Source organism: Myotis myotis, unplaced genomic scaffold (assembly GCF_014108235.1).
Source record: "Myotis myotis isolate mMyoMyo1 unplaced genomic scaffold, mMyoMyo1.p scaffold_m19_p_2, whole genome shotgun sequence".
Lineage (NCBI taxonomy): Eukaryota > Metazoa > Chordata > Mammalia > Chiroptera > Vespertilionidae > Myotis > Myotis myotis.
The window spans coordinates 92,517,932-92,662,110 of NW_023416324.1; the positions used below are offsets into that span (position 1 = coordinate 92,517,932).

At 41.4% G+C, this 144,179-nt stretch overlaps 2 protein-coding genes, 2 non-coding genes and 1 pseudogene across 9 annotated transcripts in view; 2 read left to right on the forward strand and 3 right to left on the reverse strand.

Moving 5' to 3' along the window:
• The window catches only part of FAM217A (family with sequence similarity 217 member A), an 11,119-nt gene extending 6,979 nt beyond the window's left edge, over window positions 1-4,140 (forward strand). For all 6 annotated transcript variants that reach the window (XM_036351789.1, XM_036351791.1, XM_036351790.1 and 3 more), the window contains one exon: window positions 2,622-4,140. In XM_036351789.1, coding sequence (XP_036207682.1) covers window positions 2,622-3,840 — 1,219 coding nt within the window. In that variant the 3' untranslated portion in view covers window positions 3,841-4,140. The remainder of the gene's footprint in view (window positions 1-2,621) is intronic.
• Window positions 4,141-9,763: 5,623 nt separating this feature from the next.
• On the reverse strand, window positions 9,764-68,045 carry PRPF4B (pre-mRNA processing factor 4B). The gene is given in 16 exon segments (XM_036351788.1): window positions 9,764-12,682; window positions 15,259-15,345; window positions 18,909-19,060; window positions 19,639-19,753; window positions 23,522-23,675; window positions 25,043-25,180; window positions 27,585-27,732; window positions 34,983-35,073; window positions 36,455-36,528; window positions 42,395-42,605; window positions 45,088-45,169; window positions 46,302-46,457; window positions 52,843-53,019; window positions 55,872-57,068; window positions 67,480-67,580; window positions 67,582-68,045. Coding segments are annotated over 16 exon segments (3,519 nt in total). The 5' UTR covers window positions 68,014-68,045; the 3' UTR covers window positions 9,764-12,478.
• LOC118677908 lies at window positions 53,286-53,384 on the forward strand (annotated as a pseudogene).
• A 26,301-nt stretch (window positions 68,046-94,346) lies between the features above and the next one.
• On the reverse strand, window positions 94,347-94,453 carry LOC118677803. The gene has a single exon (XR_004974529.1). It is a non-coding gene; the product is annotated as a U6 spliceosomal RNA (small nuclear RNA).
• Window positions 94,454-115,245: 20,792 nt separating this feature from the next.
• On the reverse strand, window positions 115,246-115,435 carry LOC118678066. Its single transcript, XR_004974734.1, has one exon. It is a non-coding gene; the product is annotated as a U2 spliceosomal RNA (small nuclear RNA).
• Between the last annotated feature and the right edge of the window lie 28,744 nt (window positions 115,436-144,179).

Below are 144,179 nucleotides of genomic sequence, written 5' to 3' on the forward strand. Positions count from 1 at the left end.
GGTAAATGACTGTCTTTCTCTTGCTGCTTTTAAGATTCTCTCTTTGTCTTTTGCTCTTGGCATTTTAATTATGATGTGTCTTGGTGTAGTCCTCCTTGGATTCCTTTTGTTTGGAGTTCTCTGTGCTTCCTGGACTTGTAAGTCTATTTCTTTCACCAGGTGGGGGAAGTTTTCTGTCATTATTTCTTCAAATAGGTTTTCAATATCTTGCTCTTTCTCTTCTTCTGGCACCCCTATAATTCGGATGTTGGTATGCTTGAAGTTGTCCCAGAGGCTGCTTACACTGTCTTCGTATTTTTGGATTAATTTTTTATTTTGCTCTTCCGGTTGGGTGTTTTTTGCTTCTTCCTATTTCAGATCTTTGACTTGATTCTTGCAATCCTCTGGTCTGCTGTTGGGAGTCTGTATAATATTCTTGATTTCAGTCAGTGTATGCTTAATTTCTGGTTGGTCCTTTTTCACAACCTTGAGGGTCTCACCAGACTTATTGAGGATCTCATTAAATTTATCAGTGGTCTCACTAGATTTCTTGAGTGTCTTAAGTTTATCGGCGGTTTCTAGAAAAAATTCTTGAAAAACCTTAAAAGTGTGGTTTTGAACTCTATATCCAGTAGTTTGCTTTCCTCCATTTCTGTCATTTGTGACCTGTTTGTCTCCGCATTTTTTATGCCTCCCTGTGTTGATAGAGTGGCTTTCTGTGCTAGGTGTGCTATAGGGCCCAGTGGCTCAGCCTCCCCAATTACCTGAGGTGGACACTCTTGGTGCACCCCCTTGTGGGCTTTGTGCACAGTCTTGTTGTAGTTAAGCCTTGATTGTTGTAGGTATCACTGGGAGGAATTGACCTCCAGGCCAATTGGCTGTGAGAATCAGCTGTGTCTGCAGTGGGAGAACTTCTGTGCTGGAGACACCCTTCTGGGGCAAGACTTCCTTCAATGGGGCTTTGGTGCTCACTGAGTCTGCCCCCTGAGTGTGTCCCTTATGGATCTGAGGAGTTGTAATCTGGATGGTCCCACTCTGACCACTGGGTACACTGGCTCTTGGATCTCTAAGGAGGTGCTAATTTAGCCTCTGCCTGAGGCTATCCAGCAGGAGCTCAGCTGTGAAGGAATGCAAGCTGCTGTGGGACATTGGGCCAGCTGCAGTTTGTTAGGTAATTTTCAGATTGCAAAGGGCCAGGCCTTTCATATGCAAAAGCCAGCACACAGCTTTGGCGGGGCGGGGTCCCAGGGGATCAACAGGGCGGAGCAAGCAGCTATGGCTACTCCTCAGTCCTACCCTAAGAGGCCCTGAGTCTCAGTGTCCGGTAATCGCTGCAAGCACCTCTGAGAGAAAGCCACCGTCGAGGTCCAACCGATGTCAGACAGTCTAGCCCCGGGGTGGGCAAACTTTTTGACTCGAGGGCCACAATGGGTTCTTAAACTGGACCGGAGGGCCGGAACAAAAGCATGGATGGAGTGTTTGTGTGAACTAATATAAATTCAAAGTAAACATCATTACATTAAAGGGTACGGTCTTTTTTTTCAATAGTTTTATTCATTTCAAACGGGCCATATCCGGCCCGTGGGCCGTAGTTTGCCCACGGCTGGTCTAGCCTCTCCCCGTATGAGTCTGGGTCACCAGAGACTCAACGGGAACTGGAGTTCAGAGCAGTTGGGAGCTTGAGACTCCCTCCCGAATTGAAAAAGACAACCATGTCCTCAACTGCCAGCCCTTTCCACGTGCGCCTCCATACCTCTGCACTTTACTTCCACATGGCACCTCCTCTGAGTCTCAATGTGCTTTTCTCTTTCCTTCTAGTTGTAGAATTTCCACTCGGCCAGCCTTCCTATGGTTCTGGATGATGTCTGTTTTCTTTTAGTTGTATTTTTGAAGTGGTTGTTCGAGGCAGCAATTTCCGGTGTTTACCTATGCCACCATCTTGGTTTCTCCTCTAGTAAGCTTTAACAAAAACTGACTACAAACTAAACTCAGTATTCTATGGCCTGGGTTTTTTGCAGTTTTCAATTTAACATAAAACCCAGAAGTATTTACTCCTAAAGCAAAAGAGCACCATCAGATGAAAATTACTATGAACTATATCTGGGGTAATTTTTGTTTGATTGACATTGTTTTGCTTTCTTTTTTTTTTTTTATTAGAATAATTTTTTAAAACTATAATCGCTAAAGTAGAATCCGTTATTAAGTAACCTAACTAATTTCTTAGTCTCTTTATCTAATTCTGGGTCAATAAACATTTCACTGTAATTTCAGTTTGAGTTATATATAGCCTCCTTTTCAGACAGCATAATTGCATATACAATATAGACATAGGCAAACAGATAGAATTAGCCACTTTTAACCTATGGCCATTCATAGCCACAGTTAACCATTTGTAATGGTTACAATGATCTCATAACCTGTGTATGCACAAGGGGATGCCCAGTTAACATTTTAATTCTTTTAAAATGTATATAGTTTATAATTAGAGCATATTTGAAAATTAGCATATTTCTGTTAAGATAGATATGCACATTCCATTGGGAACTAAACATTAAGTAGTCTTTGATAAAGGTTACATGTTATCATTTAATAGCCTTTTAATTCTAGTCAACAAGCCATTCATTAATTAAATCATTTTTAAGGGATTTCAAAAAACCTTCAATGGAAATTGGCTTTAATACAACCAACAATCCCATAAGGCTCTTCACTCTGAACCACTCACTAACAAGTGCTCCAGCTGATAAGCAAGTTGGTTCTTACTCTGAACTGCTGACGCCATTAGGTCTCTGCTGGCCCTATGCTGATGGAGATTTTTTTAAGGACAGAAATGACTCTCTTAATAATTTATGTTCAACTATAGAAAACAACAATGGTGAAACTTTATCTGCTCCAACTTGGAATTTGAAATATAGAAACAGCAGTGTAGAAGAAAATTTAACAGATGAAAGTGATTTATCAGAAAATGAAAAAGCAAATGATACTTTACTCAGCTGTTTTAAAAAGATGGACCTGAACTTAAAGCCAGAAACAATAGAAAATGTTGAAGAATCTTTCACAGAAGAACCAAGTGAAGTATTTCCATATCCTGATTTTCTCCCTCCTCCTTTCAATACTCTGGACTTGCACAAATTAGCCCTCTCAAAATCTGAAAATTGGAAAGCAGCAGTGGAATCTCCAGAAAGCTGTATTGAACCTTTGATAACTCGTTTATTAGAAATGGAACGACTACAACATACTACTATACAAAAAGAGAGGCCAAGATTACAAACTACCTTCTGTACTCCAGCAGTTACTGAACGACCCTTTTCCTCTAAAACTATACCCAAAATGAGACAGCCAAAAGTTTCTGACTCTGTAAGTCTTCAGACAACTTGTGTAGATAAAACTAGAGAAAAAAGGAAAAAGAATTCTGCTTCTTGCAAGCTTGAACAAAATGCTTCACAATGGAATTGGAGCAGTGCTGGCAAATATAAATGGAATTCTAGACCACCATCGCTAAAAAGTTCATCCACAACAAAACAATTGGTGGCAACTTATGATGACTTTAAAAATCCCCAAAGCTCCATTTTAAATCCATGCCAAGAACTCTCAACCAATGCTACTACTGCCCAGTCAACTCAATCACTGGTTAAAGTGGTCTCAACAAGACCCTGTCTGCCACCAAGGTCTCTAATACCAGTTTCACCTATACCTCTGTCTTTTTCTGAAAATCAGAGGGAAGAAATGAAGGCACCAAGGACCAAAAAGAAACTTTACCGAAAACATATAGCATTGAACAGGCCATTCTATATTCAGAATCTAAACTGTCTATCACCTTCATTTAGAGCTAAGGGTAAGTGCTCACCCATTGAGCAAAAATAACATTTCCCCCCATACATCTCTATATGAGCAAATCTTTCAAGAAGCCCAGCTAAAATATGGTTCATCATTTCGAGATGCAGGTATTAAACACACACACAGTACTTGATGTGATATTGAGCAGAACCTGTGGAAATCACTGCTGGGATCGGTGACGTATCAACCCAAGGTGACATATTGGACAATCTTTTGTATGTTGTTTCAAAATGTTTCGCTTAGTAAACTATTCTACTCAAAAGATTGTTCTTTTGTTGTGATTGTTTCCCAGTATAATTCTATCAATAAATTGCATAATTGACTTATTGTTGCTGTAATTATCCTTGTGCTCTATTATACACACGTAAGAGTTAGTTACCTCTATCAGTGATTTTAAAAAATTCTTCCCACTCTGTTATCTTTTTTCTTTCCCTTCCCATCTCCACAATCTCTTCTATTATTTTGACCTATCATTTGGGTATTTGGCCATTAAATGCTAAGGAAGTTGCTGTTTTGTTAATATACAAGATCCTCATGGTTTTCCTATGACTTCTTAGAAACCTTCCATTTCCCATGCCCTTTTTATTTAAAAATAAGATTGATTCTTTTGGAGGCCTAACTGTAGTTTTAGGCATGAAACAACCCTCTTCCACTCAAATCTAATAGTTTTTAAATGTCTAAGGAAAAATGGGAAAAAAGTCAGTCCACAGAGAAGCCAGAATTTCATGTAAAGAAATCCCCTCCACCCCCGACCCAGGCTCTTTGTTGCTGTAAGTCTTAACCCTGGCTAGTTGAAACTAAGCTAAAGCTTAACTCATTAACTAGTAAAAAGGGAAACTATGATTGACACTTACTGTACCTAAGAATCAGGAACACAAAAAAGTAGAGTTCAATTGCAGGCTTACAAAAACAGAATCTTTGGGAGTGGGGCCCGGGACCTACAAAATAAACATCCCAGATCATTTTAATGCAGGTGGTTCTCAGATCATACTCTGAAACACACTGTAAAGGAAAAACTTGATGTAATATGCTTAGCTCAGAGTTTGAATATTTGGGGGGGGGGGGGGATGCTTTGGTTTTAGTGAATGGTTTAGTTTTTCTTAAATGTTAAAATAAAGCCACACATGAATGAAACTCCAAACATTACCCCCCAAAGGTAAAAATGAAAAGTAAAAGTCCTCTCCCCATCCCCAAACCCTCACACAAAGGCAGTCAGGGATTCACACACACACACACACACACACACCAGATAAGATGGAATATTTGTGGTAGAGATGAGATGAATAAAAGGATAATTCAAATAAATGTTGAGGAGAGCAACTATAGTTTAAATCCACTCTCTATAGGAGAGTAGGGAGGAACATTTTAGAGGCAGTGGTAATCAGGGACCAGTCTGTCAGGAGTTACATGAAGTTGATCATACACTAAAGGACTGCTTTGATTCTTTGGACTGTGTGTGCGTGCGTGTGCATGTTGGGGATGGGAAAGGAGGGAGGTGTACAGGGAAGATAAGGGCAAATTTTTCTTTGGAAGCAACCAGGCTACTTTATCCAGGACAGTGATGGCGAACCTATGACACCCGAACTCATTTTATTGGTTGATTTTTCTTTGTTAAATGGCATTTAAATATATAAAATAAATATCAAAAATATAAGTCTTTGTTTTACTATGGTTGCAAATATCAAAAAATTTCTATATGTGACACGGCACCAGAGTTAAGTTAGGGTTTTTCAAAATGCTGACACGCCGAGCTCAAAAGGTTCGCCATCACTGATCTAGGATGTCATTAGACCTAAATAAAAGGAGCTACTGCAATACCTTCCAGATCATTAAAATATATTAGCAGCATTGATGATTTCAATTATGAAGCAGAGACACAAATAATTTTAATATCATGATCACTCAGTAAAAATATAGTCGCCAGGAATCATTTTTCCATTAAACCTGAGCTCTAAAATGAGGCTAAGTTGTGTGTAGGAAGTGCATATAGCCACCTCAAGTCCATTTTGTAGGGTGATAGGGGAAACAACTTGGTTCAAATAGGCAACACATACAACTTAGAGAAACTCACCATGGGTGATGGGATGAGGGGAATGTAGTTATAAACAAATTCAAATATTTGTCTATTTACCAGTCCTGTTGAGACACACTTTCATGATTATTTTTGAATATACACTTGGAAAACTTTGTAACAGAGACATATAATAAATAATTCTGTTCAGGAAATGTAAAACTTGGCTTGCTCATAAATTCCCACATTTAGATCTCCAGACCTAAACTTAACTCTTTGGATCTTAACAGAGAAATTCTTTTTCATCAGTAAGAGAAAGCACATGTAGAAAATGGCTTTTCTCTTGAAGGTTTGCAGCAATGTCCTCCCCAACCCAATACTCTGTGAATTACTTTCCCTAATAAAAACAGTATCTCATGGCCTTTGTCAACCACTTTAGATAATTATACAGCTCTTAATTTTCTGCCAGCCCAAGTAGAAAACTACACTCGGGGCCTTTACAAGGCTAGCCACAGCCACTGCCTTTTAGCCCAATTCTTTTAAAAATCAAGGCTCAACCAAACTAGTCTACTGGCCTCTCGGTGGCAGGTAGCTCCTGGTGGTCCAGTATATTCTACGAAGCCAGACACCGGCCCTTCAACCTCCAATCCTGCTTTGCATGTGTTAAAGATGCACAGGACCTCATAAATATTTTATTCACTGTTTTAAAACATTGAAGACATTTTCTTAAGAGAAGAAAATGAAGAGTGAGTAGACTGAGGATAAGCGTCAGGCATCCCCACCTGCAATAAAGTAATTTATTTAAATCATTACAGAAAGGGAGTTATCTCATTGCTTATTATGCTTCTATTACTAAGAAAGCCAAATTAAAAATACATGTAAAAGAAAATATGAACACAATTCCCTTTGGTGTATGTTCTGCACTTAGTTGCTTAGAAAATGTTTTGATATCTGAAAGGATGATCACACTAAATTGGCTGATTCCAAGCTGCAGGTTCTGTGAAAGGACAGATTCTGCAGAGTAGTTTGGTAAGCTTCTCTCCAACACCTTTCCTCATCACTGAGACTCACCTAGCACATCAGATGTCTTCTGAGAACTTTTAAAGTAAATATTTAACTTTAATCTAACCTGGCAGTTCCCAATCATATTTTAGCACAGAATAATTTTCGAAGCACATCTGTGACCAGCAGTGAAACAGCACCTAAGAAATATCAGGTAAGAAATGGTGTCTTTAATTTAAAACTTAACATAACCAAGCAAAGAAAAAAATCAGGAGACAATATAGTAACAAGTGGCATATTTTATTATATTTTCCCCAATATGTTGATTGGGAACATTGCTGCTAAAATGCACGTTACAATTCAAATGATACCACAAACAATTAGAATGCATACTGAGTATTTTCAGATTTCAGCTTCCATATCTTGATCACTAAATGGAAAGATTCTTCAGAAGAACAGTCCCTTACCCTACATATAGAAGGAAAAGAACAATTAAAGATGCCATGATGATATCTATCAAAATAACTGGAAAACATTTTAAAACTCAATTTAGTGTATGTTATTGACATGTGAAAAACACAGATGAATGTGTACTGAACATCTCTATAAGGAGGACCTTCTATCTAAGAGAATGATAAAATTCATGTTGAATATCTGAACTGAACTAGGATACTATGAAGAAACATTTTATGAAGCCCAATTTTAATAATGTCATTATAACTAAGGGAAGGAGGTTAAACATTTGAATAACTGGCTTCTTTCTTATCTCCAACATTTAAAAGGGCATTCTGTAACTACTTGGCATAACTTTTCAGGTATGTGATTCCTTTGTTTCATTCCAGAGATTTTATTTCTACTTAGCCAGCTAAAGTTCTGCTACAAAATGATAGATTAAGTATAGTATTTGTTCTCAGTCATGGAACACATCTGAGAACATTACATTTCACTGCCTCTACGACATACCATAAAACATAGATTTTCGTATTATAAAAATGGCCTGAGTATTTGTTTTAGTTAGGGGGAAAAGTGGTGATTATAACGGTAAAAAGTAAAAAATTCTTTTAAAACATAAAATTATTTTTGAGAAAAAGTAGAGTGGAATGAGCTAGGCATTGTGGAATGAAACAGGATGCTAGCAATGATGATTTAAGGGTAAATAAAAATACTGGATGGTTTTAAGGTTTATGACAAGATGCTTCATCCTTTCAAAGCCTCAAAATTCCAACCTACTTTATGATAACCTTCAAGAATAAGGTCTACCTAGGACAGTGATGGCGAACCTATGACACGCGTGTCAGAGGTGACACCCGAACTCATTTTATTGGTTGATTTTTCTTTGTTAAATGGCATTTAAAGCCCTAACCGGTTTGGCTCAGTGGATAGAGCATCAGCCTGCGGACTCAAGGGTCCCGGGTCAAGGGCATGTACCTTGGTTGCAGGCACATCCCCAGTGGGGGAGGGGGTGTGTGTGCAGGAGGCAGCTGATCGATGTTTCTCTCTCATCAATGTTTCTAACTCTCTATCCCTCTCCCTTCCTCTCTGTAAAAAATCAATAAAATATATTTTTTAAAAAATGGCATTTAAATATATAAAATAAATATCAAAAATATAAATCTTTGTTTTACTATGGTTGCAAATATCAAAAAACTTCTATATGTGACACGGCACCAGAGTTAAGTTAGGGTTTTTCAAAATGCTGACACGCCGAGCTCAAAAGGTTTGCCATCACTGACCTAGGACCTTATTTAGAACTGTGTCCAAAATGTATATGCTTCCTTAAAATCTCAACTATTCCCCCAACTACAGAAAGAACTATGACACCTTTGAGAGTTATGTCCTAAGACGTACGAGCACTGAAGTCTGACAATCACTTGATATACTTGATATCATTTTTGCCAGAAAGTGTGTAATAAAGCAAAACCTTCATGAGATAATTATATTTGAAAACTATATAGCTACTCTGAAACATGAATGCAGGTTTTTAAAAGATTATTCACTAAATACCTCAATCCAACAGAGGTCTTAGAGTTCCAAATTTCTTCCTCAGCAATATTACAAATTCAAATAATGTCATTTATATAGACTGTTTACAGGGTTCCTGTTTAATAGATTAATTTAGGAATACTTTATTTGGGAATATAAAAGATCAAAATTATATCACCTCTCATTTCCCTTAAGAAGAAAAACTGGCCAAAACCAGTTTGGCTCAGTGGATAGAGCGTCGGACTGCGGACTGAAAGGTCCCAGGTTCGATTCCGGTCAAGGGCATGTACCTGGGTTGCGGGCACATCCCCAGTGGGGGATGTGCAGGAGGCAGCTGATCAATGTTTCTCCCATCATCGTTGTTTCTAACTATCTCTCTCCCTTCCTCTCTGTAAAAAAAAAAAAAAAAAAGAAAAACTGACAATGGCTCTAAATATTTTGCCTACTTTAAGACCATGTCTGGAGGAGCACTTGTTAAGAATAAAATTACTTCCCTGACTGGTTGGGCTCAGTGGATAGAGCGTCGGCCTGCGGACCCAAGGGTCCCAGGTTCGATTCCGGTCAAGGGCATGTACCTTGGTTGCAGGCGCATCCCCAGTGGGGAGTGTGCAGGGGGCAGCTGATCGATGTTTCTCTCTCATCGATCTTTCTAACTCTCTGTCCCTCTCCCTTCCTCTCTGTAAAAAATCAATAAAATATATTTTATAAAAAAAAAAAAATAAAATTACTAAAGGGCAAGTTGGAGAATAGGGTATTATAGGAGTTGAATAGTGTTCTTAAAATTCTAGTTTCTATTCTTTTGCATTTGCCAAGGAGAAAAGATACCCAAAGCTAAAGACTACGTTTTATGTAAGCTATTTTGATGTTTGCCGTTTTCCTAGTAATCCTTAGGAACCAAACTTAAAAACCATGTTTATATAAGGAAGCTCACCATTCAAGAGTCTTATATATCACTAAATTTGACCACTATTTTTATTTTAGGAAAGGGAAGATGGGGGAGAGCCAGAGCATGATAAAACAAGCACTTTACAAATGAGCACAATAGCACTACTAATCTAAGTACCAAACATTAATGAAACCCAAATCATAAGGCTGAAAACTAAAAAATTAGACAAAAATTAAATGGAGGATTTTTTTAAATCTTTTATAGAACAGAAACCTTAGCTCATGTCTTCTGGTTGTCATCATCTTCCACTGAGCTGCACCTAAAACACAAAGAACAAGTAACAAGCAACTTTGTTTTTTAAGTAGTATGTAACAGTTTCGAAGGCATAAGATGAACTGTTTCTAGTAGAAGTTAACTTATTAAATAATTATATAAAATGAAGCCATGAAAATCACCAGAAGCATCAAAATGTTAACTATTTTGAGTGAAAATAACTACAAAAGATTTGAATATGCAGCATATTATTACCAAAATAAAGTAAGTAATGGTGGGAAATCTCTACCCATTCCATTAGGTAGAAAGCTGCACCTGTGATGCCTCATTTACAAGGCTCACTCTACCTGAAGATGAGCACCACCTTGTATTTAGTTTAGTTAGTCTAAACCGTGAAGAGATGGGGTGTAGATTCAAAGTTGGCTTATTATATCATCTATCGCTTTCCTGGCTGTAGTTCATGTCTTTAAGTGGAGCAAAACCCACCAGAAGAATGCTGCTATTCTGATTTTCCATTCTTGAATGCACCAAAATGTGCATGCTTGTTGTAATTAGTGCCTGGGTGAATAAAAAAATCCCATTTACAATTTAAAAATATTATTTAAGCCCATAAAATCTGATTATTTTCCATATTCCTCAGGGAGACAAGAATTAATCTTACCACCCAAAGGAAAAAGATTACATAAATTTCTGAAAATTCTCTTCCACAATGCTAAAAATATAAATTCCTTTGTGTTGCAAAACCAAGCTGATTTACATGATTTTTGTTTTAAACTGTTGCTAAATGTTTATCTACACATGCTGTCAGAAATAACCTTGTTAAGAAGGTGAAGCTGGTGTCTCAGCAAATCAGACCCCTTGGAGAAGGCGTTGAATGGCCTGTGCCCCGTTTTCCTTTTTTCTCTTTCCGCACCATCAAAAGGAAAAGTGAGAAAATAGCAGAAACATTAGTTAAATCCTGATTTTATACCCCCTAACCTATAGGAATTATCTCACTACACTGAAAGCTGACAATATTTGTAGAATTTTTTGATGAAATAATTAGGATCCTAATTAGTAATAAAATAATAAACTTTGGCTAGGCTTACATCTTTAGCAAATAATTCTATTAAAGACTTTAAGGAAGAAACAAAGGTTGCTTTTAACTATTTATGGTTTACCTGACTTACCAGCACTGAAGACAAAAATTTTTAAAAATGGCTACAAATGCCTTGTTCACAAAAGACTTTATTATCTAGTGATGCATACTGAGAACATACAGAAATCTGCATGGCCACTTCACATGCAGTAGAACAATCTTCACTTTACAATAAGTGAGTGTCAACTGTTTTATGCAATAGACAACACTTTAAAGTCACATTCTTAAAGAAAAGCTTCATTTACAAAAGAAATAAAGGTAAAGAAGCAATTACCGCTTTTAAAAAGCAGCTGCTTTGTTCAAGAGTGGAAGGTTTATGCCTGTATTGAAAGACAACATGATCACAAATAATGAAAACAATGAACAAATGAAAAGCACTTTTACCATAAAGCAGTACACTTTCAAAATGACATACAAATAGTTAAAAATTTCATTAGGTTGTCTATGTAACTTTTAAATATGAGGACTTTCAGAATTATGCCTCAACATTTGTAATTTAGTAAATGAAAACTATGCATTGTTTCTATCTCACTAGGAACTGCATTTAACAAAATGTATATAAAGTCTATAGCAAGTTGATTTTTAAAAATTAAAGTTAATAAGAAACAGTACACTGAAGGCGCTCTATCCATCAAGCGCATACTCTTCCAATTTTAAATGTGATGAACAGAACAGAAATTGTAACTATGCCACAGTTGCAATGCCAAAAAATAAAACAAGATCAGGTATCACACATGCAGGGAATTCTGCCACAAAGCTAATATCCCTCATTTGTCAATTGTTCCAATAAAATAACATCTTAAAACACCAGTGATGTTGATGGTTTAGCTTACCTTCAGTGTACTGAATGTTGTACACAACCTGCTTTAAAAGAGGAGACCATCCCTGCAGGCAGGCTCAAGAAGGAACAGACCCCTTTCGGCAATGACTACACCAAGGGCATGCTGCTGTGGCCTGCACACACATACCTAGGAAAATGTGAATATAAACAGCATTTATGCTGGCCATTTTACCTGAAGACCAAAATGAAGCCAAGTCTGCTAAAAATAAATCAACCACCCAGCATTACTACTTATTTTATAACAAGATGCTTTTGTCTTTTATGTGAACTGCAACCATATACATTAGCACTATAATTTTGTGCAGTCTTGGCAGTTAAAACAGTTCTACAGTGAAATTTCACATAAGACACAAAACAGATTAACTAACATTTCTAAAAGAAACATCACCCTTGGTGTTAATTCAAATATATCATGCTTCCTCAAATTTGATGGAGAAATATTTATAAGTTTATATACATTAATAAACTGCTGTGAAATTTCTTCAGTCTTTGTATTTAATTACTCAAACCATTGGAGCTTCTTCATCTCATTTAAATTTTTTCCTGGATAAAGGCATGCTGTAGGGCCTGGTTGATGCTAATCCGTTTAGCTGGGTCCAACATTAGAATCTGGTCCAACAAGTCCTTTAGCTGGTGTACTTTTTTACGTTGGTCTTCAGGAAGTCGCTGGCACCCAATCAAGTCAGCCAAAAGGTCCTTAGTTGGATTAATGGTGCTCATGACAGTAACTTTCTCCTAAAAATAATTTTTAAAATGCGTATCTCTAAATAAAGTTACTAAAAACATATAATACATCAGACTTTTGTCTACCAAAATATTAATTTATAAGAATAACCATCTACTCATTTAGAACTTTTACATGACTTCCTATATCCTGTCTTTTCAAGAAGCAATAAGAAAGCCTAAATGAAAAAGGTTAACCATAAGTTAGCTATGAGTTTTGTTTGTTTTAAATCATACTGTAATATAATTTTATAAAAATAATAACAAACTTGCCCTAACCGGTTTGACTCAGTGGATAGAGCGTCGGCCTGCGGACTCAAGGGTCCCAAGTTCGATTCCGGTCAAGGACATGTACCTTGGTTGCGGGCACATCCCCAGTTAGGGGGTGTGCAGGAGGCAGCTGATCGATGTTTCTCTTTCATCAATGTTTCTAACTGTCTATCCCTCTCCCTTCCTCTCTGTAAAAAATCAATAAAATATATTTAAAATAATAACAAACTCGAAAACTTAGTTAAGTATTTAAAATTTGAGAATTCAAAAATATTGTTAGTAATTAAAAATAGCATAGTAAGTACTTGCTGTTAGAGAACTGTACTTTTCCTACCCTGAAGTGGAAACAGATAGACCTGTAGACGAGTTGATACCATGAAGTGGTAAGTGCTCTGACAAAGTTAGGGACATCCTATATAATAAAAGGTTAATATGCTAAGTGTCCAGCCATTCGTTCAACCAATCAAAGCATAATATGCTAATGATATGCTAAGGCCGATCAACTGCTTGCTTTGACATGCACTGACCACCAGGGGGCAGACGGTTAACCAGTCACTATGATAGTGATGGCGAACCTATGACACTCATTTTATTGGTTGATTTTTCTTTGTTAAATGGCATTTAAATATATAAAATAAATATCAAAAATATAAGTCTTTGTTTTACTATGGTTGCAAATATCAAAAAATTTCTATATGTGACACAGCACTAGAGTTAAGTTAGGGTTTTTCAAAATGCTGACACGCCAAGCTCAAAAGGTTCACCATCACTGCACTATGACGTGCACTGACCACCAGAAGGAAGACGCTCTGACCAGTAGTTGCTGCTGGGGTCTGGCCAATCAGGACTGAGCAAGATGGGCCAGACAAGCCCTGGACCCCTCGGGGGATGTTGGAGAGCCAGTTTCGGCCTGATCCCACAGGACAGGCCGAAGGACCCCACCAGTGCACAAATTCGTGCACCAGGCCTCTAGTATAATATAACAGGGCCAAAATAAAGAAGTCCTTACTTCAACCTGGAGGTTTTGGAAAGGCTCACACAGAATGTATATTTCATATGAGGCTTGAAATATGATATTTACCAGCAGAGGTAACGATCTGGCAAGTTGTGTTGCTTTAATCTGTCAGGCAGAAGTTTATCCCATTGAGCCTCCTAAGAGTTACAGTCTACATCACTCATGCTGGACCAGTAGTTAATAGAGGAGAGAGAGGGTTTATGTGGTGGTTGCTGTTGGTATGGGTGCCTGCAGAGCTAATGCCAGGTGCTGGAAATGTCTTCGTCGTTAAAATTGAGAAAAGAAACACGTGTGTTCAGTGATAGCCACAGTGGCTGAGACACCAAGTGCCTACAGGAGCTGCCTCCCAAACCCCACTTACACCCAGCACATTGAGGGGATCTGCAAGTGGCTTTGTCAACCAAAGAGTTTCCCTCCTTTCAGTTATCCTGCTGACTCTGGAGCCACGAAATAGGTATTTCATGTGACTTTATCAAGTACTTCCTGTCTCCATGTTTAAAATGGTCATTTTTAAGAAATTGTTTGGAATTCAGAGTATTTTTCCTCCATTAAGAAATGTCATAAATGGTGGTTAACTTTTAAGCCCAAACACACTAATTTGTTTAACTTATAATGAAATGTACTAATGGTAGAAATGAACTGCCATTTGTAACTACATTTTGCTTTTAATACACAAGAAAATAATTAGTGAATTCCAAATTGGGTTGCTGGCATTGTGCTGCTGGCCCTTGAATACATATTCTTTTTAGGGAATGAGGAAATACAGTAAACCAATAAGATGAGGATGGTCTGTGAACAGAGGTCTTAAAAGGTCATGCCCTTTAGCTAATTGCTAAGTATTGAATGATAGGGTTTACAGAGTTCAGTGAAGAGAGGGCACACTGTTCATATCATAGAAGACTTAGTTTGTCATTCTAAGAAATTTAAATATATTATCGTCTAGGTAACAGAAAGCCAATGAAGGGTTTTTAAGCAAGGAGAGTAACATGATCAGATTTGTTTTCAAAAAAGATCACTATGACAGCAATATGGAAGGTAGATAGATGGTGGGCCAGGCCAAGAGTGATCCGAAAGAAGAGATGAGAAGGTCCTAAATATGACCTATAATAAAAATAAACTCATACTATACAAACATTTTTAAACTTCATCTTTTTCACAACTTGATGCATTTTATTCAGGAATCAGCCAACACCAAAAAGAAATTATTTTCATGTTTCAAAATATTCATAGCTCCTAGTATGACCCAGGTCTTTTGTTAACAATAAGATAATCATTTAATCTTGCACACTTAAAAGAGACTTACCCTCTCTGTTACTTTATCAACTTCTATGTACATGAAATTGAGGTTTTGATCAAAATGTTGGTCTTTGAATACACCTTTCCGAATCATCTGGAAATAAAACAAAATAAAAAACTTAATTTTTGAACTTATGCAACAGTCTGGCTTACTAACAATTTAATACATAACAAGTTACAGATATTTAGTCTCTTTGGGTTTACTTTCTCTTTTGAAAATGATCTCATATTTCTTGCTCTCAAGAGTTTAACTCTTTTATTTCATTAAAAAAAATTTTTTTTTTTCTGATTTCAGAGAGGAAGGGAGAGGGAAAGAGAAATAGAAACATCAATGATGAGAGAGAATTGTCAATCAGCTGCCTCCTGCACACCCTCTACTGGGGATCAAGTGTACAACCGCAACCCCAGGCATGTGCCCTTGATCGGAATCAAACCCGGGACCCTTCAGTCAGCAGGCCGACACTCTATCCCAGGGGTGGACAAACTTTTTGACTCGAGGGCCACAATGGGTTCTTAAACTGGACTGGAGGGCCAGAACAAAAGCATGGATGGAGTGTTTGTGTGAACTAATATAAATTCAAAGTAAACATCATTACATAAAAGGGTATGGTCTTTTTTTTTTTAGTTTTATTCATTTCAAACGGGCCATATCCGGCCCGTGGGCCGTAGTTTGCCCACGGCTGCTCTATCCACTGAACCAAACCAACTAGGGCAAGAATTTTACTAAAAAGCAAATAAGTCCTAGTCAGTTGGTTCAGTGGACTGGAGGGTCCCGGGTTTAATTCTGGTCAAGGGCACATGCTTGAGTTGAGGGCTCAATCCCCAGTAGGGGGTAAGTAGGAGGCAGCCGATCAACAATTCTCTTTTGTCATTGATGTTTTTCCTCTCTCTCCCTCTCCCTTCCTCTCTGAAATCAATAAATATATATTAAAAAAATAAAAAGCAAATATAATTGTCATGCCTAAAACAACTTAATAATATGAAATTATTATATTTCCCCCAGGCAGTGCCTTAAACCAATTATGATATGAAGTTGTGCTTTCACTATTCCAAATTGAAGATTAAGCAAAGACTTAAAATCATTTGTTCTTAGATAGGAAAATGATTACACAATTTGGGCCTTTTCTATTGGCAGTTAAGTAACCTAATGACATTTTCCAAATTATGCTCGAATAGCTCTAAAATGAAACAGATTAGATCCCAGTAAAATAAATACCAACAGGTAATTTCTGTGTTGTTTATTCTAAATAAATCCAACATAACATAAACTGAAATCACAAAAGTCTAAGATATGGCTCTCAGACATTTTTATAAATCTCTAAAGTTCTTGCTTTGTGTTAATCAAACAGAAATTGATATGATAGCTGAAGCACTACAAATAAGTTTTATGTCAGATGTCATTTCAAGTGAATTTTCTTGATACCTTCATTTCCCAACTAACTTCCAATCTTTAATAAACTCATGGCCATCAAGTTCCTCTTTCAATGTTTACCCTTTCCTCCCCTGATGACTGAGTCCTTCCTTACATCTAACTAATCTGACCTGCATCTTTTTTCATTTCAGCTCTCAAGCATGTTCATGCTGTTACCAATAAGGGTGTGTTCCCAAGAACACTGTTGTTTCTGGAAGAACAGACACATGAAATATATATATACTAGTAGCCCGGTGCACAAAAATTTGTGCACTCGGGGGTGAGGGTGAGGGGTGGGGCCAGACCCCTCAGCCTGACCTGCACCCTCTGTCATGTTCCTGGACCCCGGCGACTCCTGGCCTAGGCACAGGCCTGCAGGCTTGGGGCAGCCTGGCTCCCGAGGTCCCAGTTTATCAAGAGAACAAAGTCGGCGTTAGTTACAGCCCTCACCGAACCCAGTACAGTGCATCTGTGCATACAGCTGCCTCGTTCATGTGCCTGCTTCGCCCTACTGAATTACTAACATCTTGAGGACATAGATCTTATCCTGCTTCACCTTCAGTGCCTGGCCTGGTGCCAGGGACCTGAGAGGGTTTGCTGAGTGAGTGAACAATGAGTGAGTGAATGAGCGAATGAATGAGCGAGTAAATGAATGAGCAAGCAGCTAAGGGGGGAACTTCTGCCGCGTTGCCATGGCAACATGGTAGAAGTTCCAGCCCCACTCCCGGCTCCCTGAAGCCCACCCCGGGAAAGTTCCCGCCCTGCTCCCAGCAGCCTGGCGCCCCTCTCCTGGCTGCATACTGAATTACTAACATCTTGAGGACATAGCTCTGTCTTATCCTGCTTCAACTTCAGTGCCTGGCCTGGTGCCAAGGACCTGAGAGGGTTTGCTGAGTGAGTGAATGAGTGAATCAATGAGCGAGTGAATGAGTGAATGAATGAGCAAGTAAGTGAATGAGCAGGCAGCTACCTGTCGGGATAGTTCGCACTCCACTCTGGGCTGCCTGACGCAAACCCTGGGCAGTTCCCACCCTGCTCCCAGCAGCCCCGCTCCCCTCTCCCAGCTGCATAGTATGCGCAGGGCAAAGGCGGTCCGGGTGTGCGTGATGGCAGATCGGCGCATTGGCACCCGCCAATCCCAGGATTCCCGCGGGAGGGCCATTTGTGGGCGCAGATAGGTGCATTAGCACCTGCCAGCCATGAATCCCCACGGGAAGGCCGTTTGTGGGTGCAGCCGGTGTCTGATCAGTGCATTAGCACCTGCCAACCCGGGATCCCCGCGGAAAGGCCGTTTGTGGGCCCAGCTGGTGTCTGATCGGTGCATTAGCACCTGCCAGGCACGGATCCCCACAGGAAGGCCATTTGTGGGCGCAGCTCATGTCTGCTTGGTGCATTAGCACCTGCCAACCCGGGACCCCCGTGGTAGGGCTGTTTGTGGGTGTAGCCAGTGGCGATCGGTGCATTAGCACCTGCCAACCCGGGATCTCCATGGGAAGGCCATTTGTGGGCACAGCTGGTGTCTGATTGGTTCATTAGCACCTGCCAACCCGGGATCCCCGCGGGAGGGCCGTTGGTGGGCTAAGCCGGTGGCTGATCGGTGCATTAGGACCTGCCAGCCACGCATCCCTGCGAGAGAGCCGTTTATGGGCGTGTCTGGTGGCGGATCGCTGTGGTCCCGCCGGCCAGCCCTGGGTCGGGTCCCATACGGGCTGCCTACCGCCCCGGTTGCAGATAGCAGGCCCAGATGGCAGGGGGGCAGGAGGGATGGCGCTGTCCCACCCTGCCTGTAGTATGTAAATTAGCCGCCATCTTTGTTGGCGGTTAACTTGCATATCACCCTGATTAGCCAATGGGAAGTGTGTCGGAGGAACGGTTAATTACCATGTTTGTCTATTATTAGATAGGATATAGTGCTTAACAAATTTATGTTCATCAATTCTCTCTTCCTCAATTACAATTCTACCTTAAACTATAGGTCCCTACCATCTGCTTAATTCAAGAGGGTAGAGAAAAACGTAAGACAGACTTTAGAGGGGAAAGGAAAAGAGCTCTATTCTCTTTTGATAGTTCTTGGCTCATTAGAACCACTAATGAGAAGGAACTAAAGGAATCAGAGTAGCCACATACCTGCCTCTCTCAAATTGTTTTATAGCCATTAGTGATGAGTTAAGGGTCAGCAATCAGCCAGTCTATGGGAAACTACTGCTGAGATCTTCAATAAATACAAGTTCAGATTAATGTCCTACCTTATTTGGCATCTTTCCTTTGAGATCCATGGCGAGCTTCAACATATGGTTGTTGGTTTTGCCAGGAAATAAAATTTTTCCAGTATAGAGTTCATATAAGGTACAACCTACAGACCACATATCTATGCCATAGTCATAGCTTTTACCTATAACTGAAAACAAAATAGAAGTTAAATATAGGATTAAAAAAATCAACTATTTATTTCCATTAACGGGATATTAATTTTAGCTTGAACTATATATACACAATCTTAATGCCACTTATGGCATTAGTTTCATGTTCTTTCCCATTAGTTCTTAATAGAACCACAAACTTAAAACCTAAAAAAATGAGGGCGTGGGGAAGGAATTGAAGGGGCAGAGAAAAATGTGTATTTATTCTTTTATCATTTCACCTTTGGTGGAGGTGCTAATCAGCCTCTACCAAGGAGAAAAAACAAAGGTCCCACACAATTCATATATTTGATAATCAGACCTTGAGTACTCAAGAGCAGTCTTCTAAAGTCGAGGATTTTCCACAACTGTTTTTGCTACTCTTGCCAGACAAGACCAAGACTCCTGTCCCAACTACCATCATTCCACCTGAGGAGGATGAACTTGTTACGGTTCCCTTCCTCATGAATGACCTCGTGCAGCTGCTAAAGTGTGATGAAAACAGTACTTAGACATTAAATATGCTGTTTCCACCACATATGATGGCCCAGGTCAAAAACCATTTGAAGAAACTTACTGATTTCAGGAGCACGATAAAATCTACTGACAAGATAAGGAGTTATGTCATTATCCGCAACATGTGAAGCCGACCCAAAATCACAGAGCTTTAAAATAGTTTTTGATTCATTAACCTGAAAAACATTTTATCATGGAAGTTTAATTCATGCCAGGAATAATTAAGACAAGTAATCAGATAAAAATAATTGGCTTTGAGAAGTTATTTCCAATATTGAGAACAAAGTCACTCTTTTTAAAATTCCTTTTTAAATTATTTTAAACCTCAATTTCCTAATTATGAAAAATTAAGGGCTACCAAATATTTGATTATCATTAGTAAAAGAACTTTTCTCAGTGAAGAAATTTGAAATAATACCAAGTAAAGTTAATTTTAACCAACACTATTTAGAAAAGGATGGGGTAGTAAGAGAAAAATCTAATTGACGCAAAGCATCTTCTAAAAATCCCCAGAACACCTACATAAAATCAAGTTACTATATAAAGGAACACGAAGACATTCATTAATAAGGGCTCAGACTTAGATCAACTTTCACTTGATTTAAGTTAACTTTCAGTTGCCAAAAAATTACGATGGCAACAAAAGCAAAATGCTTCAGATTAAATTTGGACAAAAACAATAAAAATATTCATGGGAAGCTGCTAAGACCATCCCAAATTTAACAATCACTTCAAGTCTAAAAATTATTAAATCCCTTAAATATAAAGAAAGTTATTAGTCAAGAAAATGTTAAATATACTTGGCAAAACTGATAAACATGAACTCTATATTAGTCATTTGTTTCTTTTGTCCTTTGTAAATACTTCAACATACACAGTAACAGTGACATCTGCTGAGAAAGGCTGGAGCTGCTCCCATGACTGCTGCCACTCATGAGTCAGAAGCATGTTCAGGATTAACAAGTGAAGATAATTCATATTCCAGAGTCCCTTCCCCCCTTCAAAAGAGACACACACAAATTCCGAGTTGGGACTTGAACTTGGCCTACTGTTCCCACCCAAAAGAAACATAACGCTTTAAATAAATAACTCTAATACTCTCTACTGGGATGTTGTAGAGCTTGATCAATGTAACAGACTGGTCCATTAAGATGATATCCATGGAATTAAACTAATGATAGAAATGATTAATTTTAACTGTCACATCCATATCTCTTCATCTGGGGGATCAGGAAAACAGGTATCTTCAAAAGGAAAAGTACTTTCAAAGCTTTTTAAAGTATAAACTGCATTTAGCTACTTAAGAATGCAGTTGCAATACCCAGAAATAAAATCAGGACCATTTTAAAATGAGAAATCTACCAGTGGAACTCTTGGTCTAGGTAAAATGCCTTAAATAGTAGCAGGCTATCCACACTTATGTGCCCTGTAGTTTGGCTACACAACTACTACCCCCTCATGAGGAATGTGGTACTTCTACCACACTAGTGGTTTAAAGATTTGGATTTTCATTAAACAGCTCCATGTGGTCTCTGATAATCTATTTTTTCCTTCTTCAGGAAGAAGGGAAAATATATTCCATTTCAGAATCCATGTGAAATCTACTTTAGCATTAACTCAAAGAAGAATTAAGTTTTTCGCCAAAACCGGTTTGGCTCAGTGGATAGAGCGTCGGCCTGCGGACTGAAAGGTCCCAGGTTCGATTCCGGTTAAGGGCATGTACCTGGGTTGCGGGCACATCCCCAGTAGGAGATGTGCAGGAGGCAGCTGATCGATGTTTCTCTCTCATCGATGTTTCTAACTATCTCTCTCCCTTCCTCTCTGTAAAAAAAATCAATAAAATATATTTAAAAAAAAAAAAAAGAATTAAGTTTTAAAAGAAGAGCTTCTAACATACTAGCACATATGTTATTCTTTAACCTCCATGGTGGTTACACAGATGTTCACAGTCTATCTTTAGACTGTTTATATTTTATACATCCTTTCATATGGATGATATTATTTCACAATTTAAAAATGAGAAAGGAAAAAAACTGAGGTAAAAATCAATGAAGTTGACTAGGCAAGTCTACAATTCATTCATAATATACCTACCATTTCACTGTAATAACTCAGCTCCTCTAACCAAGTTATATTATATATGTAATACATTGTAAACTCAGACTAAACATATCAAAATGGAATGCCTCATTATTAATGTGATAGTGTGAAAGGAAATACTCTAATCGAATCATAATTTTTCTAAAGTGTGGAACATGTGATTAGAAGATAAACTTGGAATTACCCACATTTTGCACATTCCCCAACTCTGAAAACCTTAGAACAGGGTGAAGAAATGGGGTCAGGGAGGGAAAGAGGTTGTGTGTGCATTAATCACTCCACTATTATGATATATATTTCTAAATTTCAAAAACATAAAATTATATTGTATATTTGCATGCTACCACATCAGAAGTCTTAAGCTAAAAGAGGTCAAGACAGCCCTGACTCAAGAGTCGCAGGTTCAATTCCGTCAAAGGCAAATACCTGAGTTGTGAGTTTGCTCCCCTCCCCCTGCCTCCCATGCAACATGTGGGAGGCAACCAGTCTATGTGTCTCTCTCATTTGATGTTTCTCTCTCTCTCCTTCCTTCCCTCCCTTCTTCCACTCTCTCTGAAAAGCAATGGGAAAAATATCCTCAGGTGAGGATTTAAAAAAAAAAGATGTAAAGGCAGTTTTAGGAGAGTGAGCTTTACTGTGTTTGGGCTCCCAGAGGCACTGCTTCTAAAACAATCCTATATAATAAAAACCTAATATGCTAAGTGTCTGGTCGTCTGCTCAACCAATCAAAGCGTAATATGCTAATGATATGCGAAGGCCACGCAACCACTATGACGTGCAATGACCACCAGGGGGCAGACAGTTACCTGGTCAACCAGTCGCTATGATGTGCACTGACCACCAGGGGGCAGAAGTTCTGACCAGTAGGTTAGCTTGCTGCAGGGGTCCAGCCGATCAGGACTGAGCGAGATAGGCCGGACACAGCCTGGAGCTCTCCCATGGCCCCTCCCCAGCCCCAATCGTGCACCAGTGGGTTCCCTTGGCGTGGCCTGCGCCCTCTCGCAATCCAGGACCCCTCAGGGGATGTCGGAGAGCTGGTTTTGGCCCAATCCTGCAGGCCAGGCTGAGGGACCCCACTGGTGCATGAATTTGTGAACTGGACCTCTAGTAAAGAATAATGGAGCCCTAGCCGGTTTGGCTCAGTGGATAGAGCATCGGACTGCAGACTGAAGGGTCCCAGGTTCAATTCCAGTCAAGGGCATGTACCTTGGTTGCGGGCACATCCCCAGTAGGGAGTGTGCAGGAGGCAGCTGGTCGATGTTTCTCTCTCATTGATGTTTCTAACTCTATCCCTCTCCCTTCCTGTCTGTAAAAAATCAATAAAATATATTTTTAAAAAAAGAATAAAGGAAAAAAGAATTAACCCTGGACACCTTTAAACTCAACTTCTTATTTCTGCTTAAGGCAATTCTCTTAAATGTCCCAAACTCCATCAGTCTATAAAATTCCCTTAAATGTTCTTAACTCCATTAGCCTACAAAATTAAATAACACAGAAGTGTAAACACACCTTATTTCAAAACAGCAAAACATGCAGCACTTTTTATTCACTACCAGAGGAAGCCCATCATTACTATATTAAAGTACTCTTGGGATTTGTATGTACTCTAAATCCACAATAAAAAGGAAGAATTTGAGACAGTGGCCTATCTCTTCTTTCTTCTTTCTTTATACTTTAAAATTTCATGGCTCAATTTCCAAAAAAGTAAAAATTGGTAAAGTAATTTATAATGGGTAATAAATATATACTTTAAGATGTTATTTTTAAAATAATACAGTGGTAATCTCACATTACTGAAAAGAAAATACGTGGATGTACAATGCAGCCTTAACTGTTTCACTTACCAGGATATTGTCTGGCTTGATATCAGCATGTAGAATATTGCATCTTTTAAGGAGTTTCAATGCCAAGAACAACTGCTGACTATAGGATCTTACAGCTTTAATATGAAGACCAACATCCTTACCATATTTTTTTAACACCTCTCGTAAATTCATGCTTATAAGGAGAGAAAAAAAAACACTAAGGGTTAAAATGCAAAATGGACATTTAAAAAACGCAAAAACATTTAAGCATAAAGTAAAATCAAGCCCAAAATACAAATTACAATTAAATATTCTGTTCAAGAATACCTCCTCATATATTTGATAAATTTTTCTACACTGAAATGAGAACATATGAAATTGTGTGTACGTAACACAATTTTCCAATAAAACTCAATTTTTAAAATAAATTGAAGGAAAGATATGCAATGGTAAAATCTGTATTGATTTTAGAACGGATTTATATTTGAAAGACTAACAATGAAGCTATACTTTAGAAGATCAAAATTGTATTTCTTCCACGATTCCCATTTCTTATCATTCTGGCTTAATCCTTCCTTGAAATATTTAATTTTCAGAGAATTTCTCTTGTTGAGCTGAAGGCTAAAAGCAAATAGTAAACTGGCACATAGTATGCAGTCAATTAATGTTAATACATTAATGACTATCAAGAAACCAGCTCTTAATACAAAGTTAAAAAACAAAAACCAGAACTAAATTAAGTCTATAATAATAAAAGCATAATATGCAAATTGACCAAATGGCTGAACAGTGGAACAACCGTCTGGATGACCACGCTGACACCCACTGGCACTAGGCCAGCCAAGGCAGGTGCAATGCGATCGGTCAGGGGCCCAGCCATTGCCCCATGATCGCCCTGCAGAGGGAGGCCCAGGCCACCAGCTGGTGGGACGATCAATGGGGGGGTTCCATGATTCCCCGCAGAGGGAGGCTCAGGCTACCTGGCAGCGGTGCTGCAGTGAGTGGGCGGGGCCTCCCTCTATGGGGGAGATCCATTGCAGAGCCCAGGCTGGGTAGGCAGGGCCTACCTCTTTGGGGCGATCAATTGCAAAGCACTGCGTTTGATTGCCCCAAAGAGGGAGGCCCAGGCTACCTGGCCGGCGGCACTGCAGTGGGTAGCCTGGGCCTCCCTCTGTGGGGGCAATCCATTGCAGAGCCTCGGCTGGGTGGGCAGGGCCTATCTCTTTGGGGTGATACACTGTGGAGCCCCGGCCAGGTGGGCGGGACCTACCTCTTTGGGGTGATTGATCTAGCTGGCAGCACTGCAGCGGGTGGGCGGGGCCTCCTTCTGTGGGGCAATCAATCATGGGACTCCCAGACTGTGAGAGGGCACAGGCCAGGCTGAGGGACCACCCCCCCAACATGCATGAATTTTGTGCGCTGGGCCTCTAGTAAATAATTAAGTAAATAAAAATCAAACAGCCAGAAAATCTGTCATTTCAATTGTTGTTTATCTTAAGTGAGGTTGGTAGAGATGAAGAAGCTAAATTTTCAGTTTATGTAGAGGTCCTGACATTGTACCTGAGAGGCTCAAATACGAGACAGAGATGCTGTTTGTGATAAAAGTGTCTGAAGAGCCGCAAACAATGGAATTTGTCATCAGGATCAGCATCATTAAGTTTTTTCAAGAATTCTAGTTCTTTTAAACCAGTTTTCTGCCTGAAATAAAAAAGAAAATTAGGTCAAAATTAAATACATCCAGAATTTATAAAAACTTAATAATAATATATATTTGCTAGTTCTGGTATGATGTAGCATAGTTGATGTTAATTAGTTCGTATTTTTTTTAAGTAGTAATAATAAATCTGTTGAGGAATGACAAGTCTCTGTATCACATAGACCAGCCGTGGGCAAACTACGGCCTGCGGGCCGGATCCGGCCCATTTGAAATGAATAAAACTATTGAAAAAAAAGACCGTACCCTTTTATGTAATGATGTTTACTCTGAATTTATATTAGTTCACACAAACACTTCATCCATGCTTTTGTTCCGGCCCTCCGGTCCAGTTTAAGAACCCATTGTGGCCCGTGAGTCAAAAAGTTTGCCTACCCCTGACATAGACAATACTTTACACTTAATCAAATACGATTTTCTGAAGTTAATTTCCAAAATAACCAATCAACAAAACAGAAACACTGAGGAATAAACTACCTTGCTTAAAGGGCAATCAATCATTTTATTCTCATTTTATTGAATAAATAAAATTTATTTATTTTACTGCACATTTTATTCTCAAGTCTTGATGTAAATACTATCTATCTATTATCTATCTATCTATCTATCTATCTATCTATCTATCTCAGTGGTTCTCAACCTTCTGGCCCTTTAAATACAGTTCCTCATGTTGTGACCCCCAAACATAAAATTATTTTCATTGCTACTTCATAACTGTAATGTTGCTACTGTTATGAATCTTAATGTAAAATCTGATATGCAGGATGGTCTTAGACGACCCCTGTGAAAGGGTCGTTCGACCACCAAAGGGGTCGCGACCCACAGGTTGAGAACCACTGATCGATCTATTTTATCTATCTATCTATCTATCTATCTATCTATCTATCTATCTAAGGCTAAGCGATCCTCTGACCGATGGCTATGTCGCACAATGACCACCAGGTGGCAGAAGCTCCGACCAATAGCAATGACGCGCACTGACCACCAGGGGGGCAGACAACACAGAGGCTGCAGAGCTACAGTGACTTGGCAGTGGCGATTTTCAGATGATGCACCCCGGAACCAGAGAGGAGGGAGCCCGATTCGGAGATGAGTCACCCGAGAACTGCTCTCTCACAACCCGGGACCCCTCGGGGGATGTCGGAGATCCGGTTTCGGCCCGATCCCCACAGGCCAGGCCAAGGGACCCCACCTGCTAGAGGAACCCCACTCACGCCGCAGACGCCCTTTGAGCCATGGCACTGACTGCCCCAGGTGCAACCGGCTGGGAGTGACCACAGGAGGTTGGCTCCAGGGCATGTCTGGCCAGTCTTGCCCAGTCCTGCCCCAAGGCCACCTTCTAATTAATTTCCTTTCAATGTGCACGAATCTGTGCACCAGGGCACTTGTGTTTAATAAAAGTGGAACCACATTGTATACAGTTTTGGTTCCTTAAGGGTCTAAGTAGGAAATGTCTCGCCAAATATTAATATTTGGTTATCCTCTAAAATTCTTGTTATAATTTGTCAATAAGCTACATTTTTTTAAAGGTAGTGTCTATAAAACAGGGGTTGGGGATAACCATCAAAACAAAACAACAAAAAACTTTCTAAGCATGGGGTGGCTTAAGACTTGAGTATAAATGCACGACATTTTTTTCCAGTGGTTCAAAACCAATACTAAATTGAGTTTAACACCAGCTCAGTGTGTGGTATAAATTATGCATTAAAACATGTATGTGAGGGAGGGTTGCGGGGCAGAAGGTAGGGGGGTAAGAGATCAACTAAAGGACTTGTATGCATGCATATAAGCATAACCAGTGGACATAAGACATTGGGGGATAGGGGAGGCTAGGGGACTGTCTAGGGCGGGGGGATAAAATGGACACATATGTAATACCCTTTGTAATACTTTAAGCAATAAAAAAAAAAAAAAATGTATGTGACAATTAAGTAACCCTAGTCTATTAAAGGAAAAAGGCAACAGAAAGAAGATACAAATAATTCGCCAAACTACCTGATAAACTGGCTGTCCCCTTTTTGTAGGCCACCTTATGCTAATCAGTGACAGCTAATTAATATAATCCTTTTATTCCTCACCTCTGGTGTTGAGTTTAAGATATTCACAGCAAAAGATGGCCATAAGACAAACAGTAGAAAGAAGTAGTCTAAGTTAACATTAGTGCACAGTAGGTACTGAAATGCACTGAAATGAATTAAATACAAATCAGCCTATAGTTCTAGTACTTCACATATAACACATAGCTATAAATATCCAGTCAAAAAGGAATACTACAGTCATTTTATAGTTACAGTACTTATTTTACAGAATGTTACTTTTTTAAATGGCATTTAGAAATATTTTCATTTGAACAAAACATGTGTTAAAGGTTTCATCACATTGACTTACATGAGTTCATTGTTTCTGATGATCTTTACAGCCACTTCTTGGTTGGCTCTTGCATTATCTCTGGCTCGCACAACATTACTGAATACACCTTGACCAGTGTAGCCATACACATTATAGCGCTTATCTAACACTTCACCTATGTTCACACCTAAAAGAGTAAATTAAAAAATTAGAATTTTGAGTACATAAATTATCAAAACTATGATACACAGAATACATTAAAAAGTAGGAAACACAGTGCAATCACTTAAAATGCATGTCAAATCCTACTTCGTGCTTGATTTCCCAGACATCATAGAGAATCAAGCCCATGCCTCCACTGTCACTCTCTTCCATGTGGTTAATACTGCATGCCCACTTCCAATGATTACAAGGAGAGTTTTTGCTGTCTTATCAAATGCTAATGATTTTAACATTGAATATGGGAGAAATGTGCTGGTTGAAGTGTTTCCAACTGCAGTCCTGTATGACTAGTACCTCAAGTTCCTTGTATGTTGTTTCTCTTGGTTTCAGATCAAGATGAGCAAGTGATGTACTAACCTCTTCCTTCTGGAGGATTATCTCATGGCTGAAAATAACTGAATAAAATTAGGTTGCAAATCAAGTCTTCACTTTAATTTGCAATGCTTCTGGAGCTGCCTACATAAATTCAGCAGCTGCTAGATGAGCCAAACTTTTTAGGTGATGGCACTATGAAGAAGCTTTTACCAAATGTTACAATGAATGCTAGAATTAATAAGAATTGTGAAGGAAGGGTAAAAACCATCTAGAGACTGTTAGGAAGGACGCGGTCGCAAGAGGGGCTGGCCCAGCTTCCAAAGGCAGCAGCAGGCCAAGAGTGAGGAGAGATTTCTCAGCTGCAGAGTAGGGTTTTCCCTGTGAAGATCAAGGCCTGGATCTTGATCCAGAGTCCAGAGCACCAGAGCCAAGAAAAGTGGCCCAGGTAACATCCAGTTGTGAAAAGGTAGCAGGGTTTCTGGCCCCTGGGGAGACTGGAGCCAATCAGAGATAAAGCCACCATTTTGGTGTTTTTTTTAAAAAAACAGAGCAGCCTGGCCCGCATGGCTCAGTGGTTGAGTGTCACCTATGAACCAGGAGGTCACAGTTTGATTCCAGGTCAGGGCACATGCCCAGGTTGCTGACTCGATCCCCAGTGTGGGATGTGTAGGAGGGAGCCGATCAATGATTCTCTCTCATCATTAATGTTTCTGTCTCTCTCCCTCTCCCTTCCTTTCAGAACTTAATAGCAAAATATGTATTAAAAAAATAGTAATAAAATTAAATAAAAAACCCAGAGCACAAGGTTTTCCTTTGCAGCCATTCACCTGAGGCTTTGGTGAAAGAAGGCAGTGTGGACTGGAATTACCTGAGGAGTGGCTAGGGTCGGAAGCATTGAGGGGAGACATGGAAAACTGGTGGCAGAGAGATCTGCAATCAGTCATCCCATGGCCATACAGAAGGGGACATTGTTCCTGATAGTCGCAGACCCCTCCCAGCAGCTGCAACTGGAGGGGAGGGGAAATGCAAATATCCTGCCCTAAGGGATACCACTGACCCCACACTCAGGAATCCCACTTGTCACACCCTACATCTTGACCCCTGCAGAGGCTACAATAGCAGAGGCCAAGCCTATGGGTCTGAACAATCTCAGAAGCATCACTGACTGGCTTGGGGTGGAGTCATCTACCCCACTGTCCTAGGAACCTAACTACTGCTTCCTCCTCACAGGAGAGTGGATAGAAACTCCTGGATGCCCAGTGATCTCCCTGGACTGCATAAGAGATCTCTGCCCAACCAAGGGCAGGGAAAATTTCTGGGGCACTCTCAGAGGAATAGCTATAGAATTGAGAAAGACACCCACCATTTTTCCTGAAATCTGAACATCCCTACTCACGGGAGACCCAAGGTCACGTACGACCAATTCCACCAAAAGTCCTTTCAGAAAGAGCCTTTTCAGTGATTAAGAGACAGCTGGCCAATAGGTGAAAGCAGGTGGAGGTGGAGACCAAGGAACAAGTTTGCTGACCTGAACCTGGGCCCTGTGGTGCTAACAAGCTGGCCCTAGAGTGCAGCTTGGTCCCTTCTGCCCATAGCCAAGTCCTGTGAAGACAGACACAAACTGTGGATCACTTGAAACTTCGAACAGACTGCACAGAGCCAAACATGGACAGCTTCTGACCATGGCTAGCACCCAAGTACCTCCCAGGAGGCCCAGAAACAACAGACAAAACAGTCAACATCAGTCAACAGAAGACCAGAATACAGAGGCACTAACTTTGCTAAGATAAATATCACTTTTTTTCTTCTTTTTTGCATTACCTTCTTTTTATTTATTGCTGTATTATTTTGTCTCTCCTTTTTGTTGTATCTCTTATTTTTCTTTTCTTTTCTTTTTCTCCTTTCTACTAGTATTTCTTTTTTCCTTTTTGTAATTTTTCTTCCTCTTTCCCTTTATACCATTTTCCTTCTCCTATCCTTTATTCTTATTTTCTTTCTGGGTTTCCCTTCTGCACTTTCAAGTTCTTTGCTCTCCCCCTTGCTCTCTTTCCTTCTCATATCTTTTTTTCTTTTATTATTCTTGCTCGCTCTTCTCTTTCCTTCCTAATTCTTTTTTCTTTTGTGGTATCTTTTGTTGTTCTTGTAGGAGTCATTTTTTTTATGTTTTTGTTTTGTTTTGTTCTGTCAGCACCTGCACAACAGCTTGCATGATGTGGTCGGGGTGAGCCTCATAGTCAACCAGCCTGAGAGGAGATCCCAACAACGAATGGGACAACAAACAATACCCAATTACAATGGCAGATTCCAAATAAGCCACACAAGGGACATGCCTAGAGCATCCAACTCAGGAGATAAGAAAATCTGCACTATTGGGCACCACAGAACACTTACTATATAAGGCCACCCAAAGAAGATTGGGAGGCATAGCCGTTTGATCTAATAACATAGAAACAAATACAAAGGGAAATAAAAAATGGAGAGACAAAGAAACAACCTCCAAATAAAAGAAAAGAAGGATGCTCTTCTTTTCTAGAAGAATAATATCTGATATCAAAAATACATGAGAAGGAATCAAAGACATAAGTTCCAATCAGTGATTTGGAAGATAAGGTAGAAAAAAACACCCAATTAGAGTGGGGAAAAAATTAAAAAGCAGGAACTTTGGGACACCATGAAACATAATAACATTCACATCATAGGGATAACAGAAGAAGATAGTGAGCAAAGAATCGAGAACCTGTTATAAGAAAAACTGACATAAAACTTCCCTAACCTGGTGAAAAAAAACATCATAGAAGTTCAGAAAGCACAGAATTCCAATCAAGATGGACCCAAAGAGACCCACTGCAAGACACATCATAATTAAAATGACAAATGTTAAAGACAAAGAAAGAATCTTAAAGGCAGAAAGAGACAGAAAGTTACCTACAAAGGAATACCCTTTAGAATGTCAGCTGATTTCTCAACAGAAACACTTCAGGCCAGAAGGAATTGGCATGGAACAGTCAAAGTAATGAAAAGCAAGGACCTGAACCCCAAGACTACTCTATCCAGCAAGGCTATCATCTTAAATTAAAGGTAAAATAAAAGGCTTCCAGGACAAAAAAAGACTAAAGGAGTACATTACCAACAAACCAGCACTGTAAGAAATGTTAAAGGGAGTGCTTTAAGAAGAAGAAATTGAGAGAGGGTAACATGGGTATAAAGAAAAAAATGCCAATAAAAAGGTACCTATCTACAATAATAAAAGCATAATATGCTAATTAGACCAAACATCCTTCCAGACGATGCCAGGGCTGCGAGGGAATACCGGGTTCTGGGTGCCTGCCGGCGTCCATCTGGGTGCCCTAGATGCCAGAGGGAAGCTGGTGCCAGCAGCCTACGGGGGGGGGGGGGGGGGGGGACGAGGAGGAGGAGGAGGAGGAGGAGGAGGGGGAAGAGGAGGAGGAGGAGGAAGGCCTACTACACGAAGAAGAAGGAAGGCCTACTCTTACACGAATTTTGGGCATCGGGCCTCTAATCAATAATAACCATAAATATAAAAGAACTAAAAGCTCCAGTCAAAAGACAGGGTAGCTGAATGGATAAGAAAACATGACCCATATAAATGCTGTTTAAGAGACTCATCTCAGAACAAAAGATACACACAAACTGAAAGTGAAGGGATGGTAAAAATATTCCATGTAAATGAAAATGAAAACAAAGCTGAGGTAGCAATATTCATATCTGACAAAACAAACTTCCAAATAAAGACCATAACAAGAAATAAAGAAAGATACTACATAATACTACATGATCCAATAAGAGGATATACCAGGTAACCCTGGTAAACATATATGCACCCAATATAGGAGCACTTTACATATATATATAAAAAAACACTCTTGGAAGAATTTAAGGGAGAGATCAATAGCAATACAGTCATAGTAGGGCAATTTAATACCCCACTAACATCACTGGATAGATCTTCCAGATAAAATATCAACAAGGAAACATCAGCCTTAAATGACACACTAGATCAGAGATGGATTTCACTGATTTTTATAGAATATTTCATCCAAAAGCAGAATACACATGCTTCTCAAGTGCACATGGGTTATTCTCAAAGATACACATGTTAGGATACAAAACAAGTCTCTACAAGTTCAAGAAGAATGAAATCATATCAAGCATATTCTCAATCACAATGGCATGAAATTAGGTATCAACTACAGTAAAAATACTAAAAACATTCAAACACATGGAGACTAAGTAGCATGTTATTAAACAATGAATGGGTTACCAATGAGATGAAAGAAGATATCAAAAACTCCCAGGAAACAAATAAAAATATAAGCACAGCAACCCAAAACAAACCTATGGGACTAGTGAAATGAGTCCTGAGAGGGAAGCTCATAGCACTAGAGGCCTACCTCGAGAAACAAGAAACATTTCTAATAAATTATCTAACTGTACAACTTAAAGAATTAGAAAGATAAGAAAAGCCCAAAGTAGAAGAAAGGAAATAAAGATCAGAGTAGAAATAAATGAATATAAAGACTAAAAAACAATACAAAAGATTTTTTAAAAAATATATTTTATTGATTTTTTTACAGAGAGGAAGGGAGAAAGACAGAGAGTTAGAAACATCGATGAGAGAGAAATATCGATCAGCTGCCTCCTGCACACCTCCCACTGGGGATGTGCCCGCAACCAAGGTACATGCCCTTGGCCAGAATCGAACCTGGGACCGACCATTCAGTCCGCAGGCCAATGCTCTATCCACTGAGCCAAACCGGTTAGGGCCAAAAGATTTTTTAAAAAACAAGAGCTAGTTCTTTGAAAAGATAAACAAAATTGATTAACCTTTAGCCAGTCTCATCAAGAAACAGGACCCAGGCCCTAACCAGGGGGAGTGTAGGAGGCAGCTGATCAATGATTCTCTCATTAGTGATGTTTCTCTCTCTCCCTCTCTGAAATCAATAAAAATGTATTAAAAAATAAAATAAAATAATAAATGAATTTGACAATGTAGCAGAATACAAAATTAACACCCAGAATCGATGGTATTTTTATACACCAATAATAAACTTTCAGAAAGAGAAACAAAAAAAAAATCCCATTTTCCACTGCAACAAAAGAGATACTTAGGAATAAACTTAAGCAAGATGGTAAAAGACGACCTGTACTCAGAATATGACAGGATGTTGAAAAAAGAGATAGAGGAAATTATAAACAAGTGGAAGAATATACTGTATTCATGAACTGGTAGAATCAACATCATTAAAATGTCCATACTACCCAAAGCAATTTATAGATTCAATGCAATGCCTATTAAAATACCAATGGCATATTTCACAGACCTAGAACAAACATTCCAAAAATTTATATGGAACCACAAAAGACCTCGAATAGCCACAGCAATCTTGAGAAAGAAGAACAAGGGCATGGGAAATACATTACCGGATATAAAGTTATGCTACAAAACCACTGTAATCAAAAGAGCCTGGTCTTGGCACAAGAACAGACATATACGTAGATCAATGGAACAGAACAGAGAACTCAGAAATTGACTAAAGCCATTTTGCGTAATTAATATTTGACAAAGGAAGCAAGAGCATACAATTCAGTAGAGTAAAGATAGTCTCCAATAAACGGTGTGGGAAAATTGGACAGATACATGCAAAAAAAATGAAACTAGACCACCAACTTATACCATACACAAAAATAAACTCAAAATGTATGAAAGATTTAAATGTAAGCCATGAACCAATAAAAATCTTAGAAAAAACTATAGGCAGCAAAATCTCAGACATTTCTCGTAGCAACATGTTTATGGATACATCTCCTAGGGCAAAGGAAACTAAGGAGAAAATAAACAAATGGGACTACATCAAAATAAAAAGCTTCTGCACAGCAAAAGAAACCATCAACAAAACAACAAGAGAGCCCACTGCATGGGAGAACATATCTGCCAATGATATATCTGATAAGGGGTTAATTTCCAAAATATACATACAAAGAACTCACACAAATCAACAAAAGACAAACAAATTAAAAATGGGCAAAGGATCTGAACAGACACTTCTCCAAAGAGGACATACAGATGGCCAAGAGACATTAAAAAATGCTCAACGCCTCTAATCATCAGATGAAAATTAAAACAATAAGGTTATCACTTCATACCTGTCACAATGGCTACTATCAATAAATCAACAAACAACAAGTGCTGTCGAGGATGTGGAGAAAAGGGAACCCTAATGGACTGCTGGTGGGAATGCAGACTAGTGCAGCCACTGTGGAAAACAATATGGAGGTTCCTCAAAAAATTTAAAATGGAACTGCCATTTCAACCAGTGATCCCTCTTCTCAAAATATATCCTAAGAATCCCAAAAAATCAATCAGAAAGAATATATATACCCCTATGTTCATAGCAGTGCTATTTAGAATTGCGAAGATCTGGAAACAGCCCAAGTGCCTATCAATTGATGAGTGGATAAAAGAGCTGTAATAACATTTACACAATGGAATACTATGCAGCTATATAAAGGAAGAAGCTCTTACCCCAGGAGACAGCATGGATGGACCTGGAGATTATTATGCTAAGCGAAATAAGGCAGTTAGAGAAGAATAAATATCATGTGGAATGTAATAAACAAAATAAACTGATGAACAAAATAGGTCCAGAGGTATGGATACATGGAACAGAATAACAGATCTCAGTACAGGGATAGGAAGAGATTAACAAAAGAGCATATATGCGTAACCCATACACAAAGACAACAGTAAGGGGAAGGCCAGAGGTGGGGCAGGGGTTGGGGGAAGAGGGGCAGAAAGGGAAAAAATGGGAGACTCCTGTCAACAATAAATAAATACATACATACATACATAAATAAAATTCATAAGAATTGTGCACTTACGATAATAGCCTTCTGCATCAGTCCAGTTATCCCTGAGGTTAGGATTCTCTTTAAAGTCTTTTCCAATGCCAGCAGCCCGAAGACGAGCGCTCTAAAATTAAGGAGGCAATATTAGCTGTTTACCCACTAAATCAGGTTGACATTTCAAGTACTTTCTTTAAACAAAAATGGGTGAACCAGCTATAATTTAATAAGACATTTCATGCTAAATTAAATAAACTCTTACTGTCACTCATGTAAATGTGACAAGGATGAAATATGAATACCAGAGTCTTCTGCATTATCATAATATCATTTAGGGGGAAAAAGTAATGAAGTATCTTTAAAAACTTTTGGGAATATGATGAAGACATTATAAATAAAAATAAAAACTCAAACCAGATCTGATTTTCCTTAGCTATTGATAGAGGACAAAAATTACAGATTGGCACTCGGTTAACAGTAAGTATACAACTCTCTCTTCTACCAGTTTTCACATTTCTTTTACTGCCTTGTCCATGTAACACCCCTTGCTTGTCTTCCCATATATGTATATGGAAGGTCACTGGCTGTACTAATTAAACCTGCAAGGGGAATTAAAGAGTATCGGGTACTTCTGAAGAGTCCATCACACGTCATTCTCCAAGATATCCAGAAGATGCCTTAACATCAACCAGACAAATGATGGTCCAATAATAATTTTATCCTCTCTTAACCTGTCCTTTTTTTGGGGGGGGGATAGAGGAATCCTTTTGCAAAACATGAATGTGATACATTACTTAAGCTAATTACCAATGTCTGCTGGGATCTGGGCACTGGCTGCTTATCCTATTCCATTTTAAAATTCTGTTAAATGCTTATCCTTCCCACCTCCTCTTACCAAAGCTTCCTATTTCTCAAGTTTCCTTATTTTTGAGTATTAGTTTTAAAACGTTTTCAAGAAAAGGCACTGATAAAAATGACTAAAGGACCAAAATTTCTTAACCCATTCCTTATAACATTTTTAACTCTTCAATGAACTTTATTAGCCCCAAATCCTTAAGTTCTCCATCATGTACAATATAAAAGCACAAAGTGAATTCTGTTTTAATAAAGGCCTGGAAATTATTGATATCATCTTGTCTCACCTAACTACCTCCCCCCACATACACAGTTTATAAATCTAAGAAAAAAGTTGTTTCAAAAAATTAACTATACCTTTAAGTCATTAGGCATTTAACTTTCATGAAGCTCTCAAACTATTCTGCTGTACCTGTTTTAAAATTGTAACTTAATTTCAGAATTAGAGAAAAGTTACAAAACTAGTACAAAGAGTTTCCAGGTACCCTTCACCTAGTTATCCAAATGCTAACACTTATTAATTTGCTCTATTCATCTCTTTATCTTTCCCTCTCTCTGCACACACACACACACACACACACACACACACAAATACAAATTTGTTATCTATATTTTTTGGTTTAATAGCTGTGTTATGATTTAAAATTACTTACATCAAAATATGCAGCAAACATATCATCAGATTCTGTAAACATATCAGGTGCCAACAGCTTTTTCTGAGCTGACCCTTAATGGAAATTAACATTAATATTTGAAAAATGAAGAGATACAAATTAAAGTACAAATAATGGAAAGACACCAATAACAATTCAAACTTTTTTCTTCTTGTACCTGAGTTTTTCATTAATAATCAACTTAAAATCACTTTATAACACTTAAGATATATAAAGCCATCCACTTTTTACTAAAAGGGAATCCTATATAAAAGAGAAACGTGCAAATTAGCTGTCCCTCTGCTACACACAAGCCATGCCCACAAGCAAATCAGAGTGACTATGCAAATTAACCCAACAAAGATGGTGGTTAATTTGCATACGCAGGTGTCAGGCGCCCCAGGAGACGATGGCAGCAGCCAGCTCCCAGGACCATTGCCGGCACAGGAGGCGAGGCCTACCACGCCAAACCACGCCCGCGGGTTCCCAGGACTTTCACGAGTCGGGGAGCCAAGGCCACCCGCACCTAGACATGCCCATGGGCTCCTGGGACCTTGCCAGTGGAGACTGGGAGGTTTGGAGGACTTGGCAGAGCAGGAGACCACTGGACGTAGAGCAGAGTGAGAGAGAGGGCAGCTTGGAGGGTGTGGCTCCCTGTCTCCCCAGCTTCCTCATCACAGCTGTGGAAACTGACAGCAGGGAGGAGGAAGTCCACCCCCACAGAATCAGCCAGAATCAGCCTTTGGTCAGACAGCTCTCAGCGGCCTGATAGCCAGGACTCTCATTCACCTCCCTCTCAGACAGTGACAGTAGAGAGGTGGGACTATGTCTAAAGAACAACTGTTGATATAACGTAGCTCTGCAGCCAAAAGATGCTGGCATTATCAACAGAAAGTGTCTGCAGAACAGCATGCGTCTGCTCTTGAAGGAAGGTGGCGCCTGCAACAGAATGTGGCGCCTTCTCAGCAAAAATGGAGTACATGAGGATGCAATTCTCGAACATAGTTGTGGTAAAATGACTGTTCGATGTGAATTTTGCCTATCACTAAATTTCTCTGATGAAAAACCATCCGATGGGAAATTTACTCAATGCTGTAGCAAAGGGAAAGTCTGTCCAAATGATATACATTTTCCAGATTACCTGGCATATTTAAAAATATTAATGACAAATGAAGATTCTGACAGTAAAAATTTCATGGAAAATATTCATTCCATAAATAGTTCTTTTGCTTTTGCTTCCATGGGTGCAAATATTGCATCACCATCAGGATATGGGCCATACTATTTTAGAATACACGGACAAGTTTATCACCACACTGGAACTTTACATCCTGCGGATGGTGTTTCTCGGAAGTTTGCTCAACTCTATATTTTGGATACAACCAAAGCTACAAGTAAAAGTTTAGCAATGCCAGAAAATCAGGGCTGCTCAGAAAGACTCATGATTAACATCAACAACCTCATGCATGAAATAAATGAATTAACAAAATCTACAAGATGCTACATGACGTAGAAAAGGAAGCCCAATCTGAAGCAGCAGCAAAAGGTATTGCTCCCACAGAAGTAACAATGGCGATTAAATACGATCGTAACAGTGACCCAGGTAGATATAATTCTCCCCGTGTAACCGAGCTTGCTGTCATATTCAGAAACGAAGATGGAGAACCTCCTTTTGAAAGGGACTTGCTCATTCATTGTAAACCAGATCCCAATAATCCAAATACCACTAAAAAGAAACAAATCAATATCCTGTTTCCTACATTAGATGCAATGACATATCCTATTATTTTCCACATGGTGAAAAAGGCTGGGGAACAGGTATTGCATTAAGACTCAGAGACAACAGTGTAATCGACAATAATACTAGACAAAATGTAAGGACACGAGTCACACAAATGCAGTATTATGGATTTCATCTCTCTGTGCGGGACACGTTCAATCCTATTTTAAATGCAGGAAAATTAACTCAACAGTTTATTGTGGATTCATATTCAAAAATAGAGACCAATGGGATAAATTTCATCAAAGCAAACCAGTCTAAGTTGAGAGTTGAAAAATATAGTGGTTTGATGGATTATCTCAAATCTAGATCTGAAAATGACAATGTGCCGTTTTATCAATGGTAAAATGATAATATGCAGCAGCAATATCAGGATGCTATGGCAATTGTAACGAAGTATGGCAAGCCCGATTTATTCATAACCATGACATGCAACCCCAAATGGGCAGATATTGCAAACAATTTACAACACTGGCAAAAAGGGAAACAGACCTGACTTGGTAGCCAGAGTTTTTAATATTAAGCGGAATGCTCTTTTAAATGATAACTATAAAGTCCATTCATTTGGCAAAGTAATAGCTAAAATTCATGTCATTGAATTTCAGAAATGCGGACTGCCTCACGGTCACATATTATTGATATTAAGATAGTGAGTCCAAATTACGTTCCTCTAATTAATTCCCTTTCAATGTGCATGAATTTCATGCACCAGGCTACTGGTCTATATATATAAAAGCCTAATATGCTAAGTGTCCGACTGATTGGTCGACCACTCGACCACTTGCTATGACACACACTGACAACCAGGGGGGCAGATGCTCTGACCGATAGGTTAGCTTGCTGCTGGGGTCTGGCTGATTGGGACTCTGCGAGAGGGGCCGGACACACCCTGGAGCCCTCCTGCAGTCCCTCCCCTGCCGGTCGGCCCCGATGGGGACTGGGCAAGACAGGCCAGACATGCCCTGGAGCCAACCTCCAGCACTCCCTCCCCAGCCTCTAAAATATTTCTTCTAATTAATTTCCTTTCAAAGTGCACAAATTCGTGCACCAAGCCTCTAGTATTTCATAAAGTTCTATTATATAATACCAATTCTTTCACCAACATGATTATGTATTAAAGTGAAAACTCCTCTTTAGAAATTGTATTTCTGCCCTGGCCAGTGTGGGCTCGGTTGGGCATCATCCCACATGCACAGAAGTTGCTGGTTCAATTCTCAGTCAGGGCACATGCCACAGTTGCAGGCTCATTCCCTAGTAGGAAGCATGCAGTAACACATTAATGTTTCTCTCTCTCTTCCTCTCTTTCTAAAACAGTTAAAAAAAAAACACCTAAAAAAATAAAAATTAAATTCTAAATTGTAACTTAAATCTCAAAATATTAATATCCCCATTATAGATATAGGTCTATATCTATTTCTCTTCTAAAAAGTCCAATAAATCCATAAAAATCAGGGCAAAAAAAATTAGAGTTCTTAGAAAAAAATAATACAAATTAAAATTACAATGAAATACCATCTCTCTCTTATGAGACTGGCTAAAAATTCCAAGTATGACAACATTTTGTTAATAAGGCTCTCAATAAACAAGCATTCAGACATTGGCTGTGGATGGCAATTAATTGTACCTCCATTATAGAGGGGAATTTAGAAATATACAGAAAAATTATATATTCATTTACTCTAGTGGCTCATCTATCCCACTTCTAGGAAACCATTTCAAAGGTATAGTGGCAAGCATAAAAAGAAAATGACTTAATGCACAACACTATTCTAACTAATTCTCCAATGAATAACCAACTGGACATACCTCACATATACACCATTAGAAGACAGGTTAAATAAACTATGTCACATTCATTTCACTGGAATAGATCACAGTTATAAAAAGTAAAGATATTTTCATACAGATGAGTATATATAGTATACTTTTAAAAAATATTTATTTTTATTGATTTCAGAGAAGAAGGGAGAGAGGGAGAGAAAGAGAGAGAGAGAGAAACATCAATGATGAGAGAGAATCACTGATCGGCTGTCTCCTGCATGCCCCTACTGGGGGTCAAGCCCGCAACCAGGGCACATGCCCTAAGTGGAAATTGAACCCGGGACCCTTCCATCCGCAGGCTGACACTCTATCCACTGAGCCAAACTGGCTAGGGCTTTGCTATAGTATGCTTTTGTTGTGCCTGTGTAGGTAGATTAAATAAACTATAGCACATTCATTACATTAGAATAAAATGCAGTTATAAAAAGAAGTAAAGTTATTTTCATAAAGATGAATGTGTATACTAGTGTGCTTTTCTTTGTGCCTGTGTAGGTAGAACACAAATACATACACTGAAAGATTTTTTAATAATTTTTAAAAACACAGAAAATTATTAAAAAGCAAAAGCAAATAAATCTAAACCTATCAAATTGGCAGTACAACTTCAAAACTGTTGTGACTATATATCTTGTAATGCATTACAAGAACAAAAATAACTATTACATTTCAAATTGCATTCAGTACATTTTATATCAGTAGTCATACTGACAACTCTGTATATATGAAAGTTTGAAAATAAAAACCTGAGTTACCAGGTTATTGGCACCAAGTTTTTCACATTAAAAGAGATAGAAATTGAAAATCAAATTATTTAATAAAAACTCTATAATCTCAAATTTAATTGGCAATATCAATATAAATTCCTCCTTTCCAAAAATGTATATATTTTTTAGCTTTGGCTGCAAAAAAGGTCCAGGAGTAATGAGCATCTCAAATTGCCCTATGATCTCTAAATACCTGCCTACTAAAGGAACCAGGAGCAATAGCTGATTCTGTTCTGGGTCAAGATATGCACAAGGTGAAATATCTTACTGTGGTAGAACAGGAGTCAGAAAATAAAAGACTGGGCCAAATTTGGCCCCTGGCTTATTTTTGTATGGTCCATTTGTACATTTTTAAAGGTCTGGGGAAAGACATGAAGAATATTTTGTGACATGTGAAAATTTTATAAAATTTAAATTTCGGTGTCCATACAGCTTTTTTAGGAACACAGCCATTCATGGTCATTCATTTGTTCTGGCTGTGGCTGCTTCTGTATTACAGCAGCAGGGTTCAGTAGTTGGGACAGAAAACAATAGTCTAAAATAATTTACTACCTGACCTTTTACAGAGTTTGCTGAACCTAACCTAGAAAATATTAAATACTGTAGGATTTAGGTCAAAAAACATCAGAAACCAACTTAAAAGGGCTCCTTCCCTACCTTAGCTCAAGAGAGAAAAATCTGAACTTCAAAAAGAAAACTGACACATGTATTGTAATACATGTACAAAATGATACCAACTAAAACGCAACAAAAATCTCAATGGTCATCTGTGGAAGCACGATGGTACCAACTTTATTCAATACTAAAAATTGTTCAATAAAGAAAAATAATCAAGCATTTATCCTGCCCTTTCCTGTACAAACTACACTTTGGGGTAACCAACGAATGGAAAACTTAAGACAACCACACACATCACTTGATGTAATGATGCAAGTACAAACCACCACTTATGAAATATTTTTGCCAAAAAAATTAAACCTAAATCCATTTACCTCTCTAACACTAACCACTAGTTTTCAAGAAATACTGAGGACACAGGAAATTAAATAAAGGACATAAGAATGTGAACAAACAAAATCAGAATGGAAAAGTTTACAGAACACATGGCCCTAGTATCCTCCATAAGTAAATGGGGGGTGTGGTGGGGTGGGGTAGGAAATGGAGGAAAAAAACAATTAAGAATAAGAAAGACTTAAGACATTAGAAATCAACTATTTATATACCCCAAATATATGTGCATCTTATTTGGGTTTTGATTCAAACCAGCCATTAAGTCTTTATCTAACAAAGATACAAACTGAAATATGTACAGATGAAGTGAAATCGTGGCTAGGATTTGCTTTAAAATACTCTAGCAAGTAAACCACAAGGCTATGAATATGAGGGAATTCAATATACTGTTGAGGTTATACAAATAGAAAACATCACTGTGATACATTAATACGGTTTACTGTAAGTTTGGCAGGAGTAACATTCTTAAATCCTTTCACTTTCCCCATCCCAAAACAATCTCTCTCAATCAGAGCTAAAAATTCAGAGAAAAGCATGGTCAAAACAAGAATCTAACTTACTCACCATTATTTTGTTCAACTGTCATTAGATTATGCTTGGCTTTTACTGAGGCCTCAAATGTATCAACGTTTTCCCGTTCATACTCTTTAACATCAGCAGCTACCCTTTCCAGAATGTCGTCTGGAGAAGGTGACCGTGTACGAGTACTACTCTGGGGGCTGCTGGGTTCAGATGGCACAGACATATTGCTATCTTCGGCAAGATATTTATATTTCTGTAATAATAATACAGTATATTATTTTCAGAAAATCTGATGCTATCTAAATATATCTGCTAAGAGGTGCTATATTACAAAGTCAATTAATGTTAAAACTTTTAAAAGGTATTGATGCCTTCATTGAATCAGATCCACAATCCCTTATATAATTCCAAAATCCATTAAACTCTAAAATAGTTTTTTTTATGTATGGTGCACATTCATTAGGTGGCAAAGCTGATTAAAACAGTAATGACACTATTTATAGTCTTATTTATTTCTCCCAGAGTAAACATAATAAGCCTTACTGCAGAAATATTCATGTATTTGATGATGGAGTGCTGTTCTAGACCCATGGATGGGGCTAATGTACATAAATGCACCATATTACCTTTCTAACATTCAAATATTTCTGAGTTCTGAAGCACATCTGGCCCCAAGGGCTGGAGATAAGGGATTGTGGACCTGGGCAAAACCAAAAAAAAAAAAAAAAAAAAAAAAAAAAAAAAAAAATTCAACCAAGTCTTTAGGAATATCAGTTCAATAACAACAATTTCATCAATGATCCACAAAAGGTACGTTTCCTCTGGAATTCCAGTTTTGCTCTACAGCCTCTGGTGATTTAAGTTATTTCTGTCACTCTAACATACCGTTATCTAATTTATGGTTTGCCAGTGTGTTTAGATGAGCTGCCATGACTGTTCTTTACTTCTGTGTACTGTCCTTATAGTATAAAAAATATCTACTCCCTCTGTCCCGTAATAATAGTAGCAAGTGAATGCTTAAACGGGAATTACTGGCGAATGCAGGTTTAAGTTATGTTGTAGCGCAAAATTGCGAAGCCTTCAATCAAAATCAATGTTTCATGACATCTGTCATTTGTTTTGACACATCTTTCAATTTTTAGGTTAATCTAATTATTACGAATTATAACTATTTTTCTAATTTCTTCCACTGATCGAAATCAATTGTTTTATTTCAGTTGATTATCAACCCATTGTAAAAGATGAAAAAAAAAGAGTTTTCAAGCAAAGATCGAGTTGCGATTGTCCAGTTCTTGATGCATCAAAAGAAAAAGGAAAAGTTGCAGAAAGGTGCAATTACATTAGCTGCAAAACAATTTAAGTGCAACAGAATGACCATATCAAGAATTTGGAAACGTGCTTCCAAAAATAATTGTCAAGGAGAATCTTATGCTAATGTTGATTCTTTGAAAAAAACAAAACTGTGGACGTAAATGCAAAGATTATAGAGAAAAACTTAAAAAACTTAAACATATTCCTCTTAGCAGAAGAGGCACCATATTAGCCTTTGATAATATTTCTCCCAAAATACTGGATAATACGTTTCTGTCACTTCAACAAGTTACACTGAAAGCAATGAAGAACGATGGCTCCAATAATTTTAAGCTCACGCATATAGAGAAAGCAAAGCTTCACAGCCAAGGGATCCTACCTACAAGTTTAAAATGCAGTAATGAAATTACTGAAAAATCCAGAAACTATCTGAACACTCAAAATAAAAATTAGGAATACTATTTTTAATTTATTGTTTAATTTAATCTAGTTTTTTGATATTAAATGTTGTGTTCTATATTTATTTTCTTTTGCTACTATTATTATGGGACAAAGTACCTTCATCAACTGCTACTATTATTATGGGACAGAAGGATTATCATTTTTCATGTATTTCAGAAATTTTCCTTTCAACTTCTTCACTCACCTTCCCATCATTAGAAGAAAATTCTCCTAATGATGATGACAGAAGGCACTTTACAGGGACCGATATCCAAAAAGGATCTAGTGGCCATGGCTTTATCTTAGGATGGCCAAGGAAGAAGAGACAATCTTCCAAGGCAGCTCACCTTATCATTAAATTACTATATCAAGGACAATGTATAGCACTTTCCACCCATTTTTTAAAAAATATATTTTTATTGATTTCAGAGAGGAAGGGAGAGGGAGAGAGAAACATCAATGATGACAGAGAATCATTAACTGGCTGCCTCCTGCACGCCCCCTACTGGGGATCGAGTCCAAACCCGGGCATGTCCTCTTGACCGCAATCAAACCCTGGATCCTTCAGTCTACAGGCCAACGCTCTATCCACTGAGCAAACCCCTTAAGGCTTTACCCATTTTTTAAAATGACCTAGCTTTAAACTAGTCTTAAAATTACTTTTCAGATGTTTCATTTAAATAATCACATTTGGATTAGAAAATCTGTCATTTTATTAAACATTAAAGTTTTTTATCCTTTCAACTAGTAACAGGTATAATTTTTTGCTAAATGAAATTCCTCCAATTTATTTTATATTCATTTATAAGGGTTTTCGTATTCATTACTTTAAAAAGGGGTAACTATGTCAATTTTATTAAGAAACTACCATTTTTTAAGACCTATTGAATTGCTACTATTGTCACATTTTTAAGTAAAAAACCTTTATTTTACTAAAATATTATTTAAGGAGGATTGATCAAAACTGTACTAAAATCACATACCTGAACAATTGCTTGCCTTTGTATTCTTCTCTGCTCTATTAGGGCCTCTTCATCTTCTTCTTCTACATCAAAGTCTTCGAGGCTTAAAAAAATTACACATATATACATGTCATTAATTTTAAACATCCTTAGAGATTCCAAAACCATAATTTTATATGTTTTAAAAATAAAAACTGAAAAATATAGGTCGGTCATTTGTAAATTTGAGCTAAAGTCTTAAGCTACCTTACTCTCTGTTTCCCAGGGGTGGGCAAACTTTTTGACTCGAGGGCCACAATGGGTTCTTAAACTGGACCGGAGGGCCGGAACAAAAGCATGGATGGAGTGTTTGTGTGAACTAATATAAATCCAAAGTAAACATCATTACATTTTCTTTTTTTTTTTAGTTTTATTCATTTCAAAGGGGCCGTAGTTTGCCCACGGCTATTCTAAACGGTCTCAGTGCCTGGTTTGAAATCCTGGCAAGTAATTTAACCTTCTGTGCCTCCTTTTTCTCATTTGTTTCATGGCACCAAAATTGGGAACAAAAGGAAGATTCTTAAATTTAAAAAATGTCATCACAGGCTCTGCCATGACCTTAGTATTAGTAAAGTCATTACACTCCTCTATCTTCAGTGTTCACATCTATAAAACAAGAGGGCTAGGACAAATAAATAAATTGGTATATTTTCTGGGCCATAGAACCCTTTGAAAGCTATATATCTTTCCCCATCAAAATGCACATGCAAACATTTACATACAATCTGAAGGGGAATGTAGCCTTATCTCCAAACACTGACCCTGACTGATCCAGACTACCCACTAAAGAACTCCTACAATCTTTATCATCCCTTCCAGTGCAGCCTTTTCTACCGTCTGTTAAATGTCCACTGCAGAAGAAGCAAACTGGACCCTGAAGGTGTTAAGATCTATGTATAACACCTTTTTCCAATTCAATTTTCTCATCACCTAGCTCTAATCAGGGTTTCTTGACCTTAGCACTGTTGACATTTTGACAATTCATTATGGGGGCTGTTTTTTGTACTGGAGGATGTTGAAGAATATCCCTGGCCTCTACCTACTGGATGGCCTAAAATGTTTTCAGACATTGCCAAATGGAGAGGCAAATAATTCAGAAGCAAATTAATGAACTCACAATATTCAGGTAGAAAATAAAGATTAAAGTTAAACAGTGTTTCTCTAAAAAGATAATTATGGGAAAATTCCACTCTTACTTATCTTCAGATGAAGATTCTTGCTCAACTTTCATTCCTTCAGAAAGACTTCCTTTAAATTTATCTTCCTTTACTTTGCTTCTGCTCCTACGTCTACGACCACCCCGTGATCGAGACCGCCTTCTCAAACGTGATCTGCTTCTCCGACCTCTGTCCCTATTTGAGAGAAGATGATATATATATATTTTTTCAAAACCTCAATTTTTCTGTGAATCTAAAACTGTTCTAAAAATAAAGTATTTAAAAAAGTTGATTAAAATTTAAAATAACATAGTATCAGAAAGACTGGAATAATCAGCTTAACTGAAAATAACTGAAACATAGCTACCTACTTACTGACTACACCGGAGCACAGAGAACTACAGGGGTGAGAGAAATGTTCTATATTCTGCCCTAGCTGGTTTGGCTCAGTGGATAGAGCCTCGGCCTGTGGACTCAAGGGTCCCAGGTTCGATTCCAGTCAAGGGTACATGCACTGGTTGTGAGCTAGAAGTTAGAAGTCGGGGTCGTGCAGGAGGCAGCCAATCAAAATTCTCTCATCATTGATGCTTCTCTCTCTCCCTCTCCTTTTCTCTCTGAAATCAATAAAAATATATTTTAAAAAAATGTTTACATCTTGATTATGGTGGTAATACAGCTCTTTGTCAAAACTCATAAACTGTACACCAAAAAGGGTGAATTTTATTTTATGTAAATGATCCTATCTAATAAAAGAGAAACATGGTAATTAGTCGTACATCCGCAACCCTTCCCATTGGCTAATCAGGGCAATATGCAAATTAACTGCCAGCCAAGATGGCGGCCAGAAGCCAGGCAGCTTGAAGTAAACATGAGGCTTGCTTGCTTCAGTGACGGAGGACTCCAACGTTCCCCGCCTGCCGCTGCCGGCCTCTGAGCTTGCAGTTTGAAACATTGTTACAAATATAGAAGCTAAACAAAACCCCAGAAACCTGCTTTCAGCCAGCCGGGATCTCAGAGCTGGAGCCAAGCCTCAGAGCTAAAAGCTGGCCCAGAATAAAAAAGAAAAAAAAAAGAAAAAAAGGAGCAGTTGGGAGCTTCAGTCACCTGCCAGCCTGAAAACAGCCCTCAGGCCCTCACCCAGACTGGCCAGGCACCCCAGTGGGGACCCCCACCCTGAAGGGTGTGTGACCAGCTGCAAACAGCCATCATCCCCTCACCCAGGCTGGCCAGGCACCCCAGTGGGGACCCCCACCCTGATCCAGGACACCCTTCAGGGCAAACCAGCCAGCCACCACCCGTGTACCAGGCCTCTATCCTATATAGTAAAAGGGTAATATGCCTCCCAGCACCGGGATCAGCGGAGCTGAGAGGCCTCCCGGCACCGGGATCAGCGTGACAGGGGGCAGCGCCCAAACCCCCTGATTGCCCTGCGGCTCTATGTGTGACAGCGGGCGGGGCCACAACCTCCCTATCCGCCCTGCTCTGTTCGTGACAGGGGAAGGCGCCCCAACCCCCTGATCAGCCCTGCTCTGTGCCTGATAGGGGGGAGCTCCCCAACCCCCGGATCGCCCTACGGCTCTGTGTGTGACAGGCTGTGGTGCCTCAACCCCCTGATCGGCCCTGCTCTGTGTGTGACAGGGTGCGGCACCCCAACCCCCCCCCCCCAGGCCCTGCTCTGTGTGTGATGGAGTAGAGCCATAACCTCCCCGTCAGCCCTGCCCTGAGTGTGACAGGGTGCGGCGCCCCAACCCCCTGATCGGCCCTGCTCTGTGCCTGACAGGGGGCAATGCCCTAACTCCCCTATCGGCCCTACTCTGTGAGTGACAGGAGGGAGCTCCTCAACCATCTGATCGGCCCTGCTCTGTGCGTGACAGGGGGGAGCTCCCCAACCCCCTGATCGACCCTGCTCTGTGCGTGACAGGGTACGGAGCCCCAACCGCCCTGATGGGCCCTGCTCTGTGAGTGACGGGGCAGCACCCCAACCCCGATTGACCCTGCTCTGTGCGTGACAGGGGTGGTGCTGCAGCCTCCCCATCGACCCTGCCTTGAGTGTGACAGGGGGCAGTGCCCCAACCCCCCAATCGGCCCTACCCTGAGCGTGCCTGAGGGTGGCATCGCAACCTCCCGATCCGCCCTGCTCTGTGCATGACAGGGGGCAGCGCCCCAACTCCCCAATCGGCCCTGCTCTGAGCCTGACCAGGGGCTGCACCTAGGGATTGGGCCTGCCCTCTGCCACCCGGGAGCAGGCCTAAGCCAGCAGGTCGTTATCTCCCGAGGGGTCCCAGACTGCGAGAGGGCACAGGCCAGGCTGAGGGACCCCCCCCCCCCCGAGTGCACAAATTTTTGTGCACCAGGCCTCTAGTGCTTCAATAAACCTGATTTTTAAAAAGACTGCTGCTGATAAGGTATGGGAAGGATAAATACGATAAAATTCCAAGTTTAATTAATATGGCCCTCAGATATTTTTATAAATACCTAAAGGTAAAATGCCTCATATTAAACAAACAGAAACTATTATAGTTCAAACATTAAGGGTATAATTTATGTTAGAAAGATGTGGCACTCCAAGCACACAAAGGTGTAAGTCTCTATAAAGAATCAGCAAACTCCCTGTTAATCACATCTAACCACCATGTTTATCTCAAATCTCTTCAGAAACCTCACCAAAAGGGCAGTAAAAGGAACTATTAAAAAGAAAATCTTCAGGCTAAGAAAATGTGAGAGACATGACAGCTGAGATGCCAACAAAATCTTGAAATGTGCAAATCAAAAAGAGTAATTCCAAAAAGAAAAAAAGTAGTTACAGATCAGATCTAAATATTAGTCCAATAGGAATGGACAAGGTAAAAAAGAAACAAGTCAATGTATGCCACAAAACCCCAGAAAGCCTCAAGAATTGGAGATACTATGTTCTCTGAAGGATAAAACTTGAGATAAAAGATAAAAATAATTGTTTGAAAGCCTTTAGGAACACCTTAATTCTGTCTAGTCCCCTTCCTGACTCAGCAGAAAATGCCACTCCCCACTTCACATTCTGGCAGAATACTTAAGATTTTTTTATTATAGAGGTGCTAAGACTTATTTTATAGAGAGGTGCTGGTTGTAAAAACTGGCCCAAGGTACAGGAGAGACACTCTACTGAAAATAGGATTAAAGGCAAGTTGACATTATGAAGGACCAAAACTTCAGGGTAGCCACATCTATCCTCTTCAGCAGGAGATGAGAGGATTCTGGGAAACTCACACACCCAAAAGAAAAGATACATAGTTGTTGATATGATCAAGTCCCCACTTCATCACCCTCAAGTGATACCCACTAATCCACAAGTTGCACATTGTCAAAATGGAAGAAAACTTCTGTTCAGCAGTGCCTAACTTTCAAATCAGAACAGGCAGCAAGGAAAGATCCAGCTATCTGAGCACATTGATTGGTTGCCTCCCTAATGTGCCCCTACCGGGGCTGGGGAACCTGCAACTGAGATACGTGCCCTGGATCAGAAATCAAAATTTCAACCCTTAGGTCCAGAGGACAAGGCTCTAACCCAGTGATGGTGAACCTTTTGAGCTTGGCGTGTCAGCATTTTGAAAAACCCTAACTTAACTCTGGTGCCGTGTCACATATAGAAATTTTTTGATATTTGCAACCATAGTAAAACAAAGACTTATATTTTTGATATTTACTTTATATATTTAAATGCCATCTAACAAAGAAAAATCAACCAAAAAAATGAGTTCGCATGTCACCTCTGACACACGTGTCATAGCATAGATTCGCCATCACTGCTCTAACCACTGGGCAAGTGGGCCAAGGCCAAAACATGTTTTAATCAACTGTTTATGTTATCGATAAGGCTTCCAGCCAAGAATAGAGTATTAGTAGTTAAGTTTTTGGAGAACAGAAATTTATACGTGAATTATCTATGCCCCTAACACCCATGTTGTTCAAGAGTCAACTGTATAGGTAAGAGAAGACTATAAAGAACAAAAAACTCCACAAAAATTCATTATTATCTTTGACATTAGAGGCACTATTTCCATAAAACAAAAGTAAAATGTTATATAAAAAAAAGTAAACAGCCAACAAGGTCTTGGGAATATATATATGGGCTTGGTGGAGGGGATCAGTAGAAGGGTAAGAAGGCAGAATGAGAAAAATCTAGACTGAAAGTAGAACAAAACAAACAAAAAAAGATGAGTAAAAAGAAAAAAAATAAATGGAATAATACAGAAGGTCCAATGGGGGCTGGAGGAGAGAAAACAATGGGAAATGGGAAAGAAAGCAAACAAAAACAAAAAAAGAGAGAAAATTTCCCAAAATAGGAAACCATAATCATCCTGCATTAAATGACCTATCTAGTGCCCAGAAAAATCAATGGAAAGAAAAAGCCACACACTAAGGCACATTATAATGAAATTTCAGAACACAGGGCATATATATATGCCTAAGCGACTGTCCAACCACCGGACTGTCAACCCGTAGCTATGATGTGCAATGACCACCAGGGGGCAGACTCTCCGACCAGTAGCTGTGACGCACACTGACCACCAGGGGGCAAACACTCAACGCAGGAGCTGCTGAGCTGCAATGATTTGGTTCTTGGGTGACGCACCCAGAACCAAAGAGGAGGGAGCCCCATTCCGGGGTGCATCACCTGAGAACCGCCCTCTCACAATCCGGGACCCCTCAAGGGATATCACAGAGCAGGTTGGGCCCAATCCCTGCAGGCCAGGCTGAGAGACCACACCAGTGCACGAATCCGTGCACCGGGCCTCTAGTTTATTATAAAAAGAGAGGGAGAGGGGGAAGAAAACAAGTCCTGTAAAAACTAACATCAGAATAGGACTTAATAGCAATATTGGAAACTAGAAAACAGCAGAATAACAATCTCAAAATTCTTTTTTTTGAGAGTAATAAAAAACAGTATCAAAATTCTAAGAAAAAATGACATCAACCTAGAATTCTATCCCTTGACATATCAGCAATGAGAATAAAGGACATTTTTTAGAGACATAGACCCCAAAATATAAGTCCTTTCCACATACTTTTCTCAGGAAGCTCCTGGAGATTCATTTCCAAAGCAAAGGGGTAAAACATGAGTAGACACTGGATACAGGAAATGGAATCACAACACAAAAAGAAAAACAAAGGAACACCAAAAGGAGAAAAAGACAAATTCCACAATGATAACTGCATAAGGAGGCCTATCAGCAGTCAGTTTAGAGCCAGAAGGCTAGAAGCATTAGAATGAAGGTCCTCTCCTCCCCCAACTATTTGCTCATCAAGGAACAATATGCTTATGATCATAATATTGATTATATCAGGAAGCATAAAGAAAGGTGATGAAATCAGGCAGAAGAGAAACATGTGAGATTAAAAACAAACTGTCCAAAGTAGGAAATCGATAGATAATGTGGCAATAACTTAAAAAAGTGTAAACATACACATGCTTAGACAAAGCATTTCTACTTTAGGAATCTAGGATACAAAATACTCAGAGATATGTAAAGATATATCCAGTAGTTGCAATATAAGCTTCTGGTGCACTATCTCTTTAAATGTTATTCTTGTATTAGTTCAATTAAAAATGTTAAAGATTAAATAGATCCAGAGACATAGAAGCATGGAACAGCCTGTGAAATCTCAAAGGGAAGGTGGGGGAGGGTGGGTGGGTGGAGAGAGATCAACCAAAGAACTTGCATGCATATATGCTTAACCCATGGATGCAGATAACAGGGTGGTGATGACTTGGGGTGGGGGTTGGGGGCTGGAGGTGGGCTAGAAAAGGTGAATGGGGGATAAAAGGGGACATATGTAATACTTTCACCAATGAAGATTTTTTTTAAAATGTTAAAAGATTGGCAAATGAACAATCATTTATGCTTTAGGTTAAAGTATTTAATGTATATGTGTTATTTTAAATGGATTCCCTGCTTTAAAAGCCAACCTTTTCAATTAAACAACTAACTACTGACTACGTTGCTTCATATAAAATGATTTCTACTACGGTAAATTAAATAGGTTTTTGCCCAAAGAGTCTTTCATGCCTACTGAGGATATCATCTTGAGGCCATGTTCTTAAGGTGATCAAATACAAGTTAATAGAAAAATAAGTACACAACTGTAAGACACACAGAAAACTGGGCTACTTATTTATTATCCTATGATTTATCCTGCTAGTTAAAAAATAACACACCTAATCCTAGCTCATTTAATATTTATCTCTTAAAAAAAATAAAAAATGTCCTACTTTTAAAAGATTGAGGTTTTTAATGAACACTGATTTATTTAAATTTAAAGGAAAACTCTATTAAACATTCAGAGCAGCGGTTCTCAACCTGTGGGTCGCAACCCCTTTGGGGGTCAAATGACCCTTTCACAGGGGTCACCTAAGACCATCGGAAAACATATATAATTACATATTGTTTTTGTGATTAATCACTATGCTTTAATTATGTTCAATTTGTGACAATGAAATTGGGGGTCACCACAACATGAGGAACTGTATTAAAGGGTCGCGGCATTAGGAAGGTTGAGAACCACTGATTCAGAGTTTAATGAAACAAAAGGGTAACATCTTTACCTTCTCCGAGGGGACCTGCTTCTTCTTCTAGGAGACCTGCTCCGCCTGAGTGGGGAGCGAGACCTCCTTCTAATGGGAGATCTACTTGCTCTTCTTCGGGTTGGAGACCACCTACTAATCGGGCTGGCATCTTTTGATCTCTCGCGTCTACTGAGGATATCGTCACGAGGTCGTGTTCTTAAGGGCACCAAATACAAGTAAATAGGAAAATGAATTAAGTCAAAATAAATGAATTTCATCTACATGTAATGGACATCTTTAAAAAGGGCACGCTATTACAGTGATTTTTTTAAATCATTTTTTGTACTTTTAGGTATTATTCTAATTTTCTATCAATGTTTATATAACTTTTAGACTCATGCAAAAATATTATTGTGAAAAAAATTCTATCTTTCCAAAATGTTTATTAGAATGAAGACAACCTTTAAAAATAAATATTCACAGTGCTTGCTTTGGCAACACATACATTAAAACTGGAACTGAAATCAGCATGACCCCTACATAAAGATGACATGCAAATTCATAAAGTGTTCCATATTTTTTAATATAAATAAATAAAAATAAATGCTCATAAACTTAAAAAGAAAAAGAAATGGCATACTTTACTAAAGATACTAAACAAAAATTAACATGTTTCGTAACAAAACTTAAATTCAAATGATTATAATGATATCTGGGTGTTATGATAGGCACACACACAAAAAGACTATTTATTCTGGTCTCAGAATCTGAAGAATTATTAAAGATTATTCTTGCCGAAACCGGTTTGGCTCAGTGGATAGAGCATCGGCCTGCGGACTGAAAGGTCCCAGGTTCGATTCCGGTCAAGGGCATGTACCTGGGTTGCGGGCATATCCCCAGTAGGAGATGTGCAGGAGGCAGCTGATCGATGTTTCTCTCTCATTGATGTTTCTAACTCTCTATCTCTCTCCCTTCCTCTCTGTAAAAAATCAATAAAATATATTTAAAAAAAAAAAAGAATATTCTTAAGGTTAAAGCCACTGACTCCAATTCCAGATAAATAATTCAAAACTTCCCCAAGTGAGTGATAATATTCCATTTCCTAAGTTTAAAGACTTTTATTTCTAAATTTTGACATTTTTGCCATTAAGAGTCTTATTTTTAATATATCAATTACATACAATAATAGCATCTTACAATCAACACCAACCTTAGAGCAAAGAAAATATAAAAAGGGCAGTCCATCTAGTCATGGCAGTATATATTGGTATAAATTTCCTACAAGGAAATTCAGCAATAATTTTCTAAAATGTATAAATGTACATAATCATAGACTTTGCAGTTTCATGTCTGTGAATTTATTCTACAAAGAAATCTCACACATAACCCATGGATATCTTTGCATACAATCATGAAAATCTGTAATCAACCTAAATTTTCATTAGTATCAAGTGAAACGCATAAGTGGAACAACAAATCGATGTTTCTCCCTTTCTCTCTTGTTAAAGGAAAAAAAATCAACCAATTTAAAAAATTTTAAAAGATCTGTATGTATTAACAGAGAAGTGTTTGATGAAAAAAGCAAATCACTGTTAACATGAATAGTATGACTCCATTTTTGTAAGAAAAAACATTAATATTAATTGTATGGGCATAGAAAAAGAGCTAGAAAGATTCCTCTTATGAGTAGCAATGGAAAAAGAGAGAGGGAAAGAATTTATATGCTTCTGCATTTTTTGAATTTCTCTTTAATTAATATTTCTTCTGTAATTAAAAAAATATTTGTTTTAAAAAATTCAACTCTAGTCCTTAATAAATTCTTCAAAATATCCTTCACAAACTGAAAGCAAATTGACGGAGACCAGGATCATTAACTTTACATAACAAATCAGTAACAACTGCCTCAATGCAAGAAAGCTAATGGGGCCATTTCATTACAATGTAACTTAGAAGTAAAGAGTCAAGAGTATCTCTTTAAAATAGAGCTCTTTAAAAAAAGCATTATTGAAATTTCTTGAAAAATATGATAAACTGAGTCTAGCTTATTTATTTAAACCCATAGACAGTACATGTTAATATATAATAATAAATGAACAGGAATTCATATCCTTACACAGAATAAGCCAATATTCCCTTAAGTGAAACTTGGCCGATTTTTTCACATGCCTAATCACTGAATATAAAGACAGCTAAAAATCTGTTTCTAAAGTACTTTAGAGTAGTCTAAACAATTCCCGACCCCTCCCTTCCAAAATCCTTTCGGTGTCTTAACTATTTATTACTTCTATAATCCTAGTAAGTAGGATCAATCTATTTTTTTCCCTAGTAAATAGGATCAATCTATTTTTTCCATTTATAAATTAAGCATGACAGTCACTTCCCTGAGAGAATCTCGAGAATTTGAGAAAAGAACTGATGGATCGAATGTATTCTATAAATATGAATTATTTTCATTATTAGTAGTAATTAAAAAATAGTTTCTTATACCATCCTTCCTAAACTTAAGGGGTTGTTGTTGTTTTTTGCAACAGATTATAAATATTTAAATTAACAAAAAAAATTTCCACTTTCAATTTCATTTTGTTTGGGGGCCAAAAGCAATTATAGTTTCAATTAATATTGTTAGAACTCAAAATCATGCCAATTCAAGAGAATAGACAGATCACAAACCTTAAAACTGATACCTCTTTTTTTTAACTTTTTAAAGTTGAAAATTTCAGCCTATATTGTCCAATGGAGTAATAATCCCCTCTAGGAAATATACTCCCTCCCCATAAATGGGTATACAGAGCTGTCAATTTACTTGGATTTAAAGGAATGAGTCTGCAAGTTAGATACTAAATTAAGAACTTGAAAACAAAGGTTTCTATCAAGTTCAGTATTTGTAAATTGTCCACAACCAAGATACACAATGACAAAAGTACAAATGTAAATACAGTAAATGGAATGGATTATACCTAAAACTATAAAACTCATTACTATCTCATCTTTCATTGTCACAAGTTCTAGTTTCTCCTTTAAAATTTGGTGCATTGGTAAAAAGCACTAACATTTTGAAAATAAGTTACCTTGGGGAAGAAAGTCGTCTCCTTTCTGGTTCTCTTCGTTTTCTTTCCAAGGATCGGCTCTTAGCTCTTCTACCGGGAGACAGAGTTCGAGAAGGTGACTTGCTCTGCTTAGACCTTCTATCATTTAAAAGTGGAGATCTACTTCTTCTGGATTTATCACGTTGTTTTGGAGACAAACTTCTTCTTTTAGGACTACGACCAGGTCTTCTACTGGGTGACCTATTTTCTTTCCCAGAAGAAGCATCTTTAGAGGGAGATTTAATTGGCTTCTTTTCTTTATCAGTTTCAGACCGTTTTGATTTTCTCTCTTTGGACCGTGACCTTCTGTCTTTGGATTTACCTCTTAAGTCAACTGGGGATCTGGATTTTTTGCCTCGATCACGACTTCTTTCATTTATAACTGGGGATTTTTTTCTATCTTTTGACTTACTTTTATCTTCAATCTTAACCTTGTCATCAGTAGGCGATCTGGCCTTCCCAATTTTCTCTTGAGATCGCCTTCTAAGGGTAGGAGATTTTGATTTTCTTGCTTGATCTTGAGACTTACTTCTTTTGGATGGACTTTTAGACTTTTTCCTCTCCTTTGATTTGCTCCTAGTTGTCTTCTCTTTAACTATTTCAACACCTCCCTTACTTTTCTTTTTATCAGACCTATGTCTAGTCCGTTCTTTGGATCTGCTTTTACTTCGCTTTTTTGTACTATTTTTATTGTCCATAAGTTCAAGTTTCCCCTTGGTAGTGGAAGATCTAGTACTAGACCTATTTCCATTTCTTGCCTTTTCATGAATTTCCCCCTCTTCTTCAGAGCCAGATTCATAACCTTGTAATATGAGCCCCATCCCTGACTGGACCTTTCCTTCCATTAACTCATTATCAAGTTCAGCTTTAATCAAGGCTCTCTGTTTTTCCAAGTCTTCCAGCAACGCTAAATCATCAAGTTTAGTTCTTTTTGCTGGAGACAAACCTTCTTTGTCAGAAGCATCTATAACTTCTTTTCTTTTGTGTTTCTTATGTTTATGCTTATGTTTATGTTTTTTATCCTTGTCTTCTTCTAAGGAATGTTTATGTTTCTTATGTTTACTTCTGTGTTTATGCTTCTTTTTTTTGTGACGACTGTGCTTATTTTGAGATTGGTCTTCTGATACTTCTCCATTTTCTTCATGTATACTCTTTTCAGAATTATCAGCATCTTCCATCCTATAATGTATCAAACACATTTTAAAATCATATAATTTATCGAGCATTCATGATCATAACAAAATAATGATAAAATACATTTCAATCGAATACACAAAAGAATGCCCCATTTTCTTTTATTAAACACATAGACCTATTTGGGAGACTAATCTCTTTTTTCACTTTAAATTCAGAAGCATACTTTAAAAAAAATCTCTGGGGCCAATATTGAGCATACCCAAAATAGCACTCCATCATGTGCACCGGTGGCTGATGTTGATAGTATAAATATACCTTCCAAGTATTAAAACTTCATAGTAAACTAACCAGGAGTTACAGACTCTTGACCTGTAGCAGCCACTGAGAATCATGTCATTGAGCCATATCAAAGGGTCTTTTGCAGGTTAATAATAGTTCAAATCAATAATAGTTCAAAATCAGCAATTTCACATGGTCTAACCCAATATTTGCTCAGCTAAGTTTCAAATGAAGAGATTATTTTCCAAAAATATGTTCAGTGGCTTTTGTACTTAATTGTTTGAGCTATGCTCAGTTAAAGAATTTATGATTTAAATTATTTTGCTAAATCCATGCTGTTCAGTATTCCCAGGTAAAACACAGGCTACGACAACAATATTTAAATTTACCCTTTAAAGTCACTCCATACTGTATTATCACATCTTAGAATGAGATCAAAACAAGACTTTAATTTATCGGAATTAATGAACTCATACTATTTTTGGAGGAAAATATGAATTATTTTGTCAAAATCCTTCCAATTATACACTCCTGTACTGTAAGTTTATCAAATAGCTCCTTGCAAGTTATGAATAAATCTATTCAATCTCTTTTACCATTTTTTAAAGATCACCTATATTTAAATGTAGGTATTAAGGTGGGTAGCAGGAAAACAAAGATGTACAAGACCAATACCTGCCTTCCTCAAGAAAATGATAGTCCAGAGGAAAACAAAGTGTAATGATAATTACACAAATAAGGGCATTATGGGATAATGACATGAATAAAGGAACACTAAAGGAAAACCTAAAGTCATTTTGAAAATGGTCAAGGGAAGTATCTTGAATGAAATTACAGAAAAAAACACACGCTATTTTTTAAGCAGGTACTTTGGGTAGAATAAGAAATGTTTATCGGGAAGGTACATGAGTTGGAAGTAACACTGTAACATTCTCCTAAAGAATGAGTAAAAAATTAACCAGAAGGGAAAAGAGGTACTTTAGGGTGGAAAAAAAAGTGAAAAGGGGATAATTATATATAGCCAACTGTAAGCAGATCAGTGCTGTCAGGGCATCAAACATGTGGAAGTAAATGGTCTAATGAAAGTTAAGATCTCAGTGGACCAATTCCAGATGACAAGATATAGCATGAGATTCTGGGATGTAGTGGCTGAGATACAGTTATAGGCTCACTGTAATCAAAGGCCTAGGAACTGCGAGGTAAGGTTGTTGGGTGGATGGTCTGTAATGACACTGTCATTATGGCAGGGTTGAAGAAGAGTCTGACCTTCCAGCCAAGTCTGTGCTCAATAAAGGACACACTGGAGTTTGCTTGAAAAGTTTTCAATTAACGAGGGGGGTGCAGAATATGGAGAACATAACTACCACATGGCAAATACTTTGAATTTTTTAGTGTCAGATTGCCAATATCCATTTCTGGTACTATAGACTCTGGGAAATAAAAAAAATATTAAAATAGAGCTGCAGAGGAAGCTGTGTCTTCTAGTGAGAGTCAGGTTATAGTTTGAGCTTACTTCTAATAGGGTATGAGAAGATAGAATAAATATAGTAGTGTTCTCTGGATCATCAAATGTTCTCAAAAGACTTGGAAAAAGAAAGTGTAATATCTTTGTATTAAAACAAACAAACATAAAAACAAACAAACATGATTGTGGAGGAGGGAAAAATCACAAAACTAGAAAATAGGTTATACCTTTGTATAAGGCTATACACCCTCCTATAGGCAATCCTTGCCCAGAAATCTTTCATGCCACAATCCATGTGAGATATATGAACCTTGACTCACAGGGGGAAAAGTCTGAGACAAACTGAATTAGGCTAATTCAAGATATGGGGATAGGTATGGAGAACCTTTTAAAAGGTTGAGAATGATTTTCAGGTAAAACACTAAGTACTCAAAGTATAAAATTCAGATCAAGCTACTAGTAACTGAAGACCCTTTAAGTAAAGAAGAATAGTTGGATGGTTAGGCAGTTTCCACAGACAAACTACCTGGATTCAAATCCTGGGTTCAACTTACTAGTTGGGCAGACTTAGGCAAGTTTAAGATTTCTCTGATCTGTAGGCACCTCATGTATAAAGTGGAAAAATTATAAAAATAATAGCATCTACCCCAAAGCGTGTTGTGAAGATTGCACAGGGCAATAGATGTTAAGGTTTACAACAATGCCTAGCACAAACCAAGTGCCAAAAAAGTAAGCTGTTATTATTGTTCAGATACTGGATAAATAAATATATTTACTCATCATGACACTGGAGCTGGCAGGACTAATACTAAGAATGTTATTTTAAGGAATACTATCAAAGACCATGGATGCTCGAGTCAAACTATCTTATTAAAATGTCATCTCCAACATGGCACACCTAGTATAACCTTAGGCAAGTTACTTCTGTGCCTCAGTTTCCTCAATTGTAAAAACTGGGGAAATAATAGTATTGACAAATCAGAGATTTGTCTTGGCAATGGTTCACACAAAGTACTCAAGAAATATTGTCTCTCCATATGTCTCCAAGACAGGTGAGATATTAAAGTTAAAGGGACTTAAGGAATATGCCTAAGGTCACACAGCAAGCTAACAAGAAGGCTGGTATTACATTCCAAATTAGTCAAGAGCTCTTCCTTATGATGGATGCTTTTAAAATGAGAGCATTATCACTACTCTGCATGACACTTGATTGTTGCCTCCTACTCCATTCAGAGTCAAAACTAAAATTCTTTACAAGGCCTCATAAAATCTGCCCAAGAACTGGAGAGCATTATGCTAAGTGAAATAAGCCAGTCAGAGAAAGATAAATACCACATGATCTCACTCATTTGTGGATTATAGAGAACAACATAGACTGATGAAAAGGGACAGACCCAAAGACTGAGAAACAGCAATCAGGCTATCAATCCCCAGAAGGAAAGTAGGGGAGGGCGGGGGTAAGGGGAAGAGATCAACCGAAGGACCTGTATACATGTATATAAGCCAAACCAACGGACATGGACAACAGGGGGATGGGAGCATGAGTTTGTGTGTGGGGGGGAGGTTGGAGGTTAATGGGGGAGTGAGGACACATTTGTAATACCTTAACTAATAATAAAAAATAAATAAATAATAAAAAAAAAATATTTTGAACCTATTACTTTCCTCTCACACTCATCCACTTCAGCTACACTGCTCTCCATGAACAGGTAAATCTCAGGGCCTTGGTACTTGTACTTACTGTTTCTTCTGCCTAGAATGCTTTCTCCAGTTGTATATATTGCTGGTTCTTTTACCAACCTCAATTCTTTGTGCAAATTATACTTCCTCAGTTAAGTTTCCCTGATCAATTCATTTTAATCGCAACACCCACTCTACCACACATATATTCCCTTTCTTTGCTTAATTTTTCTCCAAGTTGCCACAACCTAATACAATTCTGTTGGGCTCTTCCTATTATAACACAAACCCTATGAGAGGAAAATTTTAATGTTTAATCCACTGCTCTATCCCTAAGACCTATACTATCTAACTTATAGAAGGTACTCAATAAGTACATTGTTTGCGGGTAGTTTTTATTGCGCACTAACAGGTGGCGCGGGCCATTTTTGCTAATTTTTTGCACAAATGCAACGTTCAGTAAAATTACGATAACTTTAGTTTACGTATTTATACGTTACCCGCATTCTACCGCTAGTCTATAAAAAACGTATTAATATGTGTCCCGCGCTCTACTACACTGGTAGAACGTATAAATACGTAAAATGTATAAATATGTTTCCCGCATACAATGTGTTAAGTGATCCTATATAATAAAAAGGTAATATGCAAATCAAACGGCGGAACTACGGTTGCTATGATGCGCACTAACCACCAGGGGGCAGACACTCAAGGCAGGAGCTGCCCCTAGTGGTGAGTGCACGTCCACAGGGGGAGCGCTCCTCAGCTAGAAACTGGGCTCATGGTTGGCGAGTGCAGTGGCGGTGGCGTGAGCCTCTCCCGCGTCCCAGACTGCAAGAGGGCACAGGCCAGGCTTAGGGACAGCCCTCCTACCCCAGTGCACAAATGTCGTGCACTGGGCCTCTAGTTTATATAAAATAACATATAAAAACTGTATTCAATACACTACAGATGGTTTATACTGGCTATACCAGTGATGGTGAACCTTTTGAGCTCAGCGTGTCAGCATTTTGAAAAACCCTAACTTAACTCTGGTGCCATGTCACATAGTCACATATAGAAATTTTTTGATATTTGCAACCATAGTAAAACAAAGATTTATATTTTTCATATTTATTTTACATATTTAAATGCCATTTAACAAAGAAAAATCAACCAAAAAAATGAGTTCGCGTGTCACCTCTGACACGCGTGTCATAGGTTCACCATCACTGGGCTAGGCCATACTCTTACCTTTGACAGCAAACACTTTGTTCTTGCTCAGATATATTTCCAGGGCTTCACAGTACACATGCCTATTTCTTGAATGCAGTACCCTAAATGATTTAATCACCTCCCTCACCAAGAAAAACCTGCTCTTTGAACCTTTTTCTAAAGCTTTCTGTAATTTACAAATCTGCCAAGTTTCATTCAAAATTCTTAAGAATTTACCAAAAGCTTTTCTAGCTCCTAATGTTTCTGAGAATCAGGATGTACATCATGATACCCAGTGTTTGAGAGTCATTCCCATGAGTGACACCAGTTTCTATTGTAATTTAATGTTATCTCAAGAAATGATTAGGTTACTGATAAAAATGCTACAAGCATCTTAGGGCCAGCTAGGTTAACCTTAATAATCCTAGAGTTCTCCCACACTTGAATTAGGCATAGAGCAGACATTTACCCTCCTCAGTTGATCTCTAAGGCAAATTTCATAGAAAATAATAATTGCACTCTGATGAGGTAAATCAGGAAAACTTGAACTCAACAAGTCAATGGCATATTACATATAATGACCTTGTGCTAAGGCAGCTAATTTAGGATCATCATTAACAACTTTCTTCTAAAGCTTTAGGGAAAGGTTTCTTGTAAGGTAATAGTATCATCACAAGAAGAGTGAATACAATAAGTAAAATATTCTGAGAGCTAGAGACCACACTCACATAACTTTTACTACAGTATATTATTATAACTATAGGCCTGGTGCATGAATTTGTGCATGGGTGGGGTCCGGCCAGCCCACTCCAATCAGGACTGATCTGACCTGGCTAGCTGGGGGGAGGGGACACAGGAGGTTGGCCGGCCCCACCCTCTGGTCAAACTCCCGGTTGAGGGGACAATTTGCATATTAGCCTTTTATTATAAAGGACTGTTCTATTTTATTATTAGTTGTTATTGTTAATCTCAAGTTTTTCACAGATATGTATGTATAGGAAAAAACATAGTACAGGTATACCTTTGGAGATATTGCAGGTTTGGTTCCACATCACTAAAAGAAAGTGAATGTCACAATAAAGACAGTCACAATGCTTATAAAAGTTACGTTTTAGCCCTAACCAGTGGTTCTCAACCTTCCTAATGTCGCAACCCTTAAATACAGTTCCTCATGTTGTGGTGACCCCCAACCATAAAATTATTTTTGTTGCTACTTCATAATTGTAATTTTGCTACTGTTATAAATCGTAATGTAAATATCTGATATGCAGGATGTATTTTCATTGTTTGCGACCCACAGGTTGAGAACCGCTGCACTGGTTTGGCTCAGTGGATAGAGCATCATCAGCCTGCGGACTGAAAGGTCCCAGGTTCAATTCCGGCCAAGGGCATGTACCTTGGTTGCGGGCACATCCCCAGTAGGAGGTGTGCAAGAGGCAGCTGATCGATGTTTCCCTCTCATCAATGTTTCTAACTCTCTATCCCTCTCTCTTCCTCTCTGTGGAAAAAATCAATAAAATATATATATTTTTAAAAAGTTATGTTTACACTATACTTTAGTCCAGGAGTCCTCAAACTACAGCCCGTGGGCCACATGCAGCCCGCCGGAAACATTTGTTTTTTTACTTCAAAATAAGATCTGTGCAGTGTGCATAGGAATTTGTTCATAGTTTTTTTTTAAACTACAGTCCGGCCCTCCAACGGTCTGAGGGACAGTGAACTGGCCCCCTGTTTAAAACGTTTGAGGGCCCCTGCTTTAGTCTATTAAGTATGCAATAGCACTGTCTTTAAAAAACAATTCCTAAATTTAAAAATACTGCTAAAAATGCCATCCATCAGCTGAGCTGTACAGTACTAACATCAAAAATCGCTGATGACAGATTACCATAGTATAATAACAGTAACATTTGAAATAGTGTGAAAATGATCAAAATGTGACATAGAGACATGACATGAGCAAATACTGTTGGAAAAATGGCATAGACAGACTTACTCAAGGCAGGGTTACTATAAACCTTCAACATGTAAAATGCAATATCTGTGAAGTGCAATAAAGTGAGGTATGCCTGTACATGTAGAATTTGATACTATCTGTGGTTATGGCATTCACTGGAGGTCTGGGAATGTATACCCCATGAAAAAGAGGGACTACTGTATATAAATTCCACATATATAAATTTACATTTTGCAATTTAACACACATTAGCAGGTGTATAGGTCTATACCAACCTGGTCTACAACAGTTTTGTCATAAAACAATACTGACTGAGAGCTGATTAATGTCCTTCAAATCACATTATTTGGAAACAAAGCTAAGTTAAAAGTTCAGGCAATATGAAAGGGTTTAACAGTATTTGTTCATTTGTTTTGTCGAATGCAATGTACCAGTTTCACCCTTCAAACAACCCAGATCTTGGGGCATCTGGCACAATAGCCATGAACAATTTTAAAATAAAGTGGCCAGTTACCAACCACAAGTGTTATTTTAACTTCCTTTTTCACATTGTTTCCCCCTCCTCCCCTAGAATATTCTTTTTTATACCTTTTTGGGGGGCATTCAATTTATGCTTTGGAGACAAAATGGTTAGCAAAGGGAATGCAATTGCTTCTTTATAAGTAATTAAGCTTGTTTCTCTAACAAATTAAACTACTTTAATACAGAACTAACGGAGAAGTAAAAATAAGAATGAATCCCCAAAGACTTTCTTTTATGTGTATATGTACACATACACACATACACATATGCACTTTTACTGATTTCAGAGAGGAAGGGAGAGAGAAACATTGAGGAGAGAGAATCATCAATTGGCCACCCCCTGCATGCTCCCACTGGGGATTGAGCCCACAACCCAGGCATGTGCCCTGATCCGGAATTGAACTGAGACCTCATGGTTCATGGGTCAATGCTCAACTACTGAATCTCACTGGCCGGGAAAGACCAACTATTCTTAAAACAATTTCCTTGACCCACATCTTTTCTAAATCAGGTTTGGGATTATATTTCAAAGAATTAGAACTATCACATAAAAGTGGATATTTCTGGGACACTGGAAATAAATGAAAATTATTTCAAGCCTTAAAGGCTATTTTTAAAATGTATAGTGGCAGACCAGACTATACAATAGATAGGAGCTGGGTTCTAAAACCAGACTGCCTGGGTTTAAATCTTGGGTCTGTCACTTAGTACAACCTTGGCCAAGTTAACTTAATTTTTCTGTGCTTCAGTATCATCTGTAAAACATGGGAAATAACAGTTATCTACCACCATCGGGCCATTATAAGGATTAAATGAGTTAATATTTGTTCAGTGCTTTGAGCAATTCCTGGCTTGGTAAGTACAAACAAGTCAATGCATGTAAAAATGTAAATGTTTAGCCCTGCCAGTTTTGCTCAGTGATTATAGAGCATCAGCCTGTGGACTGAGAGTTCGATTCTGACCAAGGGCACTGACCAAGGGCACGTACCTCAGTCCCTGGCTCTGGTAGGGGCATGTGTGGGAGGCAACCAATGGGTATATCTCTCACATCAAAGTTTTTTTCTCTCTCTCCCCCCACCCTCTACCATTCTCTCTAAAAAAAGGGGGAAGGTAAATATTCTTGGGTGAGGATTAACAAATATATATATATATATATATATATATATATATATATATATATATAAAATATATAAATAAATGTATTTTTTATATAACACATGCACACATATATTTTTTAAAGTAAATGTTTAAAACCATCCAAAAGGCTGAGTTAGCTAATGAGTGACAAATGTAAAAGCCCTAGAAAGCCTTCAGGAAGTTTAAAACTGTTTTTTTAATATTTACTTTTTCTAAATTAGAACTTTGAATAGCATCCATATAAACTATTAAGTATCCTCTAAAGAACTGTTCAGACACTACAGTATATCCAGCATTCAGTATGAGCAGCATACATAGTACTTGCTTTCATATCAAACCGTTTTGTTAAACATCTTCAAATAATTGAAAATGGAACACATATAAACCAAATATTCCATTTATACCCAATGTTCTGTGGGGGAGGGAAAGTAAAATTAAAGACTATCTCAGTATCACTCACATTGCAAAGGCCTAAAAAAGTTACTTATTACTATCAAATCTAGTATTTGAATATGTAAATAAAATGTAGCTGAATGACTCCTCAAAGTGAATCTGAACTGTTCCTGAAATAAAATGAGCCATAATACTATAGGACTTTAATTTTTAAAAATGTTTTTATTGATTTGAGAGAGAAGGGAGAACGAAACATACACTGAGTGGCCAGATTATGACAGGCCAGATTATTATGACCACCCCACCAGTACAATGAAGTGAATTAGTTATGCAAATAATAATAATAATAATAATAATAATAAAACCTTGAGAGTATTTGCTTAGGAAGTTTTCAATATTCAGTATTTTTGGAAGTGTCAATGAAGTACTGATGGGGTGGTCATAATAATCTGGCCACTCAGTATAGATGAGTGCACAATCTGGGCTGGAGCCCTGAAGGGGACTCAAACCCCGACCTCTCTGTTCAACCACCGCACCGCCTAAGATGGGTACTGCACTGGCAAAAACACTGTAACGGTGCCACACTGTGACCTCGAAGAGACACAAAATGAGGCAAACTCTAGTTAAAACTTTAGACTCCGTCTGCTGTCCTCTCTGAGTCAAATGTGAACATAATAAAGCAGCTTTCAATAGTCCTCCATGAAAAACTTCACTGTCTAGCTGAGTAAAGCCCAGGACTGAGGCGTCCCACTGGTTGCACAGCAATGAAGTGTTGGGCCGTCTGGTGGCAAAGATTTCTCCTATCTCTCAATCCCAAGTTGCTGGGCTATATCTATCTCTTTTCTAAAATGGCTGGAAACAAGTCAGATAATGCTGACGCAAAAACGGGCGATACAAGAATATTGTTTTAAAATCCATTCTCTTTTATGTTCTTGTTTGAGATTTCCTCAACACACACACGAAAAACAAATGTAGTGATTTCAGCTAAGCAATGGTTAGCCTCTGCAACACACACAGGTATGCATTCCTCTCGGCCGCATCCACTATATTATATTGGCTTAACTACAGAAAAGTGCCCGGGTCCGTGGGAGCTGGCCATGTCCACTACCGCTTTCAGGGGTCCTCCCGAAGGAGTGCTACAGTCAGGCCCGAACGCCAGGCCTTAACCCCAAGGACCTGGTCTTAGTTTGTCTCACGTTTACAAGTTGGCAAGTAAGCTGCAATAAAACATCGGGTGGGTGATGGAGTAAAGAAGAGTCCGGGGGTGGCGAGAGGAAGCGCACAAACTATCGCTGTGGGAGGTCCAAAGGGTGACCCTAGCACCCTGCTCCTCGCGGCTTTCTGGCTCTAAAGCTCACCCCGGAGCAGGACGACCCGCACTGCACGCGGAAGGAAGACACGTCTCCGGACGGGCCCGGGTGCCGCTCGGCTCCTCGCACCCCCAGCACCGAGGCTGCGAGTGCGGCGGCCCGGGATCGCCGCTCGGACCCGCCGGGGGGACCGGGAAGGCGCGACCGCACCGGGGCCGCAGCCGCCTGGCGCGCGGGACCTGTAGAGGCCGCTCGCGCCCACGCCTCCCAGAGGAGCGACGCGCGGCAGGCCGCGGCCACCTCCGACTCAACAGACGCGGCCTCCGGGAGTGGAACTCGCAGGCCGGCCGCCCACCCGCGCCCCACGTTTCCCGCCCCACAACGTATCGGGCGGGGAAAGGCAAAGTTTGGCTCTCGCCGTTAGGCCTGAACTTTCCCGCCCGCCGGTGCAAGTCTCCGCCGTCTGCCACCCCGCAGTCCCCAGGGCCCCGGCCTTCCGTACTGCTGGGAGAGACTTACTCCGACTGTTCCCGCAGACACGGAGCCTCGGCGGCGGCCATCTTGAACTTCCTGACTCGTTGGTGGCGGCGGCTGCCCGGGCGGTGGAGGCTGGTGTAAAGGGGAGGAAGAGGGAGCAGAGCCGTCGCGCATGTGCTGAGCGCGCAGGGCACCGTGGAGCTCTGAGTCCGCTCTAAGAATCCAGATATAAAAGTGCATCCGGGGACAGGGCGAGCGAGCGTGATGACGCAACTTCCCCAGACGGGGGAGGGGCGCGAGGAGCGGCGGGCGGCGCCTGCCGAGGGTTCGAGGCCGGGTGACAGGCATGCGCTCTGCGCGGGTCAACGTTAGAACCGAACTAGGTCTGGGAACCTGCTGGAGAGGGAGGAGACGGGACTCGGTGGGACGTCGGTCTCGGGTGTTCTCACGGGGGCCCAGGAGCTGAGTTAAAGTTCTCAGACTACCGCGAACAAAATGACGGTTTTGCTTCTGAGCTGCGTTGGAGGCGTAGTGAATGCCTCTTGCCTGGCTGGATGATTCAACCAGAAGTCGCATTAAGGGCAAGCTTGTAGAAAGGCATACTGAGAATACTGGAAAGTTAGAGTTGCACTTAGAACGTAAATGTACTTTAATATGTAACCGTTATTGATACATTTATTTAAAACATAAACTTTGTTTCCATTTTTTGCCAAATCCAGGGGTAATGCCAGGAGTCGTTAGGGTCACTGGTTCTGTAAATTGAAGTTTCAAGTAATATTTTGGTTCAAATTATGTTTTTCTATAATAATGTACTACAGTAATGGGACTAGGTGAAATACTATATGAAAAAACATTTATTGACTCTTGGAGAGCTTTCAGCACCATGTGGGATTTTATGTCGCTCTCGGGGGAAAAAACGGTACCATTCTCCGTACTCCGGGCGCCTGGAAGCAGGGTGACCATTACTTTTATTCTTAAAAACAATTGAGTTTGGGTTTGTCCTGGAAGTTTGAGCTCAGAATACCTGGGCTTCTTATACATCTTAAATTTTCAGAGGGGAAGAGTTACAAATATTCTTTAAAAATAAGTAACCTGTTTGGCTGAGTCCCAAACGTGTTAAAATGTTAAGTGTTTTCCCCACATGGACTCTATTAATATGGAATACCAAATTAACCTTTGGATAATTACTGATTTTTGTGAGTTCCCCATTGTAGCATTTCTTTATATAGTCCTTAATTATATTGTTTTCTTCATGAAGGATTTCTCTCTCCTTAACAATCAGGTTCAGGTATAATAACTTGAAAGACTTCTTTCAAAGGAATAAGTTTTCAGAGATATGTTTAAAATGGTTTATATTTTAACCATATGCTTATTTATGTACTAATAGTGTATAAGTTGGGATTTCAGAGTTCTAACTATTCCTCCCTCATCCCTATATATCTTTTTAAAGTATTACTAATTCAGCCTTGTATGAACAGTTCATTGTATTATCTGCTCCGTACCCTCATGAAGGCAAGGCAATGTGTCATTTTGTCAATAGCTCCAATATGTTATTAAAATAACAAAAATAATAAATTATATATATAAAATCCTAATATGCAAATAGGCCAAATGGAAGAACAGCTGAACAAACGGTCACTATGATGTATGCTGACCAACAGGGGGCGCACGCGGATCATGGTGGGCGTTGGCCACAGTGGGATGGTAGAGCGGGTGAGTGGAGAAGCCAGACCAAGGCGGGGCGCCAGTCACTGTCATCGGGGTGAGCCTCTGGTGCTTACTGAAAATTCTTTGTTCCCGTGCACTGCAGTCCCACTGGGCACTCGCACCTGCTGCTGGCACTGGCCCCACGCATACCTGCTGATCGCTTGGCGCTGTCAGCAGGTGCAAGTAGCAGCTGCCAGCCCCAATCGCCCCTCAGGGCTTCTCCACCAACCCCTGCTCCTGAGGGGCGATCAGGGCCGGCAGCCACCTCTCGCACCTGCTGCCAGTGCTGGCCCCAATCGCTCCGTGCCAGTCAACGGGTGGGAGCGGGGCTGCTGGCAGATGGGACCAGGAGCTGTGGAGGGAGGCGCCAGGCGAGGGTGCTGAGGATAGGTCGAGACCTGCCCTGTGCCCACTGCAGCCTCATGGCCCACAGTTCCTTTCAAGGTGCACAAATTCGTGCACTGGGTCCCTAGTTTTTAAATAGTTTTAAAATGAAATAATCATAGCATATGTAGTACAGACCTATTACAGATCATGTTTTGGAAATAAGTGCAACCCTATAAGGGATCTTTACCTTGGATATGCTATAAAGTAGAATAATATACTAAAGGCAAAAAGTCTAGCAAATTGGTGTGAAGAGGTAAGGTAACTTGCTTGTGATGACTCAGTTTCTAAGTGTCAAGCCAGGATTTGAATTGAAATCGAACTTCCAAGTCTTTGCTCTTTCCTTCTTAACATGAAGCTTCCCACAGAAATGTCATTTGTTTAGCATCTTATTGAGTACCAACTAACACAGCTCTTTCATATTCAAATATTTTTTTAAGTAAAAGGGAAAGATCACTGTACTGATGTCCAGAAATACTTACTTTCCTAAGGTCCAGAGGTTGTGATCTCTTTCTTGTTGCTGATTGATTAGTGGAGACCTCATAGGCAAATCTCAGTTTCCTTAATCATATTACAATTCTTTGCAGTATGCTTAATGTGAGGATTAAACTAAGCACACTGAGCCCTAGCTGGTTTGGCTCAATGGATAGAGTGTCAGCCTGTGGACCAAAGAGTCCTGGGTTCTATTCCGGTCAAGGGCATGTAACTCAGTTGCAGGCTCCTCCCCGGCCCAGGCCCTGGTCAGGGTGTTTGCAGGAAGCAACCAATTGATGTGTTTCTCTCACATGGATATTTCTCTCTCTGTCTTTCCCTCTCCCTTCCACTTTCTCTGAAAATCAATGGAAAAATATCCTCAGGAGAGAATTAAAACAAACAAACTAAGCACACTTAGTAGGGGGAAGATGAATGGGGGAAGTAGGCACTAAGGATGTTCAGGTTTGAAGCCAGATTATGACTGGTTAAAGTTTAGATTTGGATAAACCATTCAAGTTTGTAAAAAAGAGCATAGCAGCCCAGCCAGCAAGGCTCAGTGGTTGAGTGTCAACCTATGAACAGGTCACAGTTCTATTCCTGGTCAGGGCACATGCCCGGGTTGCAGGCTGGATCCCCAGTGTGGGATGTGCAGGATGCAGCTGATCAATGATTCTCTCTCATCATTGATGTTTCTATCTCTTCTTCTCCCTTCCTCTCTTGACATTGATAAAAATATATTTTTTAAAAAGAGCATAGCAAAAATAAAGTTTAAGAAAATGATGCTAGCAAAATACTTCCTTTAAAATTTTCTCACCAAGGTACTAACAGAATGCAGTGTATACTAGGAAGGGGATTTGTCAAGGACTCACTCAAAACTGTGAACAACCTGGATGGTCAGAAAGACAAACAGGTGGGTCCTAGAGCCCACCTCTAATTATCTGGTTATTAAATTAAGCCTGAAACATACATCACTCGAGGCAAAAATGACAAAACTGAAGCTATTTGTACTTTGGGCACATCATGAAAAGGCGGTTCCTTTGGAAAAGACAATAATGCTGAAAAAATAAAAGGCAGCAGGAAGAGGAAGACCAAATATAAGATGGATTGACTCTACACGGAAGCCATGGACATGAGTCTACAGGACCCAAGCAGGGCCATGGAGGACAGGACTTTTGTGGACATCACTCAGCCTCGGGTAGTAGGAGCCAAATCAACTGCAGGTATCACACACACACACACACATCCTTATGTTGCTGTTGTAGTTTTAGAAGATGGTTTTTTAATGGTAGAGTTAAAATGGAAGTAAACATCCACCTACTCCTTTAATCATTGTTATAGATCCCTCTCACAGACACCAGAGAGGTGTAATCAGACAGCCCTGAGTCAGAAGGAGAGGGCTGTTCCTACCCCAGTTCTTGTCTTCTCATATAAATCAACTTAAATGAGAGACCCTGATTGCATTGTGATAAAGCCAATTTTATTAAAGCAATTAAAGCAAACACGTTTATTAAAGAAGCAAGGCAAGCAAATCTATCACCAGGTATAATGTGCACAGATGGGCTCTTAGCTAATCTGGAGAGTGATGAGTTGGGTGGGATTTGAGGTGTTATATACCCTCCTGTCTATAGGTTTCAGAATTCCTCTGCTGAATATCTTGGTACATATTAATTCTCAGGTCACTTTTTACTTTGTTGTGGCCTTCCCAGAATTCATGAGCAGCACCTGGCAACTTTATCTTCCCAAGCCTTGACACTTCTGGCTTTTGTGTTTAGGAAGGAAAAAATAAAATTGCCTTCCCTGCATTCTCTCCTTAGAGAGGCTTTTAACCATTTGCTCTCAAGAATCCTGGGCTGGGGAAGATAATGGCTTGTTATTTACAAGCTGTCTTCAAATTGCCCCCAGTGTTTGGCCTTGTTTTAACTCCCTACCTCAGTTTCCCTATTCCTCTTGCCCTGGAGTTTTCGCAGCTTTTACTGCCCTGTAACAATTAAGCGTTTATGAAGCGACAGTCTTTCCATTTTCAAACTATAACCCCAACTTTTCATTCTTGCTGTTCTTCCTCCGCCGATTCAGGCAGGAACTTTTGCTCTGGAAAGCTGCCTAGCAGGAACCATTTCGTAGCAAACCGAAATGGAATGGAACTCCCCCGGATAAATGCCCAGAGGGGCGGGGCCTCAGGAGCTGGCGCTTCCCGGTGGGTGGGCTCCCGGCCTGCGCCCCGCCCCGGAAGTCGCGTGAGTGCGTGCGTGCATAGCAGGAAGGGGTGGGCGGGTCTGCAGTCCGTTGCAGTTCCGGCCCTGGAGCTACGGATCTAGGCAGAGCTTCCTGCTTCTGGACGGAGCCTTCGCGCTCCCTTCGGGCCGGTGTTTGCTCCATGGCGCCGAGCCAGCTCTTCAGTCACTGTCAGGCTCCGCACTGTTGCCGCCATTACAGTCGGGCGGTTTCGCGCTGCCAGGCCTGGCGGAGGCCCACCTACCGGAGAATCCCGCGTCCCTCGGCCTCGCGGCGGCCGCATTCACTAAAGCTGAGATTGTTTTGCTGAAGAGATCCTGAAAGCTGAGCGCTTGGGGTCCCGCACCCCCGACCCCCAAACAATACCGAACAGGTTTGCGGGTCCAGAGACGGCGTTTTGGGGACAAACATGCATTTTTGAACATTTCGGCTTGTTCTTGCCATCATTTCTTTCAAGTATTACTACTTTCATACAATATACACATTCCCGAACTAGTGTGATAATGCCTTTGAATTACCTTCTTCCCGTCGAAAAGTGTAAACTAAGCTGCACTGGCATCGCCAGTCGCGCTAGGCTCGTTATTACGTAGGCTGCACACAAAAATGAAGAGCTCCGTAAAACCCCTTGCAGGAAACTGGTCTGTGAAAGACTCCCCAGATCGCCTTGTGGATAATACTTAAGTTTTTATCTAGTTTAAATCTAGATTTGGAATTTGTAGCCGTTTGGGAACATACTGGGCTGTTCTTTCTTTATTACAGAACAAAAACTTTTCCCTTTGTTTCATGAAAATTAATTTAGCTTTTTGTTGTTTTTTAAAGCAGTTCTGATGCGTTCATGAAAATCTAGAATATACAAAGCAAAAGGAAACACTAAAAACCACCCAGAGTTCCATTGCCCAAACTGAACCAACATTAACATATCGGTGTGTTTTGGCCTATTTCCATATGAAATATTAAGTTTTCTTGTGCTCGTGTATGAAATGCGATATTTTCCCTTTTCATGTAATATGCCTGTCAGTTTTTACATAGTTCTAGTTTAGTAAACACTTTTGTAACTACATGATGTCCCTTTCCTTTGTTACTGGTTGTCTCAGTCCTTTCAGTTTGCACTATTGCACATGAGTGATGAGGCAGAATCCAGAATTGCATTTAGAACATGACCATTCAAGCCAGAGAGACCTGGGCTTCACCACTTGCTCTGCAACTTCAAACAACGTATTTACTAGTAACCTTTTGGGGCCTCATTTTGCATGAGTAACACAAAAATAATAATTCTCATCACACAGAGTTATTACAAGAATTAAATGCAATAATGAATGAAAGTGCCTGGAACATGTATTAGTAAATACAAGCTTTGTCTATAGGCAATGTTTGTTTTGGGTTTTGTTTCTTTTTTTCACATGGTTTATTTCCAGATTTCATATATAGTTAAATGCTATCACCACTGGATGTGGGGATTTTATACACAGCTCTTAATACAATTTATTACATAGTAATACATAAAAACATAAATACTACATTAAAAATCTTTTTTACAATAAGAAAAAATGAAAAATGTCTATAATCCTACTACCTATAAATAATTTTTATTCACATTTTATAATAGGGCTTATCCTTTTTCACTTTTTTATACATTTATACATATATTAATGATATTTTTTAAATAGGGTTGTATAATAAATTCAGATTAATAACTTGCTGAGGACAACAAAGAAGTCCAGTGTCAAGAGAATGTAGTGGTTAAAGAAGTAGAAAATAAAGCTGGAAAGGATTTGGATTTCATTTAAAATTTGACATTTAATTTGTTTATAGAAGGTTCACTTTGCTGTTGTGTGAAGATAGATAACAGGGCTCAGGGTGGAAAGGTGGAATCCAGGTAGGAGTGTAATTCAGTAATCCCGTGATTGACGGTGGAAATAGAAAAAGTGGTTGGATTCTGGATATGTTTTGAGGACAGGCTGTAGAATTCACATATTGATTGGATGTGGGATGTGAGAGTCAGAAACTTAAGTTTTTGCCTGAGCAATTGGATGGTTGTAATTGCCAGTTAGAAAGGAAATGAAGGAGCAGATTTTTAACCCTTTGAGTGCCAACCAATATCCTAGGAACTATGCTAAAATTGCCAAGGCATTTTGAGTTAAGGTTTTTAAATTTTTTTTCCCCACAAAGAGTGAACTACTAGCATCTAATAGTGACACTGCAGGAGGAGCGTGATAGTGCTCCCGGCACTTTTGGCGAAAGACAGGAGGGAAGGCTTGCGCTCCCTGGCACTCTAGGGGTTAAAGGTGGTGGTGGGGGCGGAGGGAGGACGAAGAGTTCTGTTTTAGTCCTTATAATTCAGAGTCTATTAGATGTCTGCTCAATGTGGAGTCTTAAAGACTTCAATTATTGTTGAGTTGTCCATTTCTACCTTCATTTTTGTGAGTTTTTGCTACACTTTTTTTTTGTTCTTGGTTATTAGATACATACATGTTTATAAATGTTACAGTTTCCTGTTGGATTGACACTTATTACAAAATGTCCTTATTTTTCTCTAATAACATTTAAAATAATTTATTTGCTTGACATTACAACTTTCTTATGGCTGCTACTTACATGATTTGTACCATTAAATCTAAAGTGTGTCTCCTCTAGACAGCATACAGTTATATCTTGGTTTTTTTAGCCTAATCTAGTAATCTACCTTTTGAATAGATTATTTACTCTGTTTATTTATTTTAAAAATTTTTTTATGGATTTTTAGGGGGAGAGAGAGAGAGAGAAAGAGAGAGAGAAATATTGATTTGAGAGAGAAACATTCATCCCTTGTCTCCCACATGTACCTCAAGCAGGAATTGAGCCCAAAACCTGGGCATGAGCCCTGACGGGGAATCAAATCAGCAACCTTTGGATTCACAGGACAATGCTCAACTAACTGAGCCACACCAGGTAGGGCTGTATACTCCATTGATGTTCAATGTTATTGATATAGTTGAGTTATGCCTACAATTTTTACTTTTTGTTTTCTGTATGTCTCATATCATTTGTGTTCCTCTACCCCTTTTTACTGCTTTCTATACTCCTGCAGCAGTTTAATTTTTTAATTGATTTTTTTCACTTTTTAAAAAGTTAATTCTTTAGTGGTTGCTCTAGGACTTGCCATATACATCTTAGAGTCAGCATCAGATTTACAACAACTTCATTACAATGAGATTGAAAAACCTTACTCCAACATAGTTTTGTTTCCTTGCTTTTTGTGATATAATTATTATACACACTAGAGGCCCAGTGCACAAAAATTTGTGCACTGGGGGGGGGGGGAGGTGGGGTCCCTCAGCCCGGCCTGTGCCCTCTCGCAGTCTGGGACCCCTCGGGGGATGACCACCTGCTGCCTTAGGCCCACTCCCTGGGGGATTGGGCCTAAGCTGGCAGTCAGACATCCCTCTGGCAGCCCGGGAGCCCTCAGAGGATGTCCGAGCTGCAATCGGACATCCTTAGCGCTGCTGAGGAGGTGGGAGAGGCTCCCACCACCACCGTTGTACTGGCAGCCATCAGCCTGGCTTGTGGCTGAGCAGAGCTCCTCTGTGGAAGCGCACTGACCACCAGGGGGCAGCTCCTGCATTGAGCATCTGCCCCCTGGTGGTCAGTGTGTGTCATAGTGACCACTCATTCCCAGTCCTTCTGCTGTTAGGGTCAATTTGCATAATACCCTTTTATTATATAGGAGAGCCTGGCCAGCCTCGGTGAGGGGCTGATGACTGTTTGCAGGCTGGCCACAGCCTCTTCAGGGTGGGGTTCCCTCCTGGGTTGCCTGGCCAGCCTGGGTGAGGAGCTGATGGCTGTTTGCAGGCTGGCCACAGCACCTTCAGGGTGGGGGAACCCCTGGGGTGCCTGGCCAGCCAGGGTGAGGGGCTGATGGCTATTTGCAGGCTGGCCAAGCACCCCAGCAGGGACCCTCACCCCATGAGGGTGTGGCTGGCCTGGGTGAGGGGCTGATGGCTGTTGGCAGGCTGGCCACAGCCCCTTCAGTGTGGGGGGGCGGGGGTCCTGCTGGGGTGCCTGGCCAGTCTGGATGAGGGGCTGAGGGCTGTTTTCAGGCTGGCTAAGCCCCCCAGTGGGGACCCTCACCCCATGAGTGTTTGGCCAGCCTGGGTGAGGGGCTGATGGCTGTTTGCAGGCTGGCCACTGCCCCAGCCACCCCAGCTCCCAGTGGAGGCTGGCTGGAAGCAGGTATCTGGGATTTATTTGTCTTCTGTAATTCAAACTTTGTTGCCATGAGTGGAGGCCACAGCCAGCTCAGGGCAGGCAGGAAGCTTGGCTTCCTCCATCACCCGGGCAACCAAGCCTCCTGCTTGCTCCAGCTCCGTGGCTGCCGGCCACCATCTTGGTTGGGTTAATTTGCATATAGTCGCTCTGATTGGCTGGTGGGCGTGGCTTGGGGCTTAGCGAAGGTATGGTCAATTAGCATCTGTGTTTTTTATTAGTGTAGATTGTATCTATAAATGTTACAAACCTAACAATATATTGTTATAATGGTTATATCTTTTTAAAAAAATATCTATTGATTTCAGAGAGGAAGGGAGAGGGAGAGAGAGAATCGTTGCTCGGCTGCCTCCTGCATGTCCCCCACTGGAGACTGAGCCTGAAACCTGGGCATGTGCCCTGACCGGGAATCCAACCATAACCAACCACAGAACCACACTGGCTGGGCTAATGGTTATATCTTTTAAAGAAGCTGGAAGAAGAAAGGAGAAGAAGTTCATATTTATAGCTTTTGTTATATTGACCTTATTGATCATTTCTGGTTGTCTTTATTTCTTGTTCTTGTTGATTCAAGTTACCATCTGGAATGATTTCTTTAGCCTAGAACAGCTTTGCTCCTACTGACTTCTGCTGTACTTTATTAACAAATATTTCTATACTAGAGGCCTGATGCGCGAAGATTCGTGCAAGAATGGGCCTTCCTTCCCCTGGCTGCCAGCACTGTCTTTGTTCTGACCCGGAGCTGCCTTTCTGCCTTCTCATGCTGCCCAGAGGCCCGAGTGGCTGGGGCGGTGTGTCCTGCCCCTCCCCGCCCCACCCCCAGCCGCTTGGCGCCTGTGTATGCAAATTAACCCGTCATCTTTGTTGGGTTAATTTGCATACTCACTCCTGATTGGCTGGTGGGCATTGCTAAGGTATGGTTAATTTGCATCTTTCTCTTTTATTAGTGTAAATGGTACATTTTTATATGTTATAGACTTAGTGATACATATATTGTTTGGTGCAATTGCTTTGTTTCCTGTGTGCATTATATATATATATATATATATATATATATATATATATATATATATATATTTATTATTGATTTCAGAGAAAAAGGAAAAGAGAGAGAGACAAATAGAAACATCAATGATGACAGAATCACCGATCAGCTGTTTCTTGCATGTCCCCAACCAGGGACCAAGTCCGCAACCCAGGCATGTGCCCCGGCTGGGAATTGAACCGTGACCTCCTGGTTTATAGGTTGATACCCAACCACTGAACCATGCTGTTCAGGCTGATAGTGGTTTTGGCAAGGTTCTCTTTGCTTCTTTTCCTCGCATACCCAGATGTTAAACTCCACCAATTGCTGGCTGATTGATAGCCTCTTTTCAACATTATCCTATGGCATATATTGCTCCCCAGACCAAACCAATCATATTCAGGCTCATTTTAAAGGATAGTTTCTGATATCACTATTTGAGATGTGGTCTGACTCCAGGTGGATTTCTACCAGCAGTCTCTTTTCTTGGTTATCGCCAAAAAAGTATATCTCTCAACTTTACATTTTGTTTCAAAGTACTCTGCTTGATATACTCCAGACTTTTTACTATTCACTTTAGGTCTTTATATCACCAATGAAACTAGAATTTTGATGTGATGTCATTTTTCATTGACTTTTAGAAGCTTTTTGAAGTTTAAGGAAAGATTATTTACTTTTCCAGGTAAAATTAATCTGCCTACAAGTCAGAGCACTTTGTATTGAAATTCTTTTAATTGCAGTTGAAAACAGCAATTTGTGAAGAAACCTCAGTATGCTGTGTTCTTCAATCATTATATTCTTTAATAGGTGAATGGATAAACAAACTGGTACATCCATACACTGGAATACTATCTTCTATCCTATATAATAAAGATGTAATATGCAAATTGACCATCACTCCAACACACATGAAGGCCGCCCCCATGTGGTCAAAGATGGCCTGCCGGAGAGGGCTGTTGGGGGTGACCAGGCCTGCAGGGGTGGGCAGTTAGGGGTGACCAGGCCGGCAGGGGAGAGCAGTTGGGGGGGACCGGGCCAATAAGGGAGGGCAGTTGGGGGCAATTGGACTGTCAGGGGAGGGCAGTTGGGGGCGATTGGGCCAGCAGGGGAGGGTAGTTAGGGGCAATCGGGCCGGCAGGGGAGCAATTAGGCATCGATCAGGCTTGCAGGGGAGTGATTAGGGGGTGATTAGGCTGGCAGGCAGAAGCAATTAGGGGCTATCAGGCAGGCAGGCAGCCAAACGGTTGGAAGCCAGCAGTCCTGGATTGTGAGAGGGATGTCCTGTATTGGAGAGGGTGCAGGCTGGGCTGAGGGACACCCCCCCCCCCCCGCATGATTTCCGTGCACTGGGCCTCTAGTATACATATAAAACCCTAATCAAATAGACCGAATGGCGGAACAACCGGTCACTATGATGTTCTCTGACCACCTGTGGGTGTGCGCAGAACATGGCGAGCGTCAGTTGTGGCAGGATGATGGAGCAGGTGAGTGGGGCGCCAGACCAAGGCAGGGCGCCGGTCGCTGTCATCAGGGTGAGCCTCTGGTGGTTACTGAAAATTCTTTGCTTTCACTTGCCATGGTCCCACCTGGCATTCACACCTGCTGCCAGCGCCGGCCCTGCTCACACCCGCTGCTGGTGTCCGGCGCTGGCCCTGCGATTGCTTGGTGCTGTCAGCGGGTGTGAGCGGTGGCTGCTGGTCCTGATCACCCCTCAGCGCTTCTCCACCTCCCCCTACTCCGGAGGGGTGATCGGGGCTGGCAGACATCTCTTGCACCTGCTGCTGGCAACGGCCCCGCTCGCACCCACTGCCGGCACCTGGCATAGGTCCCGATTGCTCGGCACCATCAGCGGGTGCGAGTGGCGGCTGCCAGCCCCAGTCATCCCTGAGGGCTTCTCCATCTCCCCTTGCTCCTGAGGGGCGATGGGGCAGCAGCCACCGCTCACACCCACTGACAGCGCCAGCCCTGCTTGCACCTGCAGCTGGCACTGGCCCCAATTGCTCCATGCCATCAGTGGGTGTGAGCAGGGCCAACGCAGTCAGTGCATGGGAGCGGGGGCTGCCAGCAGATGGGACTGGGGGTTGGAGGAAGGCCGTGGCGGGAGGGGGCGCAGAGGATGGGCTGAGACCTGCCCCTGTGCCCACTGCAGCTCACGGCCTACAGTTCCTTTCAAGGTGCACGAATTTGTGCACTGGGCCCCTCGTTCAGTGATAGAAAAAAAAAATGAACTCGAAGCCATGAAAAATCATGGAGGAAACTTAATGCACATTGCTAACTTGGGAACAGGCAAAACTGTGGAGACAGTAAAAAGATAAGTGGTTGATAGGGTTCAAGGGGAGGGAGGGGTAAATAGGCAGAGCACAGAGGAATTTTAGGGCAGTGAAATTACTGTGTATGATGCCATAATGATGGATACGTGTCATTATACATTTGTCCAAAGCCATAGACTATACAACACCAAGAGTGAACCCTAATGTAAACTATCCTATATAATAAAAGGGTCATATACAAATAGACTGAACGGCAAAACCAAACAACCAATCAAAGCATAATATGCTAATGATATGCTAAGGCTGCTCAGCCAGTTGCTATGACGTGCACTGACCACCAGGGGGCAGATGCTCCGACTGGTAGCTTAGCTTGCTGCTGGGGTCTGGCCAATCAGGACTGAGCAAGATGGGTTGGACATGCCCTGGAGCCCTTCTGCGGTCCCGCCCTGGCCTGATGGGGCACCGGTGGGGTCCCTCAGCCTGGCTGTGGCTTCTCACAATCCAGGACCTCTCAGGGGATGTCAGAGAGCCAGTTTCAGCCTGATTCTGCAGGCCCCTCCCCTTTGAGGGGGGCACCAGACGCAGGGCTCATGGCTGGCAAGCGCTGCTGTGGCAAACTGAGCCTTTCCCGATTGGGACTGATTGGGTGCAAGCCTGTGCCAGGCACAGTGGGGCCAGGATGAGCAGGAGCTGCAGGCAGCGTTGGACTGCAGGTTTCAGCCCAATCCCTGCAGGCCACCCAGAGGGACCCCACCTGTGCACGAATTCATGCACTGGGCCTCTAGTTAGTTAATTATAATGTATCAATATTGGTTTATTAGATGTAATAAATGTACCACACTAATGCAGGGTGTTAATAATAGGGGAAACTGAGAGTGGGGTGAGAGGAATATATGGTAAAAATTTACGTTGCTCAGTTTTTCTGTAAACATATAACTGCTCTAAAAAATATAAAGTGTATTTTAAAAAAAACACTCAGCTAAAAAATTTGTGAGGTAGACCTCTATATGTTGTAAGTGTATGGGGGAGTATCTTTGTATTAGTGGAGTCATAGATAACTAGATATCATTTCAGCAACATTATTTTTTCCACATCCAGAATAGATTATTTTAAAATTTGTATACCTTATAGTGAAGAGTTAACAATAGTTTTTTTGTATGTTAATTATATCAATAAAACTGAAGATAAAATGATTTAACAATCCTTTAAAATGCTTTTCCATACATTATTTTTTCTGATTTTCCCCGTTAGGTCTGCATTATTATATTAATGAATTTAAATGGAAATTCCACTAATACATTTAGCTGAGCACTTTTAGCTGTTATTTTGTGCTAAATTTTTAGTGTACAACCTCTGAATCTTGGTAGAATTAGGTATCCAAAGTAGTTTCAAAATAAAGAATTGATAAAAGACAGAAAAGAAGGAAGAAATGACAGTAGAGCTCACTTCTTAAGCTGTGATGAAAGAAGCCTTTTTTTTTTTTTTATTGCTTAAAATATTACAAAGGGTATTACATATGTGTCCATTTTATCCCCCCGCCCTAGACAGTCCCCTAGCCTCCCCTATCCCCCAGTGTCTTATGTCCATTGGTTATGCTTATATGCATGCATACAAGTCCTTTAGTTGATCTCTTACCTCCCTACCTCCTGCCCCCCAACCCTCCCCGGCCTTCCCACTACAGTTTGACAATCTGTTTGAGGCAGCTCTGCCTCTGTATCTATTATTGTTCAAAAGTTTATAATGGTCTCTATTATCCATGAATGAGTGAGATCATGTGGTATTTTTCCTTCATTGACTGGCTTATTTCACTTAGCATAATGCTCTCCAGTTCCATCCATGACGTTGCAAATGGTAAGAGTTCCTTTTTAGAGCAGCATAGTATTCCATCGTGTAGATGTACCACAGTTTTCTAATCCATTCATCTACTGATGGGCACTTAGGCTGTTTCCAGATCTTAGCTATGGTGAATTGTGCTGCTATGAACATAGGGGTGCATATATCCTTTCTGATTGGTGTTTCTGGTTTCTTGGGATATATTCCTAGAAGTGGGATCACAGGGTCAAATGGGAGTTCCATTTTCAGTTTTTTAAGGAAACTCCATGCTGTCTTCCATAGTGGCTGCACCAGTCTGCATTCCCACCAGCAGTGCACAAGTGTTCCTTTTTCTCCACATCCTCTCCAGCACTTGTCGTTTGTTGATTTGTTGATGATAGCCAGTCTGACAGGTGTGAGATGGTACCTCATTGATGTTTTGATTTGCATCTCTCGGATGATTAGTGACTTTGAGCATGTTTTCATATGTCTCTTGGCTTTCTGAAAGTCCTCTTTTGAAAGGTGTCTATTTAGGTCCTTTGCCCATTTTTTGATTGGATTGTTTATCTTCCTTTTGTTAAGTTGTATGAGTTCCCTATAAATTTTGGAGATTAGGCCCTTATCAGATATGACATTGGCAAATATGTTTTCCCACACAGTGGGTTTTCTCGTTGTTTTGTTGATGGTTTCTTTTGCTGTGCAGAAGCTTTTTATTTTGATGTAGTCCCATTTGTTCATTTGAAAGAAGCCTTTTATATAGCATGATATCTTAGACCAAAGTTGTACTTAAATTATAAATTGTAAATTTCAAAAAAAGATATTTTGGATTTAGTTTCTATTTTAATTGAGATAGGGCTATGTAGAACTTAATGAATAAGCCCCAATATTTCGCAAGTTAGTAAAAGTAATCTTTACTGCTTGATATGGAAAACATTTTCTTGACCCAAAGTGATTGGGGGCGGGGAAACAGGACCAGTCATTAAGGAAAGAATCAGTCATAGTGTTTTTTTAGTGTCCAAAATGTTTGGCTTCCTGTGAGGCTGAACATGTAAGAAATCTCAGGAAACTTCCCATTATGTTACGACTAGAGGCTCAGTGCACGACATTCATGCACTTGGGGGGGGCTCCCCTCAGCCTGGACTGCGCCCTTTAGCAGTCCAGGAGCCCTCGGGGGATGTCTGACTGTGGCTTAGGCCTGCTCCCCATCAGTGGGACATCCTTAGCATGGCCACGGAGCAGGAGAGACTCCCACCACAGCCACTGCTGCTGCGCTCACCAGCTGTGAGCCTGGCTTCTGTCTGAGCGGTGCTCCCCCTGTGGGAGCGTACTGACCACCAGGGGGCAGCTCCTGCGTTGAGCGTCTGCCCCTGGTGGTCAGTGTATGTCATAGCAACCAGTCATTCTGACGTTCTGACGTTGATTTGCATATTAGCCTTTTATTATATAGGATAACTTATTTAAGACTCTGCATGGTATCACTTAGAGGATACTAGTAAGTTTACAGCATTTCTTTTTTGTTGTGCTTCTTATTCACTCAAATGAAATTCATCAAATTGTATTTTGGGTGTAATAGTTGTGGTACCTGTGTTTATTTTTTCTTGGTGCATCTCATAGAGCCTCATAGAGCAGTGATGGCGAACCTATGACACACGTGTCAGAGGTGACACGCGAACTCATTTTTTTTGGTTGATTTTTCTTTGTTAAATGGCATTTAAATATATAAAATAAATATGAAAAATATAAATCTTTGTTTTACTATGATTGCAAATATCAAAAAGTTTCTATATGTGACACGGCACCAGAGTTAAGTTAGGGTTTTTCAAAATGCTGACACGCCGAGCTCAAAAGTTTCGCCATCACTGTCATAGAGCTTGGATAATTTCAGGCACTTGATATAATTAGGTATACTCAAAGTATGTGAGAATAAACATTGATTTTCTAGTAAATGCATTTGTGAACAAAAAAAGGCCACATACTAAACCTGACAAGCTCAGGGAAGGCCTGTGTGGTGGCCTTCCAAACTCAGGGACCTAAAGTAACAACAAAGGATGTTCTGAAATTAAAACTTTTTAACTAAAAGCAGATTATGATAGTCATGTCCTAGGTTGGGATCTTCCCTGACAAAGGCCAATTTTTACCTTAATTGAGCCGGTCGTCTTTTTGCATCTACGATTACATATCTTTGTAATGTCAAAGTAATTTTTCTTTTTTTGGACCTCTCAAAGAAAAGATACCACTCTGTGGAGACCACAACAAATCCCCTCATTGTGATTATAATGTATAAAATAAAGTACAAAACTGCCATTATCTAAAGCATTATCTCAGTCCTTTGAGATTTTGCTTCCTGGCAAATTGTTGACAATTTGACTGAAACTGACAAAAATTCTTCACAGGTTTGAATGTTTCTTATGTTGCCACATTCATTACATTGTCTCGTAATCTATGTTTGCATATATGTCCATAATTTTGAAGAGTTAAAAATTTTCTGTATATCTTGACAAGCCTGCAGTCAGTTTACTGTTGAGTGCCTAGTGGTAAATAATACAAGAACTGCTCTTACCGTTTGGTACCATTGCCTTGACTTATACTAAGGTTCCAGCAGTTTTAACACCTTTGATTTTGCACCATTAGTACAATGTCAACACAGCCAGTAAGGCAAACAGCATGTTAGTGTTATTATGAAAGTAGTTTAATCATTGTAAACCCCATGAAAGGGTTTTTTTGAACCCTTGATGAATATGGACCAGACTTTGAGGACTGCTATGGTAGTTAGATAAATTAGTCAAATAGACAAAATAGCAAGGGATTGGTTTGCCATTATTGTTAAGCAAACTACTGTACACTAGTTCACAGTGCTGGGAAGGACTTCAACTACATGGACTATAGCAAAGTTCGTCACTATGCCAGCCACCAGGGATAGAAGTCCAAACACTTCTTCCCACTGCATCCTACTATTGGAATCACCAACAACAGGTAAGAACTGGATGGAACAACTCTTTTGCTGAGAGAAGAGACACAGCAAGATCAGCCCCAATAGTGTATGATGGTCTCCTGTGGCCAATAGGGCTAACCCCCAACTCTTCTACCCCCATGCTCTCTGGGCAACTGATGCTAGACAAATGGTCTGCACACACCTGTCTTGTGCTGTAGCACAAGACCCTTTCCCTGAGGAGCCAGAAATACTGAATGCTTGGGGGGAAGGGGGGGCGTATCTGAGGGCCATGGAGCCACCCACTTAAGCAGAACAAAGGAGCTCATATTGAGCCTGAAACAGTGATTTTCCCACACAAGGTGATAAGCTCTACACTACCTATGTTAGCTCTTCATTCGGTAAGGTGGTATTCCAGGCCCAAAGCCCTTATGTGGCTGAGTGGGATGGAAGACTGGGCATGAGACTGCCTTTCCTGACAATTATATATGATATACTGACACAACAGTCTTATCTACTGCTTCTCTTTACCTAGCCTAGTGTAGTTACTTTGCTTTCAATTTTTTTAAAAAATATATTTTTATTTATTTCAGAGAGACAGGAAGTGAGAGAGAGAGAAACATCAATGATGAGAGATCATTGTCTTCCTCCTGCACGCCCCCACTACGGATCATGTCCACAACCTAGGCATGTGCCTTGACTGGGAATCGAACCGTGACCTCCTGGTTCATAGGTCGATGCTCAACCACTGAGCCATGCCAATCAGGCACTTTTAATTTTTTAAATATATACCAGAGGCATGGTGCATGAAATTTGTGCACTCCAGAGGGGTCCCTCAGCCCGGCCTGCACCCTCTAGCAGTTCGGGAGCCCTTGGGAGCTGTCTGACTGCTGGCAGCGAGCAGGCCTAAGCCATCAGTCGGACATCCTTAGTGCTGCCGCAGAGGCAGGAGAGGCTCCCGCCACCGCCGCTGTGCTTGCCAGCTGTGAGCCCGGCTTCTGGCGCACTGATCACCAGGGGACAGCTCCTGTGTTGAGCATCTGCCCTCTGGTGGTCAGTATGTGTCATTGCGACCAGTCATTCTGCCATTTGGTCAGTTTGCATATTAGCCTTTTATTATATAGGACTAGAGGCCCGATGCACGAAAATTTGTGCACTGGTGGGGGGGGCGTGTCCCTCAGCCCCACTTGTGCCCTCTCACAGTCTGGGACCCCTTGGGAGATAATGACCTGCTGGCTTAGGCCCACTCCCGGGTGGCAGAGGGCAAGTCCAATCCCTAGGTGCCTGCCCCTCAGCCCCTGGTCGGGCTCAGAGCAGGGCTGATTGGGGAGTTGGAGCACCGCCCCCTGTCATGCACAGAGCAGGGCGAATCAGGAGGTTGTGATGCCACCCTCAGTCATGCTCAGGGTAGGGCCGACTGAGGGGTTGGGGCGCCGCCCCCTGTCACACTCAAGGCAGAGTCGATGGGGAGGTTGCAGCGCCACCCCCTGTCACGCACAGAGCAGGGCGGATCAGGGGGTTGTGGTGCCACCCCTGTCACAGAGCCGGCTGGTCAGGGGGTTGGGGCGCTGCCCCCTGTCACACACAGAGCAGGGCCCATCCGGGGGTTTGGGGCTCCGCACCCTGTCACGCACAGAGCAGGGCCGATCAGGGGGTTGGGGAGCTCCCCCCCGGTCACGCACAGAGCAGGGCTGATGAGGGGGTTGGGGCACTTTCCCCTGTCACGAACAGAGCAGGGTGGATAGGGAGGTTGTGGCCCCGCCCCCTGTCACACACAGAGCCTCAGGGCGATCAGGGGGTTTGGGCACTGCCCCCTGTCACACTGTGCCAGGCACCACTGGGGTGCCTGGCCAGTCTGGGTGAGGGGCTGAGGGCCGTTTTTAGGCTGGCGGGTGACTGAAGCTCCCAACTGCTCCTTTTTTCCCTTTTTTTTTTTTTTATTCTTGGATTTATGGCTGTCACTGGAGCTGAGAGCCAGCTTTAGCTGTGAGATCTGGCTGCTGAAAGCAGGTTTCTGGCTTTGTTTACTTTCTGTATTTGAAACTTTGTTGCGACCCCAGCTCTGAGATCCCAGCTGACTGAAAACAGGTTTCTGGGGTTTTGTTTAGCTTCTATATTTGTAACAATGTTTCTTAGCAGCTCAGAGCCCAGCAGCAGCAGGCGGGGAACATTGGAGTCCTCCGTCACTGAAGCAAGCAAGCCTCCTGTTCGTGTCAGTAGCCTGGCTGCCGGCCGCCATCTTGGCTGGCAGTTAATTTGCATATCGCCCTGATTAGCCAATGGGAAGGGTAGCGGATGTACGGCTAATTACCATGTTTCTCTTTTATTAGATAGGATACTTTTTTACTGATTTTAGAAAGGAAGGGAGAGGAAGGGAGAGAAACATCAATGATGAGAGAGAATCATTGATCTACTGCCTCCTACATGCCCCCTACTGGGGATCAAGCCCACAACCCTGGCATGTGCCCTAACTGGGAATCAAACTGTGACCTCCTTGTTCATAGGTCAATGCTCAACCACTGAGCCACGCCAGCGGGGCTTTACTTTCATTTTTGTTAAATTATTTTGCCCTAATGTATTGTGTAATGTTTTCTTGTTGAAAATGATTATAAAATTTAATTGTTAGATGTTTGCTTTTGAAATCAATAGGGGAGGGAATTAGGCACAATTTAAGAATTATAACCTAACAGCAGTGAATCCAAAGTAGTAAATAAATGCCGGATAGCTATGCATTACAAATGTCCTCAAGACCAAAGAAAGCATAAAATCAAAACTTTCAAGACATATGCCATTTTTTATTGTTAATTTTCACCTAAGGATATTATTTCTATTGATTTTTTAGAGTGTGGAGGGAGGGAGAGGTAGAGAGAGACCAAGAGATAGGGAAAAATCGATGTGAGAGAGACACATCAATTGGTTGCCTCCCCCACGTGCCCTGACCAGGGCCTGGGATCAAACTTGCAATCAGGTACGTGCCCTTTGGTGTATGGGCCAATGTTCTAATCCCTGAGCACACCTGCCGGGGAAGGACATATGCCATTTTTATCCATTGGGGAAACATGTTGTCAGTTTGTCATTGCTTCCTCAAGTTATTTTGTGCCTACTTAGATCCTCTGCTATGTCTACAAACTATATGGGATAAATAATGCTGAATAGTGCCTACTTTTGGTGCTTACTAAAGTAATGACTTCTTGTAGATATGATTATGAAATGAGAATATAAGAGGCAGAGAGATCAGCTACAAAATTACATTATTTATCATTTTTATGTGGGAAGTATTTCTGTATGTTTCTTGTCTCTTGAAAGAGATAATGGCTACTTGTCCCTTTTCATTTGAGGGGAAGGATGCTCTTCTCTCTTGATAGCAACTTTGGTGTACCCTGCTATCAGGAGGTCACCTTTATTTTCCTTAAAACTGCTCCAAGTTTTAAATCCTAGGTAGTATTTTTGGAGAAATTGGAATTGCTTTGGATTAAATGTCCTGTTGTATAATAATGTCTTGTAAACTCTGAAATGCTATACACTGGAGAGGTGCCTCTTAATTTTTAAGTACACATAAGTTCATTCATTTTGCTGGAAATAATTTTTAGGTGTCAGGTTATAGATATTACTGCTACAAAGAATCATCTATAGACTATCTGAAACACTTTAGACAATAATACTGCATTACTAGTCTTATTTGGATAATGTGAGCAGTTGCCCTTAATTATACAATTTCACATGAAAAGTACTTTGTAACTTAAAAGGGTATGTATAAATATTAGTTCTTGGAACTTAGTAAAGTAAAAAAAAGAGATGAGAGCAAGGGTAAAACACCAAAAAAAGGAGGCTATGAACAGTAGAAATATGAGGTCCATATGAATATGCAACTGATTTTTTATATATGAGACAATATTTCCATCTTTCAGTATTGTTCCCTTTTATAAACTGTAACTTTGTTCTTATGCTTTTATATCCATTCAGGACTTAGTATGATACACTGACATTATAATGTCAGTGTATATTGATCTATAAATACAGGTTTGAATTATATCTGTACTAATTCATATAATTAAAATATTTCTGAATGGTCTTTATAATCATTTTGAAGATTATATATCATTGGAACTTTATATGTTCTTGTGTTTTTTAAGACAGATAATTTGCCCGCGATTCACAAGTATCTCAATGCCCATGCCCACAATTCCTGTTCACATTTGTACACTGAATGTGAAAACAACAAAATAGCAACAGCAACAAAACTACATCAGTATGGAAGTGACTTGCTATTAGTAGATAATCTAGGAAATATGGAAAACTATAAAATGAAAAGTATTATCTATATTATGAGCAAGAAATAGTCCCTATTAATATTTTTATATATTTCCTTCCAGTTCTCTTTTCTCTGGATTTTAACTTTAAAATATATTTTTATTTAATATGATACTTATGTAGGTTGTTTTTAGTCATTTAAAATTTAAGTTAACTGACTTTTGGCCAAAGGGTTGCATAAGGAAACTTGGTATTCACTTCTTCCCACAACCACATCAAAATTACAACTAAACTACAGAACAACCATCATTCAGAACCGCCTGAAATTGAGCTGAATGGAAGTCCTACAATTACAAAGTTTAAGAAGCCACATCAAGACTAGTAGGAGGAGGTAGAGATGCAGAAGGACTGGTCCCACACCCATGTGTTACTGAAAAAAAAATGGGAGTGGTATCTTGGCTGCAGAGATCCCCCTTGAGGAGTGAGGGGTCCTAATCCCACACCAGGCCCCCAGCTCAGAGTTCCAGTGCCAGGAAAAGAAGTCCCCATAACTTCTGGCTTTAAAAACCAGCAGGAAGGGAAGCTGAGGCTGCTGGAGTCCCAGATAGTTCCTCTTGAAGGGCCCATGCATGGACTTACATGGACTCACCCCATCTGAGCTCCAGCCCAGGGACAGCAGCTTGAGGAGACATATGGGAGGAACTGAATTGTTTGGCATCAGGGCAAGAGTTGGAGGGGCAGCTTTCTCCCAGACATAACGAAGTACTGGCAGAAGCTATTCTTTTGATGAATCCCCTGCCTCCCAGAGTCAGCTCAGGTGCCATATCTGAGATTTCATCAATCTGGCTCACACTGTTTGCCCCACCCCAGTGATTCCCTGAGGCCCTGCCCCACCCAACTTTTGGGCCCACCCAAGCTGTTTTCAGTGGCTTGATCATAAATATGAGCCTATCCTGGCTCATATTTCAGGTTTTCCTAAAATCTCTCAAGCAGCATCTGGCCTCAGCAAGCCCCGTACCCAAGTGGCCCCAGGTCTAGCACTGGCAGAAGCCTGCATTGGTTCACAGCTTGGCCTTGCCTAGAGCACCTCCAAGCCCAGCACAAGAAGCAGCCATCTGCAGATCACTTTGTAGCTTATACTTGGCGACCGTGAGCAGAACATAGGCATTGGCTGACCTGGGCCTACACCTCTCTGGAGGCCCAGAGCCAGTGAACCCATTAGACAGCTTCAGAATACATCAAAGCACCATCACCCAACCATCTCCACAAGCAACACTCAAGAGGTGGACTCAGTGGGGTACCAGAGCTCTGGTAAAGTAAGTCCTGCTGTGTGGCCCTGCACAGCTGATTCTCCAAAGTGGTTGGAGGTTGGTGGTCAGTGGTCACAGCCAGTCCTTTCAGGTGATCAGTCTGGGTAAATCTCTCTCATTGATGTGCCAACAGCAGTCAAGACTCAATTACAACAGAAGGATGTACAGCCCACACAGGGGTGTACCTCAAGTGCCCAGGCTAGATGATCAGGGAGGCTGTGTCATTGGACCCTACAGTACATCTCCTACATTAGGCCATGCTACCAAGCCTAGGAGACATAGCAGCTCTACCTAATACATAGAAACAAACACAGGCAAGTGGCCAAATGAGGAGACAAAGAGCATAGCCCAAACAGAAGAACAGAACAAAACTCCAGAAACTAAACAAAATGTTGACACTGATCATATCTCAAATATACCAAGTGGTTATGGAAAAATTTATTCACATAATGAGACTTTCTGAAGAGAGCAGGATTGGCTCCTAATCTGGTCTGAAAATGGCTTGAAAAAACAGGCAAAAGGGACTGACTTAGGGTTTTTCTGGTGGTTAGGGGGTGGGTTGCCATATCCTGGCTGTGCTTATGTGGTTTGAACTTGCACCCAAAGTAGAGAATATTTGGACTTTCCTATCTGCATGCTCACATGTGAGGCAAGGGGTACAGAAAGAATGGAGGACTTGAAAGCTGTCAGTAGTCAAACATAATGATTGAAATCAAATGTAATCTACCTTCCTAACCACTTTGGATACATGATTTCAAAAAAATCTTCCCCCCCAGATTAAAAACGGTGGCAAAGTAAGAGGATGTTACACTGACACACTCCCAGGAACAAAGTGAAATTACAACTAACATACATACATACATACATACATACATACATAAATACAAAAATAAATAAATATCCTGATTAATCAACTGAAGACAAGTTGGAGAGAACCCTGATAACCAAGGATAGAAAGTGGAGACTGCATAGAGATAGGTAGGAAGCGGGGAGGTGGGAAAGGGATGACCGGGCTCCCAGAAACTGAAGTTCCAGAGACATATCTCAGCTGTGGGGGGTTGCCACTGAGAATTCTGGGGGTATAAACCCCAATCTGGGTACCCCAACAGAGGGCACCATAATTGAGAAAGGTGCCCACATAACATCTGGCTGTGAAAAGCAGTAGGGTTGCTGTCTGCCAGGGAGAGAGGGCTAGAAATGCAGGCACCCTCTTAAAGGGCCAATGCACAAACTTTCATGTGCAGCCACTCACCTTAGACTCTGGCAGAGGGAGGGCTAAGTGGACTGGAGCTGTGGGAGCAGAAGCCAGGGTTGGGGGCTCTGGGATTAGAGCTTGGAAGGCAGACACCCCAGTTCCCTCAGGCTACAGAGGTCATCTTTCTCACACAGATCTTTGCTATCCAGGTGGTTTATGCCTGGGGTAAGGTAGTTGCCCCAACCTGTGGAGTTTCTGAGGCCCACCAAGAGACTAAGAGTAACAGTCAGCCTCCAGGCAGAAGCAATTGCCCTGCTTTTTTGGAAAACCTCTAACCCCACCTGTGAACAATTGCCTGAGGCTACACAAGACTGAATCCAATCAGTCTGCAGGCAGAGGCAGGTCTCTGGAGGCTTTGAGTTTTTGCCTTATCTAATTAGTCAGAAACAGCATTTGACACTTCCTGCATGTTTAGCAGATCTACCTAATACATAGTCACAAACCCAAACAGGCAGCCAAAATGGGTAAGCAAAAACAAATCAAAACAAAAAAACAAGCCCCAAACTAAAAAACAAGATAATCCTCCAGAAGAACAGCTAAATGAAATAAAAATAAAAAATTTATCAGACATAGAGTTCAGAATAATGATGGTAAAGATGCCAACAGCATAAGAAAAGATATATAGTAACTACGAAGAATGACATAGCACTAATAAAGAACACAGTGGACATAATATACAGCAGATTAGGGGAAGCCAAGGATCAGATAAGTGAATTAGAAGATAGGATAGAAAAAAATCAGTTAATCAAATCAGAGGAAAAAGAGAAAAAAAAAACAATTAAAAAACAGGAGAACAGTTTAAGGGAGCTATGGGACAATATGTCTCCCAATTTTTCCCCCATTAACCCCTTCTAGCCCATCCCCTTCTCCTGCCCCAGGCCTTCACCACCCTATTGTCTGTATCACATGGGTTATGCATAAATGCATAAAAGTTCTTTGGTTCATCTCTACTGACCCACACCCCCAGCTCCACTTTACCTCTGAGATTCCAGTCTGTTCTATGCTTCTATGTCTCTGGATCTATTTTGTTCAACAGATTATTTTGTACATTAGATTCCACATATGAGTGAGATCATGTGATACTTGTCTTTCTCTGACTGGCTGGTTTTGCTTAGCATAATATTCTCCAGGTCCCTTCATGCTGTCTTAAAGGTTAAGAGATCATTCTTTTTACTGCTGCATAGTGTTCCATGGTGTAAATGTACAATAGCTTTTTTTATCCACTCATCTACTGATGGGAACTTGGGCTGCTTCCAAATTTTAGTCATTGTAAATTGTGCTGCTATGAACATAGGGGTGCATACATTCTTTCTGATTGGTGTTTCTGGTCTTTTAGGATATATTCCTAGAAGTGGGATCACTGGGTCAAACAGAAGTTCCATATTTAATTTTTTGAGGAAACTCCCCACCGTTTTTCATAATGGCTGCACCAGCCTGCATTCCCACCAGCAGTGTACTAGGGTTCTCTTCTCCACATCCTTGCCAGCACTTGTCATTTATTGATGGTAGCCATTCTGACAGGTGTGAGGTGATACCTCATTGTTATTTTAATTTGCATCTCTCTGATGATCAATGACTTTGAGCATTTTTTCATGTCTCTTGGCCATCTATATGTCCACTTTGGAGAAGTGTCAGATCCTTGTCCCATTTTTTAATTGGATGGTTTGTCTTCGTTTTGTTAAGTTGTATGAGTTCTAATATATTTTGGATATTAACCCTTTATTAGATGTATCATTGCCAAGTACGTTCTCCCATACAGTTGGCCCCCTTCAAATTTTGCTGATTTTTTTTTTCTTTTTTGCTGTACAGAAGCTTTTTATTTTAATGTAGTCCCATTGTTTATTTTCTCCTTAATTTCCTTTGTCCTAGGACAGTGGTCGGCAAACTCATTAGTCAACAGAGCCAAATATCAACAGTACAATGATTGAAATTTCTTTTGAGAGCCAAATTTTTTAAACTTAAACTATATAGGTAGGTACATTCAACTTTAAATTCACGGTTTTCGTCTTCCATTTTTCTTTGCTTCTTCTTTGTAGCCATCTCAAACAGGGCACCTAAAAAAAATGTTTCATTTTATAATAATAAAGCCACTAACACAAAAGAAATACAATTCTTAATTTGATGAAAAAAATACCTGTATGATTTGCAGCTAGTTGGAAAAATACAGGTAACTTTATGCTTCGAGTAGGTACTTTTTTTTTTTTTTTAACAGAGAGGAAGGGAGAGGGATAGAGAGTTAGAAACATCGATGAGAGAGAAACATCGATCAGCTGCCTCCTGCACAACCCCTACTGGGGATATGCCCGCAACCAAGGTATATGCCCTTGACCGGAATGGAACCTGGGACCCTTGAGTCTGCAGGCCGATGCTCTATCCACTGAGCCAAACCGGTTAGGGCTTCGAGTAGGTACTTTTGTCACTCGCGCGTGACTTGCAGATGCGACTAGCACTAACCACTGCACATGAGACTGCTGACTGGCTCACTCAACTCGTGCATGAATTGCGCGTGCCTCCCCCCGTGCTGCGTATCCCGTGGCCTGCCTGCGCCGTGTCTACCGTTGCCTGCCCGACCAATCAACCGACTGACCGACAACCCCCACTTCTAATGCCACTTCTTCAAAATAGACTTGCCCAGGCTGAAAACTGACTTCTGCGCATGGGCCACGAAGTTTCAAATGCACTTTATGTGCGCGCCCGCACGTGGTATTTTGTGGCTCTTCCACAAAATTGGCCCCTTGAGTGGGGCCAAAGAGCCGCATGTGGCTCATGAGTCACAGTTTACCAACCACTGCCCTAGGAGATATATCTGGAAACATATTGCTATGAGAGATGTCTGAGATTTTGTTGCCTATGTTTCTTCTAGAATTTTTATAGTTTTATGTCTTACATGTAATTTTTTTCTCCATTTTAAATTTATTCTTGTGTATGGTGTAAGTTGGTGGTCTAGTTTCATTTTTTTGCATGTATCTGTCTAATTTTCCCAACACCATTTATTTATTTATTTATTTATTTATCTTTTTAAAATATGGAACGCTTCACGAATTTGCGTGTCATCCTTACTCAGGGGCCATGCTAATCTTCTCTGTATTGTTCTAATTTTAGTATGTGTGCTGCCGAAGCGAGCACCCAACACTATTTATTGAAGAGACTGTCTTGACCCCACTGTATGCTCTTGCCTTCTTTGACAAATATTAATTGAGTGTAATGGCTTGGGTCGATTTCTGAGGTCTCTGTTCTATTCCATTGATATATATGACTGTAATGTTGCCAGTATCAGGCTGTTTTGATTACTGTGGCTGTTGTGGACATGCTGACTGAACACGACAAAATACAACAATATAAAACACGATGCAGGTGACACAAAACAAGAATGTACACAAGACCCCTACAGCACCATAACAAATGTGACCGCCAGAAAAGAGAGAATTAGAAAAGAGATAAGAGAGCAAGAATGATAGAAAAAAAAAGAAAGACAAAATATGGGGAGAAAAAAACAATTAAACAAACAAGCAAATAAAAAAAAAGCATAAACAAAAAAAACAACAAGAAAAAGGGGGGACTGAATATGTAGATGCAGAGCTTAAACAGAGAAAATAAGAATAAAGAGTTAGAGGAATAGGGAAAGGAAAACAGTTTAGAATAAAGGAGGGAGAGGAGAAATGCAAAGACAAGAAAAAATTTTGAAAAGACAAATAGAGGAGAAAGCAGATAGACTTAAATTGAGGAAGAAAAAAAGATAAGTCAGCAGAAAAAGAAAAAAGAAAAAAACTGGGTAGTGAGAAAAAGAAAAGAGAAAAGGAAATTAGGGGAAGGGAAACAGAAAATTAGGTACATGAACGAAACCACAGAGATTAGAATAATATCTAATCACTAAAGCAGATAAAGAATATAACTTTAAAAGGGGGAAAAAAGAGGAGAGCCGAAGAGGAGAACCAAGATGGCGGCATAGGTTAACGCCGGAGTTTGCTGCCTTGAACAACTACTTCAAAAGTGAAACTAAAAGACGGAATGGACATCACCCAGAACCACAGGAACGCTGGCTGAGTGGAAGTCCTACAACTAGGAGGAAAGAGAAACGCATACGGACACTCAGAGGAGGCGCAGTGCTGAAGTCAAATTCTGAGGTGCGGAGTGCGCGGAGCGGGCTGGTGGCGGAGGGCGCGGTTGGCGTTTTCAATCGGGAGGGAGTCGCAGACTCTGAGCTCCAGATACAGGCGAGTCTTTAGGGACCCAGACTCAAACGGGAGAAGCAGGACTGTCTGGCTTCGGTCAGAGCGAGTGCAGCTTTCCAAGGTTTGCAGCGGGTGCTGGGACTCAGAGAGGCAGAGCCCCTGGGGACAGGACTGAGAGCTGCCATAACTGCTCTCTCAGCCCACCCTGTTGATCCTGTGTGACCCGACCCGCCCAAGCCCTGCACAGAGGCATTTGCCGGATAGCCTCAGGCAAAGGCTAGATTAGCATCTCCCTAGAGGACAGAAGTTCTCTCACTGCAGACACAGCTGATTCTCACAGCCACTTGGCCTGGAGGTCAAACCCTCCCTGGTATTAGCTACAATAATCAAGGCTTAACTACAAGACTGCGCACAAAGACCACTAGGGGGTGCACCAAGAAAGCATAACAAAATGCGGAGACAAAGAGACAGGACAAAATTGTCAATGGAAGATATAGAGTTCAGAACCACACTTTTAAGGTCTCCCAAGAACTGTTTAGAAGCCGCCGATAAACTTAATGAGATCTACAAGAAAACTAATGAGACCCTCGATGTTATGATGGGGAACCAACTAGAAATTAAGCATACACGGACTGAAATAACGAATATTATACAGACTCCCGACAGCAGACCAGAGGAGCGCAAGAATCAAGTCAATGATTTGAAATGCGAGGAAGCAAAAAACACCCAACCGGAGGGGCGGAATGAAAAAAGAATCCAAAAATGCGAGGATAGTGTAAGGAGCCTCTGGGACAGCTTCAAGCGCACCAACATCAGAATTATAGGGGTGCCAGAAGATGAGAGAGAGCAAGATATTGAAAACCTATTTGAAGAAATAATGACAGAAAACTTCCCCTACCTGGTGAAAGAAATGGACTTACAGGTCCAAGAAGCGCGGAGAACCCCAAACAAAAGGAATCCAAAGAGGACCACACCAAGACACATCATAATTAAAATGCCAAGAGCAAAAGACAAAGAGAGAATCTTAAAAGCAGCAAGAGAAAGAAACTCAGTTACCTACAAGTGAATACCCATACGACTGTCAGCTGATTTCTCAACAGAAACTTTGCAGGCCAGAAGGGAGTGGCAAGAAATATTCAAAGTGATGAATACCAAGAACCTACAACCAAGATTACTTTATTCAGCAAAGCTATCATTCAGAATTGAAGGTCAGATAAAGAGCTTCACAGATAAGGAAAAGCTAAAGGAGTTCATCACCACCAAACCAGGATTATATGAAATGCTGAAAGGTATCCTTTAAGAAGAGGAAGAGGAAGAAAAAGGTAAAGATACAAATTATGAACAACAAATATGCATCTATCAACAAGTGAATCTAAGAATCAAGTGAATAAATAATCTGATGAACAGAATGAACTGGTGATTATAATAGAATCAGGGACATAGAAAGGGAATAGACTGACTATTCTTGGGGGGGAAAGGGGTGTGGGAGATGCGGGAAGAGACTGGACAAAAATCGTGCACCTATGGATGAGGACAGTGGGTGGGGAGTGAGGGCGGAGGGTGGGGCGGGAACTGGGAGGAGGGGAGTTATGGGGGGAAAAAAGAGGAACAAATGTAATAATCTGAACAATAAAGATTTAATTAAAAAAAAATAAAAGGGGGAAAAAGAAAGAAAAGAGGAAAACTAAAAAGGAGAAAAATGGGAGGGGAAAAAGAGAAGAGAGGAAAAAAAGAGGTGGGGGGAAAAAGTTCAGTGGCGTTTTGTTTCAGCTGAGTTTAATGCCCCCTGGGAGCTTCTTTAGGACTCCACTCTTCTGTCTGCCAATTCTGATCTTCCTGTTAGGTTTTAGGTGCTAACCACTGTCCTGCACTGTCTTTTGGCTTTTAGCAACCTGCCTGAAGCTCCAGGCGATCCACTGATTCACCACTGTGTCTGTCTCCACAGCCTGTGGCTGCAGGCAGGAGGGGTCAATCTGCCCTCTAACGTAGGTTTAGCCGCACGGGTCCCAGGGCTGGTTTAGCAAAGTTCCCCTGGCTCCCAGCTTTTGCCTCTGCCCGCCTTTGCCTATCCACCAGATGTCAATCTTACTAGTTCAAAAGTCTATTTCTGACAGGGTTTTAGGTGGGGGAGGTGATGTTTAGCTTTCAGGGAATATGGTGGGTGTGGTTTCCAGCCTCCGAGATACTCCTCTGCTAGTGTTCCAAGATATTACTCTACCTTTGTCTGGACAGAGATCCTTTATGGAGACCAATGGGGTCGGCTGGGGAACTGGAGTTTTTATCATCCCGGTTCCCAGAATAGTGGAGCGGATGGCCCTCCTCCAATCCAGTCACTGAGGCCTTCTTGAGACTTTTGCGGCCCATAAGCTTGGCCTCTGCCTTGGTTTCCTCTGTAAAGCTCAAAATGCAGGGTGTGGCAGGCTGTATCACCTAGGGTGAATTTTTGTTCCTTGCCTGCCCTCTGGCTTTCGAGGGTAGCTAGCTCCTCTCTGGAGAAATGGCTATTTTGGTTTGGAAGAGTATGAACGTCCCAGTGCAGGACTTCCGGCTACTGCTTTTCCACGTCTCCTTTCCCTGCTTCCCTCCCCCACCTCTCCTCAGGCACCTCAAGTCCTCAGGCACCTCAAGGCGCCTCCCTCCCTGTACTAAAGCCTCAGGTCAGTGGTTGCAACTGAAAACTCCTGTGCCCTGGGTTTAGAGATTTAATAAAAGCAACAACGAAACTGGCTTTCTCTTCCTCTGGTGCTGCATCGCTTTTCCCCGTGGCGGTGCCGTGTTTTGCATCTGGGGTATCAGGTCCGGACTCCCCAGCAGCCAGCAGCCCTGTGGCTTTTCCTTTTCGCAGTTGGATGTTATGGCTGCCGCTGCAGGTAGCGGGTCTAGTGCTCAGCCTGGGCTGGGCTTCTATTTTTCTGAAAGAACAGATTCTCCCACAGTGTAGTTCTCTCTCTCTCTCTCTCTCTCTCTCTCTCTCTCTCTCTCTCTCTCTCTCTCTCTCTCTCTCTCTCTCTCTCTCTCTCTCTCCCCTCCCCTGCCATCCCTAGGAGTTGGGACGACTCCTCTTGGGACCTCGCCCTTCCTACCAGGCTCCAGGTGTTTTCTGTTCTTCCTTGCTGTAAGTCACCTCTGCAGCTGGGCCTCAGTAGGTAATTGCGGGTGAATGTTCTCCAATTTAGTTGTATTTCCCTGGGATGAGGTGCAAAACAGGTGTGCCTATTCGGCCGCCATTTTCTCTCTTCTCTCTTTATGTCTTCTTTCATTTCTTTTATCAAAGTCTTATAGACTTCAGTATATAGGTATTTCATCTCCTGAGTTCAATTTATTTTTATGTATTTTATTATTTTTGATGATATTATAAATGGGGTTGTTTCTAAAACACTTTTTGGATCGTGTGTTGTGAGTGTATAGAAATGCAACTGTTTTTGTATATTATTTTTGTATCCTGAAACTTTACTGAATTTATTAGTTCTAACAATTTTTTTAAATTTAAATATATTTTCATTGATTTTTTTTTTAGGGAAAGGAAGGGAGAGGGCTAGAGAGATAGAAATATCAATGAGAGAGAAACATCATAGATCAGCAGCCTCCTGGACGTCCCTCATAGGGGATTGAGCCCACAACCTGGGCATGTGCCCTGACAGGGAATCAAACAAGGGGCCTCCTGGTTCTTGGGTTGATGTTCAACCACTGAGCCATACTGGCTGGGCTCTAACAGTTCTTTGGATGGAGTTTTTATGGTTTTCTATATATAAGATCATGTCATCTACAGAGACAAATTCTTTGTTTCAAATTTGGATGCTCTTTATTTATTCTTATTGCCTGATTGCTTTGGCTAGGACTTCCAGTATTATGTTGAATAGAAGTAGTGAGAGTGAGCACCCCATTTTATTCCCTATCTTAGAGGTAGAGCTTTCAGCTTTTCACCATTGTCAGGAGAATGGATTTTAAAAATTTGGTGGTGGTGGAGGTGGTGGTGGTGGTGGTGTGTGTGTGTGTGTGTGTGTGTGTGTGTGTGTGAGATGTGGAATATTATTCAACCATAAAAAGAAGAAAATCTTGCAATTTGTGACAACATGGATGAACCTGGAGGACATTATGCTTAGTGAAATAAGTCAGACACAGAAAGGCTAATGTTGTATGATCTCACTTATATATGGAATTTAAAAAAGTCATATTCATAGAACCTGAGAGTAGAGTAGCAGTTGCCAGGGAAAGAAGGGTGGAAAAATGGGGAGATATTGGTCAAAGGGCACAAACTTTCAGTTATAAGATGAGTAAGTTCTGGGGATCTAATGCATAACATGGTGTTTATAGTTAACTAGAGGCCCGATGCACAAAATTTGTGCAAGTGTAGGCCTTCCTTCCCATAGCTGCTGGCACTGGCTTCCCTCCGGCCACCGGCAGGCACCCGGGACCTGGGCTTCCCTCGCAGCCCTGGCTTTGTCCAGAAGGACATCTGGTCTAATTATCATATTATGCTTTTATTATTACAGATAATACTGTATTGTATATTTGAAATTTGCTAAGGCAAAACATCTTAATTGTTCTCACCAATATAAAAAATATAGCATTCTAATCTAATAAAAGAGAAACATGCAAATTGACTGTACCTTTGCTACACCCCAAAACACGCCCAGCAGCCAATCAGAGCGACTATTTGCAAATTAATCCAACCAAGATGGCGGCTGGAAGCCACGGAGCTGGAGCAAGCAAGAGGCTTGTTGCTGCAGCGATGGAGGAAGCCAAGCTTCCAGCTTGCCCTGGCTGGCTGTGGCCTCTGCTAAAGGCAACAAAGTTTCAATTACAGAAGATAAATAAATCCCAGATACCTGCTTCCAGCCAGCCTCCACTGGGAGCTTGGGTCACTGGGGGGCTTGGCCAGCCTGCAAACAGCCATCAGCCCTTCACCCAGGCTGGCCAGGCACCCCAGCAGGGACCCCCAACATGAAGGTTCTTTGGCCAGCCTGCAAACAGCCCTCAGCCCCTCACCTTGGCTGACCAGGCACCCCAGCAGAAACCCCCACCCTGAAGTGGGTGTGGCCGATCTGAAAACAGCCCTCAGCCCCTCCCCCAAGCTGTCTAGGCACCCCAGTGGGACCCCCACCCTGATCCGGGACACCCTTCAGGGCAAACCAGCCAGCCCCCACCCATGCACCAGGCATATAATAAAAGGGTAATATGCAAATTGACCCTAACAGCAGAAGGACTGGGAATGACTGGTCACTATGACACACACTGACCACCAGGGGGCAGACACTCAATGCAGGAGCTGCCCTCTGGTGGTCAGTGTGCTCCCACAGGGGGAGCTCTGCTCAGCCACAAGCCAGGCTGATGGCTGCCAGCACAGCAGTGACGGCGGGAGCCTCTCCCGCCTGCTCAGCAGCGCTAAGGATGTCTGACTGCAGCTTAGGCCTGGTTCCCGCTGGCAAGTGGACATCCCCCAGAGGGCTCCTGGGCTGCCAGAGGGATGTCTGACTGCCAGTTTAGGCCTGATTCCACATGGAGCGGGCCTAAGCCAGAAGGTGGACATCCTCCGAGGGGTCCCAGACTGCGAGAGGGCACAGGCCGGGGTGAGGGACCCCCCCCCCCCCCGAGCGCACAAACTTTTGTGGACTGGGCCTCTAGTTCTAAATAATAAAAGGCTAATATACAAATCGACCTAACGGTGGAACGACCGGTTGCTATGATGAGCACTGACCACCAGGGGGCAGATGCTCAATGCAGGAGCTGCCCCTGGTGGTCAGTGAGGTCCCATAGGGAGTGTGCCGCTCAGCCAGAAGCCAGGCTCATGGCAGGTGGGCACAGCGGTGGTGGCGGGAACCTCTCCTGCCTCTGCAGCAGCACTAAGGACCCCTCGGGGGATGTCCGCCTGCTGGCTTAGGCCCACTCCCCTAAGCCAGCAGGTGGACATCCCCTGAGTGGTCCCAGAGTGCGAGAAGGCACAGTCCGGGCTGAGGGACCCCCCCCCCCCCCGCAGTGCATGAATGTCATGCACTGGGCCTCTAGTAAAGGTTATGTAAATTTGGTTGTGGTAATCATTTCACATGCATGCATATATTTTATTTTTCAATCATAATTCAATAAAACTGGGAAAAAATAAGAAATCTCAGAAATGTGTTCATCCTCCTTATATTTTTTCTATGGTTTAATATTGTTTTATTTTGAATATATATGGTTGGGAAAGCACCATCAATCTTTAGGGCTACTAATGTTCTTATCCATATTATCTTATACTTGGTTCTTTCCCTTTATAGTCATCCTACTAAATTAGGCATTTATACTCACAAAACCATCCTCCTAATATTTTTTCCTGTTGTTAGTCTCTCTTTGAATTTATGACAGCAGTTCTCAAACATTTTGGTCTAAGAAACCTTTTATATCCTTAAAAATTATTGAAAAGATTTACTTATGTTGGTATTTGTTGTAATAGAGAATTAAATATGAGAAAATTTAAAGTGTTTATTGATTAATTAATTTAAAATATCATTAATAAGCTGATATTATTTTTATATAGTTTGCATTTTTAATGACAATAACTTTATTTCCCACTGTACACTTCTGCATTCTGAAAATACATAGTATACTGTCCAGGATAGATTATGCATTTAGGAAATGTTTTCTGAATAAATGTATACCAATTTTTAAAAATTGGAAATATATATACACATGGTTGCTAACAATATTCACATAGTTGCAAATTTCACTTTTAGTAGAATTTTCTTTGGGAATAATTTGTGTATTGATAATTAAGTGATACCTCAATTAGTAATTCATCTATTACAAAACTTTTTTTTTTTTGGGTGACACACACAGGTGTGACACCTGGGGTGGAGGTGGGAAGGCAAACTCTGGATGGTGTGAAATTCCTAGGTAGCTAGATAATTTCAATCCTTTCTCCTTCATGGCACATTAAAAAGAAGTCAAAATAGTGCCACTTAAAGAAGATGAAGGGGTTGATGTGCTCATTTCTGTGATGGTGCTGGCAGGTGGTGGTTTGGTGGTGCTAGTGCTCTCAGTGTGGTCACTCTGTGAAGATGCTGATATTTCCTGAGTTGAGATGCTCAAAAAGGGCGCTGTTGTTGGTCCACCTACTTGAATTGTCTGTGGGGATTCTGAGGTGACTTCAGTAGAAGTTGTAGGTACAGACTCTGTCATGTCCTTCGTTGTTCCCACAGTGGTCTCTGGTGAGCTTGGTGCTGACACGATTCCTGAGGTTGTCAGTGGTGGGCTGGCACTAGATTGGGATGAAGTTGTCTCACCTGAATGGGATGTTGTCTGAGGAGCACCTGAAGTCAAAATAGTGTCACTTGAAGAAGATGAAGGGGTTGATGTGCTCATTTCTGTGATGGTGCTGGCGGGTGGTGGTTTGGTGGTGTCAGTGCTCCCAGTGTGGTTGCTCTGTGAAGATGCTGATGTTTCCTGAGCTGAGGTACTCAAAGAGCGTGCTGTTGTTTGTCCATCTAGTGTAGTTGACAGCAGGGTTTCTGAGGTATCTGGAGTGGATGTTGGAATTGTAGAAATTAACAGGTGGTCTGTTTTCCCCATTGTGGTTTCTGATGACGTTGGTGCTGGCGTTGTTCCTGAGGATGACAGAGGTTGTAAGGTTTTAGTTATTTAACCATAGCTAATATTTCTCCCATCATCAGTGACTCCTAGTCCTAAAGAGCTTTGCAAAGAATTTCTATGTGGTAATAGTTTGTCTCTGGTGCCAATTCTTTCAACACGATAGCCATGAATTTTTTTTAGTGCATCTTCTAATTTCCCCATATAAGGAATAATAACCAAGAACATATGATTCAGTCTCAGAGTAGTTTTAAATTAAGATACACATGCAGCCGAAACCGGTTTGGCTCAGTGGATAGAGCGTCGGCCTGCGGACTGAAAGGTCCCAGGTTCGATTCCGGTCAAGGGCATGTACCTGAGTTGCGGGCATATCCCCAGTAGGAGATGTGCAGGAGGCAGCTGATCGATGTTTCTCTCTCATCGATGTTTCTAACTCTCTATCTCTCTCTCCCTTCCACTCTGTAAAAAATCAATAAAATATATTAAAAAAAAAAAAAAGATACACATGCATTTCATGCAATCAACAAAATCCAGAATTGTCACATATCCTCTTCACACATTTCTCCCACAATATAATTGGATGAGTAGTTTTTGTACAAAACTCTTTTAATGAAGATTAGCCTTTGGTTACCCTTGGCATAGCAAGGATTGGAAAGAATTTAGGGCTCTTTGGCACTATAAAGAATCAGTGGCTTAGTTTAATGTTTTATTTTATTTTTTCTTAGTTTAATGTTTAGGTGTCATAAGTAGGCCAGGGTTGGGCCCTAAGAAATGCTAGGGTTACTCATTATGAGAGGAAGTGCTATTGCCAAGTGTGGCCTCAGGGAAGCAAGTAGAAGGAGTACAATATGAAAGCTCAGTAGAGTCCTCATAACTAGAATAAAGCTAAGATTCCAATAATACATTAAAAATTCTAGAATACATACTTTTAAATAATGAAAGTATATCTTTATTAATATATTTTTGAAACCATAAATAGCAATGATTTCTGAAACTTACTGAAAGATTATTATATACTAGAGGCCCAGTGCATGAAATTTGTGCACAGGTAAGGTCCCTATCAGCTGCTGGCTGCTGGCTGGGGCCTCCCTTCGTTCTGCGCCCTCTCCTGGTGGTCAGGACACTGTTTTAATCACTGTTATAGGCATTGGGAAAATGATTGTGAACTCAAGATATATAGAATCCTTGCTCTCATGTAAGTTACATTCCAGTTCAGTGAAAACATTAACAAAAAGTGCTGTGAAAAAAATAAAGCAAAATGATGGGGTAGGAGAAAACTACTTTAGGGATGGTCATCAAATGCTTCTTTGAGGAAATGACATTTGAACTGACTTGCATGATATGAAGGTGGAGCTAATAGGAGGAAGAGCGTCCCAAACCCTAAGATGGGAATATATTTAAAGTATTCAAAAGACAGGAAGAAGGCCATGTTCTCACTGAAAACAATTTACTTCATTTTATGATGAGATTATAATAATTCTAGGAGGCAAACGTTGAAAATATGCTGGTGGTGTGCATTTAATTTTTCTTTTTAAAGTATTTTATTTATTTTTTAATTAAATTTATTGGTGAACATGAACATAGAAGTTTCAGGTGTGGGTTTCTATGTTACAAGATCTGTATAGTGCACCATGTGCTCACTACCCAAAATCAAATCTCCTGTCACCATACATTAGTGACCCCCTTCCCTCTGGCAACCACCACGCTGCTGTTTGTCTTCATAAGTTTCAGTTTTCTATCCCACAAATGAGTGAAATCATATGGTTCTTAGCTTTTTCTGACTGACTTATTTCACTTAGCATAATGTTCTCAGGTCCGTTCATGTTGTTGCAAATGGTGCTATTTCATCCTTTCTTATGGCCAACTAGTATTACACTGTGTATGTGTACTTCTTTATCAAGTCCTCTATTGCAGGACACTTTGGTTGTTTCCATGTCTTGACCACTGTGAATAATGCTGCAATGAACATAGTGGTGCATATATATTTGCAAATACATGATTTTGAGGTTTTTGGGTATATACCCAGGAAAGGGATTGCTGGGTCATATGGTAGCTCTCTTCTGAATTTTTTGAGGAATCACCAGACTGCTTTTCATAGTTGTTATACCAGTCTATATTCCCACCAGCAGTAAATGACGGTTCCCTTTTTTCCACAACCTCTCCAACACTTTTTATTGCTTGTCTTGTAGATAATGGCCACTGTAACAGGTGTGAAGTAGTATTGTTGTTTTGATTTGCATTTCCCTAACTGCCAGTGAGGTGAACATCTTTTCTTATATCTGCTGACTGTTGGTATGTCTTCTTGGGGGAGGTGTATTTTCAGGTCCTCTGTCCACTTTTTTTAAATTAATTTTTATTTTTAAACAATTTTTTATCTTTCATTTATACTTAACATATAATATTATATTTGTTTCAGGTGTACAACCCAGTGATTAGACATTTATATAACTTACAAAATGATCATCCCAATCAATCTAGTACCCATCTGACACCATACATACTTATTACAATACTAGAGGCCCAGTGCATGAAATTTTTGCACAGTATTGACTATTTTCCCTATGGTGAACTTTCCATCCCCATGACTATTTTGTAACTACTAATTTGTACTTCTTTTTTTAAAAAATTAAATCTTTATCATTCAGATTATTACAGTTGTTCCTCTTTTTTCCCCCCCCATAGCTCCCCTGCACCCGGTTCCCACCCCACCCTCTGCCCTTATCCCTCGCCCCCGCCACTGTCCTCATCCATAGGTGTATGATTTTTGTCCAGTCTCTTCCCACACCCCCCACACCCCTTCCCCCCAATCCTGAGAATTGTCAGTCCACTCCCTTTTTATCCTCTGATTCTATTCTATTCACCAGTTTGTTCTGTTCATCAGATTATTTATTCCCTTGATTTTTAGGTTCACTTGTTGATAGATGTGTATTTGTTGTTCATAATTTGTATCTTTACCTTTTTCTTCTTCTTCCTCTTCTTAAAGGATACCTTTCAGCATTTCATATAATACTGGTTTGGTGGTGATGAACTCCTTTAGCTTTTTCTTATCTGTGAAGCTCTTTATCTGACCTTCAATTCTGAATGATAGCTTTGCTGGATAAAGTAATCTAGGTTGTAGGTTCTTGCTATTCATCACTTTGAATATTTCTTGCCACTCTCTTCTGGCCTGCAAAGTTTCTGTTGAGAAATCAGCTGACAATCATATGGGTACTCCTTTGTAGGTAACTGACTGTCTTTCTCTTGCTGCTTTTAAGATTCTCTCTTTGTCTTTTGCTCTTGGCATTTTAATTATGATGTGTCTTGGTGTGGTCCTCTTTGGGTTCCTTTTGTTTGGGGTTCTCTGCGCTTCCTAGACTTGTAAGTCTATTTCTTTCACCAGGTAGGGGAAGTTTTCTGTCATTATTTCTTCAAAAAGGTTTTCAATATCTTGCTCTCTCTCTTCTTCTGGCACCCCCATAATTCTGATGTTGGTATGCTTGAAGCTGTCCCAGAGGCTCCTTACATTATCTTCATATTTTTGGATTCTTTTTTCTTTTTGTTTTTCCAGTTGTGTGCTTTTTGCTCCTTTGTATTTCAAATCTTTGACTTGATTCTTGGGATCCTCTAGTCTGCTGTTGGAACTCTGTATAATATTCTTTATTTCAGTCAGTGTATGCTTAATTTCTAGTTGGTCCCTTTTCATATCCTCCAGGGTATCTCTAGATTTCTTGTGGGTTTCACTAAATTTATTGGCAGTTTCTAGAAAATTGTTGAAAAACCTTATAAGTATGGTTTAAAAAAAATATATTTTATTGATTTTTTACAGAGAGGAAGGGAGAGGGATAGAGTTAGAAACATCGATCAGCTGCCTCCTGCATACCCCCCACTGGGGATGTGCCTGCAACCAAGGTACTTGCCCTTGACCGGAATCAAACCTGAGACCCTTGAGTCCACAGGCTGACGCTCTATCAGCTGAGCCAAACCGGGTAGGGCATAAGTGTGGTTTTGAACTCTATATCCAGTAGTTTGCTTTCCTCCATTTCTGTCATTTGTGATCTGTTTCTTTGTCTCCGCATTTTTTATGCTTCCCTGTGTTGATAGAGTGGCTTTTTGTGCTACGTGTGCTATAGTGCCCAGTGGCTCAGCCTCCCCAATTACCTGAGGTGGAACTCTTGGTGCACCCCTTTGTGGGCTTTGTGCACAGTCTTGTTGTAGTTAAGCCTTGATGGTTATAGGTATCACTGGGAGGAATTGACCTCCAGGCCAATTGTCTGTGAGAATCAGCTGTGTCTACAGTGGGAGAACTTCTGTGCTGAAGACACCCTTATGGGGCAAGACTTGCTTCAGTGGGGCTTTGGTGCTCACTGAGTCTGCCCCCTGAGTGTGTCCCTTATGGATCTGAGGAGTTGTAATCTGGATGGTCCCACTCTGACCACTGGGTACCCTGGCTCTTGGATCTCTAAGGAGGTGCTAATTTAGCCTCTGCCTGAGGCTACCCAGCAGGAGCTATGGAGAGATCTTCAGATTCCTCTTCTTTGTTTGGGGTTTGGAGGTGCCCAGATGAGGCCCAGCTGTGAAGCAATGCAAGCTTCTGTGGGGCTTGGGCCTTCTTTTGGATGTTCTGGGTCTTTCTGACCCCGCTGCAGTTTGTTAGGTAATTTTCAGATTGCAAAGGGCCAGTTCATTCATATGCAAAAGCCTCTGTGCACAGCTTAGGTGGGGCGGGGTCTCAGAGGATCAACAGGGCAGAGCAAACAGCTATGGCTGATCCTCAGTCCTGCCCTAAGAGGCCCCCGGGTCTCAGTGTCCTGGTAATCACTGCCAGCACCTCTGAGAGAAAGCCACCCTCGAGTTCCGACCAATGTCAGACAGTCCAATTTCTCCCAGTATGAGTCTGGTTCCCAGAGACTCGCCCAGAACTGGAGTTCAGAGCAGTCTAGGTCTGTGAAATATGCTGTTGGTATTTTAATGGGGAGTGCATTGAATCTATAGATTGCTTTGGATAGTATGGACATTTTAATGATGTTGATTCTACCAATCTATGAACATGGTATGTTCTTCCATTTGTTTATGTCTTCCTCTATCTCTTTTTTCAATGTCTTATAGTTTTCTGAGTACAGGTCTTTTAACTCCTTAGTTAAGTTTATTCCTTGGTATCTTGATTTTTTTGTTGCAATGGTAAGTGGCATTGTTTTTTTAATCTTTCTTTCTGTAAGTTCACTATTGGTGTATAAAAATGCCATAGATTTCTTGACGTTAATTTTGTATCCTGCTACTTTGTCAAATTCATTTATTAAGTCTAATAATTTTTTGATGGAGTCTTTAGTGTATTCTATGTACAGTATCATGTCATCTGTGAATAATGACAGTTTGCGCCTTCTCCAATTTTGATAACTTTTATTTCTTCTTTGTGTCTAATTGCTATGGCTAGCACTTCCAGTACTATGTCGATCAGGAGTGGTGAAAGTGGGCATCCCTGTGTCATTCCTGTTCTTAGGTGAAATGGTTTTAGTTTTAGCCCAGTGAGTGTGATGTTGGCTGTAGGTTTTCCATATAAGGCTTGTATTATGTTGAGGTATGATCCCTCTATTCCCACTTTGCTGAGGGTTTTTATTAAGAAAGGGTGTTGGATTTTGTCAAATGCTTTTTCTGGATCAATTGATATGATTATGTGATTTTTATATCTCAATTTGTTTATGTGATGTATCATGTTTATTGATTTGCAGATATTGAACCATCCTTGCACCCCAGTATAAATCCTACTTGGTCATGGTGTATGATCTTTCTGATGTAGTGCTAGATCTGATTTGCTAGAATTTTGTTGAGGATTTTGGCATCTATGTTCATGAGGGATTTTCTTTCTTTGTGTTGCCTGTATCTGCTTTTCATATTAGGGTAATGTTGGCTTCATAGAATTAGATTGGAAGTCTTGCTTCCTCTTCAATTTTTTGGAATAGTTTGAGAAGGATAGGTTTTAGTTCTTTGAATGTTTGATAAAACTCCCCTGTGATGCCATCTCGCCCTGGGGTTTTGTTTGCTGGAATCTTTTTGATGACTGCTTCAATTTCCTCCATAGTTATTAGCCTATTGAGATTTTTAGAATCTTCCTGATTGAGTTTTAGAAGATTGCATTTTTCTAGGAATATATCCATTTTCTCTAGGTTGTCTAGTTTGTTGGAATAGAGTTGTTCATAGTATTTTTAAAAATATATTTTTTATTGATTTCAGAGAGGAAGGTAGAGAGATAGAAACATCAATGATGAGAGAGAATCATTGATTGGCTGCCTCCTACACATCCCCTACTGGGGGCTCGGGGGGGATAGACCCTGCAATCTGGGTGTGTGTCCTTGACTAGAATCAAACCTGGCACCCTTTAGTCCGCAGGCTGATGCTCTAGTCTATCCACTGAGCTAAACTGGCTAGGGTTGTTCATAGTATTTTTTAGAAATCCTTTGTATTTCTGTGGGGTCTGTTATTTTGACTCTTTCATTTCTGATTTTGTTTATATGTGTCCTCTCTCTTTGCTTCTTGGTGAGCCTGGCTAGAGGTTCATCAATCTTGTTTATCCTTTCAAAGAACCAGCTCTTGGTTTCCATTGATCTTGTATTTTTTTCTATGTCATTTATTTCTGATCTGATCTTTATTATCTCCTTCCTTCTGCTCGCTCTAAGCTTTTCTCATTGCTCTCTTTCTAATTCTTTAAGTTGTAGCGTTAGATAATTTATTACAAGTTTTTCTTTTTTCTTTCTTTCTTTCTTTCTTGCTTTCTTTTTTTTTTTTTTTTGAGGTAGGTGTGTAGAGCTATATACTTCCCTCTCGGGACTGTTTTTATGTGTCCCGTAGATTTTGGATTGTTGTTTTTTCATTGTCTTTATTTCCAGGATGTTTTTAATTTCTTTTTTGATCTCTTTGGTAACATAATCATTGTTTAATAGCATGCTATTCAGCTTCCAAGTGTTTGAATTTTTTGATTGTTTTGATTGTAGTTTATTTATAATATTATGCTATTGTGATATGAGAAGATACTTGATATGATTTCAATTTTTTTGAATTTGGAGAGACTTTGCCTGTGACCCAATATATGGTCTATCTTTGAAAATATCCCATGTGAACTTGAGAAGAACGTATATTCCATGGGCTTGGGGTGAAATGTTCTGAAGATGTCAATTAAGTCCATCTGATCTAGTGAGTCATTTAGGATTATTGTTTCTTTGGTGATTTTTTGTCTAGACGATTTATCCAGTAATGTCAGTGGGGTATTAAAGTCCCCTACTGTGATTGTATTGTTTTCAATCTCTCCATTGATATCTCCCAGGAGTTTTTTTTTTTTTTAATGTTTTTGGGTACTCCTGCATTGGATGCATATATGTTTACCAGGGTTATATCCTCTTGTTGTATCAATCCCTTCAGTATTATGAAGTGGCCTTCCTTATCTCTTGTTATGGCCTTCACTTTGAGGTCTATTTTGTCAGATATAAGTATTGCTACCACAGTTTTTTGGTTTGTTGTTGTTGTTTTTTTGATTCCCATTTGCCTGGAAGATATTTTTCCATCCCTTTACTTTCAGTCTGTGTGAGTCCCTTGTTCTAAGGTGGGTCTCTTGTAGACAGCATATATATGGGTTATGTTTTCTTATCCATTCAGCCAGTCAATGTCTTTTGATTGGATTATTTAGTCCATTTACGTTTAACGTTATTATTGATAGGTACTTGTTTGTAGCCATTTTTATTTTTTGTGTGCCTGTGTTCCTTCTTCCCTTTTTATTTCTTCTTTTTACACCAGTCCCTTTAGCATATCTTGCATTGCTGGTTTAGTGGTGATAAACTCCCTTAGCCTTTTTGTTTTTGTCTGTGAAGCTCCTTATTTCCCCTTCAATTATGAATAATAGTCTTGCTGGATAGAGTATTCTTGGTCCCTTGCTTTGCATCATTTTGTAAACTTCCTTCCATTCCTTTCTGTCCTGATGGGTTTCTGTTGAGAAATAAGTTCACAATCTAATGGGAGATCCCTTGTACATAACTTTCTCTCTCCTTTGAAAGCTTTAAGATTCTCTCTTTGTCCTGAACATTTGGCAACGTCATTAAGATGTGTCTTGGTTTGGGTCTTTTCAGGTTCCTCTGGTTTGGGACTTCCTGTGCTTGTGTTAGTTTTTATTCCACACACCAGGGAAGTTTTCTGACATTATTTCTTCAAATAGGTTTTATAACCCTTTTTCCTCTTCCTGTCATTCTGGCACCCCTATTATTCGTATGTTGCTTTGTTTGATATTGTCCCAAAGCTCCCTTAGGTTCTCCTCCTGTCTTTTAATTTCTCTAATTGCAGTACAGTTTGAGTGTGTTTTGCTTCCTTGTTTTTTAATTCACTAATTCAGTCCTCCGCTTCTCCTAGTCTACTGTTGAAACTTTCTATAGTGTTTTTTTTTATTGCAGGCTATACCACTCTTTATTTCTTCTTGATTCTTACATAAGTTGTTGATTTTTTCATCCACCAGGTTTATGAACTGTATGACCCTTATTCTGAATTCTTTTTCTGACATATTGCATGCCTCTGTTTCACTTAGCTCCTTTTCTTGTGATTCTGCCTTTTCTTTCCTTTGGGTGTTTATTTGTCTCCCCATTTTTGCTCTCACTGAAGGATCTAGGTGTCGAGTCATTCAGGGGCTGCTCCTTGGGTGGCAGCGGCTCCTTGTGTGGCAGTTGCTCTTCAGGTGGGGGTGGGCTGCTCATGCTGCTGCTGCTCATGTGGTCATGGTGTCCTGGGCTAAAGTGTTGGGCCGGCCATAGGAGAGCGTGCTTCAGAACTCACAGGAGTCTGTGGCCAGGGTGGCTGGAGTCTTGGTGACCGTGGGACCACAGCCAAGGCAGCAGGTCCCTAGCAGGGGTGGCTGTAAAGTCCCGGTGGTGTCTGAGGGCACCCTGGGTGGAGGTGAGGCTGGGTTTCCAGTCACAGCAGCTCTCCCCTTCAAGAAAGTGTGACCTCTGTGGTAGGACCAGCTGCCCAGGACTGTCTGAAATGGTAGCAGAGGCTGCCCCCAAAGGTCCTGAGGGATCTAACTGTCCCTCACTCATGTACACACACACACCCCACATGTCCACACACTCCCCTTTCACTCTCTCACTCACTTACACTTTCTCCCTCACTGCCGCCATTTTTCTGTATCTGTAGTTGGGTCTGGAGCAGTGATGGTGAACCTATGACACGCGTGTCAGAGGTGACACATGAACTCATTTTTTTGGTTGATTTTTCTTTGTTAAATGGCATTTAAATATATAAACTAAATATAAAAAATATACGTCTTTGTTTTACTATGGTTGCAAATATAAAAAAATTTCTATATGTGACATGGCACCAGAGTTAAATTAGGGTTTTTCAAAATGCTGACATGCTGAGCTCAAAAGGTTCGCCTTCACTGGTCTGGAGTGTTATTTACCTGTTCGTGGATGGAGTCTCTTCTCCAGGTGTCTGGTTATGTGGCTCACTCTCCACCACACTGACCAAACAGGACAAAATGCAACTCGACAAGACATGACACAAAGGGAACAAAACACAAATGTACTCATGACACCGATAACCCCAATATAAGTGACCACCAGAGAAAAGAGAATTAGGGGAGAGAAAAGAGGGCACAAATGATATCAAGGAGAGAAAAAATCATAAGAGAAGAAAAAGTAATAAAAAGGAAAAAAAATATATATGGGTAGAAACACCACATAACAAACAGATAAACCAAAAAATGTAAATACCAAACACCCAGAAATGAGGGTGGGGGCAGAATCTGTAGAGGCTGAGCTTATATATAAAAAGTAGGTTAAGGAATTGGATGAATATTGGGAGAACCTCAGTTCAGTATAGAGGAAATAGAAAGAGGATGAATGGATAAGAAGAAAGAGAAAGAGAAAGAAGAAAAAACATTAAAAAATATTTTATTGATTTTTACAGAGAAGAAGGGAGAGGGATAGAGAGTTAGAAACATCGTTGAGAGAGAAACATCGATCAGCTGCCTCCTGCACACTCCCTACTGGTACATGCAACCAAGGTACATGCCCTTGGCCGGAATTGAACCTGGGACCCTTCAGTTCACAGACTGATGCTCTATCCACTGAACCAAACTGGTTAGGGCAAAAAAATTTTTTTTAATTAATTAAAAATAGGATAAAATAAAAAAGTAAAACTAAAAATAGAAAAAATAGGAATAGAATGATGAAAAATAATGCAAGAAGAAATAAAAGTAAAGAAACAAACGAAAAAAGGAAATACAGAAAAAAGAGAGATAACAAAATAATCTGTATAGATAAACCCTAATATGCAAATAGACTGAATGGCAGAACAACCGAACAACCAGTTGCTATGCCGTGCGCTGACCACCAGGGGATGTGTGGAACATGGTGGGCGTCAGTGGCGGGCATTGGCAGCAGGTGGCAGAGCGTAGAACGTGGCAAGTGATGGCTGTGGCGGGATGGTAGAGCAGGTGAGTGGGGGTGCCAGACCAAGACGGGGCACTGCTCACTGTCATCAGGGAAAGCTTCTGGTGATTACTGAAAATTCTTTGCTCTCACATGCTGCAGTCCTGCTTGGCATTTGTACCCACTGCTGGCGCCAGCCCTGCTCACACTTGCTGCTGGCGCTGGCCCCAATTGCTCTTTGCCATCGGTGGGTGCGAGCAGCAGCAGTGGGAGCTTGGCTGCTGGCAGATAGGGGACCCTGGGCCACAGCGAGAGGGGCTGAGCGAGGGCGTGGAGGATGGGTCAAGACCTGCCCCTGTGCCCACTGCAGCCTCGCGGCCCACAGTTTTTTTCAAGGTGCACGAATTCATGCACTGGGCCCCTAGGAATAAAAAAAAAATAAAATAAATATGAAAAAGTGAAGTGTCTGCCAAGTTTTAATGTCACATGGGGGCTGGTTTAACATCCCATTCTTCTGTACTGTCTGCCACTTCTCAGTTTTCTGTTAGATTGTTGAAGTTCCAAGTGGTCCACTGCTCTGCTGTTTGTGTCAATCTCCACAGCCTTGACTTCGAGCTGGCGGGACCAGTCTTCCCACTTAGCCTGACTTCTGCTTTCAATCTTAATCTCTCAAGCAGCTGTTTCTGACAAGGCTATAGTTGGGGAGGTTGCCATATGGCTTCCCAGGACTGAAAGGCCCCTCTTCAGGCCAGTCCCTGAGGACTCTCAGGACTATTCAGATTTTTTTGGTATCCTTTATAGCACTCCGGGTGTAGTCTGGGTGTGGCTGTACTGGTCCCCTGGAGACTACAGGGAAGGGCTATCTCTTCAGAAGAAAATGGCTGCGCAGGTCCAGCCTGTCAGGTATGTCTCAGTACCAGACTCCTAGCCACCTCTCCCCGAGCTGCTCTTCTCCCCAGACTCCACAAATCTGCATCTCAGCCACAGGTGAGTGTTTTTATTTGAGAGGTCCTATGAACTGGGCTTAGCAAATAAAAGCAAAGACCAAAGAGGGGGAAGAGCTGCACCACTGTGAACCTCTCTCCCCCCAGTGCGGCGTGGCTTGGGAAGTTGTTCAGGCTGCCCTCTCTGGGCTCAGCCTCTCGTGGCTGTGGCCTTAGATCTAGAATCCCTGCCAGCAGTAGCCCTGTGGACTCCTTTTCTACAGTCAGATGTTATGCCTGTCCCAAGGGACACAGCCTTGGTGCCATGCGGCTTCCTTCTGACCTTCTGGGCTTTGAGGTCTCACAATTCTCTCCAGCGCAGATCCCTGATTTTACCGTTCTCCATGTGTCCTTTGCCCTTCCTGGCTGTGAATTGTCCCACCAGCAGTGTCTACTTCGCCAATTTGGGGTGGATGTCATTCGATCTAGTTGCTCCCTCTATCTGCTCCGGGACAAATCTTGGGACACATCTGCCTATTCAGCCACCATTTTGTCCATATTATGCTTTGATTGGTTCAATGGCTGACTGGTTGACCGGACACTTAGCATATTAGGCTTTTATTATATAGGATTATATCACCTTCCTTCATCAGTTGCTCAAACTAGTCTACATCTAGTCCATCATCAATTTCTATTAATTTTACCTTTAAAACATATAAATTCACCTATTTTCTTTCTAATTTTCATGTCAACACCCTAACATAAACCTCTATATTGTTGGAACTCCTGTTGTCTTCCATATGATTTCTCTAATTCTGCTTTTGCTGTGCTCAAATCATTCTCTACTCAGAAACTGTAGTAAGGTTTGATTTTATTTCTTCCCATGCACCATTTCTGGAAGTACTGAAATACTAGGTCAATGCTCAGAGTGGATGGAGCAAGCTCCTGCTCCACCTCCCTGCTTCAAAAATCCATGTAATATATTATCTTGGGTAAAAGATATATCAGATATTAAACTGATAAGAACAGCTATTACACTTTACCATAGCCAAAAGGCTGAGAAGCGATGTGTAGTAAGCTTTTAAAGCAATGAATTAGGTCATATATCACTTTCCTGCTTAAAACTATTTAATTTTACAATGGTATTTTGAATGAAATAAAACTTCTTAATGTGGCCTGTAAAGCCCTAATAATTTAGGCTCTATATTCCAATCTCTTTTCTCAGCCACACTGGCCTCACGTTAATCCTAAAATATGCCATGTCTTTTCTTATCTTAAGGCTGAGGGTTTGTGCTGTTTCTTTTGCCTTGATTACTACAGTTCATTCTTCAAATATTGGCTTAAGTGTCAGTTTTGGAGAGAATCCTTCTCCAAATGACAGCATTTCCTCTGTCCCTATATAAATTAGGACCTATCTTTCCTATCACTCTTTCTTAAAACATCCTATTATTTTCCCTAATCACACCTTATCAAATTATCTGTCAGCATTTTTATTTGTATGTTTTCTCTTTTCAAACTGTAAGTTACATAAGCTAAGACCATGTCTCTCTTGTTTATCATTTTGTACATAGCTCCCAAGACAGTGCTTGCATATAGTGCTCAAGAAATACGTTATTTGATCAATGAATATAAGAATATAAGCCTGAACTAGTATAACATTGTGAATAGAAAGGCAGATATGAATAGCAAAGGCTTTGAAGAACTTGCAGTAGGTTGTTGTGATAGTTACTGGAGAGATCAGAAAATATTTTGGGTGAGTACACTAGTAATTATTATTATTATTTTTTTAATTTGTGGTAGCTCCCCACTATGTAGGAATGCTATATATCACACAATTCAGTGATGTGCATAGCCTTTCCCAGTATTTGTGAAGAGGGCCAATTCTAAGGATTTAAACACTTCATTCTGGTAGAAATCCAGGAGAATTTCCTTTGTATAAGATCATCCAGGACTTTGGAAGACCACTCATTCATGAATTAGTGAAACAACCACTTTTACCGTTGAGTTACAAAAATCCCTCACTGTTTTGAAGTCACAAGATTATGGGCTTAAATGCTTAGTACAATCATAAGTTCTTTATAAATTTGAGGAAAAAGTTAGGGAGATAACTATTTATCTACATTAAAACTTCAAACAAAAGAAGAACAAAGTTGCAGGAATCACAATACCAGATATCAAATTATAATACAAAGCCACTGTACTCAAAATAGCCTGGTACTGGCATAAGAACAGGCAAGTAGATCAATGGAATAAAACAAAGAGCCCAGAAATTGATCCACGCCATTATGCTCAATTAATATTTGACAAAGGAGGCAAGAACCTACAATGGAGTCAAAATAGTTTCTTCAATAAATGGTGTTGGGGAAACTGGATGGGCACATGCAAAAAAAATGAAACTAGACCACAAACTTACACCATACACAAGAATAAAGTCAAAATGGATAAAAGACTTAAATGTAAGATGTGAAACCATAAAAAATCTTAAAAGAAACCATAGACAACAAAATCTCAGACATCTCTCATAGAAATATGTTTACCAATACATCTCCTAGGGCAGTGCTTGGCAAACTGCAGCTTGCGAGCCACATGCGGCTCTTTGGCCCCTTGAGAGTGGCTCTTCCACAAAATACCGACTTCTGTGCATGGGCCATGAAGTTTCAATTGCACTGTATGTGCGCGCCCGCACGTGGTATTTTGTGGAAGAGCCACAATCAAGGGGCCAAAGAGCCGCAGGTGGCTCGCAAGCTGCAGTTTGCTGACCACGGTCCTAGGGCAAAGGAAACTAAGGTGAAAATAAACAAATGGGACTACATGAAAATAAAAAGCTTCTGAACAACAAAAGAAACCATCAACAAAGCAAATAGTGAGTCCACTGCATGGCAGAACATATTTGCTAATGATACATCCTATAAGCAGTTAATTTCCAAAATATACAGGGAACTCATACAACTTAACAAAATGAAGAAAAACAATTCAATTAAAAAGTGGGCACAGGACCTAAATAGATAGTTCTCCAAAGTGGACATACAGATGGCCAAAAGACATATGAAAAAATGCTCAAAGTCACCAATCATCAAAGAGATTCAAATGAAAAAGACAATGAGGTATCACCTTACACCTGTCAGAATGGCTATCATTAACAAATCAACAAATGACAAGTGCTGGCAAGGATGTAGAGAAAAGGGAATCCTAGTACACTGCTGGTGGGAATGTGTGGGGAGCCGATATAGGGTTAAGCCTCGGACTGACTTGTTGGTAAAGTCACAAACAATTCCCAGCTTAGAGGGCACAGCCCTCTTAGCATAATTAGGCTTGACCTTATGAGGCTCTCTAGATCTTATCTGGGAAGCTAATGGGCTGAGGAAGTGCAGGAAGTGTAATCATGGTCAAAACAAGTGAAACTCACAAGAACTGTGTAATTATGGAAACCACTACCTTGTTTACCTCTCACTATAAAATAAAGGCTCAGCTTGCCTTGGGATCTCTCTCTGTGGCCTCAGCCAGGCACAGGGAAGATCCACGGAGACTAAGGAAAGCTAGAGAGTTCTGAATGCTGTCTCTGTGTAAAACATTCTTCGCCGACTCCGTCCACACCTTTGGGAACCCCTGGACCTGCTGGGCCTGGACCCCGGCAGGAATGCAGACTGGTGCAGCCACTGTGGAAAACAGTATGGAGTTTCCTCAGAAAATTAAAAATGGAACCCCCATTTGATCTAGTAATCCCGCTTCTAGGAATATATCCCAAGAAATGAGAAACACCAATCAGAAAGAATATATGCACCCTTATGTTCATAGCAGCACAATTTACAATAACTTAGATTTGGAAATAGCCTAAGTGACCATCAGTAGATGAGTGGATTAGAAAGCAGTGGTACATCTACACAATGGAATACTACACTGCTGTAAAAAAGAAAGAACTCTTTTTTTAATTTTTTTAATATATTTTTTATTGATTAAGATATTACATATGTGTCCTTATCCCCACGTTACCCTCTACCCCCCCACCCCCCACCCCCGCTCATGCCCTCACCCCCCCGTTGTCCGTGTCCATTGGTTAGGCCTATATGCTTGCATATAAGTCCTTTGGTTGATCTTTCCCCCTTACCCCCACCCTCCCCTACCTTCCCTCCAAGGCCCGACAGTCCAATCAATGCCTCTCCGTCTCTGGATCAGTCCTTGTTCATCAGTTTATGTTGTTCATTATATTCCACAAATGAGTGAGATCATGTGGTATTTATCCGCTCTCCAGTTCCATCCATGCTGTGACAAATGGTAAGAGTTCCTTTTTCTTCTTTCTCTTCTTTCTCTTCTTAAAGAATACCTTTCAGCATTTCATATAATGCTGGTTTGGTGGTGATGAACTCCTTTAGCGTTTTCTTATCTGTGAAGCTCTTTATCTGACCTTCTATTCTGAATGATAGCTTTGCTGGATAAAGTAATCTTGGTTGTAGGTTCTTGGCATTCATCACTTTGAATATTTCTTACCACTCTCTTCTGGCTTGTATGGTTTCTGTTGAGAAATCAGCTGACAAAGAAAGAACTCTTACCATTTGTAACAGCATGGATGGAACTGGAGAGCATTATGCTAAGTGAAATAAGCCAGTCAGAGAAAGATAAATATCACATAATCTCACTCATTTGTGGAATATAATGAACAACATAAATTGATGAACAAAAATAGGTACAGAGACAGAGAAGCACTGAACAGATGGTCAAACTTCAGAGGGAAGGCAGGGGAAGGAGGGGGAGTAAGAGATCAATCAACGGACATGTATGCATTCATATAAACATAACCAATGGACACAGATACTAGGGGGATGAGGGAATGTGCTGGGGGGTGGAGGTGGCTGGGGAGAGGTCAATGGGGGAAAAGGAGACATATGTAATACTATATGAATCCTATATAATAAAAACCTAATATGCAAATCAACTGAACTGCAGAATGACTGATGGAATGACACGCACTGACCAAGGGGCAGATGCTCAATCCAGGAGCTGCCCCAAGCCCGCAGGCCCCAGGCCAGCCAATGCAGGTGCCAGTGGGGGTGCCCCAATTGCCCCACTGGTTGCCTTGCAGAGGGCAGTGACCAGCAGCAGTGGTGGGGGCCGGGGCTGGCTGGCAAGTGGGCAGTGCTGGCCCTCAATCGCCCCGCAGGTCACCTCCAAGGAGGGTTCCAGTGGAGGCCCCCTGATCTCCCTGCCAGTCACCCCACAGATCGTCCCTGATCTCCAGCCAGGTCTAGGGACCCTACCTATGCACGAATTTCATGCACTGGGCCTCTAGTTTATATAATAAAAGCCCAGCCACCATTACCGTGGAATGACCAGAATGACCAGTCACTATGATGCGCACTGACCACCAAGGGGAAGATGCTCAACACAGGAATTGCCCCCTAGTAGTGCACTCCCACAGCTGTAGCGCCACTCAGCCAGAAACTGGGCTCATGGCTGGCAAGTGCAGTGATGGTGGTAGGAGCCTCTCCTGCCTCTGCGGCAGTGCTAAAGAATGGTGAGCCAAGCAGTAAGGAGTGAACAGGCAGGCGGTTAGGAGTGAGGGGTCTTGGATTGCGAGCGGGCACAGGCCGGGCTGAGGGGACCTCTCCCCCCCCCCACACACAACAATTTCATGCATCGGGCCTCTAGTACTTTAAATAATAAAGAATTTTATAAAAAGAAATCAGAAACACTGATCAGAAAGAATATATGCACCCCTATGTTCATAGGAGCACAATTTACAATAGCTAAGATTTTGAAACAGCCCACATGCCCATCAATAGATGAGTGGGAAAAAAAGCTGTGGTACATTTACACAACAGAATACTATGCAACTGTGAAAAGGAAAGCACTCCTACCATTTGCATCGGCATGCATGGACCTGGAGAGTATTATGCTAAGCGAAATAAGCCAGTCAGAGAAAGGTATCACATGATCTCACTCATATGTGAACCCTAATGACTAAAATAAACTGATGAACAAAATAGATCCAGAGACACAGAAACATGGAACAGACTGTTGAACCTCAGAGGAAAGGCTGGGGGTGGGTGTGGGGTGGGTAGGAAGAGATCAGCCAAAGAACTTGTATGCATATATGCATAACCCATGGACACAGACAATAGGGTGGTGAAGGCCTGGAGCCTGGCTAGAAGAGGTCAACGGGGGGGGGGGGGGGGGGGGAAGGACATATATAATACTTTCAATGATAAAGATTAGAAAAAATAAGCAATATTGTTCTTCATACATTTTCTTGAGCATTGACCAGGCCTGTCTATTGCAGAGTTCAAAACAGTCTCTCTTGAGATAGATTCTGGTCACAACCAATAAAGACTAAACAAAGAGCAGAAAATGAGGAGAAACTTGAACTCTTCACTTTGATTATTTGTTAAATTTGGGCTTTCAAAAGAAGCATAGGTGTTTGAAATAAGTGATTCAACAAAGTTTTAGATTATTTTTATTTATTTTATTAACATTAATTTATTGTGAATAAATTTGCTACATGATGCAATTTTATAATTTTAAATAAACATGATCTATGCCAATCTGTATACCACAAAGATTAAATTGGAAGATTTTAGTCATTTAAATAAATAATTTATCATGATTCTTATAAAATCAAGCTCCTAGTACATATTGGAGATTCAGTGATTAAAGCTTTCCATTTAATTCTGTGAACATTCATCAAGTACCTCTTATGTACTAGCCACATTGTTCTAGAAACTCATCTATCACTTAAAGCTAGGAACACCTGTAATAGTTTAGTTATGACAAAGTGAGACTGCAGTTACTGATGGGATTTTTGTGTGTTTATGTACATCTTCCATAAGAGGGCAGCAAAGGACAAGCATGATTTTGTTCTTATGCATGTAGTCTTACTCCAGAGATTGGCTCACTTTGCAAACTTAATACATAGCAATCTCCCAAGAGTAAGGGAAAACAGAGGGCATGGTTATAGTTTGACTTAGTTTCTAGGTGGTCTTTGATATGGTATAATATGGTTTTTGTGCTGCATAGTAAATTATCTCACACGGTCAGTTAAAATATTTTTGTTTGTTTTTTAATTAAATCTTTATTGTTCAGATTATTACAGTTGTTCCTCTCCCCCCCCCCCCCCCATAGCTCCTCTCCACCTGGTTCCCATCCCACCCTCTGCCCTTACCCCCCCCCCCCACTCCACTGTCCTCATGCATAGGTGTACGATTTTTGTTCAGTCTCTTCCCCCACCACCCCACACCCCTCCCTTTTCCCCACTCGAGTAGTCAGTCCACTCCCTTTCTATGCCCCTGATTCTATTCTATTCACCAATTTATTCTGTTCATCAGATTATTTATTCCCTTGATTTTTAGATTCACTTGTTGATAGATGTGTATTTGTTCTTCATAATTTGTATCTTTACCTTTTTCTTCTTCTTCCTCTTCTTAAAGGATACCTTTCAGCATTTCATATAATACTGGTTTGGTGGTGATGAACTCCTTTAGCTTTTTCTTATCTGTGAAGCTCTTTATCTGACCTTCAATTCTGAATGATAGCTTTGCTGGATAAAGTAATCTTGGTTGTAGGTTCTTGGTATTCATCACTTTGAATATTTCTTGCCACTCCCTTCTGGCCTGCAAAGTTTCTGTTGAGAAATCAGCTGACATTTGTATGGGTACTCCCTTGTAGGTAACTCACTTTCTTTCTCTTGCTGCTTTTAAGATTCTCTCTTTATCTTTTGCTCTTGGCATTTTAATTATGATGTGTCTTGGTGTGGTTCTCTTTGGGTTCCTTTTGTTTGGGGTTCTCTGCACTTCCTGGACTTGTAAGTCTATTTCTTTCATCAGGTAGGGGAAGTTTTCTGTCATTATTTCTTCAAATAGGTTTTCAATATCTTGGTCTCTCTCATCTTCTGGCACACCCATAATTCGGATGTTGGTATGCTTGAAGTTGTCCCAGAGGCTCCTTACACTATCTTCATATTTTTGGATTCTTTTTTCTTTTTTCATTTCCGGTTGGGTGTTTTTTACTTTTTCGTATTTCAAATCTTTGACTTGATTCTTGGGATCCTCTTGTCTACTGTTGGATCTCTGTATATTATTCTTTATTTCAGTCACTGTATGCTTAATTTCTAGTTGGTTCTTTTTAATATCCTCGAGGGTCTCACTAAATTTATCGGCGATTTCTAGAAAATTCTTGAGAAACCTTATAACCGTGGTTTTGAACTCTATATCCAGTAGTTTGCTTTCCTCCATTTCTGTCATTTGTGATCTGTTTCTTTGTCTCCGCATTTTTTATGTTTCCCTGTGTTGATAGAGTGGCTTTGTGTGCTAGGTGTCCTGTAGGGCCCAGTGGCTCAGCTTCCCCAATTACCTGAGGTGGACACTCTTGGTGCACCCCTTTGTGAGCTTTGTGCACAGTCTTGTTGTAGTTAAGCCTTGATTGTTGTAGGTATCACTGGGAGGAATTGACCTCCAGGCCAATTGTCTGTGAGAATCAGCTGTGTCTACAGTGGGAGAACTTCTGTGCTGAAGACACCCTTATGGGGCAAGACTTGCTTCAGTGGGGCTTTGGTACTCACTGTGTCTGCCCCCTGAGTGTGTCCCTTATGGATCTGAGGAGTTGTAATCTGGATGGTCCCAATCTGACCACTGGGCACACACGCTCTTGGATCTCTAAGGAGGTGCTAATTTAGCCTCTGCCTGAGGCTACCCAGCAGGAGCTATGGAGAGATCTTCAGATTCCTCTTCTTTGTTTGGGGTTTGGAGGTGCCCAGATGAGGCCCAGCTGTGAAGCAATGCAAGCTTCTGTGGGGCTTGGGCCTTCTTTTGGATGTTCTGGGTCTTTCTGACCCAGCTGCAGTTTGTTAGGTAATTTTCAGATTGCAAAGGGCCAGTTCATTCATATGCAAAAGCCTCTGTGCACAGCTTGGGTGGAGCGGGGTCTCAGAGGATCTACAGGGCGGAGCAAACAGCTATGGCTGATCCTCAGTCCTACCCTAAGAGGCCCCCGGGTCTCAGTGTCCTGGTAATCGCTGCCAGCACCTCTGAGAGAAAGCCGCCCTCGAGTTCTGCCTGCTGCCAGGCAGTCCAGTTTCTCCCCGTATGATTCTTGGTCCCCAGAGACCCGCCTGGAACTGGAGTCAGGGCCATCGGGAGCTTGTGCCTCCCTCCCAATTGCGAAAGACACCGGCGTCCTCCATTGCTAGCTCCTTTCCGTGTGCGCTCGAGCCTCCTTACCTCTGCGCTTTACTTCCGCACCTCCTCTGAGTCTCAGTGTGCTTTTCTCTTTCCTTCTAGTTGTAGAATCCGAAGCATAATTTTGAAAGGTATTTGGGAGTCAGCGGAGCTTAGCTTAAAGGAAACTAAGATCTAAGTTCTCCTCGTCTCAGGACCCCATGCTTTTTATTAACACAACTTGTCCTGAGGCGAGGCAGAGATATACACTTCAAAGGGTATACACAAGCATTATCAGAATGGGGGAACAGCCTACAGCTGTTCAGGTGTTTGGCCAGTAGGAGGCAATAACATGTAGATTAAGATGCCCTGAGCTGTCTGGCAGCCAGTAATCATCCCTTTTCAGGTTTGGGGAAATGCCATCAGCCATTTCCAACAGGTGACAACATATGTGACTCAACCCTGTTGAGTCCCCAAAGTTCCATCAATCTTTTGATGAAACTCTTGCAATTATGACATGCTAGAATTGGCTTCTGGCACACTTGGAAAAAAAAAAGAAAATCCTGTTTAGGACTGAAAAATAAAAGTATATGCCTTTACAGGGGTAGCTATTTATTAATTTTAAATCAATTAACATACATATATTTGTACTGACTAATTAAGATAATTTACTCATGTAATTTCTAAAGCCAGTTAAATGCATGTGAACACTATCCGATATAATAAAGACATAATATGCAATTTGACCATCACTCCAACACACATGATGGCCACCTTCAAGTGGACACAAGATGGCCACCACAAGATGGCCGGCGGGGGAGGGCAGTTGTGGGCAATCAGGTCATCAGGGGAGGGAAGTTGGGGTGGACCAGGCCTGCAGGGGAGGGCAGTTGGGGGTAATCAGGTCAGCAGGGGAGGGCAGTTAGGGGCAATCGGGCCGGCAGGGGAGGAGTTAGGCGTTCATCAGGCTGGCAGGGGGGTGGTTAGGGGTTGATCAGGCTGGCAGGCAGAAGCGGTTAGGGACAATCAGGCAGGCAGGTAGGCAAGCGTTTGGGAGGTAGCAGTCCTGGGTTGTGAGAGGAATGTCAGGGCAATCGGCAGGGTGATCAGGCCCAGTGGGATCAGGCCTAAACAGGCAGTCAGACATCCCTCGAGGGGTCCCAGATTGGAGAGGGTACAGGCTGGGCTGAGGGACACCATCCCCCTCCGCCCCCGTGCACAAGTTTCGTGCACCAGGCCTCTAGTATTGAAATATTTTACTATCTCAAATGACATATCTTAATTTGTTCACTCCAATTTTTTTTTTTTTGGGCAGGGGTGAATAAATAAATAATATTTGAGGCACTCACTTGTTTCATCCTCAATTTAATTCTCACTAATTTATTGTGATTATTGCTTATTCTTATTTTTGATATTTTTTTGTTTTTCATTTGTTAAGCTTTCTTGGTTATTTGTTTTTTCTTTTTGCCTATAACCTGCATTGATTATGCTTTTATGTTTTAATTTTTTGTACTTAAATTTTTACTAGCCACATTTGAAATATCAATGTTTAAAAATTAATTCTATTAACTCATAAAAATAAATAAATAAAAATTAATCAGTGTCTAACCTCCAACTATCAAATAAGGTAAGATATTTAGCTAGACTTATTTTTCTATTCCTCCCTATGACATGACTATATTTCAAGAAATAATCTAAAATTTTAGTCTGAGATTATTATTTTTTATTTTTCAATTACAGTTTACATTCAATATTATTTTGTATTAGTTACAGGTGTACAGCATAGTAGTAGGACAAGCATATACTTCACAAAGTATTTCCCCCAATATTTACAGTATCACTCTGGCACCATACATCCTGTATAATAAAAGCCTAATATGCTAAGTGTCCAGTTGTCCAGTTATCTGTTCAACCAATCAAAGCATAATATGCTAATGATATGCTAAGGCTGCTCAACCGTTCGCTATGATGTGCACTGACCACCAGGGGAAAGACGCGCTGACTGGTAGGTTAGCTTGCTGCTGGGTTCTGGCCAATTGGAACTGAGCGAGATGGGCTGGACAAGCCCTGGAGCCCTTCCTGGCTAGCAAACCTCCTGAGTTCCTCCCTGGCCCTGACCATGCACTGGTGAAGTCCCTTGGCCTGGCCTGTGCCCTCTCGCAATCCTGGACTCCTTGGGGGGTGTCGGAAAGCTGGTTTTGGCCCAACCCCATGGGCCAGGCCAAGGGACCCCACTGGTACATGAATTGCTGCACTGGGCTTCTAGTAGTTATTATAATAGTACTAGTGGCCCCGTGCATGGACTCGTGCACATTGAAAGGAAAATAATTAGAAGAAATATTTTTATACTAGAGTGCACGAATTTGTGCATGGGTGGGGTCCTTCAGCTTGGCCCGCAATTGGGGCTGATTTGGGCCACGGGAGGTTGGCCAGGGGGAGGGGCTGCAGGAGGTTGGTCAGCTGCAGGAGACTGGCTGTAGGAGTGCACTGACCACCAGGGTGCAGCTCCTGCATTGAGCACCTGCAGGGTGGTCAGTGCAAGTCATAGCGACCAGTTGACCAGTGGTTCAGTCATTCAATCATTTAGGCTTATATATATATAGATTGGTATTTGCCCTTTCTCTCTCAGTGCCTGGGAGCTGGGTGGTGGCCCTGCCCCAGGCTGCCGCCACTGGTTGCCGTCTGCAGGGCAATCGGCAGGGTGATCAGGCCCTGCTCACACCTGCCTTGGCCTGTCATTGTGAACTCACCTGCTCCACCATCCCACCATGGTCCCGCTCTTTTTGGGGCCCATTGGGCCTCCACTGCCAGTGTCACATCACTGACACCTGCCATGTTTCACACAGCCCCCTGGTGGTCAGCGCATGTCACAGCGAGCGGTCGAACTCTTAGTCTCCTGGTTGAACTCCTGGTTGAACAACCACCTGAGGGGACAATTTGCATATTAGGCTTTTATTATATAGGATTAACTGTATTCTCTACATTGTACTTTACATCCCCATGACTATATTGTAGCTACCAATCTGTACTTCTCAATCCCTTCACCCTTTTCACTCAGTTCTCCAACACCCCTCCCCTCAGGCAATCATTAGTCTGTTCTCTGTATCCATCATCTGTTTCTGTTTTGTTTGTTCATTTATATTGTTCTTTTTTTTTTTTTAAAAAATATATTTTATTGATTTTTTTACAGAGAGGAAGGGAGAGGGACAGAGATCTAGAAACATCGACGAGAGAGAAACATCGATCAGCCGCCTCCTGCACACCCCGCACTGGGGATGTGCCCGCAACCAAGGTACATGCCCTTGACCGGAATTGAACCTGGGACCCTTCAGTCCACAGGCCGACGCTCTATCCACTGAGCCAAACCGGTCAGGGCTATATTATTCTTTATATTCCACATGAATGAATCATATGGTAATTGTCTTTCTCTGACTTATTTCACTTATCATCATACCCTATAGTTCAGCCGTGGGCAAACTACGGCCCGTTTGAAATGAATAAAACTATTGAAAAAAAAGACCGTACCCTTTTATGTAATGATATTTACTTTGAATTTATATTAGTTCACACAAACACTCCATCCATGCTTTTGTTCCGGCCCTCCGGTCCAGTTTAAGAACCCATTGTGGCCCTCAAGTCAAAAAGTTTGCCCACCCCTGCTATAGTTCTATCCATGTCATTGCAAATGGTAAGATTTCATCCTATTTTATGGCAGTGTAATACTCAATTGTATATCCATAGCTCAGCATTTTGTTCATTGTTGCTTCCATATCTTGACTATTGTCAATAACACGGCAATGAACAATGGTGCATATATTTTTTTGAATGAGTACTTTGCATTTCTTTAGATATATACTCAGAAATGGAATTGCTTGGTCATAAAGTTAATTTGTTGAAGACTCTCTACGGTTCACCATAGTGGCTGTACTGACCTACATTGTCACCAACAGTGCACAAAAGTTCCCTTTTCTTCACTTCTTAGCCTCACTTGTTGTTTGATGATTTATTAATGATAGCCATTCTGACATGAGTAAGGAGATATCTCATTGTGGTTTTAATTTGCATTTTTCTGCTGACTAGTGACTTTGAGCATCTTTTCATATGTCTATTGGCCATCTGAAAGTCCATTTTGGAGAAATGTCTATTCAGGTCCTTTGCCCATTTTATAATTGGGTTGTTTGTTTTTTTGGTGTTAAATTGTAGGAGTTCTTTAAAAATTTTGGACATTAAAACCTTATCAGATTAAACATTGGTGAATATCTTCTTTTATTCAGTAGGTTATCTTTTCATTTTGTTGATAGTTTCCTTTGCTGGGCAAAAACTTTTTAGTTTGATGTAGTCCCATTTATTTATTTTTTCCTTAGTTTCCTTTGCCCAAGGAGATACATCAGAAAAATATTGCTAAGAGAAACGTCCAAGATTTAACTGCCTATGTTTTTTTTCTAAGAGTTTTATGGTTTCCAGTCTTACATTTAAGTCTTTTTTAAAAATATATTTTATTGATTTTTTACAGAGAGGAAGGGAGAGGGATAGAGAGTTAGAAACATCGATGGGAGAGAAACATGGATCAGCTGCCCCCTGCACACCCTCCCCTGGGGATGTGCCTGCAACCAAGGCACATGCCCCTGACTGGAATCGAACCTGGGACCCTTCAGTCCACAGGCCGATGCTCTAGCCACTGAGCCAAACCAGTCAGGGCAAAGTCTTTAATCCATTTTGAGTTTATTCTTGTATATGGTCTAAAAAGTAGATTTCTTGCAGACAGCATGTATTTAGGCCATATTTTTTGTCCACTTTGGCAATCTGTTTTTTAATTGGTGCATTTAACATTGATATGGGCCTGTGGTTTTGATGAAGCTCTGGCAGATCTCAATAGCAAATAGTCCTACTTGGATATGTTTTAATGATAGGTGAGATAAGGCAAATAGTACATCTAGTAAAGTGTCTAAGATGTAATAAGCACTCAATAAACCTTAGGCATCATTGTTAGGATTATGATTTTTCACTTGCCAGCTTCAAAATTTATTTACTCTTTGGTTGTCCTTCATGGTGTCTGTGTGACTGCAGAGATTGCTGTTTATTTGCCCATCTTGTTCGATTCATATATTGTGACTTCCAAATTCTCTTTCAAATCACATCAAAGTGAGCATTCATTTAGCTGACAACCTATAACACCATCATTTCCACATAAAACAAACCAGTTTATAGTCATTGCCAATAGCTCTTTTTTGAAGGACAGGCCATTTTCCTTAGTTGATTGCAAAGAACAGTGACTAATTCAGCTCATCCACCTGCAGCAGCAAATACTAAAAAGGGTTTCATTGTGTGCAGCCCTTCAGTCTCTTAAAACACACATTTCTGAATTTCCTGAGCCTAGACTAGATTTCCAGAGGCCACTTAATCTACCCTTTTGCCTCCTGCACTATTTTGAGGGATCTCTAACTAAAAATAGGGCTTGTTTTCCCTTGGCAATGGTAAATCAGAAGAGGTGAATTTGGCAGCATCTGTGTTTCAGGATTCTATGGACATGACTATTTTTTAAAAAAATATTTTTATTAATTTCAGAGAGGAACGGAGAGGAGTAAGAGATAGAAACGTCAATCATGAGAGAGAATCATTGATCAGCTGCCTCATGCACACCCCACACTGGGGATTGAGCCCACAACCTCAGCATGTGCTCTGACCGGGAATTAAATCATGACCTCCTGGTTCATAGGTCGACACTCAATCACTGAGCCATGCCGGCCGGGCAGGAACCTGTGGACATTAGAAAGGGGGCCCCACCTTAAAAAGTGACTTGCCAGTACCTCATGGGGACAACGTCTGAAGCTACAAGTATAGGACATGTTTAAGGAGCATAGGGTGGGACTTTCCCCTTCCTTGCATGTACTCTTGAGAGGAGGCATGTGGTAAGATGCAGGTGAGAGAGAAAGTTTGTCAGAATAATACCCAAAGGAGTTTTGCTACAAGCCTATCAGTGTAGAAGGACAACATTCAGTGCTCCTCTTCCCGATGCTGTCCTGTGAAGAAAGAATTTGAGAGCCATATTCAACATGACCTCCAGATCTTGCTGAGGGGGTAGAAAAGACCCAGGAGAATGTAGAGGAAGGAGGGATCGAGAGCAAGATCAGAGAGATAGGGACTTCCAACCACTAAGCCCTCTGGAACGGATGTCAATTAGATGGGACGGGACAAATGTTGAACCATGTCCTGGACTCTGTGGTCATTCTATTCCTAGGGTATTTCCTTCTAGTAGCAGACCTGCTCTCTGGACCAGACATTGTGGACATTGCTGAGTAGCTTCCAGGACTTCCTCTTCCCTTTACAGGCCAAACTTAGACTGAAGCATGTGAGCCAATCCGCAGAGCAGGAGCCACAAGAAAGGGAGAGACTGGAGTTGTCCAAGGGAGATTTATGCCCTTTCTCATGCGCCCTGTAGTCTTTTCAGCAACCTGCCTCTTAAGCATGGCTGCCCCTAGCCGTGAACTCAGGGGCTGCGCCCCATTGTTAAGAAAGGTCTTGCCTTCAATTGGTTGTGCAGTTGGCGAGGTGGAGGGGGGTGATGGGGGGTGGTGGTGACACAGACTACTGATCCCCTGTATTTGGCCCATGAGAAGAATGTAGAAAGTGAACTTGTTTCCTGTCATTGGTTTTCCAGCAATTGGTTCTAGTCTGAGTTATGCTTAATCTTTTTGTTATGCTCTTTTGTTTGTCTTAAACTCATATATCTTCATTTTTTCCCTTCTTTATTTCTCTATAAATTGACAAGATTTTTGCCACTTCCTTCCCCATCGGGAAGAGGAGCACTGAATGTTGTCCTTCTACACTGATAGGCTTGTGGCACATCTAGTCAATAGTTTTGTATCTTTTATGTACCAGTTTCTGCAAGCTAGTTATTATTTATGGAGACTATATTAACAGGTAGATAAAAATCACAGTTGTCAGTTTGTTAAATTCATCATAAGAACAGGTGACGTCTTTTTGGCCAAGTTTCATAGTTTAGTAATATGCTAGTATTTCAGTTTTGGAGTGTCTAAGGTGGTCTCCCATACCTGTTTTCATAGATTTTTTATTCATTGACCTCTCTGAAGAAGGCATTTTTAGGGTCCCCATTTTACAGGCACACAAACGATGGCACAGAGAAACCATCAGCTTGTTCCTGGTGGGGAGCAGGGTCTGTGACCCTACGTCTCATGCTCATGATGTTCCTGTAGAACACACTCCGAAGGAGGACAGAGTCCCCTTGTCCCAAGGAGACATATTCCATTTGTGTTGGTTAAACACGGATATTCCAAACAGCTGTCGTTTTCTGCAGAGCTGGTCCAGATGTTGACTTTGAAAGTTTCAGGCCACCTGTGGGGGTGGGAGGATGCGATCCAGGGCAGACTTGTCTCCTTTGAGGAAGCAGGGACTTCAGCATGTGCTGTGCTGCATGTCTCCACAACCGTGGGGCCCGTCAGACCCTGAGGTCCCCAGACTCCTGGCAGAGTTGCGCTCCACATTTCCCAGAGAACATGCTGCCGTGAGAGTGAAGTATCCATTTTATATAAAAACTGCTGTTTAAAATTTTAACCCTGCTGTGTTGGCTTCTGTAAATGCTTGCTTGCTTAAATAATAAGGAAAATAAGACTACTCCCATTTCAGAGAGGCATAAACCTTCCCCGGACAAAGTTATCAGTGCTGGAGCCAGGCCAAGCCTTTGGTTGAGATCTCAAAGCCCCAGCACATAAGGCTCTTTAAAGGCCCTTGGAAGGTGTAAATACTTCTTTTATGAATTGTGACCAAGTGTTATCACTCAGCCAACTTATTCACACCTGGGGACTGGTGGCTGTTCTTAATTTCCAAATGAGGCTTAAAAAACGGTATCTTTCTTCCTTTTTAAATTGTGTAAACTACAAATTATAATATAATATGAAATTATGATTATTTTTCAAAAGAAATCTTTTAAACCCGTGGGAACATTAATTCTGTTGTTGATATTTATCTATCATGATAGCATCATCCCGGCCAGACTTGCTGAAAATCTACTGGTGAGGCAAATATAATATATTTGCTGCCTATATATTTATAAAATTTCTAGAGAGAGTTCTGTATAAAAAGACTATTGGGATCTCCAATCCTCAATGACATGGGAAAGAAAACTGAGTATTTGCCCTGTGACTGAGTTTTCTATAGGAATTTCATTAAAGATTGTTTAATTTTGTTGTCTTCAAAAAAAAGGCTCTTGCAAAGGGGACCAGAAAAAAACCATATTTGGGAGACATAGAAGGTAAAAAGATATAAGTAGGGAAAGTTCCTCCATGTTGGGGCCCAGAATTTGAAATACAGTTTTCTCTCAGCCTGTGCGTAGTAATAATAATAATAATAATAATAATAATAATAATGTGTAACTCCATCTCTCTAAGCATTGCTTGGTTATTCTCTGGTTTTCTGTAACAAGAGGAAGGAATAGGGGCTTTTTCTGCAGCTGCTTAGCTGTTAAGAAGCACGAAGCCATCTCTCTTAGACAGCGGCAGTCATTGCTCAGCAGGCCTTCCTGACTACAAGTGCCCCTGCCCCAACTCACCCGGCTGCTGTGCCCCATCATGCAGGGCAGTGCTGCCCAGAGGAGCCACAGGCTCAAACAAAAGGCCTCACAGGAGCAGGGACATACTGTGCGCTCAGGATTTGTCCCCCGAGCATAGATCAGGCTGAGCAGGGTCAGAGGGGACCACGTTCTGCACCACACGGAGCAAAGCCACGCCTTCCTATTACTGCTCCATGGACCGTGCAGGGATGGGCAATTGCACAGCTTTCTCTCGGTTTATTAAGACATTAAAAAGGAAAATGCTAGTGTGACGAAGTAATTTTCTGGAGCCTGTGGAGGAGGTAGGTGTCAGTGACTGGCTATCAGGTTGTTATTTACAGACTGTTTGCTGCCACCAGGGTCGTGGCACTTAATGAGTAGCTCACAGTGGCTCAGGGACCAGGCCGAACACTGATATAAAGCAGCGTCCTGTAGTTACTGGGCTGGCGTGTGGGAGTTTAAGCTGGCAGCATTTGCTTGCCGGGTTGTTTTCTTTCCTTGGAAACAGGAAATGGAATCTCAGGTTTCTCCCTAAGCCACAGGCAATAGGGCTTGTGCAGGAAGTCCCTTCCTTGCCCTGCTGGGAAGACAAAGATGCATGCGTGTTCCCCAGCACTGGAAACAGTTCTGCTTTCAGCAGCAGCTGGGGCCCCGGGACCCCCTTCCCCTGCCCGGGGCTGGTCCTGGTGTAAGTCATCACATCTTGGCGTTCACTCCTTTCCATACAGGCTTCTTTGTAAGTGGGAGAAAGAATCTGTAGAACCTCAAATTAAACCCCCACAGGAACCAGGGCGGGGTCGGGGTGTGTTCGCACAGAAACCTGCACTTGTCACAAACCAACCCAGAAGGATGGTGACCTCACGGATGCACAGATTCCTGCCAGCAGTGCAGCCCCTCTGAAAGCTCCAGTTTGGAACCCTGCTGGTCTGCAATGTCTTCCTGTGCTGGTGACGGGATGAGGCCAGGCATGGTCACCATACCGTGAGGCCATTCACCTTTTGTGGGCTGGGCAAGGCTCCTTGAAATGTGTCATGAAGCGTGGCCCTGCCCAGAACCCCTCTGATTCCCAACCTCAGCAGGGGGTGGGCACCTGGGCACCCATGGCAGTCACTGCATTTGTGACATCGTCGCTGGAACTCACCGTCTCTTCTTGCATCCGGGGAGAGCGCAGAGGCCAGGAGAAAAGCCACCAGTTGCCTCTGGAAATGGCCAGCCTGGTTTTCAGTTTTCCCTTTGGCTGTTTGCTAAAATAGCACCTTAGAGGTGTGTTAAGAACTCTGCCACCATGGCTTTGGTTGCCAGGAGCATGAATACTGTCTTAAAATAAGAAAGCTGAGCTGGGAATCTGTATCAACATCCTCCCAGCAATGTGATTCCCAGCAGTTCCAACAGCCTCGCTACTGAAATCACCTCGCCTCTTTTCTGTATTCCCCACTCCCTTCCTCCCTTTATGAGTCTTTTCCTCTTTGGAAGTAAACTTCAAACACCTCAAGTTGTCAGGGTGCTTTTTGATTTAGTTTTTTTAAGTACACCTTTTAATTGAGCATCACATTCATACAGACAAGTGCACATGCCCTGAGGGCTCAGCTTAGAGCCTGTTCACAAAGTGAACACATTGGTGTAGCAAGCAGCCCGACTGGAAACATCACTAGCACCCCAGGCACTCCCTGGGGCTCCGTCCAGTCACTGCCACAAGGGTAGCCTCGATGGCCTCTGTCACTGTCCATTGGCTCTGCTTATTTTTGAATTTCCCTTCAATGGACTCATGCAGCAGCATGTCTCTCTGATTGACCCATGTTGCTGAGTGTGGAACAGCTGAAGAGCACCAACGTGTGTGGTTTGCTTTGAAAGAACACTAAAAAATTAACAAGTAAAAGAGCGTTACTCTGGAATTTTAAGACCAACTTGAGTGTGGATGGGAGATCTTAGAGCAGCCGTGGGCAAACTACGGCCCGCGGGCCGGATCCGGCCCATTTGAAATGAATAAAACTATTGAAAAAAAAGACCGTACCCTTTTATGTAATGATGTTTACTTTGAATTTATATTAGTTCACGCAAACACTCCATCCATGCTTTTGTTCCGGCCCTCCGGTCCAGCTTAAGAACCCATTGTGGCCCTCGAGTCAAAAAGTTTGCCCACCCCTGTCTTAGAGCCTTGGCCTTTGAGCTGAGCTAAGCCAGAGGTGGAGGCAGAGCGAGACCCACTGCGCCTATGCCCACACAGCCAGCTCTGCTCCCTCCTACTCTCTGGCACAAGGGTTAAATGGTGAGAAATTGAACATCACCGGTTTGCTTAAGTGACCTTACATACCATCCTATGTACACCTTATTGAAAGACTGCTCAACTGAATTTGGATTCAGAGTAAAGTGGATCGATTGATGATGCATTTCCAATGGGTGTAGCATGAGAACCAGCCAACCGATGAATCAACAGCAGGCTAAAAGGGCCTCTATGCTTTTCATTCACTCACCTCTGTCCACAAACTCTGAACCAATGCCTTCATTTTTTTCATTGGCAAATAGGATCACTGTATTATGGAGTCAAAGATTCAAGCAACGATTTTATAGAGTGTTCTTACATACACCACTGAGAAATAAAAGATGGACAAGATACAGAGCCTAAATAGGAGACTCCCATGTAAAGCTGAGACACCAACATCATTCTCTGTGCGAGGAAAGAGAAATAACTGCCATGCACAAAGGTCAGTGAGAAACATGCCTGCCTCCACTAGGCACATGGGGAAGAAAGGAAAATAAACCCCCAGAGGATTTAAATCTCAAAGCAGTACTAGTACTTTGGTCAGTTAGAGAAAAGAATTTACACAGGCAAGCACTGAATTCATTTTGTTAATTCTCACACAAGGATATTTTTTTCCATTGATTTTTAGAGAGAGTAGAAGGGAGGAGGGAAGGGGAAGAGAGACACATCAATGTGAGAGAGACACATTGATTGGCTGCCTACCACACGAATGGCCAGGGATTGAACCTGCAACCCAGGTACCTGCCCTTGACTGGAATTCAAAACCGCGACCGTCCGGTGCACACGCCCATGCTCTAACCACGTAGCCACGCTGGCTAAGGCAGCACAGGATTCATTTTAAAGCAGCTCTATTTGGCAGTGCACCCGGTTCTGACAGACGCAAATGAAGATCTCTCTGGGAGAATTAGGCTTCCATCCAGGCAACTTCAGTTGTGAGATGCCATTCACTGTTAAGATGCTTCAAATTTCAGCGATCTTAAAACGTGAATTCATGACCTGTGCTAATAATACCTACTGTTCAGCCTGTGGTGGAGCTCAGAGTGGACACACACACACACAGACACACACACACACACACACACTGCTTAGTACATAATAAGTTCAGGCAGTTCTAGTCACAACTGAATAGTGTGTCCAACCTTTCTGTGTTTATGAATAGGTAACCCGAGACCACCAATAACTGTGGCTAGAGAGCAAAAGATAAGTAATAAACATGTCCTATATAATAAAGAGATAATATGCAAACGGTCATCACTCCCTCACACTGTCACACCGTAAACAGCTCAGACACTCAACACTGGGGAGAGAGGAATGGGGACCAGCCAGGCACAAATGAGCTTGCGAGAGAAAAATGGGGACCAGCCAGGCTGCGGCCCAGGAGAGGGACAAGCTGCCCACCCCGTGGTCCCAGGTGCCAACGGCTGTGTCTGCACCTGAGGCCTGGGAGAGGGACAAGCTGCCTGCTCCATGGTCCTGGGTACCTGCGGCTGCGGCCGGCTCGGGCAAAGCTGGCCCAGGTCCTGGGTGCCTGCGGCTGGCCAGTGGAGGGAATCCTGGGTCCTGGGTGAGGGGTGAGGCAGAGGCGGTTAGGGGCGATCAGGCAGGCAGGCAGGTGAGTGGTTAGGGGCCAGCAGTTCTGGATTGTGAGAGACAGACATCCCCTGAGGGGTCCTGGATTGGAGAGGGTGCAGGCTGGGCTGAGGGGCCCCTCCCCCGTGCATGAATTTCATGCACTGGGCCTCTAGTTTTTAAAATAAAAGGAGAAGCCTGGAATGGGCTGGAAAGGCTTCATGAACAGCAGAGGTTTTGTGCCAGGTTGTGAAAAATTGAACAAGTAAGGGGAGAAAATAGTCCAGGCATTGGGATCACAATGAGCATAGGTTTGGAGTGGGGGGCAAACATGGCCTACAGGGAGAGGAAGGGGCTTGTCCACGTGGTGAGTCTAACGGGCTCAGGTGCGAGAAGGGCTGCAGCAGGGCAGGTGGTTGGGAATCTTTCGAGGATAAGATTGATGATCCCTGGGAAAGGAGAGCTGTGCTGCCCACTGTCCCCCAAGCAGAGTGGTTACCTTTGATAAGGCAGCTCATACAGAAGAGGGAGCCCGGGGTGGGCCTTGAGCATGACGTGATTTGGTGGAACAGTGTGCCGGGGGCTGGAGGGAACAGGCCAGGGGACTGCTACACTGAGCCACCCGGGAAGCAAAAGGAGCCCTTTGCCAGCTTGGGATGGGGAGGAGGAAGGGCACCTTGAATGACAGGAGAAAGGAGGAGCAGGATTTCAGTCTGTGAATTCGGTGGCTAAAAAGAGATGGAGAAGAGGGAAGAATTAACAGTGAAGAGCCTTCCCCTTCTCCCAGCATGGGACCCTGAGCCCAGGGGATCAGATGGAGGCTTCTCTTTGAAAACCCATCTGGGCTGTGTCTCAGGTTGGCTTTCCAGTCTCCTGAACTACCTCTCAGTCCCTTTCTGCTTGTGGCCCTACTTTCTACCCCACTGACCCCCAAATAAATCCATGCATCACTGCCTTCATTTTCTCAATTTCTGAAAGTTTGCTTGGACCTCACTCACCCAGACAATACCTTGGTTGAGTCTTTGAAAAAACTGGCACAGAGTCCCCCAAAGGAGGACTGGTTCCCTTTCTCTTTCCTCTTCGTCATCACCATTGCATCCAGCCCCATGCTGGGACAGCCTGGGCTGGAGACTCGCAGGGACACTCCCTCCAGCCAGAAAAATGGAAAGCCCAGGTCTCCCACTGGGTGCTGTCAGGGCTATGCCACCACAGACAGAAGAACATGCTGTGCTCGCTTCTGCAGCTCTCCAAACTCACCCTCAGCACCCTACAAATAACCAACAGTGAGCAAACAGTGAAAAGTAACAAGAAACTGCAGAGATGGAAGCTGAAGCACCAATAAACACCAAAAGGACACACAGCCTATCATAACTGGAAAAATGAATGTGTGCTATTAGCAAGTGTTGGAGAGAATAGGGGGAAAGGAATTTATAAAATACTAGAGCCCTGACGCACAAAGATTCGTGCAAGAATAGGCCTGCCTTCCCCTGGCTGCCGGCACTGACTTCCCTCCAGCACCAGGGACCTGGGCCTTCGCTCTGGCCACCTCCTCCCGCCTTCACTCTGGGACGAAGCCACCTCCCACCTTCGCTTCGGGCTGTAGCCGCCTCACGCCTGCTCCGGCTGGCTCCATGGCTGTTGCCCAGAGGCCGGTCCTCGGCAGTCGGCTGGGGCTTGTGGGAGGCTTGGCTTCCTTTGTCACTGGGGCGACGAAGGAAGCCAAGCATCCACCCACTCCGGCCGGCTCTGTGGCTCCGACTGGCACCACCATCTTTGTAGTTATGGGCACCGCCATCTTTGTTGCGGAGTGATGGTTAATTTGCATATTACCCTTTTATTAGTATAGATGGGAGGGCACGTCATACAAAAACTTGGGGAGAAACCTGTCAGTTTTTCTATAGGTGAATATGTGGGTGCTGTAGGACCCAGTACTTCATCTACATAAAATGAGTCATAAGAACTCTTGCAAAATGTTTGTAACAGCAACAATGTGGCAAAAAGCTAACCCTCCTTCAGCAAGGGAGTGAATAAACTAGACTATTGAGTCAGTACAGCAGTAAAATAGCCTGACTTGGGTTTGTAGGAGTTTCAGTAGTGTAAGATTGAAAGGAAAATAAAGGGCAAAAAAATACACTAGATTAACATTTATGTACATTAAAAAGACACTCAAAACAACACTAGATGTTTAATATGCGGTAAGAATACAAAATCAGACCTAGATCTATGGATCACGCCTTCAACGCAGTGGTGGCCTTGGCGTGTGGTGTGTAGCATGTGTGGGTACGTGTGACCCCAGGGTGGAGGCTTCTCCTCTCTGTCACACTTTATTGATTTAAACGAGAGGGAGATCTGCAATTGTGTAGTCAAGTACTAGCATATTTTTTATTTTAGTGGTAAGTATATAGGTGTCTGTTATTTTCTGTGTGAAAGGTCTCATAATGTTGGAAATATATAAAAATGTTTATAGAAATGTATTGCAATGTTCATAGCTGCTTGTGCCAGCATGGGAGGATTGTGGGATTCTTTTCTCCCCTTGATTTTGCAAGTTTTGTGACTATAATGTGCTTATAATGAAAAAACTGTAATTTTTTAAAATAAAAAAGATGATTATTTCAATTTTTAAATATATAATTATGTGTAAAAGAATAGTGAATAGCAAACTATGGTATAGTTACTGAGGCCTGCATTTTTGTATCAACCTCTTATCAAACAGGGGCTCCTTTGTAAGGTGTGATTAATAGAATCCACTGGGGAGGGTTGGTGGCTGCCCATCAGAGGGCTCCTGCCACACAAAGAGCACAGTGTTGCTAATCCTGACACCAATATTTCCGCAGGGCTGATTTGATTGGATCTTTCTGAATGTGTTATTTGTGGCACCGAATGAAAAAGATCTTGTTCACCAGCTAGACGCTAAGCTGGAAAGGGGTGGACAGATTTGTATTCAGGTTCTTATTGCTCAACTTAAAACCAGCAGCTTCATAGTGACCAAAATGAATACATTGGTAATTTCGCTGAGTGAGGTCTCAGGTGTACAGGAGACAGTGCACAGATCGGCCCAGTTCTCTAGCTTCCAGGGTAAATGTAAGTCCAGTTCCCCAAAACCCCAGTGCGCAGCTGCTGGGAGAATCCGCATCCCTCCCATGTGTGCAGGGAGGCGGGGTGTAACCTTTAGCTTCTTGTTCTGGAAGGATCCCCAGATTACTCGTGGTCACTGCGTTGCTCCTCCTGAACTTCCGGGGAGAAGGAGGGGAGGTAACTCTCTTCTCAAGACCTGAGGAGGTGGGTGTGCAAGGGTTTCCTCAGAATGAACATATACCCCTGGTATTTAAGGTCCTTGCTATTAAAAATCTCTCTTGATATTAAAAAGCTCGCCTTGCCATCTGGAACTTCTGTCTCTTCCTTGAAGCAGAACTCTTCCTACCACTTTGTTTCTTTGCTCCTCTCCACCTACCTATTGTTTTATTTTTATTTTTTCCTGGTCTAGGGTCTCCTGACCTTTCACTCTCAGGCTACTCTGAGGAAAAAATTTTTGAGAGAGATAGAGTGAGAGAAATGTTGGAGAGAAACATCGATCAGCTGCCTCTGTTATGAGCCCCGTCCAGGGATCAAACCTGCAACCTGGGTATGTGCCCTGCCCAGAAATCTAACCTTTTTTTGGTTTAGGACACGCTCCAACCAACTGAGCCACACTGCCAGGACAAGATTTTTTAAACAGAATAATTTTGTTCTTATAGTATCATTGCCACCTCTCTTGGCTTTGCTCCAAGGGCTATTTTTTTCACAGCAAAACAGTACCCCAAAGGGTTCATCAAAAAGAGTTTTCCACACTAAGTGAAATTCTGTCTGCAGAAGTTAAATTGTCTCCACCCCTTTCCCACAGTCTTGCCACTGGCCTCATCCCTTGATAATATAGTTTGGGAATCAGGACATAACCCAGAACAAAATTGAACCATATTATGCTGTCAAAATTAAGTCATTATATGACCTAGTAAGAGATTATTTCAATTACAGTAAAACCTCGATTTAATGGACTAATTCAAGCGAGGAGGTGTCCATTAAAGCCAAAAGTCCATCCATATATATAAAAAGCCAGTGTCGTGACGACCAGGATGACCAAACGACTGGTTACCATAAGGTGCATTGAGCACCTCTCGGTCCCTTCCCCGTGGCCTACAGGTTCCGATCACAGCAAGGCAGGCAGTGGGCAGATGGAGCAGCGAGTGCAGCAAGCAATGGTGGGTGGGTGGGTGGGGCAGCAAACACCTTGAGCAGCAGTGGGGTGGGGGTGGGGGGGGAGGTGGGCGGCGCTGCGAGCAGTGGCAGGCTACCACGTGTGATTTTGTGCACTGGGCCTCTAGTTATATAATAAAGTATGTTTTCCAAATGTGTATGCTAAAAACATTGAGAAATTAATTTATTTATGTAGACACGTTTGTATAATTAAGCTTAAATATATATGAAAAGTTTAATTTCACAGGAAAGTTTTCTATATGTATTACTGTAAATTTTTTTGTGTTAATCCTCATCCGAAGGTATTGTTTTCCCATTGAATTTTTTAGAGAGAATTGAAGGGAGGGAGAGAGACACAGAGAGAGAAACATTGATGTGAGAGAGATACATGATTGGTTGCCTCCCTGATCAGGCCAGGGATCTAGCCTGCAACAGAGCTATGTGCCCTTGACTGGAACCAAACCAGGCCCCTTCAGTTGAGGGTCGAAGCTCTTAACCACTGAGCAAAACCAGCCAGGGCAGTGTTATTGCAATTTTACATTTACACTGAATAGGCCTAGTAAATGAGCGCATTCACCAGTCACCTTAAGTGAACGAACGCACACGGGTAGGGTGTGGCTTAGTACAAGTGGAACATTGGCCAGCCCCTGTTAAAACTGCTGCAGAGCCCTAACCAGTTTGGCTCAGTGGATAGAGCGTCAGCCTGCAGACTGAAGGGTCCCAGGTTTGATTCCAGTCAAGGGCATGTACCTTGGTTGCAGGCACATCTTTAGTAGGGAGTGTGTAGGAGGCAGCTGGTCGATGTTTCTCTCTCATCGATGTTTCTAACTCTCTATCTCTCTCCCCTCCTCGCTGTAAAAAATCAATAAAATATATTTTAAAAAAAACTGCTGCAGAAAGTCACACTACAGAACAACAGACCTAGATTTTGTTCATTGCATCCATGTGGTATCTTTTATTTTATTTTAAAAAATATTTTTATTGATTTCAGAGAGGAAGGGAGAGGGAGAGGGAAAGAGAGACAGAAGCATCAATGATGAGAGAGAATCATTGATGGGCTGCCTCCTGCATGCCCCCTTCTTGGGATAGAGCCCAAAACCTGGAAATGTGCCCTGATTGGAAATTGAACTGTTATCTCCTGGTTCATAGGTTGATGCTCAACCACAGAGCCATACTGGTCAGGCTACTCACATGGTGTCTTTTAGCATGCGTCTCTCTGTATTCTGGATTTCTAGTTGTTAGAGAGATTAGGTTCAATTTTTCTTTTTTGTTTTTGTCAAAAATACTTCACATATGGTGTTGCGTACCTCAACTGAGGACCACAGAATGCCTGATTATTCATGATCATTGAGTAGATTGTTTCATTTGAGATTGCAAAATGGTAATTTTCTTATTTTCAAATTGGTTTTCATTTTGTTTGCTGGAATGTGTCTATAAAGAGATATTTTCCGTCATCAACTATTTGATGATCTAAGGTACAGTTCATACAGGAAAAGCCAAATAAATGCTTCATTATTTTCTCTTATTGACCAGTTTTCAAATATTAAGTTGGTTTCCTAGTATATACCAATCAGCAAATTGTTGTAATTGTTGCTATTGTTTCTGGGAACAGAATGAGCACATGGACTTGAATGCAGAGATGTGTTCAGTTCGTCATGGTTTTTATTTTCCCCAGTGCTCAGATGGTCACATCTTCAGCACATGGCAGCCATACAGCTGTAGCATCAATGATGCCTTCCACCATGGAACTTACATTTCTAGCTGAGGGACTGTCAATCAGTCATGAACAAAATGAGTAAAGCAGATGGTGTTCAAAGATGATAGCACTACGGCATGCTGGGGGAAACAGAAAGAGCTGAGGCAGCAAGAAGATTGTGTATGTGGTGGGTTGCAATGCTCCACAGAAGGCGCAGTGGTGTCATTTAGCAAAGACCCAAAGGAGGTGAGGGAGTTCACTGTGGAAAAATTTGGGAGATGAATGTCCAGGTCAAGGAAATGATGAATCAGACTTTGAGTGTGCCTGCTTTGAGCGTTACTTAAAACAGTGCTATGGAAACCAAGATGGTGGCATAGGTAAATACCGGAGATTGCTGCCTCGCACAACCACTTCAAAAATACAACTAAAAGACCGAACGGACATTACCCAGAACCACAGGAAGGCTGGCTGAGTGGAAATTCTACAATAGAAGGAAAGAGAAAAGCTTACCAAGACTCAGAGGAGGCGCAGTGCGGAAGTAAAATACTAAGGTGCGGAGGTGCGTGCGGAGCAGGCTGGTGGCTGAGGGCGCGGTTGTCGCCTTCAATCGGGAGGGAGTCTCAGGCTCTGAGCTCCAGTTCCGGGAGAGTCTCTAGGGACGCAGACTCATATGGGAGAAGCGGGACTGTCTGGCATCGGTCGGAACTCGAGGGCAGCTTTCTCTCTGAGGGGCTTGCAGTGATTATTGGGATGTTGAGAAGCAAAGCCTCTGAGGGCAGGACTGAGAGCAGCCATAACTGCTAGCCCCGCCCTGTTGATCCCGTGGGACCTGCTCCGCCCAAGCCCTGCAGGGAGGCTTTTGCTGGATAGCCTCAGGCAAAAGCTAGATTAGCACCTCCCCAGAGATCCAGGAGCCAGGAATCCCAGAGGTCAGAGTGGGACCATCCAGTTTGCAGCTCCGTGGAAACATAAAGGACACACTCAGGGGGCAGACTCAGTGAGCACCAAAGCCCCATTGAAGCAAGTCGTGCCCCAGAGGGCTGTCTCCAGCACAGAAGTTCTCCCACTGCAGACACAGCTGATTCTCACAGCCAATTGGCCTGGAGGCCAATTCCTCCCAGTGATACCTAAACAATCAAGGCTTAACTACAACAAGACTGTGCACAAAGACCACAGGGGGGTTCACCAAGAGTGTCCTCCTCAGGTAATTGGGGAGGCTGAACCACTGGGCCCTAGAGGACACTTGGCACAGAAAACCACTGTATCAACACAGGGAAGCATAAAAAATGCAGAGACAAGAAAAAGGACACAAATGACAGAAATGGAGGAAAGAAAACTACTGGACCTCAAAACCACTTTTAAGGTCTTTCAATAATTTTCTAGAAACTGCCGATAAACTTAATGAGATCTACAGGAAATCTAATGAGACCCTCAATGTTGTGATAAAGAACCAACTAGAAATTAAGCATACACTGACTGAAATAAAGAATATTATACAGACTCCCAACAGCAGACTAGAGGATTGCAAGAATCAAGTCACTGATTTGAAATGCGAAGAAGCAAAAAACACCCAACCAGAAAAGCAAAATGAAAAAAGAATCCAAAAATACAAAGATAGCGTAAAGAGCCTCTGGGACAGCTTCAAGCGTACCAACATCTGAAGTATAGGGGTGCCAGAAGACGAGAGAGAGCAAGATATTGAAAACCTATTTGAAGAAATAATGACAGAAAACTTCCCCTACCTGATGAAAGAAATAGACTTACAAGTCCAGGAAGTGCAGAGAACCCCAAACAAAAGGAATCCAAAGAGGACCACACCAAGACACATCATAATTAAAATGCCAAGAGCAAAAGACAAAGAGAGAATCCTAAAAGCAGCAAGAGAAAGAAAGTCAGTTACCTACAAGGGAGTACCCATATGACTGTCAGCTGATTTCTCAACAGAAACTTTGCAGGCCAGAAGGGAATGGCAAGAAATATTCAAAGTGATGAATACCAAGAACCTACAACCAAGATCACTTTACCCAGCAAAGCTATCATTCAGAACTGAAGGTCAGATAAAGAGCTTCACAGATAAGGAAAAGCTAAAGGAGTTCATCACCACCAAACCAGTATTATATGAAATGCTGAAAGGTATCCTTTAAGAAGAGGAAGAAGAAGAAAAAGGTAAAGATACAAATTATGAACAACAAACATGCATCTATCAACAAGTGAATCTAAGAATCAAGTGAATAAATAATCTGATGATCATAATAGAATCAGGGACATAGAAAGGGAATGGACTGACTATTCTTGGGGGAGAAAGGGATGTGGGAGATGCGGGAAGAGTCTGGACAAAAATCATGCAC